The following is a 125468-nucleotide window of genomic DNA, read 5'->3' on the forward strand; positions in this document are numbered from 1 at the left end:
ACCATCTGTAAATTAGAATAACCCAAATTCTGTCGGTACTTTGAGAAGTAGCCATCTGCTGATGCAGTTAAGACTACTGTTTATTTTTATTTTTTTTAAAATAGATATCATATGTTTAAGGACACTCGAAACAAGATTTTGAAGGACAAGCTTCATGTGATACCCAGCTTATGTTATGATAATATTTTCCCATATATTAGTAACATTTCTAGATGAATTTAGTGAGTATCTTAGGATTCACAAACGCATCACTAACCATCGTAGAGTAAGAGCATCTCTATGGTGACACGCAGCTCTTAGCTGGAGCAGCAGGTTTTAACATTTGAATCTACAAGGGCTGTGGAATACTACATTTATTATGGGATATTAAAGTCGTTGAATTCTTATAAGTGTGGCCTTGTTTAATGAGGTGTGTTGCCTACAACTAAATTTTCTTGGATGCTTTTTAAATTTCCACCTAAGGAGGTGCTGTAATAGTGACATTTATTGTGGTGACTTGATTATTTCTGAATACAGAGGTCAACCCCTTAATAAGGACGTGTGTTTTAAAGTTACTTAAGCTCCTGTAAATGTAGCAAACGTTTAAAGTTTGTTTGCAGTGAATGAAACCATAACTTATCACAGATGTTTGTAAACCGAGTCAGTGGTATATAGCAGTGATGGCCTGTCACCTACAAAATCTGTTTTTGTACATTGAACATTGTACAAAAATTGATTGATTGCACAAGAGGGCACTGTTTTGCAGGGCTGCAAATTACATATATTGGTTGTTTTTTTTTTTTTTTTCCCATTTCTAATAATGCTATACACCTGACCCAGCTTAAAAAAAAAAAAATTATACACAGAGGTTGAGATAACTTGGTTTTACTGAGGTACTTGCAGCATCCCATGCTACTTGTTCAGCATAGACACCTAATGAAAACCGGCTTTCAGTGTTGCTCTAGAAGCTGTCATTTTTTTGTTGTGATGTTGATCCTTTAAATAATTTACATATCTGTGAAAATGTCGACAGATGGTGTCAAAAATAACTGCAGCATTAATATCACCAGAATGTAAATATATTTTTATGTACAGCGTGATACGTTACAGTTACAGTTTTTATTTTCTTGTGTTTTCTTTAGGTTTTGACATGATACGAAGGGCTGTTGGAAAGACTTTGGGATTTGTTGGGTATACTATTCAATATGGTTGCATCGCACACTGTGCTTTTGAATACATTGGGGAACCTGTAGTGGTATGTTTTTTTTTTTTTTTTTTTTTTTTTGTTTTGTTTTTTTTTCACTATAAGATGCACATTTAAACTAAACAATATGTACTGCATTCTTAAAATATTAACCCATGTGCTGGTTTTAGAAGTTGGTTTCTGAAATACAGATCAGTTGATGAAGGGGCACTGCAAGCAAAGTTCTTTGAGATGCCTGCAGTGAATCCAGCCTAACCTCCCTGAGTAAAGATTACTGTGAAGTAAGGTTCTTATCTACTGGATGTTGTGGGGGATAGATATTATACCATTATTGTGAAGTTACCTACCTTTGTTACCCATTACGTACCCTTAAAGTACCAAATTCCCATTACTATGCTGCAGTTAGTGTTTGGATTTTGTGTTTAGGTGATAATGTACTTTTTATTACAGTGTTCCGGACCTTTTATGCGGCCCACAATCACAAACTGTGATGTCGTTTTTTCAGAAAGGTTAAGTCGTCATTTTTATCGAATTGAAAAGTAATTGGCAACATTTTTTCAGTGTGTTCAATGTTCTCTCGATACCCAAGAGTTTTGATAAAATCTTTTGTTTTACATGTTTCTTGAAATTAGTAGAAATATATATATATATATATATATATATATATATATATATATATATATATATATATATATATATATATATATAACACACACACACACACTAGTGTACAATGAAAACGCAACAGTCTAAGTCTTACATCAATAGCTCATTAGGCACATACATCATTTTTATTTACATTTTAAGTAGTGAGAAGATGGGTCAGTTTGATTGAATGGTATTTTTCCTTGGAATAACAAAATACTGAGCTCAAGTCATGTGATTTCATAAAAATGCCAGGTGCTCAGTGTTTGGTATTTGAGTTGAGCTGAAATTGCCAAAATTAGTTGGTTTAAGAATCTGTATAAATACGGTAGCCATTCGAAAAGACTATAACGCAAGAACAGCGAAATATACAACCATGCCCCGCTTGAGTAATGAAGATCGCCTGGTTGCTATCGCCATGATTGAAGACAGCCTGTCTGTGAGAGAAGTTGCCCGTAGAATGAGATCTTCAACAGTCACAGCCTACTCTAGAAAAACCAGGAAACCGGCTCTGTGAGGGACAGACCACATCCTGGCAGGCAGAGGGTCACCACACTGGCCCAGGACCGTTATGCTGACTGTTGCGTTGTTCAAGACCACTGGTGGGGCGGTGGAAGTGTTTAACACAAGAATGCCTTTGGTGCCGATTGAGGGCAATCTCACCAATACAATAATGAAGTCCTTGAGGCAACTTTTTTTTTTTTTTTCTCCATTCCTGCAGGCCAATTCGGATTCGTGTCGATTTTCCAGCAGGACAATGCAAGACCACACAGTGCTAGGATTACAACTGAACGACTTAACGAGGTCTTGCCATGGTCAGCTTTTAATCTTGACCTGAGTCCAGTAGAACATCTCTGGGACCAAATAGCCAGTGCCATCCACAGGCGATAACTGCGACCAGCCAACCTTCGATAGCCGGCTGAAGCTGCACAGCAGTCTATCCGGATGCAGATCAGGTCTATGAGTCAACCCTGCCAGGATTGTGTTAATGCTCAAGGAAGTCAGACCCAATACTAACTTTGTAATGTTTTCATTTTGACAGTGTGTCACATATCATACCAAAAACTTATCATGATTTTTTGATCTGTATTTTTGTTCACATTTAGTTTGATATCTATGTACCTGAGTGTTGCGTTTCTTTTGTGCATCAGTGTATGTGTGTGTGTGTGTGTGTCTAATATTGTATTTATATATTATTATTATTTATATATACTGTGTGTGTATATATATGGTGGTACTATTTAAGATTAACAATTATAATGTTGTTGTTGTTTTTTTTAGCACATCAGTAATGTTAACGTTTAACTATCCTACAGGTGCATAGAGAAAACACAGTTGTATGCAAGATTGAGTGGTCTTTTGTCTTTTGCATCAGATTAGCAATGTTTGAATTTTCCTCAGGGGAGACATTGTAATTGCAAAAAGTCCAAGTGATCTGAAGATGAATATCTGTAAAAGAGTAATTGGATTAGAAGGAGACAAAGTCTGCACAAGCAGTCCGTCTGATATTTTTAAGACCCACACTTACGTGAGTAATGCAAATATATCATGTGGCTTCTTTATTACTGTTTATGTTTCTTTTGTTCTTTTTTTTAACTGTTTAGAAAGGGAGCACGAGTTAATAAATGGAAAATTTGTTTTGGTACCTATTTCAATTTTACACAGTATATTAATTGAGCTGCCTTATAGCTGTAGCTCTACTAAAAGCAACTTTAGACATCAGTGAATTAATTGGAGTAGCCCTTGAGTAAGGTAGACTTCCGGTAGTACTTGATAGTGTTTATTAAAAAAAAAGAAAGATCTGCTGTGTAAGATTATCTGAAGAAAGATCTGCTGTGTAAGATTATCTGTACAATCTATCTAGCTATCCATATTTAATTGTTGATCATAACAATTTGGCAAACCTGTTTCCAAACAAGATGCATTTATTAGCCTTTGTGTTAAAGCCATTTACTTTAGCTTGGAGACCTGGCTGTACAATATGTTCTCAGCTGCCCAAGCTTCTGGTAGTTGTAGTCTCTTCTGTTCAGATTAAAACAAACTCTGTATCAAACAGCACTGATACACTAAACCCTTTTGTTACTTAAACAGAAACAGCACCTGATAATGGCACTTAACACCTCTTAGGTCAGTAAATAAGGAATTGGCTTCCTGTCAGTCACAGTGATTAAAACCTGAGCTACGCGTCCATTTCTCAGCAACGCTCTCCCCACAATCAATCACAGCACACTGCTAATGCCCTGGCCACAGCCAGCCGAGGAGAAATTTGTTTACTCTTGTGCTAAAGTGGAGTTCATTGCAGGGGTGACTTTACTCATTCATCCTGGATTTCTGTAGCAAACGTAAATGTAAAGATAAGTGTCACAACACACACACGCATCGTGTTTACAGAGAACACGGGCCGGCCACACTTTTGAGCTGTTAACCTTTCCAGCAGTTATCTGCATGGTGGTGTTTACAGAGGAGAGTGCTGCACAGCTCTCCACAGTATCTAGCCTCACCAGTGAAGATTACTGACCCTTAACCTCCTTTACTGTGTTCATTTCACATTTGTTTTGGAGCTGCACAGGCAACACTTAAGTTGTTTTTGTGTTCGAATACTATATCTTTTTACTAACAGTTTTCAGTAGTCTCACATGTACACTTAGTTTTAGAACGACAGAGCTAGCACAGTGATGTTTCACGGGTGACCTTTATTTGCCTGTCCAAAACCTGCCAGCAGACTGATAGGAGAGTATGTTAATCAAGATGTGTTTTTTTTTTGTTTTTTTATTATTATTATTAATATGTTATTCCTACACGATTTTACCATTTAAGTGGCACACCTGCCTACAATCCATACAATAGCATGGTATGCCAAGTTCCTACTAGCCAAGGAGTTCAGAATGAATTGTGATGTCAGCCTGCCGTCTTTGCCTGCTTGATAGGAGGCAGGGGCAACATCTGCCAACAGTGCTTTACAAAACAAATCAAGTGCACCATTAGTAACTTGGTGTTACTCAAACACTCTTTTGAATTGTATCACTGTTTGGGTATGGTGTTCTGCCAACTTAAAACGGATGGTTATGACTATTGACACTGTACTGTTAGCAGGATGCCCAGCCCTTAGCACTCGCATATCCATACCCTGTCATTTTCAATTGGGCATGGCTCCTTTATTGTGGGGTTAATTAGGACAAAACAATGGGCATGATTCTGAAAAAAAAAGCAACACATTGAAACTTTAATTATTTCCAGGAGTAATGAGGCAGCTGCAGGTTGCTACAGTTACACCAGACTTGGAAGTCTTTCAAAGCATGCCCTGCAGGGGTATCTGTGAACTACAATCACCTGTCATCTACCTTTCATTGTTACGTAGTTCAGATTGTAGGTAGTATTAAAAACATGAATATTTAATATAGGCTTTTACACGTTGCTGCTTTTAAACTTTTCACCCCTTCTGGATACTGTTACTTGTGCTTCAGACAAGATTTTTAACTCGCACACACACACTTCTGAAACATACAGTAGTAAAACCGAGGTCATGTGGTCCTCTCTAATTAGCTGTCATTAAACTAATGAGACATAAAATTAATTATAATGTAGTCTCTTCACACAATTTTTAGTCTTTCATCATTTTTTTTTCATTTTAATCAAGAAAGGTAACACCTGTGGTTTATTCTAAAAACCTTCTTTTGTTCACTGAACGCCCGCAGACTATGAGGCAATTACATTTGTGGCCATGTACCGAAGTAGGAAGCCATTTCAAAGACCTGGGTAGGGTTATGAAAAAGGGAGGGGGCCTTTATTCTTTTGTCCAGCATCGAGATTAAGTTTCGTCCGAGTTCAAGGAGGAAAAAAAAGTATTTGAATTAAATGGGAGAAAAGGCTGCTTTTTAGACTTGTGTTTTTATGGGGTTTTTTTTTGTAGTAATGTCAGTTTCACTTTCAGAGACTTGAGATACCTGTGAACTTGTATGGAAGTCAGCATGTTTAACTTGTACTGTTCCGGTGCCAGTTGGGAGATCAGGTTGCAGGTCCTATTGAAATGTAAACCACACGATAATCTGTTTTAGCTTGACTGAAGTGATTGTGCTTGCCAATTCCAAAAGAGAAGTATATTTGAAAAATAATGTAAAAAAAAAACACACACACCTACACATTTGGCACAAATCAACAATTTATAGCTTTTTCAATACAATGGGGCATCTGTCTTTTAACAAGCTTTTTAAAACTTCAGGTTCCTAGTCTAATACAGGAAAATAATTGTTGGAATTGGGTAGAGTAGCTGTTCTTAATCCAGGAACAAGTGACCTCTACACACAATTATGGCTGCCATGTTAGGTGGTTATCTGGTGTTGTTGTTCTGCTACAGGGTATTGGCCACCGTGGCTATTCCATTCCATTACCTTACACATTGTTTATTTTTTTTATCCAGCAAAGGACCAATTAAATAATTAAGAGACTGGTTAGCACAATGTAATGGACTGGAAGAGCCAATGTTCTCTACCCCCGGTCTAGTAGCTTCTACTTTGCTGCAAAAATAGCTTCAATCCATTCAGTGACTCCAATTTAGAAAGAAACTACATGGTAGCAACCAGCAATAGAACAAACATTTCGCAAAGACTTGTCAAGTATTTGTTTGGCCACTGCATCCGCGTTTACCTATAGTTTAGATTTGTGTACTGAGTCTACAGCTGGTGCATGTGTTCCAGCAGATGACAGGTTGCTAGAATTAATTTTAGTGCAGTTTCAATGGTGGCAGCCAACATATGCTTGTTTTTAAAGTGAATTCAGGTTTAGGGTAAGAATTACTGAATTAGAAGATGCTTCTTTAGTCATTTTAAAAGATGTGTTGGGTAATGTAATGCTTGCTGGGGAGTTGATCACTTTGCCCAGAATTTGATTGTAAGAAAAATCAGGAGTATTCTGCATGCCATTGTTTGAAAGCAAGCAACATGTATTTAAATACACATTCCTTTTTCAGTGTTGTTTTTAATACTAGCCTTTCACCTGTTGCACTTGAAAATAATGTGCTTTCCTAGCGTCACTTAAGAGTTTCATGTCATTTAAGGGCTCTGGGCGTTAAAAGTTACAGAACATGAAAATAGACTACTTGTAGTTCATGATGGCCCTTATTGCAATATACTGTGTTGTTGATCCTGCCTGCACATATAGTGAATTCTGGATTTAATGAGAGCTTTGACAAACTCACTCTCATAAAGTGATGTGATTACTGGTAATTGATGTCACAGTCAATTACGGTTTGGTCTGTTGCAAGCCTACTGGCAGGTCTAGCCTTGGTGCAGACCCCAGGATGTTGATAAGTGCGTGGCTGCCCTGCTCATGCTGTTACTGCTACAAGAGGGCAGGTTTTACTGAACAGCCTAATGACCCTGTTTGAAGTCTAATAAATTCATGACCCTGTGCCATTGCTCTAACCTCTTGTATCTTCATATTTAAAAAAAAAAAGTGTCATTAACGACAAGCTTAAGGTTAAAAAGGCTTTTTTTTGGACGATCACCCAAGTGTGGATGTTATCCTTTTTTCATACACACACACACACATATATAAGTTAATTATAACTTTGTGTTAATTCCTTAATTTTTGTAGGTTCCAAAAGGACATGTATGGTTAGAGGGCGATGACCTCAAGAACTCTACAGACTCAAGAAGTTATGGTCCAGTTCCCTACGCCCTCATAAAGGGTCGCGTTTGCTTTAAGATACAGTAGTAATAAACAGATTACATGTGAACTGTCACATTTCTGCTCAACATCTTGGTCATAAAAGCTAGTTCAATGTGTTGTGTTTTTTTTTAGACAAAATATGTATAATGTACAGAGGTCAATGTTTAATTATGCAACTGACACAGCATTGCTTTTTACCCCTCCTAGTTATGGCCTCTGGAAAAATGTGGTACCCTACAAGAGAGTCCAAATGGGCGCATTCCTCGAGGTGACTGACAGATTTTCCATATGCCTAACAGTATAGGATGTTATAAATTATGTTAACTGTGTTGCTTTCTAACAAAAAACAATTTTTTTATATATAAGTATTTACATACCAGTAAGTGTTACAATTTTTTTTTTAATCTTGAGGCAAAACTGAAATGATTTAGTAGAAATGTACTGTTTTTGCCAGATCCCAATTTAAATGTCTGTTTTAGTTGAGTAATTGTGGTGTACACTCATAAGAGAGACATCCTGGAAAGAAATGGTGCACAAAAGATACAAATAACTCAGTAATGGTATGAAGATAAAACTAATATTAAACCATGTTTTTTTTATTTGTTAAAGTGTGTATAATATGGAATTACTTACTTAATATTTGAAAATATGTTCTTTTAAAAATGTTAGATTTTGACTCGTTTCTATTTTTTAAAATCAAAGCTATCATAATGAAGATATTTGCTTGCCTGTTTCTCTGAAATGATCCGTGCCGAGTAGTGCTGTTTGATTTCATTGAAGAAACAGTTAATCTTAACTGATTTGATATACAAATGATCAATAATTGTACAGCATGCAACTGTCAGAGTGAAGTCAAAACTATTTCTAAAAATACAACAGGTGAATGCATAGTGCAAACTTCATGAAAGTTGTTATGGTTACAATCAAAACAGAACTTTTTTTAGTCAGGTGTTTATTATGAATTATGTCTGTATTTTGCTCATTTTGAAGTGATTTTAATCTCAGTAAAAATGAACACGTTTATGCTAATTATTTATTAGAAAAGTGTGAAGTGGTTACTACTGAATTTGTAACCTCCCCTGGGTTAAGGGTGCTGAAAGATCAATTCCTGCCAATAGCAGAAATTATGCACTGCCACATAATTAAAGGTCTGTATGTTGAGTGTATTTTATACACTGTAAATGAATTTGCAATCTGCATATACACTTCACCAGCAGTAAAAGGGCTAAAAATACAAGGATAAATTATATCACAATGTAACTGCATGTTATATAAAGTTTTTTTCATTTGAATAAATTGCATTTTTCCTCTGGATAAAAAATAAATATATCTTAGATTAGTCTTTAACGAGATGCCACAGTTATTTGAAAATGTTAACATTTCCATATAGCTGTGAAATATGAACAAGCACTTTATTTCAGTATCTGGTTTACAAAGTTCAGCTGAATGTATACATGAGTTTTTTTCAGTCCACTGTCACTTTGTGTCTGTGACAACCCTGACCTATAACCAGGGTCAAACATACAGAGGTGCTGAACCCTTCCTAAGAAGGGCCTTGGATAAAGGCATCTGCTAACCAAATAATAAAAAGAAGAGTGTAGCGATCGCACATCACATTCAACCACTACCAATTCATCTCATTGCGCTACCTTAATAAAGTGTGTCTTCATTGTTAAGCACAACAGAATAAGCCATACTTAAATCCAAAAGGCAAAGCAGTATGACGGCAGCAGTTGGTTCATGATCTAATTCCATGAGTGGGTGGATTTTAAATGCGCTACAGCAACTTGTGCCTGTTACTGCCTGTTGAATATGGTTCTGGAAGGGTACAGTGACTGCTGTAGATCAGTATTACTCCTTAAAAAATGATGCTCTCATAGTTTGAGTATTGTCAGACTGAATATCTGTTATGAAGTTATTAGAAAATGGACACCCACAATGTCTGGATTGTTTCTCCAATGAATCTTATGATGGCATTCAAGGAAAGGGGTTATAGCTTGCTTTCAGTTTCGGGGGTGCTGTGAGCATAACATATTTAAGAGAGATTCTGTACCCCTTTTTAAGCCACAGTGTTAGTCTCTGGAGTGCTATTGTTTAGATGCAGAAGAAAAATCTGAGATGTGGTTGACCAAAGTGAAGATCAAAGCAGACAGTTTGGTGTGGTTTGAGTTATAATCAATCTATTCTGGAAGGCTTCTGTATTGAAACCATGCAGGAGAAGCCATGGTCCAGGACTACCACTGTGCATTGTTGAGGGTGCTTCTGCCAGCACCTGTAAGTCTTATTTCATTAACTGCTCTCTATAGTCCCCAGCATCAAGAAATCCAAGGCTATTATTCTAATTTGCTTCTATGGTCTACCTTAAACTGTTTAGCTGATTGTCTCTCCACCTTGTATATAAAAGTCCTACCGCGTTAGTAACTAATTGATGTTTTACGCATACAGATCCTAAGTTAAGTAACTCAGCATTTACAGCCATTGGATTGTGAAAGAGATTTTTTTTTTTTTAAAACAATACATTTTTTCGTGCCTAATTTTACCTGTGTAAGTATATTGAATGGCATTACATGTTCCTACTTCAAAAAAGGTTAAAAGTAACTAATTTGTGCATCCCATGTTTATTTAGAGTCTAATAATTAACTCTTGACTGGGAGTCCTCTGCGGCTACCTGACAAATTGCACCCAGATGTTAGTGGATTAAGGAACAAATTCCGATCAAAGATGCCTCAGCTTGCTGAGGGAGGTGTGTTTCATCTGTCACGAGAACTAAGGCTGCTGACGGGAGCAAATTATTTCTCTTAAGAATAATGCTAAGCAAAGGGCCGCTGGGGTAGAGACTGACAGCACAGACTTCTAACAGGTCCTACATGTAAAGTCCCAGGGGAGAGTGAGAGAAAAGAGAAGTGTAGTCATGACAATCTGTGGATGCATATTATCTGTGCTTTAACTCTTTATATACTGTATAGTAGGTCATTTTTTTATAATTTTTTTTTTTTTTTACAGAGAGACTACTTTCGTTATTATTGTTTTTGTTTTTTAAATCAGATTTAGGTAGCATGGCATATAGCATTTGTATACTCGTATTGGTAACACACATCAGTATGGTGTATTTCAGAAGACAGTTTTATTTACACTGAGACACATTTACTCGAATGTAAATATTCGGTGCAGAAGCAAGCTGTAAAGTCACATCAGTTAAATTAGCTGCTGCGCACCCTAAAGTTTGACACTGCTAAAGTTTAAAACAGTGTGATTGAGTACTGAGATACATGTCAGCATGAGATACACTAAACACATCTGTTTAGTGAAAAAAAAACAAAAAAAAGTATAACCGAATGCCTGCAATAACAAAGTAAGCAATGTTCCATTAAGAATTGCTTGTGATTAACTTTTTGCTTTTGAATGACAAATATTGATGCACTTATTCTCAAACACACAAAAAATCTTGCTTTAGGTCATTGACTTCTATAAATTGAACAGATATCTACTGTGGTGTTAAAATGAGGTGTTATATAGAGACGTAGCTGGTGTACAGGTTAGATAGCTAATCAATTAAAAGGGGGAGAAAAAACAGCAGTATATTCCTTAAATATTTTCTTTATGTATTAATTGGTCATTCGGCATGTGTAAGTTGTAAGGTATTCATATTTTAAAAAAAGGTGAAATGTAACACCTTTCCATCCCAGCTGGCCTAAGATATAAAGCATGTGTGAAGAGCGTGTAATTAGCACTTAACAGATTATGCTCTTTTACATGCAATTTTTTAATTAGTTTTCTGACTAGCCCGTGTTTGGTTTTTATTACAAATGCTTGCTTGCATAGATAGTTTTTAAATTAAATTTGCACTGCCTATTTTCCAGACTCTCTGAAAACACAGAGAATTGGTGGTGAACGTGAGTGTCTGCAAATTAGACAAGCCAATCTTGAGAAATAATGAGAGAAATCAGGAGACATTTCTTAGCATTTTATAGACATCTAAATTACAGATATACAGCTGAAAACAAACCATTACCCCTTTCACCTGCCTCTTTCAATCCTCAGCCAGTCACTCAAAATAACCTGTTCCCAGGAGGGACATAATCTAGGATTTCACAACAAAGCTGCAGTACAAATCAGTACTGAAATGTGCTGTCAATAATTTCAACAAATAATGATGGGATCAAACTGTTAAATGGTTTAATGCGTGGAAATGGCGAGCATTCATTTACATTAGAAAATATATTTGTTTACACTACACAATTGTAATCCTTGCCTTTGAAGAGACCAAATTACTTTAAATACAATCTTTATAAGGATTGCTAGAAAATTAACTTTACACGGACAGATTTATCTTACAGCCCTCTACAATTAAACGTTAAAATATAAAAGGACACCCACATCTCTGTGCTCTCATGCAAAGTACTTAATTGAAAACACATGTATACCTCCACTATGGAAAATAACTGGAAGTCACCACAGAACAAGAACATAACAACACAGGTCAAAAAGCAGCCCTGCATTTTTCAGTTTCGTAACGGATTGTTCCTGGAACCCAGTTTTGAGCAGCATCTGCTGCTGGATAAAGTAATGTATCAATGACTTACATAGGAAACCACCGTGGATGTTCCTTTCAAAAACTATCAGTTCACAATAAGTGACAATAATTCAAATGCAATTAGTTATGAACTAATACAAGGTTTCCAGTTGAGTTCCTTTTCCACATCTACTACATTCACAAGAAATTGACTAAACACTAATAATAAAAAAGCATGTTCTCAACCTTTCTCTATTACTATAAATATATATATATATATATATATATATATATATATATATATATATATATATATATATAAAACCTTGCATGCCTTCAGATACAGCAAGCAACAAACAAACAATAAAGGTTCCTACAGGTTGACTTAAGAGACGGTACTTTTTGTTTTCACTCTAATTTTATAATGAATATATCATCCCACCAAACAACAGGCATTCTTTTTCTGTCGCCTCCTGAAAGAAGGGGTATCTTCCTGACAAAGACAAGCTGTTGGACGCTACATTCATGATTCTCCTTGAACATCTGCTTAAAAGGTGTTCGGAATCTTACAAAGATCTCTGGAAGGATGGGCCTCCCAGACCTCACATTCTACAATGGAATCAGTCGGACAATACGAGGTGGAGAGAATGTGTGTCTCTATTGTCTCTACTGTCAGATCAGAGGACACATTGGAAGGCTCATCAGTGAGGTTTATGGGTGCGCAATTGAAGGCTTAAAAGCAAGAACTACTGAGAATCCTTATGCCAACGAATAACATTAAACAACTATTAGCAGCTTGGCTCAATAAAGCTTTACTAGAGGTCTCGCAGGGTCACTCACAGTTTCAGAAAAAGTAAGTGTCTGCTTTTGCAACCCCATTAAGGTGGCATATTAAGAGCTGAAACATATATGACATCAGCTTGTGAACGACCACCATATCTTGGCAATTAAATGGTTCACATTAAATGATAAAATGATTTGTAATTATCCAAGCATGACTAAACTGTGATTTTTACCACTGCAATAACAGAAACACAGCAACAGGGATAGATGGATTACAAACCCTGTCTATGACAGTGAGCCACTACAGAAAGTAGATGTTTGAACAGACATATAAAATCAAGGCATAAAACCAACCCCCCCTTATTTCTAGATTATACCTTTCAATATTTAATCATGAGAATTAAGACGTCCACCACAGTCATACCATGATTGGGTTTTAAAAAAAAACGTTGCCCTATTTGCCTAAAAATATAAAAACCAAAAACAGGGCAGAGTTTAAAAAATATGTTGCCTTTATTTTATTTTTTTATTTTCTTTAATAATCCATCTAGAAATGATGAAAATGAGACCACGAATCCATCTAGATATGTCTTCAAAACAACAGATCAAAATATGTCACTAGTTTCTTTTCTAAGTGAGCACAATGCCTGGTACATCAAAAGCCCAGTGTATGTGCAAGACAAAGATACTGTGCAAGCCATCCAAGTGTCTTATCAACTCACTTCAACCACTTCCAGGACAGCTCCACACAATCAGTTGGGCCTCAATAACCACCATCCATCCCTTGACTTGTTTAATATGAATCGCAAAAACACATGCAGCAGGCCCAGATACAGACAGAGTTCAAGGGACACAGAAAACACCAAAAATGAGATGCATTTGATTTTTCTCTTTAAATTCATCAGAATTCAACATTTATCAATCTAAATATCCACATGCCCATCTTTGTATATTTGGCATGTCTAAATGGTCTTTATCCAGCATAAGGTCTATAAATCCATATAACTTTTTGCTCTGTTCATTTTACCTTTGCTTCTTAAAAAAGTTTAACCACAGCAGCAGGGAAATAAATCGTTTCAAGAAATAAAGGTTTGATTGTGTGCCAAGGCACAATGGAAGAGAAGTCAATGTCAGGCAATGCAGGCAGCGTGCTTTCATCAGACACATTGAAAAGTGATGTTGCCTACATGTCAATGCCGGACAATAGTGTGTTACCGAGCACAGCTGAGTGTTTTCCCCACAGGCAATACACTATTAGTGACTCTCCCCATTAACAGTGTGGGAAGGATGCACATTTATTGAAGGTTCTAATGGAAGGCGAAGGGACCGCTATCCTCAGGCAAGGGGAGAAAGACAACCTCTCACTTCATGTAATGGAAGCTCATGTGTGACAGACCTGACCTACATTTCCCCCTTTTCTTGCTCCCAACTGCCTCCACTCTAAGAAGGCATTTTGTGAAGAACATGAAAGGAATAAACACCATTCTTACCTGTTCATATACACGGGTCTTATGTACACCAAATGAACCGAAACACATGGTCAGACACCTACATATTAATTATACTGCTAAGAAATAAAGAAAAAAAAAGTACATTGTTGAAAGTATACATTTATTACATGCATGAGTGTTATACAGCTTCTGTTTTTACAACAAATGCAAGTAAGCATGCAAGTGTGAGAAAGTAGAACTGCAAATCTCTTTTGGCATTTTCTTTTTTAATAGCCTTTGCTCAAAAAGAAGGATGCCAGATATCTAGGAACTCTTGAACATTTGTATAATGGAAGTTATGTCCACTGCGGTGACTTTTTCAGAATCTATTCAGGATTACTCTGTCCTAGTTCTGTACAGTTTAAAATAACTAATATCATACAATTCACAATTAAAAACAATGTAAACAAAGAGAGTCAGAATGCAGACACTGCGACAGAAAATAATTACATTTTTTAATTTTAGTTCTTTCTTTCGCCATGTAAATGTACATGCAAATCTAGGGCAATGTTTTCTGTCTCATCAATCAATGCTGTATCTATAAATGCTCTTTATAAGGTATTTAGTAAATGGATTATCTTAAGTGTGTTATTAATGTATCTGTGTCGTATACTGTACTTCGATATAATGATGATCTACGTTTGAAAGTTCATAATGGATACAATATATTTTATACTAAAATGACACTCCTGGGTGACTGTTTAACACATTATTCCCTAATTGATCCATCTGTGCACTCTACTACTTAAGAAACCAAACCCTCTTAACCTTTCCAGTTTGTTTAGATCACTCTCAGCTTCTAGAACTCTTCTTCCCATTCCTCTCAGCTTCCTGCTTCTACCTGCAACACCTGGAGGTTATGAAATGCATCTGCAAGCTCCAATGTAACTCTGGGAAACCAAACAAAAACATAAACAAAAGACCCCCCCCCCCCCCCCCCCCCCCATCCAAATACATAACATTTACAGGTAACGGCTGTATATTTCTGGGGGGTTTATAAATACATAACACATTTTTTGTTTAGCGATGGCATTAGTGATACTGTATTCTAAAAACGAGGTATTCCTAGGCAGGGAACTACCACGCCACTGCAGGTCATACTGCTTCTTTGTCTCTTCGTTCCCAAGAATTTTCCATGCCTGGTCGACTTCTATGAACCTTTGCACATGCTGATCCAGCTCTCCTGCTGGCACATCTGGGCTTTGTTTGTCTGGGTGATACTACCAATCAAAGGAGGAGGAAGAACATTTGAGGAAAAAAAAACACCTTTTCATAATATTAGATTTCTCTTTTTGTTTATTTCTTCGGGGGGGCGGGGGGGAGCAAGGTACATTACCATAGAAAAAACAAGTTGACAGCATTAAGACACAAGAGATTACAGCCAGGTTAATTAGACCACAGGAGTCATGGAGAATCTGCCTGTGAAACCCTGATGTCACAACCTGCACTGACAGCATTTTCTGGTTAATTTGCTGATGGGCAAACCAGTCTTCTGGACAATTTACCAAGAGAGGCTGAGTAAAGCACACAAAAATAGATTCATGCAGTAGAGTACAATATAGAAGAAAGAAGTCCAATTTTGAAAACCTAGTGTATCATAAACAAAAGACACACACACATTGAAACACAAAAAAAAAAAATCATCTGGAAGTACTGTATCCTTTAAATTTCAAAACAGCCCAAGCTTTTTTGCTTTTCTATTCGTCTGTATAACAGAAACTTTTTTTTTTTTTTTTTGCTGGTTTGGTGACCTAGAATTGTGCTGAGTTGTGCCGATTAGTAAGGGTTGTATACTTTACCGGTGATGGACTTTGTACTTGGCCACGGGGGAGAAAAAAAAAAGGGAAAACAACTTGTATCCTTTCTCACAAGCCTACAGCTAGATACTGATTATAATCAGCCACTGGCAGGCAGTGGATCACGTGTGTGTGTGTGTGTGTTTGTATGGTCACTGTAGTTTAGAAGCTGAACAGCATGCAAGGCTGGGTTAATGATGCATGGGGTGATACTGAACTACAATAACCAACTGACCTGTGCTGGCCAATTACTGTCCAGCATAATTATATTTGTAATTTTAAGAAAGAGGAACACTAGTTGAATTCACCTAATCATTTCAAGCCAACAGCATTAACCCCCCCCCCCTTCCAAAAAAAAAAAAGACGTACAACCAAACAGAAAAACATTTTCCTTTTTTCTTGTTAATCAAGGTTATACATTGAACCTGAAAGAAAGACGTACAACCAAAAAGAAAAAGAGTAATGCTGCACCTTCTCCTGGAGAACAAATCGGCTTTATGAGACTATGGACAAACGCATCCTGTCAGTAAAAAAGAAAAACAACTTGTTATTTTTCAAGGTTATACATTGAACCTGAAAGAAAGCTTTATTCTTCGTCTTTTATTACAGTTTAATGCTGTCCTTATCATTTGAATACATCGTGCTTCTATCAATGACTATTGATTATGGCATCACAGAACATAATCAATGGTGACACTGGAGTGTTTGACAAGTACGTGGCTTGGCTGCGAAGAAAGGAGGCTTGTGATGATAAAGCACATGACGTGGTTACCCTGTTCTGAGCACTGAGCACCTTCAGGGAGTTTGGAAACATGAGTAACTGGGCACGTAACATTATGGGGTACAGCAGGTACATCACCTATTTCTACACATAAATTCACTAGCAATACTATCTCACAGATGCATAACCTGCAATGGAACAGCATGCAGTGTATCAAGAAATAAAACAACATGAACATCATACAAAACATTTCAATAACAGTATGGCTTTTTATACCTCTGATTTGTAATAGTACCTGAATTTATGTTTCTTTTAGTATTTCTAAACTCAGCACTATTGACTGTTTAATAATTATGAATGATAATATTAGATTTTGAAAAAAAGTGACCAAGTTTAGAATGGTGATCATTCTGAAAAATTTTTTTTTTTTTTTGCATAAATACATCTCCACTAACTGGTAAAGTCAAGATCAGTTCCGGTTGCCCCCAAAATAAGTAAGATTTTGTGCATCAAATTACAGCTTAACATGTTGTTACTGAGATAGTGAATCCAATAACCTATTCTTTAATGCCCAGAGGAATCACTACTAAAAAAATAAGCAGTAAACCAATATTTATTTTTGCTAGAATTATGTGAACCGTTATGGTTCACATATTTCTTCTCTTACAAATTGAAAACAAACTAACAAAGCCTTTTTTTTTTAAATCTTACTTGATGAATTCATGCCCTGGTATTAACTGGGTATCTTTAATAGTATATTTTCTTTCTAATGGTATCATAGAAGCTGAATTCACATCCTCCAACCATCTGAAAATAGAGGTTGACTACATCCAAAATACGATTGCTATATGATTGAGAAGCAATAACCTTGTGTCTTTTTTTTTTATTAATCCAGACACTTTTATTGTTTTACATCAACAGAATACTTTAAATGCAGCCATATTGTAACTGTGACCTGCAGTAAACTTTTTGTGCTCTGTCATACTATAACCAACCATTGATGACATTCAACTAGAATGAACCTCAACAGCGCCAACTTGAGCAATAGAGTCATCTATTCTCAGTAAGCTGACAGAGTACACACACACAGGAGACTTCTTTATAAACAACAGCGAAAAGCTGTGAAAAATAAGAACTCTGCTGCCTTCTAACCTTGGCTATGCCACTGATAATAATAAAAAAAAAAATACTTATGTTCCACTTTAACCCTTTAAGGACTAGCTTTTGAACATTAAACAAACGTATGGACTGAGGATCAGGATTAAGCTAGTAACATCTTTTTCAATTTGTTAGTCCCACAACATACATAAATGTCATAAAGGTAAAAAAGATGTTCCTGTTTCACTTATTAGACAAGAAAAACTTAATCCATAGCTACTATATGTTGCTAACAACACCTGTGTATCCTCCGAGAATCGCAATTATTTCACCTAGAGGAATACAAGGTTCCCTGTGTACAGCTGCAGCCAAGATAGTTGGAAGAATGTAATTTGGGTTGGGAATAAACAGCAGAAAAGGTTTTCTTTTTTTTTTTTTTTTCTAAACAGTTTATTATACATGCCAGAGGAATACAATTACAAGCTAAACCAGTTACTGTGTTTGTGGAAACTAATGGTATATTTATTGTTAGGCCATACAAATCTACCTTTTATATTAAAAAAAAAAAGCTTTTATGTGTAATGTTTGGTATTGTAACTCTTGTAAATATCTCAACTTCTGATTTTGTTTATCTGGCAATTGTTTATAATTGCTACCAGCCTTTTAGAAAAAAAATAACATTAATTTGTGACTTGACGGTACTTGCATTCTTAATAGGAAGTCATAGTTCTAACTGTTTCACTAGTTAAATAAACAACCAAGATCGTATGCTTGATTGTTCATTAATACAGTAACTTAGAAAAAGAGATTGTCTTTATGTCTTAAAGACTCAATTACATTTGACTTGCAGTGCAGAAACTCCTTTGCTTAATCTTTATCAAAGTTTAATATTAATAAAAACTTTCCCAGACAGCTGTATTTTTTTTTTCATGAGTACAGTATATATTCTTTAAGTCATTCTTCATTTGATTTGACTGGCCTCACTGCTGTGCTCTTAATTACTCCCTGGTACAGCACTGGGTATTTCCTGTTTAGTCTGCTTGCTGTGTATTAAGAGAAGTGCACACCTTGCTCTGAGTCCTGCACGGTTCATCACGTTCTAATTAGGTAGTATGTTCTGTCAACGCTTTCATGCACTTCTCTCCATTAATTGATCATTCTGCCAAATTAGTGACACTGCAGTGCTGGCCCAGAGCTCCCTGAGCTGCCTCACCTGCAAGCTAGGAGGGGGAAAAAACATCAAAAGGTCACAAGGTAACCGTACCTTCACAGGCTTTGAAACAATGTTAAAAACACCTTGTCTAAAGGTTAATTATATCTCACCAGGCTTCAGCATTCAGGATCATCCCCTCAGAGAGCACATTGCACTCGGGTTTCAGAGGTTAGCCTCACATGCCTTCTCATCCTGGACACAAAACCTCAGCACACTGACACATTGTATCTCTACACTATTTTAAACTAACTGCGTTTAACTTAAACACATTTACAAGGTTGTCCTGTGGAGGTAAATCGACAGCATACATGAAATAATCTATAATAAAGAGGCACAAATGCAATGTTTAAAGATAGTCACTACAGGGTTAACCTACAGCAAGCGCCAATTAAGTGAAATGCTGTACTGTATGGTGTTTGTAAAAATAGTGCTCCAGTATTTATTTATTTATTTTTTAATGGGCCAAGGTGTTCTCATATTTTACATTGCTGCTTTGTTTGGCAGGTTACTCCAGGAACCAGGCCTCTCTCTGCTGTACTACACTGCGTCTCTCTCGCTGCACACATGCTCTTTGTCCACACACAGGAAGTGCTTACCTAGGTACTGAAAAATACCTTCTTGGTCTACTCAGCAAGGTATTTGCCCATCAGGTTTGTCCATACTATATGAAAAGACCTCAATGATGTCCTTCCTTAAATAAGGTCTGTCATCTGTCATAAGCGGCAATAACTGTGATACAAGTTTGATTCTTGCCAATAGGTTCAAAAGCATTTCATATCCCAAAGATAAAGGTTTTATCAGTGCAGATCCCTGGCCATTTTCAAATTTGATGCCTCACTGTATGTCTGAACCAACATTTGGACCTATTATCTATTTTATTTCCTACAATTCATGAACAAGGTATTCCACCAAAACCACTATTTTGCACAACCGAAATCTGACCTGAGAACCCTGTATCATTCTGCAACTAACTGGATCTCCAGTGTGCTTGCTTCTTGCTCATCATCACCTACTGTTCCTGCAAACACATTAAGAACGCCCGATTCTGTATGTAATGCCGTTAAAAAAAACCAAAAAACAGACACTTCCATGAAAGGTGTCAAAGGCATATAAAAACAACAGTAATCCCTAGTTGCCACAGGGAATTACAATACATCTTAAATGGATTGACATTTATGATGAGTAACAATATAAAGGTTGATATTGTTCTGTTAAATAACAGCCTAATAACACAGTGCCTGAGTGCTCACTATCTGACTTGCACATAAAAAATAAAAATAATATTAAGGGCAGTGAATTAGTGAGGGGGTCCTTTAAGCCCAATACAGTACTGTATATGATTTAATACAACAGTTATTAACTGAAATCGTTAAATAAAATGTAAACGGGGTGACATCAAATTGTATTTTAATGTTTAATTAACACCCTTACATAGTCTAGTATGTATGCCATAGTTTTGAGTAATGATTTTTAAATGGCTGTTTCTTACACACACTGTTAAATATTCATTTATTTGAACTAATGGAGCTCAGAATGATGAGAATACAATGAAGGGGTCTGGCAACGTGAAGCACATGGAGTGATGACTATCCATCACTTTTCTTTTACAATGTAAACTGCAATCGTGCTCAAGCACCGAAGCATCTAGGGGCAGAGCAAAGGCCAATAACATCACGCTACTGCCACCTAATGTTTGAGGAATGACTCATTTGAAAGTATAAATATATATAGATATATATATATATATATATATAGATATATATATATATATCATATATATATATAGGTCGTATATATAAATATAATATATATATAATATATATATAACACTGAATGATGTATTTATTTGCCTGAAGCTAATTCTTTCTCTTTTTTTATTCTGAATGACTGGATTGTTATATTTATCAAAGGCCATTTGCCAGTTCTGGTGCAACCTGATTTCTAACGTTTAGTTCACTCTACAATCGCTGTCCAAACCAGCAATACCCTTCTCAGCAGAAAGGTTAGAGCTGCTGTTTTAAAAAGCCCATGGCAGGGCATTTGTAGGAACGATGATGAAAATAACATTGGCTCTCTGTCCACAATAAGATTTGAGTAGGGATTTTCTTACACTAGATAACTACATCAAGCCTGTATCAAACCATTGAACTGTGCATCCAAAAATGTTTAGCCCACAGATTGTCTTGCTAATGATTACGGTTTCCGAAAATCTATATTGACTACTAATTACTGAAAACAAACAGAAATCATGCAAGAACATCACAGCCTTGACTTGAACAAGCCTGACATTCGGTTCTGGAACAGCAAGGTGCGATTCCAAAGAGAGGTTTTATTCAAAGCCTTTGTTTATTAGCCCTTTAAGAACACAACAGCCTTTGATTCAATTATCCAGCCGGTTTTACCAAAAAACAAAGTCAACGGTTTGAAACACGACCTCGAGGGACTTTTACTTTAGCACGGACTACTGCTAACACACATTACATCTTCTTAAAATAAACGTTGTAGTAAGAAAAGACCCACCGATTTCCCCTTCCTATTAAGGCAGATCTGAGCAAACAAATCTAGAGGTGAGAGAACTCCCTCTCACAGCAGAATGTCAAACCTCAGGCCTCTCGCACAGCCACATCGATTAATGATATTATTAACGCCTGAGATCTTCTGCAGTGTAACCTTTCTGTATGACTGTGCTTGGATGCCATGAATAACGTGAGTATCAATATACTTGAGCAGTCATGTTGGCCAAGATGAGCTGGGAGTATGAAAACTACATCATCCAACATTCTAGTTATTCCTTTTTGGTTTTTTGTCATCGAAATATGGTTGACCAGTTTCTATTGCAATGGCAAAAAAAAGTTATGAACGAAAGGAAGCCATTTGGTCCATTAATGCTCATCCAATTCCTTGCAGCTGATTGATCCAAATAATTTTTCTAGTGGCTTCTTCAAGGATCACAAAGAGTTAGCAGAAACAACATTGCTTTGTAACCTATTCTGTACACATCCCACTTTCTGCATAAAAAAAATAATCTGGAAAATAAAGGGTTTTGGTGAAGATAGGCCCATGAAGAGAGCAACAATGGACTTTGAAGAACATCCATTGATTTCCTTAACATCAGGCAATCCAGATCCAGTTTTTTACTGTATGTTGACTTCAGGTATAGTGTAGAGCTGTACTCTAGGTCAAAATATCTTCACACAACACCAGGCACACAATAAGCATATCAAACCCTTGCTATTACTACATAACAAGTAGGTCACAACTACAATTCAATTAAACTAGATGGGGACTAAGAAAGTTTAATGCAAACACTGCCCCAAGGTTAAAGTGTAGATGATTTAGTTTTATGAATATGCAGTATTCTTTCACAAAGCCACTACCAGGATCTTACAGGCTCTAGTTTTACGGACTTCAAATATTTGATAGACAAGAACATTCATTTTCACGGTGAATGTGCAGTGATCACATCAATACACTGCACAAGTAGTACACAGTTAGAGTTAGCTGAATTAATTAAAACATTTTTGTACTTCACCATAGAGTGAAAGGCATTTCATCATTTTTATTCTATTCTATAGATTATTTGTGCTTTAAAATATCTGTCATGAATGGCGCCTTTTAAAATGAGACTGTTGTATAACGAGGTGAATAGCTGGAGGCAATAGATTACAGACACCGGTCGCTTGTTAAGAAAAATAAGATTAGTAATACAGTCAATTGTAATAATTTCATTCATCTTATGCATTTTGAAGAGCACACAAACAGAGCATTCTTAACACTGCAGTTTGTCACGTACAGCACACAATCTTTTTTTTTAAATGTTATTATGTTTTAAATATTTTCCTTTTCTTATGCTTTAAAAGACAGTCTAAGCCGTGCCGTTTTAAAGTCCTCCAAACTTCTACCATAGTAAGAGCAATCCAGCCCTTGCAGCTGATCTGCTGGTGGTCAGGAACCAGAGAATCAGATGCATTGCAAAAGAGCACACACATTTGCAGAGGGTATTTGCTAGCAAAATGTATTCTGAGTAGACATACACGACTCTTGCACCCAATTTGCCGTTAGTCAGGAACCAGATCTGTTTAGAAAACAGTTAATAAAAACTTAAACATGTTCTGAAGCACAGAGCATGTATTAGAATGAACCATCGTCGATTTTTGCAGCATTTTCCTGCTGCAACAAAGACCAACAGAATACATTACATGGGAAGGAAGCTACATTATTATGTAATGCAGGTATTGCCCCCTATGTGCTTGAAAAGTAATTCTATAAAACGAAATGGAGTTAGCAACTACTTTTAACAGCATGCCAAGTTGGGAATCTGGCTGATCTGTTATTGCTGTCAGTCAGTTAGTGTAATTAAAATGGACCAGCAATTGAAGGATTACCCAAATCAGCTTACCTTGCACCTTCCCTTCAAAGATTAAAAAAATCTACATATTAACATAATGAAGTAGGATTTATTACAATGTAATTTCTTAATGCCAATACTAAATCTTATTTTAAATAGCAATTATTTCTAGAAATGACTAGCAGTTTAATCATTATAACATTACAAGTACTTATTAACATTCACTGATGTCAGAATACAAATGGCCTAACCAAACTGTGTAAAGATGGATCAGTTACACTAGCTGTTATTAAGCAAAGTCAAAGTCTTTCGGGTGAGGCGTTGTTGTAAGTGACTCTGCAGCTGATGCATAGTTCACACACCCTCGTCTCGGTAAGTTACCTTGGATAAAGGCGTCTGGTAAATAAACAAATAATAATAAACAACAAGGAACTGGCACTTCTCACGCAAAGAAACTCACGAATGTTATAAATGCACAGTTGAGCAGGAGGCAAGTTGTGTTTTCACTCTAAATTCAAATACAGCTAATATGAGCTGTTCTGTGTTCACAAACATTTAAAACAGACCGTGTTAGTATCATACCTCGTCCACCTTGGCTCTAAATACAGTACAACATTAAAGCTACATCAGTGTCATAAAAAAAGCAGATCACCATGGCTAACTAACTGCTCATGTAAAAATGACTCCTGCATACACTACAATGTTGGGGTTCTGCTATAACATAAAGTAGATTCTACAGTCTCACATTTAAGTTGTTTCATATATTATTATGAGAATTGTTATGTACGATGCAAGTTTGTTTGCATCACTTTTTAACGTCCCTGCGAAACAAGAGTAACAAAAACATAATCATTTGAATGTAAATATTACGAAACAAAATACCACCGATCCAAATGCTGATTAAACGTGCATACACTTTTAAAACGAATTAGTCTGTCGGCAAAATAACAATCGGGTATTCTCATTTAACAATAGAAAGCTATCTTAGGTGGATGTTTTTTCCAGCCGGAGCAAAAACATGAGACACACACATAGGAAGTTGTTCCAATATGTGTGACTCCATCTCCATGGAAACCAATAGACAACTCAGCTTCGTACGGGGAGAGAGTTGCATAAGAAAAGGTAAGCTCGTTCAATATGATTTTTCTTACTAGAGACTAGAGAAGTTACAACGTTGAAACACAGTGGTATCGCGCACGGATCGGCGGGTGTGCAAGCTTGTGATCTGATTTGAGTCAAAACGGCAAAGATGTGTTAAAAAAACGACATTTTTACCTTTAACTGTAAAAAAAATGCTTTGAATAATAGTATGTTGGAAAAATAAACACACACCCCCTATTTAAAAAGATATAGATACTAAAGTCATTCCCATTATTATAGTAATGTTAATGATGATGGTAATTATACTGCAGTATAAAATTATACAAAATTAAGAAAAACATATATCCTGACATCCTACTGAAGGGTCCATAGCCAGTCTAGTCTGTACACTGCTTATTCTATATCTACTGGGTACAGGTGGGCCTGTGTGGGATGATGAAGTCATCATGTTGTCATTCATGTGCATCATGGCAAGGAGTTTCTTCACCAATTCTACACTATTACATTAGCTATTGTCTGTCGTCAAAACTGTAGGACCAACTTTACATTTTGTTATTTTGTAATCTTTGTTGTACAAGGTGCCAACTGTCCCTCTTTCTATTTTGAATATGAAATACTGTCCTGCCCAGCGAACAATTGCATGCTCATTGCTTGAAGGGACTCTTAAAAACCAAACAATGCATATAGTTTGAAGGCTAAATAACCCTACAATAACCTTTTTGAGGATGAAAACAAGTGTATTTCTTATTTAGCTTTATAGGTTAGAGCATCAATGGGTTAGATGAAGAAGTTACACAGAAAATAAGCGGATAGGTGTTTCTATGGGAACAGCCTGTAGACTTGCACAGTGATATACCGAAGAAATGCTGTGAAATTACTTTAATATTGTAGTAGGCAATAACACAACTTTCTACAATAGGAAAGTCATTTTACAGTTTCTTTAGTATATCCTTGTGTATGCCCTGACATTTTACATAGAAAGGCGAGAGAAAAAAATGATTTCAGTTTAGTGTTAATGATGTACTTTATGGGTGTGCATCTTTACATTTTATCCCAGCTCCATGTTTAAGCAGTCAGTCCACTAGCATAATGTAAACATTCAACACATGGCAGGCATTCATTACAGCTCACTCCTCATATTTTCTCTTTTTCATTTTCAAATGTATTCAAAATATGAGATTCCATGTAATTATACAGTACGGGTGGTGGAGGCGGTTAAAAATATGGTAAATGCTAGAGTATTCAAATGAAATGCAATTGGCTCCACACATACAGCATTACCCAGTCCTTCATTAGCAGTGGTCTCAGCTTACATTCTCTTCATTTTCATTCAGACCTCCAATTTCTATCAGCATGCGGTGTTAATGTGTAGGTTACAATGTGTTAAGTAGTAAAAGATGAAGTCTATTTAAGTCAATTAAATAGTCTAATGAAGAAATGTTCAGGGTTCACAGTGTGACCTTTTAGGCTTGTGGTCATTGTTATTTATAGCATTGATTTTTTCATTTGTTTTATTCAGTGAATACTAATGATAAGATTGATTTAACTAAATTTCACCCCCAACTCCCCTACTCACACAATGGAAATCTACTACAAATGACATAATGTAACCAGCTATCATCTGCCAGCTGAAGAAAGCTAGGCACTATGTGAAATATCTATTTGAATTTTTAAAGGTTTTATACATGCATTTTCTTTTGCTTTTAGTATAATATAAATTATATGTTAAGTGTGTACAGTATAAGTCTTTTCCAAAGTACGTGCTTCACTTCGTATAACAATTTTAACATTTTATCAGAAAATGTGAAAGGCAGCCTATGTATAAAATATAGTATCATTTTTGTTAATTGTGGAGGGAATTATTTAATTGATCTTCGGTATCATGCAGAAAATTACTTTTGTAGCTCATTAGCACATCCTTTAATGAGCATATTTTTTCCAGTGATGGATAGTTCATGTAACAGACAAGTGACAGATTGTTTCCTTTTAATTATTTCCTTGTTTCAGACGTATTACAAAGCAATTAGAAATCTGACAGCACATTCACTCTGCATTTACCAATCATCTAAGTGACGAGGAGTGAGAGGCGATGAATAATAATTGTTTTTCATAGATTATCATAAATTTATACCTTGCCTCTTGAGATACAAAAAATGGGGTTGAACACAAACACATGTTTCCATGAAAGGTATATATTTTTAGTTTTTTTTGTGAGAGGTTGTAGTACTGGAAAGACTAGCACTGTTGAAGATGTTCTCAACAATAGTTGACTGTAGACTTGCATTCGAAGAAGTCTTCTGTTTACAGGCCATTTAGTGTCCACCATTATTAATGTAGATGCTTTCACAAAAATATAATGCAATACAATGCAAGTGCATTAACTTCTCCAGAGGGAGTCACATGCTTCATTGTAAGGATTTTCTTCTTACAGAACAAGCCCTTTCTTTCCAGAGTATTTACTGTGGTTTTTGAGTTAGCTTCTGACATGTATGCTGTTTACACAGTTTCAACTGTTTACTAAAATGTATAGTAAAAAAACATTTTTTTTTGTATGCAAGTCTTTGTTTTTTTTGACAGCGCCTGTGTTGCTGTAGTTTCCAATTAATTTAAAAGAAAATTGCATTATTTATTTATTTATGTATTTATTAGAGCAATTTCAGTTTGTTTTCTTAAAATTCTGCATCTACTCTGCTGTGCACGTTTATGAAAGTATGCTTTTCTTTCTAAACTAGAGGTGTGAAGGTGATACCGGTGTTGTCGTTTCTGATTTGGATTGAGAGAGGAAAAATAAAACATTAATCACCCCATGCTGCTATTTTCTTAGTGCTTGGCAAAACTAGTTACGACACAACATGCTTGTTTTATGTCACTTTGATTACTTGTCAGGGCAAACTGCTCAAAAACATTTTGAGACAACAGCAGAGCAGCCAGGGTAAGTATTCAGAGCACTATATGTAAACATGATGGATCAGCAGTGATCCACAGTTTACACTGGCAACATCTGCATGAAAAATGCAATTACCGTCTAAAACATCCAGAATATGAGAGCATACATTCATCTGGAGATAAAACAGCAACCAGGAGAGGAGATACAGTTAGACTTGCACAGAGAGGTTTGTACTGACATGGGTTCCACTTCCTTTTTTTATATGGAAAAACATTATCATTGCACATTATTATACACATGTCTGAGTAATGCATTAGGCATACTGTTTTAATGTTCTGACTCTGTTGTACTCGGTATAGTTTGTCCTGCTCTGGCCCTACCTGGTTCCCTGTACAGGAGTAAAGACCATACTGTACCGTGTATCATCTAGTCTTTGTTGAAGTTTCATCAGAAAGGTTTTTTGTAATGCTCATATTTTTTAAAGATTTTGCCTAATATCTGAATGGAGGTAGTGCCACAGCATTTTCTCTTTTCCTGCCACTTTGTTGAGTATGAAAATCATTCAAATGCATGATTTTATTAAATGCAACACAGCCTACTGTACATAGTGTATTGTCATCCATAAGTAATTGTACATTTACTATAATCTATTTTAATATAGCGATGGACTTCCAGGAAATATACATTAGATGTGTTAATAAATACTGAGGACAGTAAACCATTAGAATTTTTATATGAAGGAGTCTTAATTCTAATTAGGCTTACAAGTCCAGTAAAGGTAAAATCATATCAGGCTTAAGGAAAACTTGGGGTACAGTATAGCAGTTCTGTAGACATTAAACCACATCAGAGCTGTGTAAATGTACATGTGCGTAGCAGCCAAAATTGACTTTACAGATAACTTTAACAGGCTGTGCATTTAGGGAAATCTCAATGTACTCAAATTGCAAGTCACGCAATTAAACATTTTGAAGTATTTATCAGAAAGTATGGGACAGCACACCTATTAAATATGCAGTAACTGAACCCTCACAAACTGTAAAGGTTCATTTCAAAAGCTTCAAAAGTAAGTAGTGATGTTCAAAAAAATATAGCATTACACATCCCCACATGTTGCTGCAGCTGTTTAAATAACATACCTGTGATTCTTCTTTTCATTGTTAACATCCTGACAACTTTCAAAACTCTTTTCAGAATGTCTGCTCTAGTGTATGGATTATTGCTCACATTGTCAAACAGGAAACACAGCAATACCAATCCATGATGTGGTACAGAACAGAAAAGCCAGAGCACTTTTTGTTATGGGTTTTTTTTTTTTTTTTTTTGCTTCCTGCAGTGATTTAGAGGACAGATTTCAAACCCTAGTGCTTTAGAGCAGACATTTTGAAAAGGGCTTTGAAACAGACTTTAAAGCTATAAATGAGAAAAGTTGTGAGGATGTTAACAAACAAAACATGCTTTAAAAATTGCTGCTTTCCTATAGTTATAATATACATTTACCGTAGTTTTCCATATTTGGTATAGGCTTGGCCATTCCTCTATGGGCTTTACAATGCCTACGTTTGCTTTACCATGCTTTCACTATTCTTGAGTGCACTTTTTTGTACTTTGACTATGTTAAACTTTTATAAGGATTTAAGCTTTAGATTTGTTTTTCTTCTACAATGGGAATGCCTTAAAAACAATGTAATTACCATTGTGTTGCATAATGGAGTGATATAAGAAAAAGTGGAGGGCAAGAGATGATAGCAGAGAGACCGGTAAGATATCTCTTACAGATGTTTTGTTTCTGCTTAACTGGTTAAAATTAAAGAAATGTAAAAGGTGTTATTTTACAGTACATCGCACATTTCAGCAATTTTAATTTGAGAAATTATTCAATCGGTGAATGAAATGCAGATTTTAGAAAGGTGTTTATCTACTTAATTGTCAGGTGGTTTAAAAGATTGTGACCTTTCCTCCAAGAGTCATATTACAGCTTTTACAAACTTTTTCAGAGACAGGAGCAGATGCATAGGATGCTAGAGTCAGCAAGCAGTTATTAAACAGAACATGCATTTTTTGGCTTATTACTTCAGTACATCCATTGGTTTTTAAGATTTCAAGCATGTAAATAATGAGCCTGTCCAGCTGTTTCTACCTCATCCAGAGGATATAATTTAAGTACATAATCCCAGCTGTCACTTTTATTGTATGTTGTTAACCAGAACTTTAAAACAAAAGTACAAATCCTGTTTAAAAATATAAACAATTTAATGTACATTTAGAGACAGTAATATGACTTCACAGATCCTTAAGTAGTCTAGATAATGGGTTCCTATAAAAATGTCTTTTATTATATGAATGGGCAGTAATATTGTAAGAAATATTGGTTTGTGTTTTTATTAAATTTGTTCATTTTTTTTGATTACAGTATTTTCTTATTTTACCCTGTAAATATATTTTTCAGTAACTAACTTAATACAGTCATTTATTATGTGGCTGAGTGAACTTTAAACACACTTCTTTGTTTTAACAACAGGTTTTAGAGTATCCTTCAAAAGGGATGGCAAGTAGGAGAGGATCAGCAAGTGCCAGCTCTGTTGGCAGCAGGTCGAGCAGCACATCATACAATGGCTCTATGCACTCTCGACAAAGTAGTTTAGAAGACCTGTTAGTGCACCAGTACTATGACAAGTTGAGTAAAACCTCCCAGTCACCAGAGTATCAACTTCCCAGGTAAGCACTTCCTGTATAGACCATAACAGTATTGAACTCGCCAGAGTAATAAACTCAACCGAAGCCTGAATCAATCTGTGCATTAATATTGTTACAGAGGTGGCGAGGCTCAAGAGAGCCAAAGAATGAAGCATTTAAGCTGCCTTTATTATACATGAGTGCTAACCACTTGCAAGTTCAAGTATAGAGCACAGCTTCGTCAGTGATCATCTGTTGTTTGTTTCTTCCATGTATGCCCTTCAATGCATGCTGATTAGTTCCCTCACTTGTAGGAGAGAAAAAAAACTAAAAAAACATAGTCCGTATTTCTGCACACTTAGTTCAAAGAATGAAATACTCTGGAACCCTGCCAGATTTAGTTTTTTTGTGGGTGCGTGTTTCTTACCGTAAAATCTACACCGAAGCCACTAAAAAAAGAATACCTCTTTGATGATGCTAAAGTTAGGAGACAGAAGGGAACAATAGCGTAAAAGAGAATGAAAGGGTTTTTTTTTTTTTTTTTTTTTTTTTACTAAAGCCTCTTGTGGTGATAAGCAATGCCTGAAATAAAGACTACTACTGAAAAATAACAGATTAAAGAGCTTTGACACAGCTTGATGCTTTGTATTATATGGAATTATTACCAGCCAATGCAAATTCTCCACAATAGTTTTTTGTAGAGTTGAAGTACGAAAAGGAACTGTTTGACTGACAGTAGTCTGGCAGGGAGCCACAGCAAGGCTAAACCCCTGCCAGCTGTTATTATCCGAGGGGGGAATTTGCTGCTAATATATCGTGTAATAGGCTAGAGCTGCATACTGCTCATTGAAGCCTGGTCTGTTGGCGTTGCAGCATTTTTTCACTTTTGAATAGGATTGCTGGCCTCATGGGGACTGGTGTCTAAGAATATGGAAAATGACTAGATTTGTAGAGGTTCTGTGATGCGCATTTCTTCTGACGCCACAGCAAGAAAGCATTCCAGCTAACGTTGTGAGGGGATGAATAACTCACAGTAGTATTTCTTTTGAGAAATTAAAACTTTTGAATTCATATTATTGTGCTAAAAGAATTGCAGAATTGCAGTTTTACAAGCCTATTATGGAAGCAGTTACATTTTTGTACCCTTCTCATAAGTCTCATATGACGGTAGTGCAGGTTGTGCCAAGGCTGTGCTGCAGTATTTTGTACTGTATGTAGCCAGGTGACAGTTCTCATAAATGAATCGGCTGGGCGGTTGTTTGAGCTGCCACCCTCTTGAAAAATACAAGTCGTCTCCCCCAATGTAAATGATTGTAAATAGTGTGTATAATTATTGTATGTGTAGTTTAATTGTTTAAACTCTAAATTCCTAGTCGAAGGTGTGTGGATCTTTTCCATTGAGGGTGTTTGTTTGACTGGTAATTAACCGATTAAAGCACAACTCCAGCATATAAGTAGGACGAGGACCCTCATGCTGGACAGGCTGGCTGTGGGAGCTGCATCATGAGTGCTACTTGGTTCTTCATCTGTATCCAAGGAAACTGTGTCTCCCTTTGAAAAGTCCCTTTTGGTCTGTTAGGTTTATTATCTGTGAGCTAACAATGAAAATATGTAAATGCGCTGGACTGTATCTCCTGTTTTTGTGTAATACTAGCCCGCTGCAGCTCAAGCGCATCATGCACTTTACAGAGCTCAAATCCTAACTGTGCTCAAATCTGCCTTGTTGGTAATGCCTGCCAGGATTTCCCTGTACTGTAGATGCAGTAATAATTTAGGACAGGTAATCCTATAGTTTACAGTAGGTACAGTTCACATAATAATCTATTTAATTATGCATAGATCTAATAGTATAATATATTCCTATACACATTTGCCATATTTAGTTTTGCTAAAACACTTTCTATGATTTTATATATATATATATATATATATATATATATAATTACAAAGTTAATGTATATAACCTATTAGAACTCTAAACTGAAGTGTTACCATTAGTTCCACATCTGTTGTATTTATCCTTTTCTGGATAAAATCAGGGAAATAAAAAAAAAAGCATGACGTACACGAGGTACTGTGCACAGCCTTGCATTTCTAGTGGTAATGAATATTATAGATGAATGGGTGCTATATTTAATAGATCTTAGCTGCAGTGACTAAAGCAACTCATTAAGGCATTAATACATTCCATAACAACACAGTTTATATATAGCTTAGCAATACTTACAGACATAAGTATATTACCCTCCCCCCCTCCAAAAAACAACAACATTTTTGCATTCTTTTAGTTCTTAATAAGGCTTCGAAACTATTTCCTCTTAATGGCTGTGTCTGATTGTTCTCCGCATGCTGGTTCCTTTTCATTTATTTTTTTATATATTTTTTTTTCAGAAAGTTCACATCTCCTTATGGAAATGCAACGTTAAAAGAGACCAAAAGAAAAAGGCATTCAGCAGCGAGTGCTTCCAAAGGCCCTCGTCCACAATCCGCAGTGGTGTCAAGGAGGTCACAATCTCGAGATGAAACTAATTCAGTCCGAAGCAATGACGGAGCTTCAGAAAGTGACAGCAGCACATCAAACAGTATAAGCAATTCAAGCCTTGTATTACCAGCCACGAGTAAAAGACCCCTCAGTGCTCCACTTAGGTATACGCAAAACCTCTGTTTCTTTTACTCATAGTTGGCATTTAAGCATGCAGTGTTTGGTGTGGCCATAGATGCTAGCTTTTAATAAAGACATTTGGAATATATAAAGGTCATTGACTATGGAACAGTATCATCTTGGGGTAGTTTTTTTTTTTTTTTGTTGTCATGTCTTGTTGTAGGTGTTCGTTTCCTGTGAGTAAAAACAAAGAGATCTGTTTTTGTTTCACAGTAAATGGCAATGTGGAATAGGCACCTCATTGATTCTGCTCAAGGCACTTTAAAAATTAGATGTGGCAGGTTTCTGCACTGTATTGATTGGCAAGATAAAAGCAGTAATGACTTTGGCACATGTTGTAGGTGTTGGGGGGGGAACACCGTTCTGATTAGGGTGCTCTTCAGTTGTATAGATCTCCCGTGCATGCATTAACTCTTTAAGGAGCAAGGGAGTGTACAAGCAGCTACAGGCTTCAATACAGGCTGCATTATAGAATATAGATCATCCTAGTACAGTGCAGACTGACAGTATACCATACTGTATATGTTTACTGTTACTTCATCCTGGTTGATGATTAACCTATAAATATGATATATAAAAATAAATGCCTGTATATACATATACAGATAATATATATACTTCATGTATTATGCTACTATTATGTAGTATGTACTTTCCACTGTATTTAATGTATTGTGCTTTTTTTTCTTTTACTGTATATCATATATTATGCATTTTTCTATATTTGAAGTATTATGTTTTTTCTTGTTTAACTGCATCTTGTAAAGCACTTTGTGATAGTGGTCCACTATGAAAGGCGCTATATAAAAAAAAAAAAAAAAAAAAGATTGATATGCAGTTCAAAATGTAGAATATATATATATATCATTATTATTATTATTTTATGAAGGCATTCACTTACATCTTCATGCAAGACTCCAATCTTTAAGCGCCAGCCATGGGTAATCAGAGTGATGGCTTACAAGAATGGATCTAGAAGTGTCTTTGCTAAAGTGGCCGCCCCCAACATTAAATTGGTAATTATTATCCCCCTCTCTCTCTCTCTATCTTCACCGAAGGGCTGTTATTAAGATAATTTTTCAAACTATCTGGAGGCACAATAATTCTATTGCAGATCGACTCATTTGTTACTTGGTAATTCTTGATGAATTGAAAGCAACAATAAAAAATAAATAAATAAAACTTCAGGGACAAACTCATTGCAAATAAATTGAAATCCCCGCAAAAAAAAAAAAAATCTTTAGTGTTGCAGATAGAATAACTTGGAACAAAGACCATGTTTTGTGTGTGCATGATTTTAATAGAGGTTACAGTTATTTTTAACTAGCACATGAAGACGTATTGTCAGTTTTTACCTGTAGAGGGAAATCCTGGAACGATAAAGGTGTCAAACAGTATGTACATGCTATTAAATTACTTGTATTGCAGCATTTCTAGACTATTTACTTGAACAGTGAATGATCTTACCTGTTCTTGGGGTTTCAGCTGCTGGAAGAGTGCACCCTGAGGCTCAATCTAAACACTGCAGCTCGCCGCGTGTTTCTGGCCAGTGGTGAAGAAGCAGATGAACCCAAAGACATTCCTCACGATGCTGAAGTTTATATTTCAACCGGAGAGCCCTTTGTGGACCCTTTTAAAAAAATCAAAGGTACCAAAATGAGTCCAAATAATCAGTGCTGCGTAAAAGAAAAAAAAAAAAGGATTCATTATGGTCTTATGGTCTCACACTGCATAGATCCACAAAATAAATGTTTACTCATTTACAGCTCTGCAAAAGGATAATGTGCTTAATGACAGAAACGTGTACTGACAGCTTTGTTTAATGTCCTTTATTAGTATCAGTGCTTAATTTAATTTGGATTTAAGTGGACATTAGGGAGACTCAGGAGGTTAACCGCAGAAAGAGATAATACATTCAATCAGAAAATTATTGAGTCTTCACATTAGTATAGGTGGCGTTTAACAGCCCCAATTCATGATGTTTATTATGCCAGCACGACAGCGGAGTTTGAGCTCAGCGGTTCACTCATCTGGGGGCATGCAGTATGCAAAGTATATTTTCAGAAGATTTTCAGATTCTCCTGTATAACTCTTTCCCTTATTAAAGTACTTTGATTATTGTACCTTAATAAAAAAGGAATCTATTCTATAAGCTTACTAAAATGTAAAGACTTTACTTACAATGACTTACACTGTAAATACAGTTCGTGTGACTGCACCATATGACGCTTAAGTTTATTTCAGCATATTTTCCCATAAGCCAAGTTCTGGTCATAGACTTCTGCACTTCATCTGTGTTGCTTTGGCTGGGTTTCATGGCGACATGCACTGCTGCTCTTTCAGCACCACAATGTTGGCACGCAGCACTAGAATTTCATACTGGCTCTTGCTGGATCAGCAAGCTTAACCCACCAAAATCTGGTGCTGTGCGACGGTTTTTGACTGATAATCAATCTTTGTGCTGCTCGACAGTTGTCGCTGGGACACAGAGTGGAGCAGGTGGCAGATGGGCCTTGTCTGTTGAGACCAAATACTAGGTGAGATTGGGCAGAGTGTAGTATAGGTTAGACAGAGAATTGCTATCTTCAGTATTAAAGGTAAAGTGTACAGAAAAAAAAAAATAATAATAATACAAAGAATAACACCAGAAACAGGATACAGGTAGTTTAAGCTCCTGAGCCTAAAAATTGAACGACAAATACTAAAAAGACATTTTGATGTAAAATTGTTCCTTATCCCATCTCATAATTAAAAAAAAAAAAAACACTTATGCGATTGCATTTCAGCTGTACATTTAGTATTAGTTACTAGATGTTTTAGGAATGAGTCTCTGCTCAGTATGTATCTTGTAAATACTCTACAAAGAGCCATACGACAGAGATGTCACAGCTAAGAAAAGTGAAACCTGTCACAAAAAGTTTTCCAGTGTTTCTTACGTGAGATGATTCGTTTTAACAAGTCCAGATTGACAAGGAATGGTGTGAGCAATCATCTGTTTTGTAGGTGTTTGTGTCAAGGAAATGATGTATTTACATCTTTATAATTGAGACATTTAAGGCACTAGTCAGGGAACCTGGTAGCAAGGTAACACTCCTACTAACCTAATGCACAGGAGAATGTAATTGCTCTGTCATTTTCTGTATTTCAAGAAAAGCATAAACTCTTTGAGTTTAATGAAGCATGCTATGCCTAGATTGTGCTGCAAATGTTCTCAAGAATGCTTGCTAATTTTAAACATGCATTTAACAAAAGGTGAGGCATTTAGGTATGTTACCTGATCCAGAAGTATCATTCCAAATGTTTTATTGCAATGCAAGATTTTATTTTTCTGCAGTATATGATGTTAGTGCTACAGCTCTGGCAATACTTTTGATTTTATAGCAAGAAAAATGTGCTATTATTTTTAAGTGGTGGTATGTATTTGATTAAATAAACTAGCAATATACTTCAACTATAATTATCTTAACCTGTAATGTTTTTAACCTTATATATATATATATATATATATATATATAGTAGATATATTATGATATATATATATATATATATATATATATATATATATATATATATATATATTATATTTAAGCAGTATTATCCAATCAAAACAATTGTACAAACCAATCAAACCAATTGCTAATTTAGTTAACAAAACCCACTAACTCTACTGCCATTGAAAGTTTTGACCATGCCTCTCTCCATGACACAAATATATCAGAACTTTGGGACATGGTTTACTCATCAGTCATGATGCACTGTATTATTATAGCTTACTTACATTAGAAACCTGCTTGTAAGCAAGCCTGGCTGAATCCGGGTTAGTAGACCTTACAACTTGAGTAGTAAAGCAGTAAATGCCAATATAGTATATCCAAGGCCTTTCTCATATTAGGGCTGCTCCAATTTGGACTGGTTAATCAACTAAAGAGTTGATTGCAGATAAAAAAAAAAAAAAAAGTTTTTACAATTTAATCGTGCAGAATTTTATTTTTGTATATAAAGTAAAAGCAAGCAATAGAAGATCTGCATTTTCTCCCCAGCAATCCAATCATGCGTGAGTGGAGGAGGGACATAATTGGGAGTTTAACCAATGGGAAAGTGAAAGATCTGCCCTGTTCTTACAGCTGTCCAATCATTAGTGAGCAGAGGCGTGATATAAATATGCTAGGGATTTTCCAGTTGGATTTTCCATGGAAAAGCAGCTTACCTTAAGTGTTTGAGTGGCTGCTCATATTAGCCTGTATTATACTACAGTGTGTTAAACTGACAGCTTTGCACTGCACTGAAACACATTCATTATTTAAATCTCTCTATCTCTCTCTCTCTCTCTCTCTCTCTCTCTCTCTCTCTCTCTCTCTCTCTCTCTCTCTCTCTCTCTCTCGTGTGTGTGTGTGTGTGTGTGTGTGTGTGTAGAAGTACTTTTGCATGCCTAAATGGGCCCAATTTTAGTTGAAGAAGAGTAATGGCAAAGAGATCTGCAATAAAGCTGGCCCACTCTGGATTGTATGTGACCAGATGCATTTTACTGCACCTTGTCGAGGGCTTAGAGAATGTAACTATGAAAACTTCTCAGAAACGTGCAGTTCCTTCTATAAGAATGTAGACAGGACAGTAAGACGTGATGATTGACATAGCAAATTGGCTGTTCGTAGTTTGAGTCAACTGTTAAACTTCTTGACAAGATGTCAGAGCAAGGCTATTGCATTTTAAAATTTCATGAAAAAGCCCAGGGTGTTAAACAACAACTCTGGACCTGTTTGAACAGAGCTTTTGTTTATTTTTATATGTATGTTGAAGGATTGTTACCGTAGACCCAAAACACAGTTAACTACTGTATATGATACAGAAGGTACATTGTATGCTTTTGTGTTATTCTTATTTAAGAGTTGTTAATAAAATCAAGCATGTCTGGGATTAAATGTTATTTTTCCGATCACATTTGCAAACTGTCATATAAAAAAAGTACTTGTAGTCAAACTTTTATTATCTTTACAAAATGTGAGAATAAAGACTCACAGTTGTAATTAACCTTTCTTTATACATGTTTTGTCTCAAACGCAAACCATGAGATAACATATCATACTTTCGACTTTTTGGACGTTAAAGATAATGGTTCTGATGAAAAATATGAAAAGCAGTTTTCTTTTTTTTTTTTTTTTTTTTTATAAATATTGGAGAAAGTCCCTTATTGGAAAACATAAATTTTGTATACTTGCACTTGCTGTAAGGTTCTCTTCAGTGTGGCTTGGTGTTCTCTATACCTGTTTCAGGTAAAACAAACGGCATTTGCACCTTACTCAGTCCTTCGTAATGAAATGGTTTGGAAAGTGTACCTACAGTAGTTTTGGGTTATATGGCTCACTTCTTTGTGAGCAAGCTGAACAAAGGGGTCACAAGAAATGACAGAGTGGTTGAGTAACTAAATGGTCAACTGAACAGTGAGAGAGGCATGCTAAGGTGAATTTTAATTATGGCTAAATTGTGGTATTACTCTTTCATACCCTGAACATCTGCTGCCTTCAGGAACAGTGATTTATGCCCGCCATCAGCACGGCCAGCTTGCTACAGCTTATGTTACGCTTAGTAGGAGCGGATGGTGATATTTTGATGACATGCACACTAAATGTGGAGTATGGCCAATGTATGTGGGATGGGCATTTTAAACTTTTGAAGCCAAATATTGACTTTACCTTTTCTTATAGACCATCTGTCACTGAGCAAGGAGGCAAATTGGACGGTGAATGGCGTGGCACTCCCTGCTGATGCGAAGCGTGGCACGACCAAGCCTAGCCTCTCGCTGCGCATGAGGAAGCTGAGTGACAAGACTACAGTCAGGATTCTGGTTTTTAAGAATGGAGCAGGGCAGGATGGGTGTGAGGTCATTGCAGCGGTGGATCAAACAGAGAAGGTAAAATGGGGGTTTAAACCATTTTTACTGGGCATGCTCAGAAGGATTCTGTTGAATTAGCCAAGCTTTTTATGAACGCTATTTTAGAGAGCTGGGCATCTTTAAGTGCATGTTGTTGTTATTAATCTTTCTGTAACTGGGAAGAAACACAAAGATTGTGTGTGTGTGTGTTTAAAAAATGAATATAAAGCAGTCTTGTTTAATCCCAATTGTTGAGTTACTGAGCTGAAAATAAAATAATCCATTTACAATTCATAACACCTGAACAGACTGTAGCCACCCAAGGTAAATAGAAACCAGTAGAAAATGGTATCTTTGCCATTTCTCACACTGTTTCCAACTTTTCTCAGTCAATTTTCAGATTTACTATTACTCAAGTCCTTAGAGGGAATTTTAGATCTTTGTTAAGTAGATTCACAGGGTATGTTAAAATGATACGGAAAGGGGAGGCTAGCTGAATATAACACACGGTTATAGGCTCAATGTGCTAAAGTACCTGTGTCTATACCCTGTCCTTTCAATAGCACAAACACCTCAGCTAAAACCCACAGTCCTGCTTTGTTAGCACCGCCATCTGTGCTGTAAGGGCTTTGAATTATGCCTGTTTCAGAAAATGTATCTCTTCTATTATTTTCATCCATATAACCTTATTTTAAACATAAACTGTTTGCTTCAGTTTACTCGGTTAATTGTTTTAAAGCATAACAGTCACACACAATATTTAAAGGAAGTCGAAATTGTCATGTTATTAGGTTGGGCTGGATTAGAATTTTTTTAAATTTCAAATTAGAATTTTTTTTTTTCAGAAAGGAAATACACTAATTGGTGTACTGTAGCTCCTATCTGCCTGTGTGATTGACTGGATGATAACAGGGGTCAGATGTTGTATCTGTAGTAAAATGTATTTACTGTATTGAAGTTTTTCATGTTTTTTTATTTTATTTTATTTTATTATTATGAGCAGTATATTGTTTTTTAACCTGTGTTCTGTGAGTCTTCTTTCAGGCTTCATTATTTTCTTTTCTCTTTTTTTTTTTTTTTAAGTTTCTAGATCATTGTACGACAAGGTTAAAACTCACCTCCCCAGCAATGACTATCTATAACTGGGATGGAAAACGAACAGAGCACCTCAGCCATGGTATGCTGTATCTTCTTTTTCTTCTTCATTTTTACATTCCATTCGACTTTGTGTCTCGTAAAAAATGCATTTGCAGTTGTATTTTGGGATTATAAAATTACCTGCAACAGTTAGCAGCTATTTTATTGAAACACGGCATTTTAAACCATAAGATATTGTTGTGCTTTTTTTTAAAAATGTAGTTTGAATCCTGGACCGGGTTTGTATCTGTATAAATACAGACTCGTTGAGGCTCTGACCCCTTTAACAATGGCAGCCTGGTCATTTTTCACACACAGCAGATTAGTCTGATTTAAACCCACACCCCACTCCAACCTCAGCACCCTTTATAAACAGCGCAGCGATTCAGGGCTCGCAAGTAGTGAAAGATATAAACTACATTGGAAAAGCACCAAACATCTCATGCAACTGGCCCCCATTCAGAAGCAGGAAGCGTGTGATGAGTGGAGTGGTTTTCAATATCCCCTTTAGATTCCATGCTGTTCCAAGACAGGCCCCGAACATGGCAACCGTTGTTTCCACACACAGAACCTCTTCACTCTCAATTTAACCCAAAACCTGATGAACCCGTTACTCTATTTCATGATTTCATGGAACAAAGAATGGATATAGTTACAAATGATCAATCACAAGGCATGAACCGAGGCAAGGCATTAGCAATCACACCACTTCGGTCCACTTGCTCAAGCAGAAGACCTGCCAGCATATTTAATGCATAACTACTTCACTCAGTTTAAGGAAAGCATGACTCAGGCTGCATTCTCTAAAGTAAGGAATAAATACTTGATTGCATGCCTACAGCCCATGTGGTTCCAGTGCACCCACATATACGCAATTAAAATAACCCAGGTGCTCAACAAAGGTCACAGCAAGAGGTTTCTGAATCTCCTTTTATTGAAGTCCAAATAGATTACCCAAAGGTTGTTTTTTTTCTGAATAAAGCTATGTTCCATTAGGTTGCATTGTGTAAATCACCATCTTGCTCTGCAATGTTGTAAGGTTGTAGACCCTGCAGGCACATGCTGTCAATCTAATGTGATCACTGAAAAGCAAAGCAGCTATGAAAGACTGCTTTAAGTACGGCAATCGTGTGCTTGTCATTCCATTCAGCAGTGAAAAATCCAAATTCAGACAGTCATTAAGAAAATGACTGCTAAAACATCCCTCTCATAAGCACCTTGGGAACAATAAGATTTGATGGCCAGCGTGTAAACAAAAATATACTGCAGTTGTTGAAATAATTTTAGAGTAACTGTTCATTCAATAAGCTTTTTTGGTTTTGAACAGTCTATTGAAATGCTGTGCTGGTTTTTTATAGAAGTGAATGTATGCTTTTTGTTGTATGAGAGTATTGGAGGGGGAAATCTAAACAAGTGGGAAGCCCTGTTTTGGAGAAAATGCAAAGACAAAAGTCACATTTTTCAATTGCAATAAAATGGTACAGCTTAGGCAAGAAACATCTGTGTTGCAGGTAGGAGAGTACACCAGTTAATATGGGTAGTGTCTTGCTAGCATTACAGTTTTGATATGAAATTGGGGACTATCATGGCACTAAATGCTTGACATTCATTTTTATCACAAAGACCTGCTATTCAGTGTTATTGGAGTGAAACTGTTGCATTAAGGTGTTGTGTCATTATAATGTAGTCCTGTAGGGGCTGTGGAGTAACCTTTGGTGCCAGTATAATATTCTTTATTTCTTTCATCTAACCTCCTTGGCAGCAGACCCTGTTACAGAAAACCTCATGCTTCATGCAGTTTTATCAGAACAATAAAAAGAGGTTTCAGCAAGGCTGGTTCCAATTCATCTGTGATAAATGAGAAGATAAGGCAATCAGTGCACACCATGACACTCAGTGCAGCTAGTTAGGCACACTTCAGAACTACTCAGGTGTGCTCATGAATCCTACTGTTGGGGGGGCTCACTATATATACACCCCGTATGGTGGCCACTAGTCATCTAGCACTTTGCTCTTCTTAAGAGCTTCCACAGGTCACAACATGAATAAAAAGAAAATCAAAGAAATGAGCCCAGTGCTGGTTCAAGAACTGTTTTTTTCTTTCTTTTGTTTCAAACGTCTTTTTTTTTTTTTTTCTGCAGTTCCATTGCTTGACAGCTGTCTGCAGAATTCCATTACTCCATTGCGTGGACCTGCCTGGGTGTCTAAGGGAGAAGGGTTCAGTCCGTCAGGAGCTAAACTGTACATCCAGGGAGTCCTTGGGGCCTTGCATCAAAAGCTGAAGCCTGCCAAGGAGTATAGTAAACAGGTAAGTTGTAATAAAAAAAATAATAATTAAAAAACAGTATTTTTCAGTTGCTGTAATTCTAAAATAAATTGATTGACATTCTGTCATTGACTGCATGTGACACGTATTGCTTGTGTTTCAGTACCCAGTGGGGGCCAAAATAGTTCCTCTGTGATCTCTAGGCCAGCAATAATGATGCTAATTGTACGTGTCTTTCAGTATAGGATGTCATGTGTCTTGTCTCTTTTTTTTTTTTTTCCCCTTGCTACTCACTGGGCTTTGCTGAAAACAGTTCACACGCATTAGAATCACTTGAGAGCTTTTGTGTCTCTCTGGAAATAAACTGACACACCTCTACCATTTTTACAATGCATTTGTCAATATACAGTTTAAATACGAAGCACAACAACATTCTTCCTGCTGCTTTATTAAAATCGTTATGCTATGAGATCAAATATAAGATGTCACTTTTTTTTTTTTTTTTTCCTGGAGGGAGGGAGTATACTGTTATTTTTACAACATGTGTGATTTTCAAAATGTCATAGTTTATGTTGCTGCAGAAACATTATATAGCATATTTTACGTAAAATCTGATCCATACAGATCTGTCAAAGTGTACTATACAGTATAGAGGAAAGGCACAGTTCAGTCGAACAAGAAATGCATTCATGTAATAATAATAATAATAATAATAATAATAGATATTATGAAAGATTATAGCTAAGTCTTTTAAATATAGTACAATACAACTTATTTTTGTTTGAGAATCTTAAAAAAGAGGAAGTTGTATTCAGCATTCAGTGTGTGTGTGTTTTGTGTGGCTATTAGTCCTTTCTCTTGGAGGAAAGAAAAAAAAAATCTTATGTTGTTTTGTGTTAATACAGAGTTAAATGCAGTTAACACTTTCAGTGGCAGAGCTGTCTCCTCTCATTAGCATTCCCATTACACGGTTCTTGTGTTGGTGGGGGTGTTGAAGCTGGAATGCCATTGTGAGCTGTTTTACTGTTTGGGGACAAACACTGCTGTGGAAGGAACGTGTGAAAAGGCCATAGCACTGTGAGTGAATGAGGGAGGCTGTGTTTACTGGCTGCTGCAAGCTGGGGAGCTGTCAGTCACAGTCACTGCTCAGCTATAGAGCTGCAGAAAAGAGGCAGACACAACTACTTTATAATATAAAACGTATATCTTTCTAAACATCGGCTCCACTTTTTATTCATAGTAGTAGCAGTGTCAGTTTTGGCTAGGAGCTCAATTTTCAGAGCATTAAAAATGCACCTCAATGTTAAATATATGACTCATCAAAATGCTTAAAATGCAGTGGATTATTACACCCTAATCTTTTTTCAAGTGCAGTAAATTGCTTTAGTGTTCACCAACTAACATGTTGTGCATAACACAGTCGTTGGTCCTTTGTTTAAATAATTTCCATCTAAGTTCAAATTGTTCTGCAATAAAAATGTCACACTGTTCTTTTTGTGGTGATCTTAGAAATGCTTTCTGCGTACTGTGTTCTATTTCTCTCAGAATACCAGTCTGTACAGCTAGCTCTATATACAGTAGATACAAATGAAGATTCAATATGACACGACATCCCAGCGTTGCATGGGAAAGCGTGTTGGTTTATATTGGAAAGCGTCTAGCAGGCATACGTAATATAGGAAGATCAACATTGCTGGAAGGCAGGATCAAGGCTGACTGCCAGTAGAACCTCACTGCATGCTTGGCCATGTTTTGTGCACAAAGATGTCAACAGTTTTTCACTACAAATCACGTTAAGAGCAATATAGACCACTGTATATATAATTACAGATTTATAATTTCTAAAACAAACAGTGACAATGAGGTCGACAAAAGTTTGGATAAATATAATTTGTAGATGGAAATGTTTTAGGGTGCAATTTTTATTTTACATCTTTACTTTCAAAAGATTTTAGAAATTATGTGTTGTGAAATTGTGTTTTACATATTGTATGTCAATATTAAATTTATTTTGTATTACATGATTTTACTATTAAAAAGTACACTAATAATGATTATTATGCATATAGCAGTTAGAATAAAACACTTATTATGCATATTTCAGTTAGAATAGAACACCTTAAACTGGGGTCTGCTTTAGGTACCGCGCCAGGAGCAGGCTTAACATCAGTTAAATTAAGTGAAAATTGCATTATTTTTTGATAGATATGAAAATGGAATTTCTGGGCATGAAATAGATACAGTTGTCACTTTTTAAAAAGGTGTCAGCAATTCGCTTCAGTGAGTAAGGTGTATATTCACCATGACAGAAAACTTGTGATCTGCGCAATCAATAAAAAGGCTTCAATTACATCTGCTTCATTACACTTCTAATAAGAGGTTATAGATCTGTGCCAAATACAATGATGATAAGGACATGCTGGGCTACTGGGTTAGCCTTCTTGTTGTCAGCAAGTACAACACTGCCACCTAGAGCCAGAATAGCAGTAGTAGAAAAGATAACAGTTGGCTGTTATGTGAGTAGAGTACAAGAGAATGCTGTCAATATTAGATGCTTTTTTAAAAGTATTATTATTATTATTATTATTATTATTATTATTATTATTTTTATTATTATTATTATTATTATTATTTTTATTATTATTATATAAGTTTCACTAGAGTTTGTATTATTTTCACAACCTATCTGGTTTGATTTCTCCCGTCTAGCCCAGATTCCATGATAACTAAGTGTTTTTTTTGTATTAAAAAATGTTACACGATTTTTCCATTTGCCATTGTACACTTTCTGTTTCCTAACAGTGATCATTAGGAAGTGTGTTATTTTCTCAGTCTGGGGTGTAAGGGTATTTTGGCCTAGTTTGATTTCAAGGCATTACAAAAAAGAAAAGAAAAAATAAATTAAATGACTTTAGGATTCATTTAGGAATTATTAGAAACAAGTAAATTACTCGAAAATATATCTTTGTTTTTTTTTTCTGTGTCCTCAAACAAAATGGCATTTGATAGATATTTATAATTTTTCCAAATTACGTTTTTTAATGTCATTATTATATTATGGTAAGAGAATTGAGACACCTAGAGTGATTTTCGTGAACGCACCCAGTTCCTTAGCAACGCGTCTGCTGTTGCGCCTCCCAGCAGCTTCCACACATGCACTCAAGAACCAGCGTACTGCCCGTCACAGTACGGTATACATACATATTTTACACACCTCCTATAGAAAATGTAAATAAAAAAGCAAGCTTTATTCTCTTCCTGGCTAACCTGTGGGGTTGGCATTTTATCACAAAAAACTAAAGCAATACTAACATCCAGTAACTAAAGTACCTACAAAAGTCAAACATCATTCGCTTGGGGGTATTTCTTCTCTTTTTTAAAATGGTGACTGAGCTGTGTACCCAAGCTTAGGCACTATTGGAGTTAATAAGCAAAAAGCAGGTCAAGATAAATCATTATAGCAGCCTGTAGCACCGGTGGAATAATGAATGGATAATGAGTAGTGAAGCATTTAAAACAGCTTTATGAACTATTAGTAGTTTTTGATAGATCATCAAGGGTTAGGGCCATTGAGCATCACCATACCACTACCAGAACAGTGTGCCGCAGTTGAGTTTCTAAACTTGGATATGACCCAGAACGGAATAGCAGGTGCTGCCTATCAGGTCACACATAAGGTGCATTGGCATACCTTAACATACATGCATCATGCAAAAACAACATTTCTTAAATACTACTACAATTATTATTATTATTATTATTATTATTATTATTATTATTATTATTATTACTGTAATTACCTTTATTTTACTGCTTACACTTCGTTTGCCCTTATTCTGTGCTGTTGTTTTGTGTGTAGGATAGATATAATTTTATAATTTAGATATATTTTGTCTTCAGGATTTCTCAAAATGTCACTGAACAAAGAGCATTATGTCTAGCTAAATATCCCGATGTCAAAATATATTGAATTCAATATAAATTCAGCCGTTCTCATTAGAATACCATTTGCAGCCATGTTTGTGCAATATTATGACATTAACGTATAGGAACCTTTGTGCTATATATCTGTATAGAGGTGCACGATTTGTGTTATGTTTTGGCAGAGCACTGCGTAGGGCCTGGATTCATGTTCACCGATCAAAACCGGGTCTGCTACTGGAACATGGATATTTCTAGTTATCAGTCTAAATCTTACAGGGTAGTTCTGTTCTGCAACTAATACACACTTTTCCAATAGTAACTTTTGTGTTAGAAATCTAACAAAGAGCAATTGTGTCTTACACCCGCTAGTGGCAAAGTGGTGCAGGGGAATAGGTAACACACACACACCTGTGTACCGTGTACTTAAAGCTTAGATGTGATTGTGCTCCTTAGAGGCCACAGGGGCGCTTCTCTCAGTATTCAAAAGTCTCCAGGATATGATGACAGGAACAAAATATGTACAATGTGAATCTAAGGAAAAACAAAAATACAATAGTTTTGGTAACTGTGATGAATCACACCCCCACCAATTGCTCCTTAATATATTTAGAAAGTGCAACGCTGATACAGTTAGGATTTGCAAGCACTGAGCTTTTAAAATGGAGATACATTATTTTTGTGGATAACAATAACCACTTTTTTCTTTTTCTTGTTTTTTTTCTATCAGCCTCTTCCTTGTTTTGGCATCAGTGTATCATCACGATATTATTTAAATTGTCTCAAATAGGAGATGCTATAAACTATATTATCTCTTTTAATTGTATGCTGTTTGCATTTAGCACACAGAGAAGGAAAAAAACACCAAGTTGCCCACCCGCTAACTATTGTGTTACATAAACAGATACAGTAGCATCCCAGGGTGAGAAATAACAGACTACCCACTGAAATTTACTGTCCATTTCTTCCCCAGCTGCAGGCCAAAAACAAAATGAGGTTGTCTTGAATGACAGGACAGGCACTCGTCGAACTTCACAGGCAGCAGAGCGTTTTGAGGGTGTACAGATCTGCCTGTTTCTTTCTTTGTTGAACAAAATATCCCCTGGCTTTGGTCATGCCAGTCGTATTTGTCCTTTCAAAATAATACGGTGTGAAGAAAGGATCTGTATAAAAAAAAATGATAGAAACGCTTTTTCTCCTAATACTTCTCTGAGGCTGTCTTGTGTAGACTGGTTGGCAGTTTTTAGAGCAAATTAAGTGTAGGAAATGGAGAGTGTTTTGCAGATAAATCTATTACAGTGTAGACATAGTACATATGGTATACTGTAGACAAGATATGAGAACAGAGACCCTAATATGGGCTTACAATCTGTACAGATGACATGCATCTGTTTTCTTTTGATGCCGGCCTGGCGAGGTGATATGTGTTATATTTAGTACATTTAACAGGGGGCATTTGATTTGCCAAACCTGTGTTATATGTGATTTCAATTATTTATGTACATTGTGTATGTCTTATATGCATCTATTTAATCTAATTTTAGCCATTTCTATAACATATTATATCTAAAATGCTAATGCCTTCTTGAATAGCTGTGCATATAAAGAGCATTTTATTAAATTATTATTAGAGACCCATCATAGAGTTTTCATATTTGTGAGTGAAAGTATAAATCAATTGAACATGGACCTATGGACCAAGAACTGCATTGCTGGTTGGGTTTTTAATATTTTGCTCGTGGTTATGTTTTTGTGTTGCAAATGAAATTTCTGTGGTACAGATGTCAAAAGAAGACAGAAGGATTCTGCATTGCAATGTCCGAACATCCTGCCAGTAGCGCAAAGTTTAGGTGTGCCTATTTTGTAGGATTGGTGTTACTGTGCAGAACATTGTTTTACTGTAGGTGTTATTGTGAGATCGTTTGATTCCTACTTGTAATCAAAAGGAAGGTTAGTATTACATTACAGGCTATCACATTTTATTTTAAAGCTATTCAAACGGCACTATCCACGCATTTCCACATTGGCTGAGGCCAGTTCAGCGTCATGTTGTCTTAAAAACTGACATGAAATTAGACCTTTTGCTTGCTGTCTCTTGCCATTATCATAAACCTTTTCTAGAATACTTGCGGGAATCAAAGTCAACATGGTTCCCAAATGAATTTGCACAATTCTCAGCGATAGTATTACTTTCAATAGGTCCCAACCTGATGTATCTTCTCAGCGGGTTTTGTTCTTCCCATAGTAAATCCTTGTCAATTAAAAAGCTGAATATTTTCTCTAGAAGCAGCCTTACTAAAACCAAGGGGCACAGAAAAACTACCAGTTTCATTTAAAAATAATTATAAAATTGAATGCAGTATTTCTACAGATAAATTAATGCAATGTAACAACTACGTCAAATATTGAACACATGTTGAATACTATTACTACTACTACAATGTCAAGAATATAACTTCATGTAGTATTTAATGTCAACAGTAACAGAGTGGCCATAAAAAAAAAAAAAAAAAGATCTAAACATGAAGTAAACTGGTCAGGTTTGTTTTCTGAATATAAAAGTCAGGCTTCATTATGTAAATCAACCACCGTTTCAGTTGCATTAGAATGATGAAGTGCGTGAATTTGTGTTACTTTTTAAACACTTGTAAAGTAAGAATTCTATTTTTTAAATGATATCCTGCCAGCTTTTTCACAATCCATTAATTTCTGGATCAAACATCAGAAGGATGTCAGAACAGTGAAATTCCTGTAAGACACGGGTGTCAGGATCAAAAGTCAAAGACATTCTCAGAGCAGCAGGGGGGCATGCTTGCTAGACCTGAAACGTAGCGTTTAGTATCTGCCATGTGACACTCCCTATACCCTGTTCATGCTTCTGTAAAGTTTCAGACATTCTGAAAAGACTGAGTGGGTACTTTTCTTCAGTTGAATAAAAAAGAGCCCATTCGAACCCTCTGTGGTTTAAAATAATGCAATGTAAAATGGTTGTTTATCTTGTCGGTTCTAGTAAGGTCATGTTCTGTTAACTGTCTAGCTGAATTATGTTGGAGTACTACAAAGGTAAATAAAAATGAATACATGAAAGACATGTACATTTGGCTTTTCAATTGTATTTTGTATTTATATTACTGATGAACAATTAAATAGATGCAGATGAGCTATGACAGAAATATATCCTAAATCTTAAACGTATGTTTTACATGCAATAAACAGAGATAACTGAGAGATAAATGTATAATAATAATAATAATAATAATAATAATAATAATAATAATAATAATAATAATAATAATAATGTTTTTTTGCATCATTTGTTTAAATATATTTGACCAGATGGTCTGTTATGCCTGTAGGCCAGTTAAAACTGGCTATGAACCAAGTGGGTCAATTTTACAAGATGTGTATTGAAGTTAATCTCCACAATTCATCTCTAATAAGCACACATCAAATTAACATTTCTGTTTACGCTTATTATATAGAGTATGGTGTTTCAGACATGTGCTGTATGTTTAATTTCCGTCTACCTGTTTGTTTAATGAGTTGTGGATCTTATTCAGGTGTAGATCAACTAGAGGTAAAATTTGAAGTACGCAGATAATATAAATATATGATTTACTCTGCATGTTTCAGTGTTTATACAGCAAACTCAGCTGCAAATGTAAATGATTTAGTATGTATATGAGCAATAGTCTGTAAGCCATGTTATATAAATAGATGCATGCCTGATGCAGGTTTATTTCAAAGGAGGGAATGAGGGCAGCTTTAGTACCGTTTTGTATCTTCTCCAAAGGGACAAGACAGAATGATGTACATAATCACAGTACACAGTAATTGACTTGGATTGACGTTAAATTTACATGTGATTCCTTCAGATATCTTCAGTTTAATATGTCATGTGAGGAATCTGTATGTTTTTATCTTCTGAGATAAACGCAAGGGTAAGGTTCACCCCATTTTGTGTGCTCCACTTCCCAGAAAATTATTTATCATCAATGCAAATTATTACCATGAAAGAGATCACCCCTCCTTTTGAATAAGGAATCTGGATTGAAATGAAAATAAATAAATTAAATTAGTGACATAAATTACATTAGCATAACAATGATTGTATTGTTTTAATTCCATAGGAAACTATAAACTTAATTATATGAAATAATATTAATTCTAAGTGGGGACCCATATCAAGAATCAGTATACTGCAAAAACATTGTAAAGTCTAAAGAGGTATGCTAAAGCATATTATAAAACATAGCAAACTATGGTAAACTACAGTATGTTAAATGCACAGTAGAACCAGTGGATATAGTTGCATAAGGATTAACACAAGGATACTGTTGACAGACACTATATATATATTCGTATGAGCTTAACATGCAGCCTACAGCACTCAGTATTCCCAGGTGGTCTCCCATCCAGGTACTAACCAAGCCCAACATTGCTTTGCTTAAGCATTGCATGGTAAGCTCGATTTGAAGAGCTTTTTGCCGTCAGAGACGTTGCCCAGGGGTCACTACAAGGAAGTAGCTCTTCTTGACCCACTTGACAGACACCGAAAGGGTTAAAAAAAACATTAAATATTCAAGTGACATCATGTACATTAAAATAAAACAGCAGTACAGTAGGGGCAGTACTTTACTACTGTGTTACATGAACAAAGAAAACATGTTGATTTTGAAAAGCTTCAAATAAATAACTTGGGAGGTTAATTTGAAAGCACCTGGTTCATGTAGAGATCCTAAACAGAAGGAACATTTTGACTTTTTTTCTGTTTAGCCAAACACCTGGGATTGTTCAAATGTGAGGTTTATATTTTTACATATATACATTTTATTATGTTAGACATTTCTATTAATATGAATTGTACCAAGAAGAAATATACATTATTGGTTAAATGGCTTGGAAAGACTGGAAAGCCAAAGATGACAATAGAAATTGATAAACACTCACAGGCCTTATAATTTATTTAAGCACTAGGTTACACTGTATGTCCACTAAGATGCATTAATAGTATGAAAAGAAAGTTAAATGTTATCCTAGAGCAGAAGGTCTAGTAACCTTACATGTTCTGATTCGTGTTTAGATGACAATGTTTGTGTATACAATGGATGCCCATGAAGTGTGAAAAAGAAGCATTAATATTTCCCAGCAGGGGAAGGAAATTAGGCTGGCATTCATTATCTATGCCATTTTCTCTTTGCAATTTATTCTTTTACTTTATTTTCATATCATATTATGCATCATGAGAAAGCCCGCGCTGCATAATTGTGTGCATTTTACCTTTGACATGCGCATCATTTTTACATGAAATTTTGTCTTCATGTGGACTTTTTTTTTTTGTAACCCTTTAGTGTCAAGATCTCTAGTTTGGTATCTATTCAACTTCATTTTTAAATTTATATTAGGAAAAAAATAAATCGAGCGTGCTAGTTTTATTTCAAATCAGTGTTTGTATCATTCTTCATGGCATTTGCATTTTATATTGCCTTATAAAGCAAAATTAAATTATTTCAAAATCAAAATACATACCTTTCCTTTTTGAAATCCCTGGGTTTTAAATGGGTGTATGTCTGACAAGAATACACCCAGAAATTCAGTAAAAGCAAATAAGTCACTGAGTCAGGCATACTGTATTATCAAAATCATAGTTTAAAAGAAAAGGTGTATCAAAAATTAAGAGATGATGACAAATGGCAACAATAAAATTCAGAAATTATCCAGTATTTTGCCATAACTTGGCCTTTGAATGAGATACGGATTCAGTCTGAATTATCATCAGTCTGTCACCCACGATCAACTAAAGCCCCTTTCAAAATAGCTGGAATGAAATCAAACACTATCAATATTTCAAAAACAGGAATTTATTGACAGGAATTTAAATTTATGTCAAAATATTGAAGTGTAATTTATCTCAATGAACATGTAAACCAAATTTTTATTTAACCCATAGTTTAAAACTTGTTGTGGCAGTAAGGTCTGTGTTGTGTGTTGTAATACTGGCTTGAACTCGCTGGATCAAATATATATATAGAATACAATACTGTATGATACAGTGTGTTTGAGTGTCGTTACTTTAACCATCCTTTATTTGTCAGTTAAATTGATAGTAATTATTGTAGTGCTTGAATGTGGATCTTGGTTGTGACCACAGCATTGAAACTTCACAAGCAAGGTAAAAACACATTGTAAGAGTAAAGCTTCGGTGTTACAGTGCTCAGGATATCAAAGCTTTCTTGCTTTGTGGTGCAGATTCACAAAAATACATCAGAACAGTGCATCAAGGGGATTAGAGATCTCTGTGGCCTGTGTTTTAGTATACAGGGAGAGAATAGAGATGTTTAGTGAACACCTGCCATGGTGTCAATAGAGAGGCTATGAACCGAAATCACACCAAGCATGAGGACTGATGAAGGGGTGCAGGTTTTCATGCTGATACCATTCACAGTTTTAAAGGCAGAGCTGATGCTATTATATACCCAAACTCAAATTACACGTGGGGTTCTTGTACTGCTTGTCTTTGTACATGGCTAGTATCGAGGATATTAATATGTATATATAGGTATAGTATTATACGATTGCATTTCTTGGGATTGGGATTGGCTTCGGATTTTTGTGTTTATACTTTTGGAATTTGTGCCTATTTATTGCAGTTACAAAGTGCCATTTGGAATAGCCTGTTCAGTGTAATACACAATGACATATGATTCTGTTTAACTTGTGAAATAGTCAATATTTTATTTAACTCTTTTGTTTTTTTTAGCAGCAGCAAAGTAGACTCGGTAGAGAATTTAAATTGTGATTACAGATGATTTTAAAAAGCTTTGTATAATAGTACTGTTGGTTGCTTTTTTTGCGTGTGTGTGTGTGTGTGTGTGTGTGTGTTTGTGTGCGTATCAATTTTATTAACAGTTTATTGCAAATGACTGATCAGTGCTGTCTACTCAGCCATGCCATTTGTTGGATGGTATCAGATCATTTGGTGCAAATCAGGCAATATGTACAATAACACAATGAATATAGAACACTACTGCAGGCAGCGAGCTGCTTAACATTTGAAAAGGCATTTGAAATACTGGTAGTTCAATGTTATTCATCATTAATTGTATTGACGTGCCTGGAACTCTAGCAGAGCACACAAGAGACAAGAAATCCTGTAAATAATATCTAAATTGTAAATAAGGATTTTATCTGCTGTGCAATCATTTACTTTAGATTGATTCAGTTTACAGTAAATATAAGCTTAATGACATTTGTTCCATGCAAATGAGACTTTAAATAATAATTGTAGCCAGTTAGCTTGCATGAAATACCTGTTATAATTCAAAGAATAAGTATGCCCTATGTTTTAAAATGTGTTGCAATGCATTAGGATACACTGAGCACAATAGCTTTATAATAGGAGTATGCACAGCCTCTTTTAATTAACTGTCTCTTTGTCTATTAATACTGGACAGAGTTTCTATGACTTGAAAGTCACTGTTCTTTGTAATGAAACATTTCTGATCAGTGACACTTCTCTTCTTTTTGTAACGTGTAAAAGAAGGTGATGGGGAATTAAACTTTCCAGTGTGACAAGAATCTAACACCTAGGACAAAGTGGGACTGACTAATTGAATCCTAATAAAATCCTAATGAAAAAGAAAGTCCATACTGGTGCAAAAACGTTTCAGGTGATTTAAAGAACACCTCATCTGCACACATTGAGCCAAGGGCACTGTGTGAATACCGCAGTAAAACAAACCAAAACATAACAAAATAGAAACTGCCTACAAGGAAACAGGGTTACATCATAGAAACACAGTTGTTTAGTTAATTCAGCCAACAGCAATGCAACTGTTCAAACAAAAGAAAACGATTTTACATACTTCTTTTGTTGTTGTTGTTGTTGTTGTTGTTGTTGTTGTTGTATAGAGCCTAAAATATTTAACCAAATATAAATGTGAAGCTGTCAAGATGCGTCATGACAACACTAGCATTCAGTTTTAAAAGCAAAATCCCCAAGGACAGGGCACTGCTGGAAATGAGATGTTACTTTTCACTGTCTCTGTTTTAATTCAAATTAAATTCACCTTCTTTGATGCAATAAGCTTGGTATCGCAGGACCAGCCTTCTGGAAATGACTTTTTTGAGCGTATGATTTTAAAATGAGCAGAAATTCTGTCTTTTATTTTTATACTCACCTAAACTAAATTAGTTAAATGTTTGCTATTAGTTACTCTAATATGACACGTTATTCTACAGGTGTTATTGACTAAAAACACAAGCCTAGTGCTGGCAATGTTCTGCATTCTGCACTATGTCAGCTAATAGTTATTTCAAAGGGCATCAACATGTGGATCGCACTCAGTATTTGGTGATGCCAGTTTACCATTTTAATTCATATATATATACCTCTACCTGTAGGTGGTAGGAAGACAGGCACTAATATCTGCAGCTGTGTGCTTCCTATATAGGCCCCCATACTCTTGTGACCACACGCAATCTGTAGTTGTCTTCTGGGACATTTGCCGTTTCTTTAAAGCATAATTTTCTGGTTGCAGTTGCAGTCTTGCATGCAGGTGCCTTGTCTAGACAGGGAACCAATATTATCACCTCTAAACTCTCCAAGTTTTAAACTTGTTATATTTATTTTCTTGTGCAGGCAGGATGCAGTTATCTGGTGCATTATATTTGCATATAAGTACAGCATTAGATACATTTGCATACAAAGTATAACTATTCAGTCCTTAGCTCAGAATTTCTTTTTTGTTTTTTTTAAGCCTTGTGTAAAACGAGATGAGCTGCGGAGAATAGCCAAAATGCTCAATGTAAGTGTTATTGTAACCACCAAGTATGGGACCATTTTTTTGACATAAAATACACTCATACACAGCGTTAGGGTCAAGGCCTTAGAGTCAGAGGCCACTGATTGTACTCCTCTTCCAAAGAAAGCTTTTCAGACAAACAAATCAATCCAGTGTTGGGTATTGATTCGGCAGCATCACAGCTGCTGCTAATAAATGGGATAGAAGGCCCAATTCTGTGGGGCTGGAATTACCTTTCGATTGCTGGGGCCACAGTGTTGGTACTCTCATTCTGCTGTGCCACCTTTCCTGATCAATACTGAATCATCCAGCGGCTAGTAATTAGCTTTCCGAGAGCCATTCAATAAAGATCTGTGTTGACTGCCAGGGAAACGGTCATGCAAAATCAGCAGCCAAGTAGAAGGTGATGGGTAAAGAAAAGATCCTTTGCCTGAGAAGTACTTAGCTCTTTTTTAATTACTGTAATTTTCAAGAAAAGTCGGAGAGTGAGATGATGAAGTGAAGCACTTTCCTCCCTGCTGTTCCTGATGAGGCTTGATAGGCCTCGAAATTACGCATTGACTCTCCGTTTGATTTCTCCCAGTGTTTAGTGCTAATAACCTGTAGGGCCTTTTTTTTCTTTCTACCTCTCATTCTTGGTGTCACTGCAGTAATTACACTGTGTGAAATCTGTGCTGCAGTCACAGCTGCCAACTTGCTGCTTCACAAGCTAGGTCAGGCTGGGTGCAGGCGAAACACAAAGCTGGCTGAGAGCAGAGCCTTTCTTTTTTGTTCCAGCAGTCTTCTAATGATTCTTAATAATAGAATCCGCAATCTCTAAACTGTATGCAAACATTTTTGAACTTGCATTATCAAAAGGTGCAGTTTTCTGTTTTTTCACCAATATTTGTGCTGTCAACCTGCTCTTCACAATGCTTATATATATATATATATATATATATATATATATATATATATATATATATATATATATGTATATATATATATATATATATATATATATATATATATATTATATATATATATGACCCAATTTTATTTCGTTATATTAATTATTTTATTGTACCATATGCCAAAAAAGAGAAATATGAGTTAGAACTTTAAGAAAATGGTTGGATTCAGTTGGCTTAAGTTTAACATATTAAATCCTGTAACAAAATATTTTTGAAATAATGATTTAAAGAAAACAAACAAAAACATTAATTGCAATAATGCAGAATACATCATATCTAAATGTTCTACTTTGGTGAGTATGGGGGTAAAAATAACTAACCTAAATTGATCTATTGCTAGTATGACATTCTAAATGTACTGGAAGTAGATTAAATCTATTGAAAAGCAAGACTCATAATTTCCAACACAACATTTTGGTTGTTAATGTTATGCCACGTAACTTGGTGGGATATTTAAAGCCCTGGCTTTAACCCTGCAGTTTGTCACTTCTAGAGAGTGGTTTCAAAAGTACGCCAGTGTCTGCTAGAAAATGAATTCGGTGATATAATCATAAAAAAATACCCTGTTCAAAATTAGATACACCTTACCAATGCATGAAATAAAATCACTATTCACTTGGTATTATACTGCAGTCCTTTTTATTTATTATTATTATTATTATTATTATTATTATTATTATTATTATTATTATTTAAACCACAAGGAAAAAAGAAAACAGCAGATTGCTGTTGCTGGTTCTCTAAAGATTGGAATGGTATGCATGATTGGACTCCCACTGTTTAGCCTATAGCTCACATTGAGTTTGAGGGACAGTTGTGTAACCTGTTTAACTGAGAGCACAACTTTGGTTTCAAACCCATTGCGGGCAAAAGGAAACATTGTATTATATGCTGGCTGGTATATTGTCACACTTAGAAACCTTGTGAGACCTTGCCATGAAAGATCGTCTTTGTTATTTGGTTGGGAGGTGGTGGGGTGGGGGGGATACATTTGCATTGGAATGCTATTGATGTGTTCAAGGACAGGAGCTGAAAAATGTATTTTCCTGCAAATTATCACATGTTTTGCCAACAGTGATTCAAGTGAACTTTTCCCACAGATGATGCCCTGTTTTTGCTATGCACCAAGCTAACATCAAATAAACTGGATGCAGTGGGTAGTGAGGTCCGATGAGTTCAGCCTAGGTGTTGTCTGTGCACCCATCATCTTGAACAAAACTGCAGCACTTGCTCTGGCTCTATTGTGCATGACATGTGGTCTGTCTGCCATTATTGTTTAGGGCTGTCTTACTAGCAGAGATGGGTGAGAAAGTGTTTTTTAAAACTTTCTAGTTTACATTGACGAAAGAGAAAATCAGAACTGGTAAGTGGAAGTAAGAACTAACGCAGTAGTACCCAAGACATTTCGGGTAAATTAGTTTTCTCTCACTTTGTTTGTATTGGTCCAAATGTAGGTGAATTTTACCAGATCAAAAAGTTAAAAGGCAAAGTCAAAATACTGCTTTTAAAAGTAACAGATGACATGTAGTCTTTCTTAGAGTAATAGTTTTCATTAAATGGCTAGCACTGCACTGGAAGTACTACACTAATGTGCAGAGGAGACAAGGATATACTGGGCTGCTCTGCAAGCAGTCACTTTTCTTTCCCATACATAAACTGCAGCCAGCAATGGCTTCAAACAAAAGGGCCTCTCCTGGTCACTGAATACAGTGACACTCATTCTGAGAGGGAGCCAGGCAGCTTTTTGTAAGCACTCTGCTTCAGCACAACAATGGCGCACAATGAATTATTGACTTGTGTATATATGGGTCTCTTTTCAGTAACTAACTCTGAGTCCCACAGTCTGGACAAATGATTGATTTCGCTCTGAGCAAAAAAAAGAGAAGGGCCCCAGCACTTAACTCTATAATGTAAACCTCCCTTTCCCCATTTGTTCGTTCCCTGAATAGGGACCTGATTAAAATGCACTTTCCAAAAAAAAAGAAAAAAATACCTGCAGCTGGGCCTTCTAAGTGTGTTGTGTATATATAAATAAGTAATTTGTCCCTCTCTGTATGGCAAAAGGCTAGTGGAGAGGCTCCTTGTCAGCACTTATGAAGGCTTCCATTACATGTTTTAAATGTTGGCCTATGTGTGGTACTAACAGTTAGTTATATAACAGTGGTAAAATAAAAGGTATTGGTCTTACAAAAAAATATTCAAGTGTTGCTCATGCAGTGAACTGCCACAGGTAGCCTATATGCATCACACACAGGTAGTTTTACAAGATGTGTTAATAAGCATTTGTAAACATGGTTTATTCCCCCTAACATATGTGTTTTATAAGCGTTAATGATATGTTACTGTTTATAACTCCTTTTATAATACACTTTTTTTTTATATTAGTTGGATTATGCCCTTGATAATAACAACGAGAAAGTCACAAAGAAGGGAATACTGTCAATGACAGTGGAAGAACTGTATAACAACAAAGAAGAGGTATGGAATTCATGTTAAGTCCAGTACAGTAGAACATATGGAATAAAGAGATTTGTGTGGACTGTATATAGTATTCATTTCATATTTTGATAAATACATTTCAGAAATCCAAAACAGTAGAGAATCTTATTTATTTTTAAAAATACATATTAAAAATAGTTAAGAAATGATTAAAAGAGCTCCAATGGATTTTTCCCCCAGGTCTGAAATAACTAACAGTAAGTTACTGTACAGACTATATGCAGTCTTTAAACAGAAGCCATACAACCATAAACACACAGTAAAGCAAACTCTTGCGGCTCCTGAGTGGCGCGTCCGGTAAATGCGCTCTGCGTGGCGATCGGATGCACCCTGTAGCCTGGACGTGGCCGGTTCAAGTCCAGGCTAGTCCACTGCTGACCATGGATGGGAGTTCCCAGGGGGCAGTGCCGTCCAGGGTGTCCTCAGCTCATCACACAGCAGCGGCCCCTGTAGTCTGGTCGGGCACCTGCAGGCTTGCCTGTTAGCTGCCTAGAGCCGCATTGTCCTCCTACACTGTAGCTCTGAGGTGGCTGCATAGTGGGTCTGCTTTGTGAAAAGAAGCAGTCGGCTGACAGCAGACACTTCAGAGGACAGTGTGTGTTCGTCTTATCCGCTCCCAAGTCAGCAGTGAGCTGAGCCTAAAAATAATTGGCTACTCTAAATTGGGAGAAAATGATAAAAAAACAATTGTCGACTACTAAATTAAAAAAAAAAAAAAAAAAAGCAAACTCTTGATTTATGTTTACCATGCAAGGCATTTAGACATCCCCACTCCCTCATTGCCTCATGAAGAATAGGAAGAATGTATTGGGTCTAAAAAACAAAAACAAACAAACAGACCCATTTCAGCAGCTTCGCCTCCATCCATGTCACATTTTGCTTTCTTTTTGGGTTGTACACATTCTCCGTGATTCAAGATTCCATTTCGTTTACTTGCTGGTGTCTGAAAATGGACAACAACAGTTCCAACTGAAATGAACTTACTGTCTCTTAGAAATGCAGTCAGCCAAACAGAGTAAGGCTCAAGGCAGTGCTGAGATGACGCTCGTCTCAATATGAACTTTTATGCTGGACACACTGACGGCAATAATTCATTCGCAACAAGCTTCCTGCTGGTCCCAAGTTGTTTTATTATATCCATAAAAGACTAATAGGTGTGACAGCAGTAATTCTCTCTCTCTGTTATTGCCCCTTATCATTTAACCCCTTCAGGTGGACCAGCTGATTGATGAATTGCAAGCAGCCATCAAAAAGCACAAGGGTCAGCTCTCCAAACTTGCCCTGCAATTACAGGCTGAGGAGGAGCAATGTGCCGGCTATATGTACCGGCACCTTAAACAGCTTTCAGCAAGCAGCAGTGATCCACAGGGCCTGCAGCTAAAAGTGAGTGCCACTCTTATCTTGTCAGTGTGTCATCAAGAACTTGAAAAGCAACATGATGTTTATCTTCTGATTTTAGACACAGTTAGAACAAGTACTTAGTTTGAATTTCACTGCCTATTGTCTGTGTGTCTGGTGTCTAGTGTCACAGTGGCGTTGTCCTATTATTGTTTGTGACAGGCAATCTTAGTTCATCAACTGCTGTGTTTGTATAACTCTGAAAAAGCTAAAGTACATTTGTTTTGTTTCTGTTGCCCCCAGGAGAAGGTGAAAAGCCTGTCGAGACCAAACTTTTATTCTGAAACTATGGGAGATGAAGCAGTGCTCTTTCTCTACAATTATATCTAGGCTGCATGCTGTGTTTGCCATGGCCAGGACTGTGAAACTGAGAATTAGAAACTCTTTGCTGTAGGTTGAGTTGAGTCTGAGAGTCCTGCTGGCACAACTGAAAACTAAACACATTTATTATGAGCCGCCAAATTAGAGCCCTTTAAAATAATGTATGTGTAGAATGTTATCAGTGGAAAAACATACATTAAAAAAAAAAAAAAAAGAGATTACTTTGAGTCTCAGAATGAACCTTTCGTATATGAATGTTAAGATGCTGAACGCATTGAATGAGGGGGCAGGGGGGAAATCTAACTGTAGACACTACCAAGCAAAAAAAAAAAAAAAAAACACCAGTGTGCGTTGCACAGTATCCAAGAATTTGTGACATTATCGAAAAACAACATGGGATTTTTACTTCTGTAACTAAAACTGCCAGGAACACATTTTAGAAATTCTGTGTGCCATTGTAGGGCTCATAAACACTGATAATCATGAATGACTATTACAAGGGAAAGGTGACGTTTCCCTTGTGTCTGGAGTGCCAGAGAGATACAGTGCTGCTAATCTGATTTAAGGCCTGGATTTGTCTAAAATGTCAGCTCCCTGTAGTGCCTGTTGTAATGAGGCTGGTTTTTCCTGTCCCTGACATCCTTGAAGGTGTCTTGGGAATTGCCAGCTGGGCGGCCAGCAGGAAAGAAAGGCTTGTCAGAGCAACAGCACTATCCCGGTGGACACATGGTTTAAATGTAACCATTGAACCTTACTGCCACAGACACTCATGCACCCAGGGAGTTTGTCCTCTCCCCTAATACTTCATTTGTTTGTTATCTCTCAATTAGTGGCTCTTGGTGGAGTATTTGCTGTACTTATGTTACAGAGTTAGCCCTGTCACATCTGCGTCTTTGCATAATGTAGCACTCTCTTGAAGACTATATGGACAACAGATGCTGAACATTTTCATTGAGTTGCGAGAGTAGATTAGGGAGGGAGGATATTCTGTTTATTTTCATTTCCTTATTTTTTTTTTGTAATGCTTTTTTAAATCATTGGCTTACAAGCTAAATGAATCCTGGGAAACCTCAGACTTTTGGAACTTTTCTGAATGTAAATTATACGGTCCAGCTTGTCTTATGAAAGTCAATGCCCTGATTCTTTGAGTCAGCCTTACAACCACTGCCCAGCAACAGAATACTTTCTAACCAAAACATATCTGAAAAAGGTTATTCATACTGTATACTGTAAAAAGAATAAGGCAGGTGAAAATACAGCCCACAGCCTCATGTGTCATGTGATGTCACAGAATCCACGTGACAAGAATGCACTTCAGCGTGCGACACGTGTGTTATCATTAGGAGCTGTTCTGTTAGGCATTGTTTCCAAAAGCTTAAATTATGCCTCATTTTACCATTAATAGTATCAGCTCAGAGTTGCTGTTTTTTTTTTTTTTTTTTTTTTTTTTTTTTTTTTTTTTTGCTTTACGTTGATGTAACAAGTATGAGTTTAAACAAAGTAGAACAAAATGAAATTAATTCCCAGTTTACTTACGTATGGGGACGGGTTTATTCTGAGGCAGTTTTACCTTCTCCTGCTTTAATACATAAATGCATCCCACGTCCACTCCAAAACACATTGTGTAAGTCAGAAGGACCACTGTAAACATCTCTCTTGGTCGTAAATGGTCTCTTGTTCGGAGCCATAAAAGGTTAAATGAGTCAAAATTCCTCTACATGCTATTTCCATGCACCTGCATCAAAAGGGTGCAGTTACTGGCTATGAGCCGATCTGACCCAATGCCTGTTCTTCTCACCACACTCTGCAGCAAGCCTTTAGGCAAGGTCAATAACTGAACTAAATACAGCGTGACTTTAAAAATCGAAATGTTCCTGCAAGACTGCAGTTAGTATTGGGAAAGTAATCAGATGATCGATACATATTTTACAAACTCCTGTTTGAAAATGCATTTAATCTGGGCTCTAAAATAAACTTTTTTTTTTTTTCATTTAAAGGAACTAAAGCAAGTGACACCCACAAAAACGGCACACTAGCACTAATGTGTACCTTAACATACAGGACATGAGTGCAGATTTTATTGGTTTGCTAGACAGTCGGTTAATTAATTTGGCACTGTGACAGGACCCTGTTGGCTCTATCTCAACGTTCTGAACTCCAATCACATACTAGAATAGCAGACTCACTCGCAATGAGATGGATCATAGAATCTGCAAGTATTACGCTTTCTTTTGAAGTGTTATGGTACAATTCAGTTGATAGAGGGACTGCATTATTTTCAAAGTTTTAACATATTCATGTTCTATCTTAGCATGTTGTTAATAACCTAAGGCATTAAGCAAAAAAATAAAATAAAAAAGAAAACCAGATTGGACATTTCCTTTAGGATTCACATTGCAGTTGCAATATTTGGCCACCATGTGACACTGTTGGCAATGCAGAAGTCTGCTTTGCACAGCCCTAGTATGCTTTCATCTCATGTTTGTTGGATTCCAGGTATATGAAAATGGGCAGGACACTGGGGACACTGTTGTTTACATCAACAGGAAGTTATGGGAAAAGGGCTGCGGAAAGGATGTCAACCTTATGATGGACAGAGTAAGTATGAGACTAGATTATCTGAAGTGAAGTACATCACAGGAAAAGCTACCTTTGTAAAATGACACCAACATATACCAGAACATATACATATCTTTAATTTACATAAATATGTCATTTATTTACACAGTAAGTTTCCAGGAAAATTCCCACAGGGGGGCAACAACATACGTTCATACACACAACATACACACAGTACAGTTTAAATAATCTTAGTCAATCATACCTTCTGTACTGATATTTGGTCCATATTTATATTTAATAACCTTGAACTGGTTTTCAAAAAAAGAAATATTAGCTGTCATTGAATTGAAGTAATTCCTTGACATTTACAGCACTGGACATTTTAATGACTGCCTATTACTCTTCTGGTCGATTTCATATCGGGTTTTTTATATTTAGATATTTAGATTTTGATATTTGGGATGTGCACTACATTACATATAACAGATATAAATTAAAATATACATTGTTGCCAAAAAATATTTAAGAAAAATAAATATGAATATTTATTATATAAATAAATAAATAAATAAATATGACAAATCACTGTCCTGGTGATGGGCTGGAAGCGTTAGTCACTGTCAGGAAAAAGCATACTGTGCATCTGACTCATTAGCATTCCGTCTCAGAACAAGAGGTCAAAGCCCAATAATAATCCTGTTGCACCCCCTGCTGGTTAAAAGCCTGCGCTCATTTTGCCCCTGTACACCAAGATAAACAGCTCAGTCATTTCACACTCCTGTGACATCCATTTGTAATTCAATTATTATGTGTCACTGTACAGTTCTTTCAAAGAATGGAGACAGTTTCTATCATTTCCTTTTTTCTTTCTTTTTTTTTTTTTTTTATTTATAATTATTATTTAATAATTTTTTTTAAATAATTATTCCAGTTACTGCAGATGGTTGATCAGAGACTGCAGTCTTCCCAAAAGTACAAGCCTTCAGGCCTTAACCTCATTCCCACTTGCCTGTTTGATGAACAAGGACAAGAAATATGCAACCCACGTTCCCTTCAAAATGAGCAAAGGGTTTGGGTGTCATATGGAGAAGACTACCGGTAAGGATTGTATTTGATATCTGCGCGACTCTCCACGCCTGCAGCTTCCAAACGCTAATGAACAGCGTAGCGTGACCCTAACATTGCCTCCAAGTACGACACAGCAACTGTTTTTATTACATCGCTGGGAATGTTCAGGAGGTCTCGTTTCAGGCAGAATCGTTGACATCTCTTGTAATGTCTTGTCATCGTTCCTGATGCCTGCCTGTCAGCACAGCAAGCAGGATTTTTTCATGTCTGAATAGCCACCTTAATGATGGCAGATGGAAGCCCCACAGGGGGCCGAAGCCCATCACACTGTCATTGTTGTGGGCCGCCCTGACCCGCTACTGTGGTTCCATCTCATTTGTGTCCTCCTTTTTTTATACTTAAGGCAAAGTGAACAGTAATTGAAAAGTATGAACCCACAGATCTAGTACCAGGTCCTAATTTTGTAACTGTTGTGACAGTAAACATAAAGCTATAGATAATGTTATGTTAATTTAATTCAGGTGTAAATGTTGCCTGTGACAATTTTTTTTTTTTTTTCATCTGCCATTTACACAGACTGACACAGACTGGGAGAATTGATTCCTTGAGGATTCCTTTTTATAATGTAGCTGGAATCTGTGAGCTAACATGCTGTAACTGTTCCTTAACCTATGTGTTAAATGCATTATTACAAATACAGTACGTCTTTTTTCTCTTCTAGAGTTTTAGGAACTGATATATTATGAGGTGTGCAGTATGTACTCTATAAAATACCCAGTGCAATATTTCAGTGGTACCTAGAGTTAAAATAGGTATCATAAATGTTGAATAATAATAATAATAATAATAATAATAATAATAATAATAATAATAATAATAAATGCCAGCTAAGTACCTTAACTTGTACTTGTCCCTATTAGATGTTCTTTGGAAATGATTTGTGTGTTGCTGATAGTAAAGGCAGCGCAGACCAAGCACCGAGCTGATAAGAGTGTTGTCTGACTTTCCCACACTGCTTTTGTTAGTGCTGCTCAGCTCTGACCTGGGCGGATCACTCTCTGCAGGGGCTGAGAGGGGAGCCTAGTGACTAGCCTCCATGTTTATTCAATCCAAAGCCCCCAGAAATGGTGCCAGATGGAATGGTGGCTTTGTGATGCAGCCTGGAATCCACTGCGGACCAGAATAAGACTGCCAGGCTTATTTTCACTTACAGCTCAATCTGGGTTTAATCTTCGCTGTACAGAAACGAAACACAGGGCTTTACACCATGCTGCTGCTTAATCCCTCTAAAAGCCATTGTGAAATGATGGTTAAGCAAATATGCTGTGGGCTGAGTTCAGCAGGTTAACCCTAGTTCTTAGTGGACAGTGATCCACATCAAAAGACCACAGCACAATTCAGCTCAATTCATGAGTTTGATCATTGGGAAGAATGCCTGGAATAGAGAATGAAGATTAGTTAAGGTTTTACAGTGCTGAAGTTAATGTTGAGTAGATCATTGTGCTTCCATTTAAATCCAGATATTGATCTGTACTGGTTGCTGTTTTTCGTCTGATTATTTTTTTTTATTATTATTGTCAAGACAACTGCAATAAAAAAGAAAAGGCAGTTTCTGAGTACATGACAGGTGTCATTTTGCTGAAGTATTATTTTAAACAAGTTTCTATGGCTTGTGTTTAGGGAGCACAAGTGCATTAGGATGATTGTAACTAACTGGAAATTATTCTGTAGGGAAAGTGTTTATTAGCACAGAAAATGAATGAAAGAATAAAATAAATAATGAAACATTGTAGCGTAATTTGAAACGTATTGTCTCTTAAAAAGACATCAAGTTAGAAGAAGTTTAGAGGCTCTTTTAAAAAAGATCTTTAAGACTGTAAAAGAGCTACAGTTAATTCAAGTTTGTATGTACTGTTTGGTTAATACATGCAGTACTGTATAGTAGTAGTAGTAATAATAATAATAATAATAATAATAATAATAATAATAATAATAATAATAATAATACCACTATTTATAGAAATAGCATTTTATCAGTTTCAATAAAAGATTGAATATATCTCTCATTCCTCCATTTAACTCATGCTAGTCCATTTACTAGCAGTCGTTGCATATTTAAAACTACTGTGTGAGTAGGTTTAAGAGGCTATTGCACAGAGATAGGATTATACAACCTAATTAGAGGAGCACGTTTACTGTCTCAATGCATTTATTTATTTATTTGGATAGGAGGCAATATTCTGAATTGCAGTTTTCCTTCGTGCTAATTAGCATTTGCTTTCTTTTTCCCCACAGGTCACCCTACAACCCTGTTCTGAGTCTGACATTTGACAGGGTAACGGCAGTTGTGGAAGAAGATAACAGAGTTGTTTATAAATCTCTTCTGGACCCTGATTCTGAACTACCGACTGGATTAGAAAAGTAAGGGAATGATAGTGTTCATTGTTTCTGTTTCTATACCACAGGCGGTTATTAGATTTGAGTATTCTGGAGCCACAGTGACCCATGTACCAGTGTACCAAAAATGGTACTTGTGGCAGGTAGTGTTGTATTAAAGTATGACAGTTTACTTTCCTTAATTGAAAGACCAGGATTTCTTTTTTTCTCCTGTTAGCAGGATTCTCAGAATCATTTAGAGCCCATCCACTGGGAAAAGCGTTTTGTATAAAGTCCTGACACTTGATCAGCATGGTCTGTGTGATAGCGCAGGACTTCTGCATCATGACCTTTCAATGCATCTCTTCACCAAGTCTGCAGATAACCTGCATCACCAGCTTTCATTCAGTCTTCCTACTGTCTTTCTTTTCATTCTTGATGAGACTGCGACATTTGGAGTCAAGTCATGCCAGTGGTGTTTTGTGCTGTTAAGAACTTACCAGACCAAGAATACCCAAACCTTGTGTTTACAGTGAAATCAGAGTCTGAAGACAAAGCTAGCTGCAAAACAATTTCATGATTTACATACTTCTAATTAGTTTAATGAGCCAATAAAATAAGTTCAGTTGTATTTAGCCTGTTGTCTGCATTCATGATTAGCTTTTTACAAATATAATTGATTCTGTGTCTTTAGAAGTGATTTTCTATGGTGAGACTTTTCTGGTGTACTTATTTTAGTTTCAACACAAAGCATTTCCAAGTTTAGACAGAGTTGTCATTGTTGTACACTGTATGTATGTATATACTGTATGTATGCAGTACATAAGAAGCATTGGCTCATGTGTATTGGTGTCCTCCTCTTGGTACACACCAAATGTTACCACCCTACTGTTTATACAAAAACTGACACATTTTTGTATATGCCCTTCGGTCACAAATTCTTTATTTCATTTTTAGAAATTTCCAAACACTTTGTGTGAACTCTGTGGAGTTCAAGAAGTTGCCCTGCCATAACTTAAAAAAAAAAAAAAAATTAAAAAAACATATTCTAAACTAAATCCATTAATGGTAAACTTACAATGATACAATTATACACACAGTGACTGAAGGAGATGTACAATTGTATGCATCATGCCAGCCAGTGCAATATAACATTCCGTGGAGTCTATCAAACACCGGTGTAAAATGCAAGAGCACTATTTGGTTATTTGGTGGTGCTGTATTTAGATTTGTCCATGCTAAGATCAATTGAATAACCGCCTTGTGTCTTCTCATTCTGTAGGTGGGAGGCTTTCATAGGATTCCCAGAGAACTACAATTATGGACAACAGGGGAGTCATCATCAGCAGGAAAAAGTGGATTGGGACTCTCACTTCATACAGCTTAAGGTGAATCTTTTGCTATGGCTGTATATATATGTGTGTGTGTTTATAGAGTTTTGGGCCATCATTGGTATGAACATAATTTAGGATTAGCTTCCTCAATTGCTAACCATTTCAATTCTTGACATGGAATCCATCATAATACAGTAATAATAAAACTGAAAACAAAGCAAGCCGGATACACAGTAAGGGTGTTCTATAAAAGGAGAACAACACTACACACAGGCAACATAAATACAGTTCATAAGATGTGTAATTAACTGCAATGTGCCTCGGGATTTGAAAAATAAAATTAAAATAATAATAATTATTGTATGATTGTTGTGGAAACTCCAGGATCTGCGAGGACCAAACTTTTATATTGGGTGTGTGAACTGTGTCTTAGCTGTCATTTCAGCTGTTTACTGTTGAGTCTAATTTGTACTTTCTATTTTTACATCGTTATCTTTTTCAAAGAGAATTATATCTTCTTTGAAAGGAAGTCTGTGCTGTAGATACTTTCCAAAAACATAATAATCAGCACATAATTGGCTTAAAACATCTCTACCCTTGGCCGAACCAGTCGGCACTGTGTGCAACTGTTATGAATCACATCAATCAATGTCCAAACCTTAGAGCTTACATTATTATTATTATTATTATTATTATTATTATTATTATTATTTATTATTATTATTATTATTAATCTGTAAATGAGATGAAGCTGTGAAACAGAAGCAGGGTAAGTCAGGGGAGCTGCTGAAGCTGAAGAACTGTGGATTATTTTGTCAAGGCAGCGTTTTAAGAACTGGGGGCACACTTACAGTAGAGGTTGTTTTGTTTAACACAGGACCCATTAAAAGGGCTGTGACGCTCGTTCAAAGAAATAAGCACACCCAAGCCACACTCTTAGATTGAAAGCCAGATCCTTTATTTTAAAGTTCAAATTAAAACAGATGTGCAGTAAGCTTACGCGGTGTTCTTCATTTGAAAAAAATAAAATAAATGTTTTTACCAAATGGTCATATTCATACTGTGCATATGAAAATGACGTTCTTTTTAACATACATTTTAGTTGCCTTTACTTGTAAATGCTGAAAATAACACACATTATATATATATATATATATATATATATATATATATATATATATATATATATATATATATATATATATATATATATATATATATATATTATTTTTCTATTTTTATTTTATATCATGTATTATGCACTTTCTAGTGTATTTAAATTGTTATGGATTTTCTTGTTACTGCATCTTGTGAAGCACTTTGTGATGGTGGTCCACTATGAAAGGCGCTATATAAAATAAAGATTGATTGATTGATTGATTGACTGATATAATGTTGTTATTGCACACAGTGCCCCCCAGTGGCTTTATATTGTAACATGGAGTGATGGCAAATACAAATTTCCTGTGTTTGGTCAAAGAGCATGTTCTTGTTGTATTTGCTTTTCTGTATGTAGGAAGATCTTCAGATGGTTTTGTATGTCAGTGTCACTATGGAAAACAGGAGCAGAAAGGCCTTCAGAAAAAAAGACAATGAAAACCGGATGAACGCAGCAGCAGCAACAACTTGGCCTTTAGCTGACATATGGATGATCACCAAGGTATTGTAATTGAGGGTCAATCGCTGATGGGGTTATTAGAATGAATAATTTGAGCATTGGTAATGTGAAAAATACAGTGGGGATTAGGATTTAGGCTGTATGCTCTCTGAACTGGGACATGGTGAATTTAAAGTCCAAATCTGTATAAGCAGCCTTCTATAAACTAGTCTAAATTAGCAGACTGTAATTTCAACAGTAGTGTATTTTGTGCTCTGTAACACAATGCAAGCATTTCCGTGGTAAGCAGTAAAATCTCTGCGGTGTGGGTGACAAAAAAAATAACAGAATTTAATATTGTGTCTATTGTGCCAGTGGCAATAGCATCTTCAGTTCTTCAATAGCAGTTCATTATGTTACATCAAGGGGATTATTGTGTAAGACTGTAGAGCTGAGTCCACATGAGAGAACAGTTCATTGATTCATACAGTTTACTGCCTTCCCTGTGATTTTTCGCTCTCGTTGATCTTTGTAATGTATTAGGAACATTCTTATGATGGGAGGCAACACAGCAATGCAAACTTGGAAACTTGTATAGCATGTTTTCAGAGCAAGGATCGTTTGGGCTGTGTGTCTTTATTAGTTGATGTTTGTTGCTGTTGTTTTGTTTGTTTCTAGGTAACTTCCAGTTCAGCATTTCTTATTCCAACGAGTAATCAAACACACACAGTACAAAGCCCCAGAGTCTTCACATGAGCCTGACCACAGCATGTGTGGTGGAATTTCATGACTTTTTGCTCGTGATTATGGGAATTTTCCAGTTTCCTGCACTGGTTTAACAACATTTCACAGTTTTGGGGGTTTATTTGTACTCCTGATTGATGTGTTTCACAGTTTTTCACATGAAAAGATTTAATCATGGTTATATTAGCATGAGCTCCATTGTTCCTCATTTGTGGTTCATTTGTTACCAGTGTAGCAAATATGATTTGTGCTTAAGTGAAAAATGTAAATCTTTCACCTACATTCGTTTTTGCAGTGTATTTAATTATGTTCACAGCCATCACTACACATAATATGAGAAAACCTAACCCATTTTTAGACGTCCCCTTATTATTTTTTATGTAAAGTGGTTTGTTGATATGCAGTACATATTCATGAATAAAGATTAAAAATTTGATTGGACATAAAAGGAACACTTACAACATCATATTGCATCTTAAAGTGTTTGAAGCTTTTCAAAAGTGTGCACTGTAGGACACATTGGTCTGAGCTTTCAAACCACGTTTTCAGCTGGGGTTATTTGACGTTATTAAATTAGAGTTATATTATATGGTCATGTAGAAATGTTACAAGAGGGCAGTTATTAATTTTCTTGATGTGAAGTTTGGTAACACTTAAAACCAGTGCCTGTTCATTAATATTGCGATTAATTAAACTTTTGCTTCAGTAAATTGTTCACGCAATACACCCCAAGGAAGCCTGTCCCCGGGAACAGGGATATAATGATATCCTCAGCAATGGGGATATAGTGAAGTCACTCAGTGTTGATGAATCTATGCATAAACTATTGTCTTGTTCTATATGCTGTGCTTACTGCCTCGGCCATGGTGCTTTGCTTTTTCATTGTACTGAGCTATGGAAGGCTATTACTTGGGAAATGTTTGTTTGAGGCAAACAGTAACTTTAAATAACATAATCACAATCTTATCAGTAAAATCAATTCAATCTGTTTAAATCGTGGGGTCATTTTCTTGATCTCCTAAAATAAAGATACCTGGAGAATCCATAGCGTACATGGAGACAGTTATAACCCTCCCAAGCATAAAAACCTGCCCCTCTGACTTTATCCACACTGTCATCTCCTCTTACACTCATAGTGCCCGTGTTGCTTCAATATACAAGAAAAAAAATCTTAAAATACAGCAAGTGACATGTTATAGACCCTAAATCGCTGCTATGTGAAATGTGCACCAATAAAAAACGACAAATGAAAGTAGCAAATGTTCTGTGCTGAACTGTAAGATGCCACTCTTGTTATGTAAGAGATCACTGATTCTGAACTGGGCTGGTTGAGTGTAGTGTTTCACTTTCTGTCATTGTTCATGTCCCAGTGTTACTCAGGCACAATGACCGCACCATTTGTGACATCTTATTTTCTTTTCTGCTTCTTTTTACTTATTCAGACTTATTTTCCCCTCTGGTATTGCAGGCTGGGGTTATCCTGAGCAGGGCTCTGCCACAGCTCTGCCTTGCAGTTGGTGGGCAGCCAATAACATTAGAAAATGCAGATGGTCCAACTTTAGAAGGATATAAACTAAGCATACAGAAAAGGTATGTGCATTCTTTACATTCCTTTACTCTTCTGCTGTACATGAAACAGCTAACATTTCCCTTCACTTCTTCATACTGTCCTGCAGCTCTGTCTGGAGTTAGTCATGTTTCCAGTGTTGTCTCAGCATATTGGTTTAAAATTGTGTGTGTGTGTGTTTTTTTTGCTTTTGTTTTTTGTTTTGTTTTTTAATCCAGGGTCAGAGGCAACACATACCAGCAGTGGAGCTTTGGAAAAGATGGACAGATCTTTTCAAAGGTTTGTAGTGAAAACAATTATTAAAAGTTCAAAAATTACAGTACATGGTCGACGTGCAACAATGTGTACTATCTCTTCATTGATTTAACTACAAATATTGAAATTGCAACTCAATCTATTTTTTGATTGCCGACTCCCCTCTCCACAAATAATAAACATGGCAGTGGCTTGTAACATTGGTCTTTTAATTTACCATTATATTAGCAAGCATTTCATCTGGCTTTTATACTGCTGAAAAAATTATTAATATCTGTACAACATTCCCTACCTGTATATATATAAAATGAAAGTTTAAAAACATAAAAAATTCTGAACATAATGTACAGCATATAAAATACACTGCATGAACACACTCGATGAAGTGCTATCCCATGATTCCTGGCGTGTCTCCAGCAAGCTGGCCTGATGCCTTTGCCCTTTCCTACAGGCCCACCCTGAGTTTGTTCTGACCTACCTGGAGGAGCTGAATGTTAGAGAGAAGGTGACCCAGACAGAGAAGCACCTTGGGGCCTGGTCTACAGAACATCAGGAGACAGCCCGCAGCTCTGCCAATGAGGTTAGTCTGTAGAGCTGGAGGGAGGACGCAGAGAACTCTTTCAAAGACCGATTTCACAGGTTTTTTAACCCATTTGTTGTTTGGTATTATATAGCCCAAATTTACAAGGGCAGCTAAAATCAGTACACAGACATTCCACAGGTAGGACTGATGCAGTTCTTTACTTTTTTTAACCTTTATTTTCCTATGGTTTTCCCAAGCATTGTGCATTCTTCTAGGAACAGAAATGTAATTCTTAATGAAATTAATGTTACTCTGTTAGCATTGTTAATAACAATACTGCATTATTGTACTGTGAAATATTAATACATTCTGCTTGTGCAACGCATGGCCAATATTTTCTCTTGGTTTAACAACGGTTTAAATAGGAATTGATATCTATAAGTTACAGAATAATTGTTTAAGTGTTTTGCTTCTTTCCTTAGGATTCAGGATTCAATGTCAGTGACACCAATCAAAAAGAAGTTCCAAGACCCATTGACACCCAGTCAGTGTTGCCAGGAGCCCTAAGGGAGAGCATCCAGCTGACAGTGGCACTGGTGAGAAAACTAGAAGACAAACACCCCAAGGCCTCAGCTCAAAGGTAGGCCACTGACACAACTGATAGTTATTGTTCAATGACATTAGATGTTTTCCTTCAGTTTCCTGTAAGATTGATTTCCCAGATATTTTTTGAAATATCTCTAAAGCCCTCGAGCTCACAGACAGGCACCGATTCAAGCAAAAGAAAAAAAAAATCAAGATAGGAAGAAAATAAGGAGACTTATTATCATCATTATTATTATTATTATTAATTTTTTTAACTCTCTTTTACGTAAGATAAAGACAAATAGTTGATGGTGTTAGTCAACAGTATTTGCAGTATTCACAATTTAAAACTTATCCACAACAGGGGTTAGGGTTAGGGTTAGGGTTAGGGTTAGGCAACAGGGGTTAGGGTTAGGGTTAGGGTTAGGGTTAGGGTTAGGGTTAGGGTTAGGGTTAGGGTTAGGGTTAGGGTTAGGGTTAGGGTTAGGGTTAGGGTTAGGGTTAGGGTTAGGGTTAGGGTTAGGGTTAGGGTTAGGGTTAGGGTTAGGGTTAGGGTTAGGGTTAGGGTTAGGGTTAGGGTTAGGGTTAGGGTTAGGGTTAGGGTTAGGGTTAGGGTTAGGCAACAGGGGTTAGGGCAGAGGGTTTACTGTACTTACCGTGTCAGAAATGGGCCATTAATTATAGGTAATTATTACTTTGATATCTGTTGGACAAATAGACCAATCACCCAATGATAAATATGACCAAATGTATATCTTTTGAAATTACAACTACAAATAATAATAATAATAATAATAATATAAATAATAATAATAATAATAATAATAGACCATTTTGTTTTTTCTTCAGCACTTTTGGTAAACTTTTACCCTTTTGGGTTTGCATTTGTGTGATACGATTAAAATTGTGTTGTGTAGGTTATGTTTTTCTGCCTTTTCATAGCTTTTGCATCTTTAATGCAATTTAACATTGGTCACTTCACATTTCATTTAAACCCCATAAAAAATGTAAGATCTACAAGTAACACATTTGTAACCTTTCATGCCAGTTGCAGATGTGTACGCATAAAAGGCGACTCGTTTTGTTTAATGGCTGTGCAACTTAACCTAAGTACTTACTTACACAGAGCAATGGTTTTTAATTATGTTTTATCAGCTCTTGTTGCTCATGTTCATGTGCTCTAGTTATTATTCAATCTTCTGGAAAGGAGTAAACAATTTATAAACAGCTGTGATTTGTGGTGTGACATTACCAATTATTTTATCAAGCCATTTTGAAGTTCAAATATTTATATCAAAAACAGTACATACAAATTATATATCAAAATAACAATAAAATAATATATTGAAATACCAACATGGAATACATCATAAGACAGGGTAGTTGATTATGGATGATGGTGCAAGACGTATTATTTTAAAATATATGTATTTGTAATTATTTAATAAAACAATAATGCAAGTACCTGTATAGAATATAGTGGAAGTCATAACTTTTTCTATAGTACTTGACATTGTTACATCATTAAAACTTAACAAATGATCCCTAAATTTTGGCAGAGTGGTGGGAACAATATGCATTGGCAGCAATTAGTTTAAAGTATGAACAATAACACTTTGATTATTGCAAGATAAAACTGTGCCCTATTGGGGACCTCCCTCAAACTTGGTGAGCAGTGGGACACAGAAAACCCAAATTACTCAAAAGTGTAAAGAATAGATTTGTTGGTGCAAGTTTATCAGATCAAGTGGCACACGACGGAACTGTATCAGCCAATGAAGCTTGTTGACCCAGATTGTCACCCAGTGACCCATGAGAAGGAAATAATGAACTGTGAGTAGCCATCATCTTAACTGTTTCTGACAGTTTTGCTATGGGCACATCTGTGTTAGTTGCATGGGAAGGCTTTTGTTTTTTTCCCAATAGTGACTTTACAGACCGCTAAGGGGTTTGCTGCCCGACGCACTCCTGCAATGCTCCCAGTATTCAGGGGGAGCAGCTGTCACTGACAGAGCTGGCATTTGTTCTAATGATGTTCTTGGCATTTTATTATTTTTTTTTTTAACAAATAAAGAAATGCCATTTGAAAATGTTATGCCTCCTTTTAAATTGATGCAGCAGGCAATCGGTCAAACTTAGGAGGAGAAGAACCAAATGAAACATGTCGCTCCTTTTGTCCCTCTGTTTTAAACAACTTGTCTTATGAAAGTGGAGGTCGCCCTGAGGAAGAGGTTGAAATATTTCCCCAGTAATGATCTTTTCTTGATGCTGTGAAGTGGCGAATTTTGAAAATGCTGAAGACATGGCAAGACTTATCAAGATGTTTTGTCAACTATGGTTGTGTGGGAAGTGTCTTGACTGAAAAGAATTATATTAAAAATAAAACTAGAAAGAAACAACCTAGGAGCATGACGCTGACTGTAGTTTAATATTCACTGTTAGTGAAACTAATAGACTGGGCCCACAACAAAACGTCTGTATATTATCTTCTGTTTTCTTGAAGATATACAATATCCCCTTGTGTATTTTGTTTAAATCAATACTTAAGTAGAATTATTTTAGTATTTTTATTACTATTTTACAAAAATGTCTTTGCTATTTACCTGCAACAATATAATATGGCTCAAACAGGTTTAAGCAAAACTGTCTGTCCGTGCATTTGTGCGTATTTCATCTGAAAGGTTGCTTAGTAATTTTAAATCGGCATAGCTGTTTGTTTGCATTTCGTTTTTGGTTGGCAAGAAAGCTTCAGCAATAAACACCTACAGTTGTAAAAAGGATTGCGGTATTGCTTTGAGTATTTTAATTAGAATAGAAACATTTAAAAAAAAAGTTTCTAAAATGTACTTGGTTCCTGCCCCTGATCTACGTAAAAACAAGCACTTCTTCTCATTCTTGTTTCCTGAAGTGCGCTCTACCCAATGAAGTATGTATTAACTTCACTTCTTAACCTCATTTTCTACGTAGTAATGCAGTTTAAATTATTTTAAAAGACTTGCAAGACTTGATTGCATTGTTAATTATTAATTCTCTTGTATTTCATTTACCGAGAGTATGTCTTAAACATTTTCTCAGCAGCCAAAAGGCATTGCTGGAAGGAAAGTCTGTACTTTCTTAGTTGTAAAAGTCTGTATTATCTTAGTGGTAAATGCTAATTGCAGTAGAATGTAAAGAAATGAAGGTTATCACCATGCTGCTGAATCAAATGTGTGGAGTAACAGGTGTTGTTTATTTTATATGCTGATCAACCAATAAGGCAGTTTGTCATACTGGGTGAAAGTATTTGTTTATAGAAATCCCTTAAACTGAGGTTCGTGGTTCAGTTTTTTGTCTTTTTGTTTTATTTTTTAGATTATTTCAGGTTTTCGACAGCATTTAAATAAACTCTGTTGGCATAGGAACACATTGGGCAGGTTTTAATAGGGGTTAGTGTAACTAGGTTCACTTCAGTTTACTTGTACAGTCAACTCTGCGTCTCTCTTTAATGAGATGGGTGGCTGGCTAACCCTACTCCTGCTCACCCAATACCCATTTTGAGATCAGAACAGGGCTGCACACTTGGCAGTGGAAGCATTGGTTCCAGTTTGTCAGTGGAATTCCCCTGAAATGCAAGCACTCGCCTCCTGCCTGAGAAGAACAGCCTATCTGCCTGGCACAGTCAAGGTCCAGAAAGCCAATTCATTGCTAGATTAGTTCAGCTCCCAGTCCAACTGGTGCTGAGACATGAATTCACAGTCTCTGCATGCAGAGGGGGTCACCTCCGCACAGTAGTCTGTTGAGCCACCCGGCTAGTTCTATGCTCCATTACCTTGTACAGGACATATCCCAACTGGGTAACCAGTGGCAATGGAGAAAAGCCAGCTTGTATTCGTCTGGGAGCATAGCCTTCATTCAGTGGTAAAGCATCCATCCAAACACCCAGGTATATAACAGGGCTGTGAGTGCCAGGAATAATACTGTATATAACTTCTTCTGTGACAGGTGACAATATGCTACAAACTGTTTTTTAAAAACGCAATCAGCTAGACCTTGTGTCCCTTCCTGCATAATTAAAACATCTTCTATCAAGTTCCAAACAAAGACAAGAAAATGCATCTTCATGTGACTCATCAGTGAAGTTCTAAAATGTGCACATAAGCAAAGTTAAATTGCTAGAAACGTAAAACTATTTTGCTGCATGATGTGCATGAAAAATGTGTTTTCCAGGTGTGCTACAGGTAGAAATTTGTTTTTGTAGGTGAAAGAATACAATTTCCTTTATCATTTACAATATAAAGCAATTATTAACATGTGCTTGTGTTCAACTAGAATGCACTGTATACAGATGTTGCATATGACACTATATGACAATGAGATTAATTTGTGATGAGACTCTTTTTTTTATTTCTGTAGGTGGGAGAGGGTTTGTTTTTTGTTTTACAATTATTTTAAGGTTTAATGTCATTTTTTTTTTCAAGAGAGTTGTATGACTGGAAAGATAACAGATTTCATATCATACAATTCCATAATTACGGAGCATTTCCAGCTATCGTTGTGCGTCAGCACATTAGAGATTGTAAGTTACAGTGCCACAAGTTGAGTTGGGATTTTAACACGTTTTTCAGACCTTTGTCGCTTCCAGCAACCCTTAAAAAACACGCCATTCATTGGTTTGAAAATGCCAGCATGTTGTTAACAGTCAGTGTGCTCTTGGCAAGGGAGCAATCTACATTACAGATGTGTTCTTTAGTGACAGACAATTGAACATTGTATACTGAAGTGCTCTTTGCTTCAATTACCACAGAATACATATTTTATCAGATTTTCTGGCAATGTTAAAATTAATTTAAATAATGAAATACTTGATAGAGTGCTGATGAAGCAAAAACTACATTATCTATTATTATTATTATTATTATTATTATTATTATTATTGTTGTTGTTGTTGTTTTTGTTGTTGACTAGATTTATAGACTGCAATAAACTAATTGATATTCTATAAAGAATATAAGAAATACAAGTGTATATCAGCACTTTGTCCATATACTGAATTTTCAGAAAAGATCACTATTGCTTTTGAAAACTTTTAGCAAATAAAAAAATCGTTATTTTTTTCCTTAATATTATCATATCAGGAATTTTATATATTATATATATATAATATATATATTATAATAATATAGATAGTATATGCTATATATATAGAGAGAGAGAGAGAGAGGAGAGAGAGGAGAGAGAGAGAGAGAGAGAGAGAGAGAGAGAGAGAGAGAGAGAGAGAGAGATTTTTATACTTCCAGTTCAAGCTCAAGGCCATATGCACGTATAAAAGCTCTTAGATGTTCTCTGAAGGAGGTGGGATGTCAGAGTAAACACAGTTCGCAGGACCTTTTTTATTACTTCATTTCTTATTTTATTTAAAACTGATTGAACTACACAATACATTGGCAAGTTATCAGTAGAATACAAATCAATCAGTAAATGTATATTTCTAATATTGCATATACTGGTAAAGCCCTGCCATGGCTTCTTCAGTTCATAACCGCGTCTGTGTACTGTCATGTCAACTGAATCGCAGTTACTACCAGCTCTTCTCAGAATGTTGATTACAAGATTTTTGACAGAAGTTAAATGTCCCCAAATCCAATGACTTGATCAGTGGGAGCCATTTTCTACATGAGCAGTGTCTTCACTCAGCTGAACATCCGCAAAGCAGCAGAGGCTGAGGAAGCAAGGGAGGGGCAGGCTCGGCGGCACACTCGCGCACACTATTCCCAACGGTACCTGCCTCAGCAAAGAGAAGTGAAGCGAGAACACTATGCTCAGTGGCATTTCCAAATGCAGCTCAGCTGGGGGCCTGTCATTCTTGCATGAGTGGCACATACTGGGGGGGGGGGGGGGGGGGGGGGGGGGGGGGGGGGGGGTGGTGGGGGGGGGGGGGGGGGGGGGGGGGGGGGGGATACATAAGTTTGTCAAAGCAATAGATTCAGCCACCCCCTCCTCTGAGCCAACATCACTACAACACTAGTACTTTCAACAGTTACAGATTTGATGCACATTTCGGTCACAGTCACAGCCCCGTTTCTAATGCATATGAGAGAAAAGGTATTTAATTTTTATCACCCAACTGTGTGATGCCCTTTCTTATGGGTACTGTCATCATCTTAATGGTGTGTCTGTCGTATCTCTAAAGGTAACAAATGAAGCTTATTGCACAGAGGTAATAGATTTTTGCTAAAATGAAGAGGGAGCAGCTGGCAGTTTGCATGAAGAATCAGTTGCATTTGCTAGTTTTGCAACATGTTTTCACTGTCTGTTTATGGCCTCTGTAGGGCAGTAAGGCACTAAAAATGTCAGCACATCAATGTGATTTCATTTTTTTTTTCTTTTCATTAAGAAACCAAAAAAATGTGACTAGGGTCGGCTCAACTGCATTACTTGATTATGTATCGGTAGAGAACAAAGCACATCTTTGCAATAGGGATTTGAACATAAAACAGAAATACTTAATCAAGGCCCATAACTATATTTCAAATGGACATGGTTGCTTAACTAAGGAAAATTAATCTGAAATCAATTAAACCTCCATCAGCAAACGCATTAATTAAACAGCAAGTAGCTTCAAAGTGTGATGTGAACTTCAACTATGTTGGTCACGCCTACTCTACATTTATATTGAGAGACAGTGGATGAGGCTAACAGAGTTGAAAGGTCACATTGGCATGTGATTTGAAAGAGGAATGGGGCAGTCAGTGAGTCTAAAGGTTAAGGAGTTGAAAGTGAGCTCAGAGACAGGTAAGACACATACAGAGAACATTAGAATAAGGATTACTGGCAGGTATAAAAACATGTTCATTGTTTTGCCTTAATGCAGATGTTTTCTTTTTTTTTTCGTTTCCTTTGTAGTAGCGATGTTTGCAAAATGGGGATTAGAGATAAGGAACTTAGAACCCTACAAATCACAGAACATTAATTTGATACCTTTGGAGAATAATGCTTGCTAACCTTTAAGACAAGGTCTATCAAAACGTGTTTTTCTTTCAGTAGTCAACGAAGCAAGTGTTTATGGATCCCACACCTACGTTGCTCCCCCCCGTCCCCACCTGTCCCTCCACCTGTCATAAAAAGATTGACTCCATGTCTAGTGCATTGAAACTGTAAACTGACTGACTCTGTCCTGTGAGTTCAAATCCTAACACCAGTAACAGCATCAGGTTTTGAACACAGTTCTAATGTCTGGCCTTTCGTGTTTGCGGATCCAAGGGAAAAGCAAGCATTTAGGCAATTGCTAACCACTCTACACTGAGCTGTCAACCTCAATGTCTTTTTCTAAACACTGGCTCTCTCTGTGAGAAGCAGATTGCAAGCACAGAGTGCATACATTCGAACGGACCTTGTCAGAAAGCAGCCTCTGTGATATGATTTCTGTCAGGAACAATCTGTTTCAAATTTCTCCGTCCACCAAACGGCTTGTCTGTTTCCTAACTCTAGGTGATGGGATCTACTGAACTGTCAGGTGGAATTTGATTTCACCCGCTACCTGCTTGTTGACTCTGGAAGAGTTGACTCACAGTGGTGGCAGAGCAGGCCTCCAGGCAAGCCAGCTCCTGTCTTTCTGTAATTAGCCACAGCCTTTGTGCAATATAAAACAGAGTGATTCTGTGCCATGAAAATAGTAATGTACACAGACATGAGTTTTTTCACTTGAAAGAAAAATCAGAGGATAGAACTTGCTAACATGTCTTGATAGCTGTGAAGAGCTGCATCCTGTTTTATGTGGAGAACAAGAGGGGAAAGCCTTAAGTTTTCTTGATAACACGTTATACAGTGTGTGTGTGTGTATGTGTGTATGTATATATATATATATATATATATATATATATATATATATATATATATATATGTGTGTGGTTTTATATATTTTCTTACATCACTATTTTTTAAATTTCTTAACAAAGATATAATTTACCTAACTCTGACATATCATGTCACCTTATACTGATTAAGCATTAGGGTTTGTTTCAGATAACCCTCGTCATACAGTTAGTCAATGACAGTAAATGGCTTCTCAAATCGTATTCATTTGTGTTAAATTTGTTGCTATGATTGCACACAATTTACTGAATTATTTATAATGCTCTTTTTCAAATGGTATAGTGCCATTGTAGTGCCACTAGAGGGCACTTATTTTAATTATCTGCAGTATTTTTGGATGCTGTGAGTATTTGTGTAAAATGTGAAGCTAGTTTATTAAAAGAAAAAAAACAGACATGTTGAAAGTACAGTATGTGAATAGAGGAACTAATACCAACATTTCCCAAAGTACTGTACTGGTACTATATTGGCATTGAAAAACAGTGACTGATGAAAAGCATCTCCTTCTTGAAGGTGCATCATGTGGGTAGTGTTTGTGTTCTATTATATACCATGCTGTATTTGGTTAGACCCATGAATGAGATTCCATGTTTCTTATTTCTTGAAAATGCATTGGAAATAATACTTCTTGGTAAGTTTTGTATTTTAAGCTGTCTTTATAGAGCAGCACATGTCATGGGATGCATCTGGGGTTTACAGTAGCATCTAAAATAAATAGTCATTGGCACTGCTATAGGATTTATTATTGGTATCGCTAAAGGAAAGGGATGAACTTCCTGGTTAAACTGTTGCTGAGTCAGTTATTTTCATGGGTTTATTGAACGACAAGTCTTTTTTTTTTAACCCTCTGAACACAAAGTTCATCAAATAGAACTCTGGCTGTGCCAGTTATAGGGTTGGGATCTGACTTCATGCTAAAGATACCGTTTCTGGATCTCAGGTGCGCATGGCAAAGTCATCTGTTCAATGAGGAGTTGAACAGGAGCCCTCAGGCAGAGGGAAGAAACTATAACTACCAGACCTAGCCATGTATTTTTCCAGAAATGAGGGCTGATTTAGGAGCAAGCATTGACAGTCACTGGCAATAGGATAATATGGTAGTAATCTCAGCTTGTCGTCATAATTGTAGCTTTTGATGGGTCGTTTTTGCAAAACATTTATACTACATGTTTTTATTTTTTGTTTGTATATATTGTATGTACGTCTGTGAGTAGATACGTCTTCCTGCACTATTTAAACTCTAATCTAGTCCCCCTTCTGCTCCTGTGAAACATGGAGGAGACATTTCATTTTTCTCTGTTTGTGTTGCATTTGAAAAGTTCAGGGCCTACTCTCTTTGTTTTGCAGCACAGCTGTAGGGTATTTTAAATCCTGTCTTTTAAAGAAGTGATGCTCAATTTGTCTTTGATGATCCACATGATTCAGGTGAGACAGGAGAAAGATCAGACCCTCCTTTGCATAAAAGTTAATCACAGAAAAATGTAAATTAATAACATTTCGTCTCGTTCTTCCCCCCCATTCAGGGGACTGTGAAAGACTCTCCACAGCAATCATCTCAGTGTGGTGCCGCACTGGATGCAGTACAAATGATTACATTTGTGTTGAATACTCGCTCATTTAAATGTCAGGCTTGATGGGGTAGTGCATCAGCAAAAGCAGGGATAAAAAGTAAACATGGAATAGATGAAGGCTAGCACTTTTGAAAAAAATGTATGATCTGATATGCAGAAATTACCTTTTAATTACCCAATTCTTTTTACTTTCATAATTGTTTTGGTCGTACAACAAAAACAGGCCTGTAATTTAAAACTATTTCCAGATGAAACAAAAATTAAAAAAAAATACAATTATGTTAAACTATTTCAGTTATTAGAATGCTGAGGTCCATTATAATTATTTGGTTTAAGTAGCTAAATGACACAAAGAAATAGTAATGTATTTGAGCAAGGAGCTCTTGTATTGTCAGCGTATTGATTGTACTCAATAGTTCTATAGGCACTCAGTTACCAACCACTGAATGTATACACAAGAAAACAGTGTTTTATGAGCTTTCATTTACTAATAAATTAATTAAAAGAGCAGAGTTTTTTTTCTGCACCAGGATGTCATGTATTCTCCACAACTGCTAACATCTCATAACCCAATTCACATGCCAATTTTATATTTTCAGTGTTCTGCTAAATCCTCCAAACACTAACAGCACCCGATTCATATTGAAAATTGCTGTCATGTCAGGGTCATGTTTTCCAAAAGTTAAAAAAAAAAATAGTTCACATCAATATGTTTTTAATTTTAATATCTTTCCCAGATATGAACATAGCAGCATTAATTATATGTGTATGACAAGCATGGTCAGTTTTGTTTGAGCTGCTAACAAACATTATTGGTAGCACCCCTTTCATAAGGCTACAACAACTAGTTTGGGGGGGTCGTTGTGGTTTGCGCTGACTGGGGCTTGATTTAAATCTTTGGGGGGGACTTTCAATGTAACGACTGCAGGGGTAACATGTTAAAGACACAGTTTAGAACATCGCAGTCCCCTTTTCCCAGTCCACAAGAGAAGGTGTCTCCTATTTCCTTAAATAGCATCAGCTGTGCAAGGCAGTTGGAATGGGATTATTAGTATGGAAAGGGTGCTCAGCTCAAGCTGAGGTAAGGAAGCAACTGGGGATATCAGATCCACTGGGTGCTATGGCACAGTGCTGCAAAAAACCTTCACAGTGTCCCCCAGTGCTTGAACATCTCTGCCCTGGGAGAGGAATTACATTTCTGTGGCCGTGTCCCTTTTTCAGAGATGAAATACCTTAGCTAAAATTCCTAAGGACAAAACACAACAATAAAAAAAAATCTTTTAGAGACAGGTAGGTTTTTTATTTGACTGAAAGGATTTAGAACAAATGTTTTACCATCCTTTGGATTTAATATCAATACAGTGAGATTCATATACATGACAGGGCCAACTTTTTGAAGGAAGTGGATTCCCATATTTTTTCAGTGTTAGTGGGGCAACCCACAGCTACAGGGAGAAAAAATCACACACACCCCCCCCCTCTTACTGGTATAAAGCATCTGTGTTTGACAGGTTTGTACAATGAATTGGTGTAGCCATTTAATACGTGTGTTAATTTAACGAAACACATTTAAAATATTCTCTTTTATAGGTTTTACCTTTAACAAGGGTGTGATACTCTTACATACCTTTTTAAATAGATTATAAAAATCTGCAACCTTGTACACCTACAGACTATATAAAAAGAAAACACAAACAATATGCTGGATGCTATACTGAAACACTTGCCCTGTTGTTTTCAAGTGCACTTTGATGAGGCCATTAAAAAAAGCAAAGTCAGTCAAGGTGATGTTTTTACTGTATGCCTTTGAGAACCTGCAGAATCTTCAATGTGTTCAAGCTGGATTCAAGCCTTTTATTATGAGCATCATTTTGTTATTCATAGCTTTCCACAAGGTTAAGTGACACCAGCTTAAGAGATCAAATGCATTTTACATATATATATATATAGATATATATAGATATATATATTATATATAATATATAATATATATAATCTATATATAATATATATATATATATATATATATATATATATATATATATATATATATATATATATATATATATATATAATATTACAATGTAATATTTTCATGTACACATTTAATACTTTATATTTTTATATCATGAAACACAAAAGATGTGAATGAGCCTGACTATCGCATATGGCTTTGCCCGTCCTCTAAATTTAGAACATGAACGCTGGCTTTTGATAGATGCTGTGAATTTTCTATGCAGCTGCGTGCCTTTCAGCATAGCAGGGTCTCACGGATGCCTTGGTAACTGGGATGTTACCAGGAAGTGTCCTTATCGTGCCAGCTGTAAACAAACACCAGAGGGAAAACAAGAAATCTTGGGGACATATTTGAACGTAGTTTGGTTTCCACCTAGTGGTCACGTAGAAATATTGACTGCAATATCTGTCTATTGATTTAGTAGATGTCCTACTTTACTGGCTTTGCTTGCATTAAGCTCAATACTATAGACATTATTCCACGAATTTACCAGAAAGCAAAAAAAAAAAAAAACATTACCCAGAATACTGAAACTTTAGGGACACAAGCTTATCCCACCATTAAACCACAGTGATCCAAATATACATGCTCCTGTTGCTGCTTAAAAAGAATCCCTGCACAAGCTTGTATTTTAAAACCAAACTATAGTGTAAATCCTTGAGCATCTGTTAATATTATTTTTCTATGCATCACTTGCAATGTCCTATTAAAAAATAAAGGCAATTTACATGCTATTCCTTTTTAACTGAATATCTGATTCAATCTTATTATTTAATGTAATTTTCAGATGGGCCATGAAACATGAGGGGACTGCCAGACTAGGACAGTGGAAACACTCCCAAGTGGGAAATCCACTGTGGAATAAACTCACTTACATGTGGCCAGTGCTGCCAGATGGAGAACTGAATGAGGTACAGTAATACTGCAAAAAAAAAAAAAAAAAATATTTTCTCAGCTTTTGATTTAAAGAATAGAATGTTAAGCTGTAGTTTTAGCTGTATGTTGCTTTTTCATGTTCAGTCTTTTGCTGAAATTATGTTTTTAATAATGTATTTCTATGTATTTATTTATATTCTGCTTTTTTAAATATAAAAATGAGAGATCAAGTGCACTGGTCAATTGTTCTGACAATAGAAATGCATAACTAGCAAATTTCAAACAGTTAGCTGAAGAATCTGCAACAATAGAGAGCTTTGCAGAAGCATTATTTTGAAGAAACAACACTATTGTTAATACAATGGGATACATTAATGCAAATGCAGTAACTGTTATGTGTGGGCATAGCAAGTGTAATATGCCATTTTATAAAGCAGATAGATTTGTGTTTAGCTTTCAGACAGCCAACAGAGCACCAGAGTGTAACATACACCAGATTCTATGTAAAAGTATAGCAGGTATGAATGAATTTAGTATCTTTAAATCAAACAGCAAGTTGTTAACGCTGTTAAAAACAACCAGAGCCAACCAATTCAAATTATTTAAAAATAATTTCAAACTATTTCAGATTCAGTTTGGCTAGTTCTTTTACTGTGAAGCCATAGGAGCTATATGTTTGATCTACATGTAAATGCAAGGTCCCATTAACTAAAACCCATAATTGACTGAACTTATAATTGACAAAACTATACTTTAGACAGCTGGAGTAGCTCTTATTTGTATAAACAAGATACTTAATAATCCAATCATACAATTTGTACTGGTGTATTACAATATATAGTTTAAATTAATGGGTTTTTTGGTTTTGTTTTTTTGTTGATATTTTTTAACTCAGGATTTTAACTGGCCACTTGAAGGATCTCTAATTCCAAATGCTCCACCACTGAAGAAACCAGCCAGTAAGAAGCCAGATGGGTACACACCAGTGAGACTGCAGGTTTTAAGGAATGGACACAAGGACCACTTCAAGGCAGTTACGGTTACTGGACCAGACATTACAAACATGCTCAAGAAAAAGTAACTGACCTCATTATCTTTGTTGAGTCTGTATTTTAACAGTGTTATAAATTTAAACTCACTGTCATACTGTTTTCAATGTATTAGTTCAAGTGCTGTCGAAATACAGTATGGGAAGGTGTACCATGTCAGTAAATTGAATTTATTCATTTTTGGTTCACCTGTCGTTACACTGGCCACTGAACAGTGTGGAAAAATGCAAATGTTCAAAATTAATCTTTCAGGTAAATTCAAGCCTGAAATTGAAATCTCTGAAGCATACATTTCATTTGTAATTCCTGATTAACTCACTCTGCCATACCAAAAAGTCAATTTTGGTGCAAAGTAAATAAAGTTAACCCTTTTGAAGTATACAGTTGAGCAAATAGAACTAATTTGACTTTTACACTTATATAATGTTATCGATTTGTAATTCTTTGCACGTTCAGTATTGCTCGTACTTCACAACTTTCTTATACTCCTAAATACAGAATTAAAGGAATGTTTTAAAATCTGTTTTAGCATTAGCATTTGCAGTGTCACTCTTCTCTTGAACATTATGGGTTTTTTTTTTTTTTCTTGTATGAATATGCACATATTTCAAACACAACAAAGTCAGACTTGTTGCTGTACACCCTGGTAGGACGGGCTGGAGCTCATGCAGAGAAGGTAGTTTTTGTACAGTCACCAGGAATGGAAGCTTTGTTTTCTGCTGAAGAGGAAAATGACTGGCCTTAGTCACATCAACTTCCACACCAGAATTTATAAGATTATGATGATCCAAATAAAGTGCATGTATCAAGTTACAATAATGTTGCCATTTTTTTCATAGGCGAAAACCTGCAGCCAAGCAGAAGCAGAAAGAAAATGTACAAAAAGCCATCGCTTCAGAAGAAGACAGTGTGATAAAAATCCACAGAATTGAGTTTCAGCAGTTTCTTGAAAGGTAAAGACAAAGAAAGGAATGCTTTAACAGGTAAAGAACATGGTACCTTAAGGATGGCCAACAGCCACTATTTTAATGTTTGCTAATGCTTTTTCAGTTTTCAGTGTCAGTGCATGACCCATTCAATTATGTGTTATTGTCCGTATGAAATTTTTTTTTTGTGTGAAAGCTTTACTTTATAATATACAGGTCATCAAACACTGCTGTAAATTCAGGACTACAATGATAAACTTGTCAGATGTCTTTAAGTGTTGAGCTTTTCCCTCCTGTCTTCATTTTAATAATAGTGTCAACATATATAATGTAAGAATGGTAAATCACTGGTATTATTGGTAAGCCAAAGAGTGGTTTATTTCAGACAAGTCAATTCTGTTGCAGATGTACTGTCCTGCTGAATTTACCGTTTGCTGCTCGGAGACTATTTGACAAAGAAGGGAACGAAATAACTCTTCTTAAAGACGTAGTGAGAGATCAGTTGGTGAGTAGAACCCTTGTTCATTAGGAATAAAAGGAATACTCTGGTTAAATGTACCATAAAACTGAAATATGTAAAGAAATAATTCCTGTTTACATAAATATAAATGACAGTAAATGTCAATCCATGTGAGGTGGCTTATTTAGCAGTGGAGGAGACCCCATTGTCTTGTGTATTTGTTGCTGAAAGGTGTTCGTTTCTTGTGGAGAGCAATGGATCGACCCACAGCTGACCATGGCTGAGCGCAGGAAGCGAATGATCCTGAACAATTTGGAATCTGATATTTCCCAGATTCGCAACTACTGTGCCATGCGCAGCAATGGAGGTGGGTCACACTGAATATTGTTGTTGGTGAATTTAGTGCTCATAGAAGTAAAGGACACCGATACTGGCTGCAGTCAGGCTTGTCTCTGCATTGTGTTACACATTGTCCTGTGTGTCAAAAATCCTAAAATTAGGTTTTCTATGTCAGTTTCTAGGAAGTGCAAATAATATACCACCTTCCGGTACTTACTTTCTTTCTTTCTTTCTTTCTTTCTTTCTTGCAGGTCTAGTTCTTGAAATTGTAGGAGAAGTTGCAGAGGGGTCCAGGCTAATTGTGAATGAATGTGTTGTGACAAGCAATGAGGAACACAATGAGGACTCCACTCAGTCAGGTGGTCAGCCAGAAAAAAAAGAAAACAAAGTGAATGATGATATCGTCAGTGAAGTATTGTAAGTACGAGCGGAAGACCAGTTTTACTGTATATAAAACTAAAATCGTCTGTCTCAGGAAAAAAATTTAATAACATTGCTTTTCTTTCATTTCAATTTTTTTGTAGTGAAAACTCACATACCAAAGCCCATCGCAAAATAGATGAAAGCTACACAAGCTTCAAGTATCCTTGGCAGAACGAGTCTCGATATTTGGATGAAAATGAAAACGATTTGCACAGTGCGACAGGAGAAGAGTACACTAACATGGAATTGTACAACAAATACAGGTTGGGAATTGTTTGCAAAAATATTGTAAAAACATGCAGGTACAATGTCTTTTAAGCGGTATGGTTTGATTTGTAAAATTCAGTTAAATTTGTCCACTTTGAAGCTGTACTTTTTAAGAAATAACAAATCGTATTTCATTGTCATATTTAATCACCACTACCACTATTAATGTTTGTTTATATATATATTGTATTTTTATGGTAGAAATCGCTTTACAAATTTTGTTTCAAGGCCCCAGTCGAAGCCTGTGAAGATCCATCAGATCCATCGGCAGCAGTTTGAATTCAGCGGTGGACACATTATCAACTGCAAGTTCCCTAGACTGGTACTGGGAGTGCTGGCAGAGGCTGTGCAGTCTGGGACCGAGATTCAGTTAATGGAAAAGAAACCTGATGATGTCAATCAGCGCTGGATATTCAGAGAGGAAGACAGGTATTGATAAGAGTCTGAAATGGGAGGACAAGGGAAAAGAGGAGCTTCAAACATTGATTTTTAGGTTTTGCTTTGGTTAGATGTAGTTGAAATTAGTGTAGCAGGGTTTTGGAAGCTAGAATAAGAGCTGAATTTATAGAATAGCACCCTAAAGAGAAAATGTATATGGTATTTAATATCTGAGCTAAACATCAGACACTCGAATTCCAAACCTTCTGTGCTGTTCTTGCCTTAATTCGCTTTTCAATATTTCAAAGGACATTTCACCTGATGAGTAACCCAGGTCTGGTGTTAGCTGTCTCAATGCCAAAGATAAGACCTGGAGATACAGACAGTGCTGTTCAAGTCCATGGCTGTTCTGTTGTACTTCAGGTAAACAGCATTAATTCCCTCGTGCTTGATGAACACTTTTCCACGCTCCTGCATGTACATTACGCACCCTCGGAATGCAGCTGGTTTGTATGTTCTTAATCACTGTGTTCCGTGCTGTCATTGGTTGTTGCTGCAACCTTTGCTAACAATCATCTAAAAGGACTATCTGTTTAAAGCTGAAGCTGCTGTGCTGTTGAGAAGCATACACTAGAATACAGATTCCAACATTCTGTCATCATTTCCTGTTATTTCAGACATACAAATCCTACAGTTACGGAGTTGCCAATCAAAAGTGGGATTGGATTCCCGAGGTTAAAGTACTGAGTGCATTTTATACCACGGAGATGGACCAGGAGATCACAGCAGCTAATCAGGCTTCTTTATGCACTTTCTCTGTCTCCGGCACAGAAGAAATAGACCAGCAGGTAAGCGTGTTTCGTGTTGTCAGTACCTGATGTAATGTAAGTTCTTTGTTAAAAAAAAATAGTTCTTTTTGTTTTGCTAGGGCTTTAGTTTCACACAGTCTAGTAAGAATCGGAAGATGGCTGTGTGTTCGGCCTGTGCCAGGGCATTAAGAGGGAAGAGCATTCTGACAAAACTGCCCCCTGGTGCCTCATTCTACTGCGCCACTGGCTGTAAGGAGAGTCAGCTGAACCCTTCCGGACCTTTTAAAAGCTTGAGTGTGATAAAGGCAAGTGTCTTTACTGGCAACTGTTTATGCCTAAAAATCTCTGTATTTCTATTTCTGTCTGGTTGCAAATGAAAAATACTTTAGTGCAAATCAGCGAATAACAGTTTACTGCATGTATTACTGTAATGTTATATTGAGTGTGTGTGACCTCATTTCTTTCAGACTGACCTTTCTACTTCAGAAGCTGAAAACACTTTGAAATACTTTGAGGAAGTGCTGACATCTTTAAGGAAGGAGACGTCAGTACAGGCTATTTCACAAGAGATCTCTGCTGCCCGGACGCAGCGGCCAGTGAAAATCAAGGCCTACAGAAATGGGGCAGGCTTTAAAGATGGGCAGCTGATAACTGCAACAACAATGCCAATGGTGAGGGTGAAAAAATAACAAACAGGCCCTACGTTGAACAAAGTTCAGAAGCATCAGCACAGTTTCAGAGAGGAATAATACACTTAGAAATATATCAAACTGGCAAGAAGCAACAAAACAAGTTGCTGGAAGGAAAATATCAATTGTTTTCAACTGTAAGAGAGTAGTTTCTTTCTAGTGTGGTAAAGCTAAAATGACTGTATTCTTTTCTGAAATGTTTCTTTTTTTGCCTTTGCACTTCTGCACAAAATAGGGTCTATCCTGTGTTAATGTTAAGTCAGTAGTCTTTTTGAATGAATGCATTTTATTTCCAAAGAAGAGAAAGAATGTGCTCCGTTACCTCCATTGCTGTTCACTGGCCAGGTTTAAACCTATTCGTTTGATACCTGTGCACACCTTGCGAGGTGAGCCATACATTTTTTCTGATAAAAAGATATTGTTTTATACTTATTCATGTTTTATTTTTGTATCTTCTGTTACACAGCTGCTTTCCATGTGTACCAGCAGACTTGAACTTTCAAGGGCTGCTTGCAGATTGTACACAGTGGATGGAACGCCAATGCAGACTGTATCAGACTTAATAGCATGGACTGTCAATGAGTGCTTACAGGAAAGCAGCATGGAAGAACACAGAGACACAGAAGATACAGAAGAGCTTGATGATGTTTCAGCAGGTACAGTAATTAGTCCACTGTGATGCCATGGCATGGATCGTGTTAATCCAATGTGCATTGCTATCAACAGAAAACGTTTGCAGACCCAAGATTACAAGAGACAATTTATGAATCCATACTAATTCACACAAATCTGGATCTGTTTTACATACAGTACTGTTGGATTTGTATTTATATGACAATTAGTACTTAGTCTCTGTAATAATTATTCCATTTTGATACATGTATGTTTGTATTAAAATTGATGTGTAACACATAGTAATATTTTAAACAGTAATGTAACATTCATTACATTCATGATATGTCAGATTTCAGTTATAACATTATTATGAGATAATTAAGATTAAATAACAGTATATCAGTATACCTAAAAAGCCACAAACCATTACTCAGTGAAAGGCTCATGTCCTTTTTACCAACAAGTAATCTTAATCTTTGTCTAAATTATAGGTCTAATAGATATATATGTAATATGCTGACAACTTATATTGTGACAACTTATAAACTAACAAATATTAGTTTATAAATTGATAGCCTAATACAGAACAAAAGCAATATTGACCAAAATTCAAAAACCAAATTTGAGTGCTGTGTTTGATTGTAAGGAAATGCAGTGAACTAATCTCTAGATCTGTTATATAGGCTCTGTCTGAGCTTGCTGTGATGCTGCTGGGTCTGATGCTGTTTGGGTGTGGGTGCTGCTGGGTGTGGTGCTAAATGCACAGCTGAAGTAGCAGTTCTGATATGTCAGTGTCTCTGTAGAGTCTCTGGAGCTCAGTGCACCCGACAAGGCAGCCTCCAGATCGCAGCTGCTCCTTCGGGTTACTGCGGAAGAGCTGGGGAGTCTGGATGAGACCCTGCTGACCCTCATTCTGAGGAATCCTGTTGATGTGTGGGTGTCCAGTGGGGAGCCTTTCCTTCCTTTGCATGGTAAAAGAGTCTTCTGTCATTTCAAACCTAAGTAGGGTTTCACAAGAAGTGGTGGGAATTATGTATGAATTCCATCCTAATGTGAGCTAGGGTTAGAAAAAGGGTAAGGGTTATTCTGTAAGTATTCGTTGTCATACAAGTGCCAGATTGCTATTCTTATCTTAATAGCAGCACAGATTTAGTTGTATATGTTTCGGGCCTAAAATTGTCCCGTAGAGATTTTTCCTGTTATTTGACAAGTTGTTGCTGGTACTGTGAGTACCGTAATGCTTTAATAAGTTCTGATAATTACAACGCTGGCTGTAGTTATGGTCATTATTTTAATAAGTTCTGATAATTACAACGCTGGCTGTAGTTATGGTCATTATTTTAATAAGTTCTGATAATTACAATGCTGGCTGTAGTTATGGTCATTATTTTAATAAGTTCTGATAATTACAACGCTGGCTGTAGTTATGGTCATTATTTTAATAAGTTCTGATAATTACAATGCTGGCTGTAGTTATGGTCATTATTTTAATAAGTTCTGATAATTACAACGCTGGCTGTAGTTATGGTCATTATTTTAATAAGTTCTGATAATTACAATGCTGGCTGTAGTTATGGTCATTATTTTAATAAGTTCTGATAATTACAACGCTGGCTGTAGTTATGGTCATTATTTTAATGGAAAAAAAGGTTCAGTATTTTCCAATATTGTGAATGGTCTCTGAAATTTCATGTTGTTCTGACAATCCTACCACAGCCACAAGTATAAACTAGAAATTTACTTACCTTCTAATAGGAATTTTTAATTTTTTTTTGCATAGTGACACCTAGTGGCTGTAGTTATGGTCATTATTTTAATAAGTTCTGATAATTACAAAGGGAGAGGCAGCAGAAAATGCTGGCTGTAGTTATGGTCATTATTTGGTTTTAAAGAGACATAAAATGAGACTCCTACAAGGTGAGGACAGTACTGGACAGCACCAACAACCACATAAATAGTTTAAATCAGACACTCTGGTCTCTGGATAAGCACATGTGATTGAAAAATGAAAAAATATTATATTATAAGTATGGTATAAGTGATTCAGGTTCTGTTGGATGGTATAAGTGATTGAGGTACTGTTGGAATAAGTTTCATGTTGTTGGATGGTATAAGTGATTGAGGTACTGTTGGATGGTATAAGTGATAAGGTACTAGATAAGTTTAGGCTGTTGGATTCTATATGATTGAGGTACTGTTGGATTATAAGTGATTTGTTGGATTGTATAAGTGATTCAGGCACTATGGTGTGATTCAGGCACTATTGGATTGTATAAGTGATTCAGGTGTTGGATTGTATAAGTGATTTTGTTGGAGGTATAAGTGATTGAGGTACTGTTGGATATAAGTGATTCAGGTACTGTTGGATGTATAAGTGATTGAGGTACTGTTGGATTTTGTATAAGTGATTCAGGTACTGTTGGATTGTATAAGGATTCAGGCACTGTTGGATTGTATAAGTGATTCAGGTACTGTTGGATTGTATAAGTGATTCAGGTCTGTTGGATGTATTTGATTCAGGCACTGTTGGATTATAAGTGATTCAGGCACTGTTGGATTCCTAAGTGATTCAGGTGTTGGATTGTATAAGTGATTGGGCACTGTTGGATGGCATAAGTGATTCAGGCACTGTTGGATGGTATAAGTGATTCAGGCACTGTTGGATGGTATAAGTGATTCAGGTACTGTTGGATTGTATAAGTGATTGAGGTACTGTTGGATGGTATAAGTGATTCAGGTACTGTTGGATGGTATAAGTGATTCAGGTACTGTTGGATGGTATAAGTGATTCAGGTACTGTTGGATTGTATAAGTGATTCAGGCACTGTTGGATGGTATAAGTGATTCAGGCACTGTTGGATTGTATAAGTGATTCAGGCACTGTTGGATTGTATAAGTGATTCAGGCACTGTTGGATTGTATAAGTGATTCAGGCACTGTTGGATTGTATAAGTGATTCAGGCACTGTTGGATTGTATAAGTGATTCAGGTACTGTTGGATGGTATAAGTGATTCAGGCACTGTTGGATTGTATAAGTGATTGAGGTACTGTTGGATGGTATAAGTGATTCAGGTACTGTTGGATGGTATAAGTGATTCAGGTACTGTTGGATTGTATAAGTGATTGAGGTACTGTTGGATGGTATAAGTGATTCAGGTACTGTTGGATGGTATAAGTGATTCAGGTACTGTTGGATTGTATAAGTGATTGAGGTACTGTTGGATTGTATAAGTGATTCAGGTACTGTTGGATGGTATAAGTGATTCAGGCACTGTTGGATTGTATAAGTGATTCAGGTACTGTTGGATGGTATAAGTGATTCAGGTACTGTTGGATTGTATAAGTGATTCAGGCACTGTTGGATTGTATAAGTGATTGAGGTACTGTTGGATGGTATAAGTGATTGAGGTACTGTTGGATGGTATAAGTGATTGAGGTACTGTTGGATGGTATAAGTGATTGAGGTACTGTTGGATGGTATAAGTGATTGAGGTACTGTTGGATGGTATAAGTGATTGAGGTACTGTTGGATGGTATAAGTGATTGAGGTACTGTTGGATGGTATAAGTGATTGAGGTACTGTTGGATGGTATAAGTGATTGAGGTACTGTTGGATGGTATAAGTGATTGAGGTACTGTTGGATGGTATAAGTGATTGAGGTACTGTTGGATGGTATAAGTGATTGAGGTACTGTTGGATGGTATAAGTGATTGAGGTACTGTTGGATTGTATAAGTGATTGAGGTACTGTTGGATGGTATAAGTGATTGAGGTACTGTTGGATTGTATAAGTGATTCAGGTACTGTTGGATGGTATAAGTGATTGAGGTACTGTTGGATTGTATAAGTGATTGAGGTACTGTTGGATTGTATAAGTGATTGAGGTACTGTTGGATGGTATAAGTGATTGAGGTACTGTTGGATGGTATAAGTGATTGAGGTACTGTTGGATGGTATAAGTGATTCAGGCACTGTTGGATTGTATAAGTGATTCAGGTACTGTTGGATGGTATAAGTGATTCAGGTACTGTTGGATTGTATAAGTGATTCAGGTACTGTTGGATGGTATAAGTGATTGAGGTACTGTTGGATTGTATAAGTGATTCAGGTACTGTTGGATTGTATAAGTGATTCAGGCACTGTTGGATTGTATAAGTGATTCAGGCACTGTTGGATTGTATAAGTGATTCAGGCACTGTTGGATTGTATAAGTGATTCAGGCACTGTTGGATTGTATAAGTGATTCAGGTACTGTTGGATTGTATAAGTGATTCAGGCACTGTTGGATTGTATAAGTGATTCAGGCACTGTTGGATTGTATAAGTGATTCAGGTACTGTTGGATTGTATAAGTGATTCAGGTACTGTTGGATTGTATAAGTGATTCAGGTACTGTTGGATTGTATAAGTGATTCAGGCACTGTTGGATTGTATAAGTGATTCAGGTACTGTTGGATGGTATAAGTGATTCAGGCACTGTTGGATTGTATAAGTGATTCAGGTACTGTTGGATTGTATAAGTGATTCAGGTACTGTTGGATGGTATAAGTGATTCAGGTACTGTTGGATGGTATAAGTGATTGAGGTACTGTTGGATGGTATAAGTGATTGAGGTACTGTTGGATGGTATAAGTGATTCAGGTACTGTTGGATGGTATAAGTGATTCAGGTACTGTTGGATGGTATAAGTGATTGAGGTACTGTTGGATGGTATAAGTGATTGAGGTACTGTTGGATGGTATAAGTGATTGAGGTACTGTTGGATGGTATAAGTGATTCAGGCACTGTTGGATGGTATAAGTGATTCAGGTACTGTTGGATTGTATAAGTGATTGAGGTACTGTTGGATTGTATAAGTGATTGAGGTACTGTTGGATGGTATAAGTGATTGAGGTACTGTTGGATGGTATAAGTGATTGAGGTACTGTTGGATGGTATAAGTGATTGAGGTACTGTTGGATTGTATAAGTGATTCAGGCACTGTTGGATTGTATAAGTGATTCAGGTACTGTTGGATGGTATATGTGATTCAGGTACTGTTGGATTGTATAAGTGATTGAGGTACTGTTGGATGGTATAAGTGATTGAGGTACTGTTGGATGGTATATGTGATTCAGGCACTGTTGGATGGTATCAGTGATTGAGGTACTGTTGGATTGTATAAGTGATTGAGGTACTGTTGGATGGTATAAGTGATTGAGGTACTGTTGGATGGTGTATGTGATTCAGGCACTGTTGGATGGTATCAGTGATTGAGGTACTGTTGGATTGTATAAGTGATTGAGGTACTGTTGTATCAAACACTGTGTCCCAGTGTTGGCCGAGTCAAGCCTCTGTAAATGAGAATTGACCTGGGTTAGGGAATTGATTGAATGGTTAATTGGGTATGTTTAAGCAGTTAGATTATTGTTTTGTTCAATGGTTAAACTGCAGCATAATAAGAGCATAAATGTGTTCATGTGTAAATGAAATTAGAATTATCAAATCTTATCACAGTATTATCATTTTTCACAATGCAATACTATTTTTCATTTTGCATTACTGTGTTCAGGACCCCATGCACTATCAAGCGTGTATGAGCTAGCCACTGCATATAATGCTTGGAAAGCCAAACAGGAAACAAATGCATAGAACAAATACTGAGCCTCATGAATCTTAAGGTTGAATTGTATATTTTTTGTTCCTAGGAAGGCGAGTAGGGGCACTGAAGCCAGCGAGAATGATCCCCACTAAAAGCTCGATTCAGCCTGTTGTTGTCGAAGGTGGCTGGACAGAGCCTTCTCAAGAAGAAGTGAAACTAATGGAGGATGTGCAAAATATGGAGGTACTGTGTGCTCATTAGCGTTTTCACTACCAACATGAAGAACGCTTATTCGTGAACATGGTTCTGTACACAACAGCAGTACTACATCTAAAACATGTGTATCTGTGTGAAAAGAACATTCACTGCAGAAAGAATATTATAATGTATCAGATTATCACTAAAACATATTTGAAAAAATTGTATTTTTTTTCACAAATAGAAGTGTACTTTTAAATGGTTTTGCTTTTTTGTTTTTTGGAATTTGCTCAAATAGTTCAGATATGTTCTGCATGTTTACTCAACCAGGTACATCTGTCAGAGGTCCAGATCATACAGACCAGGAAGCGAAGCCCGTTTCTGAAAACAATAGCAGCCAATCAGAGAGACTTATACAGCCAGCCTGATGTTAAGAGGGTTCAAGTGTACATGAATGGAACCGATCTAAAGCAGGGAGTTTTCGCTTGGGGAAAAAACATGGAGGAGGTAAATGTCTGCTTGTTCCATTTGCATTCAACACCTTTCAGAGTGCTTTGAAAATATAAAGATGCAGCTATGGCCAACAGCTTTAGATCACTTCGAATTTTAGGATTAAGACATAATTTAAAAATAAATAAATAAATATGAACATAATCTAGATCTTTTATTTAACATTATGTAATTAAAGAAACTACAAAATGATATCGCAAAAGTCAGTGTTTCATGTTAGATTTTTTCGAAATGTCACATTTTTCCATTTTTGGTAAGTGTACGGAAAACTGCAAAGCAGTATGTAATTCAATACGTTAAAGTAACATTATTCAGCAGGTTGCATTCAACTTTATGAAGCAATATGAGTTAATTCTATAGGGTGATGCTAAACCTGCGCCCATAGCTATAGGTGAAATGCTTTCTTTTAGCAGTTAAAAGATGTTGTTACTTATATGAATTTGAACTGTGTTACATGCAGACCAGAAAAGAGTAACCTCATTAGTACAGACACTCACTGTTTATAAAGAAAAAAATACCTGAAGGTAACTAATGTATTTAACCCTTAGAAGCCCTTAATGCATTTGTATGTGTGAGACAGTCTGGCATAATTGCTATGCTTGTGTATTTCAGTTGCTGGGCAGTTGTACCTCCAGATTAAACATGAGGCAGCCTGCTCAGGTTCTCTATGCTATGGATGGTGTACAGTTGAGCAAGTGGGATGAAATTGAGAGAGATATGTTAATTTGTGTATCTTCAGGAGAACCTTTCATGAGCACTAAAGGTCAGTTTTAGGTTTTGTTTTTTTTCTCTTAATCCCTGGCAGTGTAGTTCTGTAATTTATACAAAAATCCAAATCAACCTGGTTTGCTTTATCAGGTTTGACTGCTGAGAGTTCAACATTTTTTCGGTCAGTTAGAATATGCTGCCATATCAGCTACCAACAAAAAGAGCAATCTGTTTATTTGTTTGTTTCTTTTTTTTAGAAAAAGCTCAGAATACATTCAGAACACAGTTTAAAAAAAAGAAAAAAAGTTAATTGACTGGTTCAAATCGTTGAGATCGTCCAGGTCTCTTGTGGTTTTTGATGCATGGGGTTTTCTCTTAGCTTTGGTCATGAATTTCACCACACAGAGTTTGAGGATTCCTGGGGGGTTGTGTGTTCTTTGTGTTTTTTTACTACAAGCTTAAAACAGTTCAAAATGAACCAACAAGAAACATAGGGAATAGCAAGCCTAAATCCATTAGTGTATCCACGAAGATTCCCTGCTGCTGTACAAATGTACCAGTGAATTGGCCTTTGTCTCGATGCACCTGAACAAAGAGCATGGGAAATGGAATGCTTTTCTAGGAGCAATAGGGGGTTGAATGTGCACTGACCAGGAAATGAGTTTTAGCTTATATCTGTACTGTGTTCAGCAACAAACATTAGGATCTTACTATACTGCAGAGACTGAACGCAGGCACTTTGGATAAGGTTTAAATAAACAGTACAGCAGCTCACCATGGTGATGATTTAACAAAGTGATGGTCCAGAAACCACTTTATTTTATGTGAAGTATTAAATATTTCTAAAATGGGAATTTTAAATAGTCTATCCTGGTTGGTCAAAACAGGTTACATGGGGGTGTTGATAGTACAGCATATTACAGAATTTTGAAATAAACAATAGAAAAACGGCAGCCTTTTTTAATCGCACTAAAAATAATGAACCTGATTTATGTAAATGTTGACCTTTTTGGAAACCGAGGTGTAGGTGAGATTTTAAATCTTTGAGCCTGAATCGGACATCATTGACTCTAATTCAAGTAGTGAAAAAAAGCAGAAGTATTCAAATCAATTCAAAACTCGCCATTTGGATCGTTCTGCCTCTTCTCCCTGAACATTGCCAGAACTAGAGTTTACCTATCCCATTCTGAAAATGTATAGTTTAAAAAATATATATTTAATGAATATATAAATATTATAAAATTTGTATTATATATATATATATATATTATATATATATATATATATATATATATATATATATATATATATAAATATAAATATATATATAAATATATATAAATTTCAGCTTTTTTTAAAGAAAGATTTGGGTGGCTCTTAAAAGAGCTTTTTATGGTTAAATGGTTACTGTATGTCTGTACTCCTTCTTCGGCCGCTTGCATCTCCTGCCCCATCTGCACAGCTGTGTGATCTGATCCTGAGTATTTGTAAAAGCATCTCGACAATCCCTTCCGTACCATTCTCTTCTCATCAATTGGTCCCAGTACGATAGTTTCAGGCCCAGTAGTTCTCCACGTCCAGACATAGACTTCAAAGTCAGTTTGATATGTGCCTGGGAATTCCATAATGCAAATATCGTATTTCTTGCCACTGTGAAGTGGAAGCACAAATCTAGTATGGATACCTCCTCGGCAGATGAAGCCACTTGGCAGCGCCTCGTGACTGCCAACGTACCCGGGGCGTGGTTATATTAGAGTATATCACACACCCTGTCATGTCTTATTGCTTATGTATAATAATGTGAAGATAGCTAGTTGTTTGACTAAACTCACAAGAAGGATGACCTTGTTTTTTTTTTTTTTTATTATTATTTTCAGCTAACAGACATAACATAGAAATCAGAGCCAACTATGCACGAGTGAGAAAAGACAAAGGACCAGCAGCAACAGACATCGTTGTGACTCCAAAGGGAAACCCCAAAGTGAAGGTATGGGTTTATGAAATTAACATTTCTGACTAAAAAAAAAGCACACCCTTATTAATGCTGCTCCACTAGCCCTCTTGCTAATATCACGTTTTGAAAGCCCTTTAACTGATTTTACTGTATCTGAATGTCTCTGTTTTGTTGACGTCTAATGATAACAGCGTGCTCTGTGTTTTATAAGGTTGAAGCTCCCAGTAATGTACTGGCTCTCCCTGCTGCACCAGAAAACATATTCTAACAAACAGGTAAAAGAAATTTGAACGATATCTGTATTACTCACTCTGTATTAGCTAATGGGTAACTACAACGAACCATTTATCTTTTTACAAAAACTGTAACTTCTGTTAAAGTAAAACAAGTAACAGACTGCCTGCTAGGATAATGAAGGTCTTCACTGTGTACCCAATTTTTTTTTTTTTTTTTTACTGTATTTGTTGCATGTACGTGTCATTTTCTTTTCACAAGAAAATGGTGCAAATTGAATTTTCTTATTAAGACCTTGATACATTGACCTTGATACAATGCTGTTCCAAACTGAATGGCATTCTTTTAGAGGGGTTTCCTTCAGATCTGTTGCAAAGTACCATAGAATTCAGACACAAGGGGGCGCCCTTAGCAGAAAAACACGAAGCCTCAAACGAACAACCGTTCTCTTGTCAATACAAATTCCAAAAATTGATAATTTTCCTAAATGTGTACAGTAAGTGTTTTAATTCTTTTTAAGTAGAAATGCATATCCACATTCCAGCTGTTCTTCACAGAACATGAGAGTAGTTCACATTTTTTAAACTGAAATTTTGTTTTTTAAATTTAGATTTTAAAAAACGGAGGAGGAGAAGAAGGAGAATCGGGTACAGAAAAGCAAAGGACAATGGTCATTGAAAAAGTGGATCTGCCTACTCTTTGCTTAAGAAAAAATTTAGTTTCTAACTTCATCTTGAACTACGCTTTGCTTTTTAATTACATGCTACTGAAAAGTAACATGAATAAGTTCATTTAAAAATCATTGATTGTACTGCTTTATATTATTTACAGACTAACCAAAGACAATATCTGCATCTATTTAAATACAGCACTGTAATTTATTATTGAAGCTTTTATTTTTGGTAATCTAGATATGTATTTAATAAATGTAAACTGAACGAATAAATGACAACTCTGCTGAATGTATCATTTATTTTATATATAATACGTCTTTCTACCTTTTTTTTTTTTTTTTTAATATAATATGTTTCCAGGGAGAACTGCCAGCCATTTTACCTTATTTGGTCAGTTACTGGTAGCTCCTGTTTCCCATTCATAAATTGAGAAGATTCTTAATGCCTTTGCTTATTAGTTATGTCTCTGTTGCTTTCATCTTACTTTGAATAGTCTTCCAGCTGTATAATAGGTGCTTTGTGAATGTTGTCTTTATAGTAGATTATAACCTATTCTTTCTTTTTTTTAATTGCCAGTAATGTTAAAATCTTAAACTATTGTTAGGTGCATTTCAATAGAATAGTTTGATCATTTAAATCAAACAAATATTATACATTGTAAAATAATTTTTGTATTGTGCAGTATGTGATTAGTTTTACCAGCAGGGGGCTTCAAAAAACCTTTGTGACTGACTTGAAGTTCTTTATCCTGCAGTATCTCTTGATGGTACCCATTCAAGCAGCCCAAACAAATTATACCCCTCCCTAAAACTGGATCTGATTGCCAATGTTTTTAGCATGGTGGTCTGTTGAAATCTCTATTTAAATGTATATTTTTATAGAACTTCTCTGAGACTATGTGAATATGTTTTGTTAGAACGGTTTGCCTGACAGATATTTTTACTTTAAAAGTTACCCAACAAAACTATACTCTTTCAACCACAGTGATGTTGCACATGCATAAGTGATATTTAAACAAGCAACCCAGTAGCATCACACTGTTTTGTTCATCCATTTCTCAACATAATAAAAGTATTACAGTATATGCAGAATGTGTTTCATAATAAAAGGCTTCAGTTTTATTGGCTCATTAGAAATAGACAGATGAGTTCAGAACTTTGACCTTTAGCACTACAGACCCTAACCTAACCTTAAGATCATGTAATATACTGTGTGTTAAGGAGATGCACGAATAGCTGGGCACTGTTATTTATAGGAGATTAAATAGCTGAAAAATACCCTTAGTATAATGATGGTCAGGTTTCACTGTGAGTAATTACACAGTTCATTTACTATACTGTACATCCCACCCTACCATGTATTGAAAGGACATACATGAAATGATATTATTATACCACATTCATGCGGGATTAATACTTTTAGTATAAAACATCTATCTGTCCAACAAGAATCAAAGTGACATCATACACTCTATATTTGGTTTGGATAAAGTTGTAATCTGTACAATTTAATGTATTCATAGAGAGGTTAAAAGGGCAGTAAACACCAACTCCTCCTTTCGTTCAATTTCCACATAGATTTATTTTTGCTCTTTCTGGTCTTGTGGCGTTTTCCTATCCCAAGAATGGTGCAAATGCTCAATGCATTTAAATACATCCATAAACAGGGGTTTTAGGATCACGATACTCAAAGCACTGATGTGCCGGTGAGCGATCTGGATACTGCATTGCATTGATCAGCTAGATGAATATTTATGACTTAAGGTTCCTGTTAAACTAACTATGCAGATGTCAAGACCTTCTTTATTCAGTTTGAAGGTCCTGGTTGCCTTTGGCCTCTGCTGCATCAGCAGTCCAGAAGAGCCTTTAACCATGTCTGTCCTAGTTGTCATTTCCATTGTGGGGTCCCTTTGGTTATGCACACTACATCTAATACTAGTAGACAGCTAATAATGGCTCTGTAACAGGGAGAGATCTGTGCTGACTCTGCTGGCGTGTTCACGGGCTGCAGGAAGAGGGCGACAGTCGTCCAACAACCGCCTGCGAGTCATGGCAGTGACACGGGGAGGTGGGAAAGTGGGTGTGTGGACGTTCCCCCTCTCTGAATGGCTGAAAGGCGAGTCTTGGCAGATTGCTAGCCCTATAAAGAAGTGCTCTGCTGTTTCCTCAGGTCTGCCCACTTAGACGCAACGAGAGTGCGGAAGCTCTGATCCAGGACCGGGAATCAGGCGAAACAAAGCGTTTCATAGCGAGACAGAGAGAGCGGGGAACCCTTGGGCAGACCCCAACGTATTGTGAAAGAACAGGCTAGTTAGCCTACAGAGTAGGACGGTGATCCGGGTCGTGCGGGTAGCGACGACAGGGATAACGCTGCCGAGTGCAGCACCTTTTATTTGTAGTTTTATTACTGTTATATTTTCCATTGTTCTTTTCGCCTTCTGTTTTCATTAATATTTCTTTGAGCATCTGTGAGTGCACTTGCGGTTCACGTACCAGCTGTGGTATTTCCGTGGTGCTGTCTATCATTGTTGATAGGCAGCCCACGGTCAACAGTGCCCTCTGCCGGAAAAAGCAAGAACTGTTTGCAAATAAAACTGGGCACCTGTGTGGTGTTTTCAAGTACACCTGTCTGTCTCCTAGTCAGTGAATTACCCACACCCCTTCCACAGGCTCATTGACCTTGCTTTGTGTACTTCTGGTGTATTTAGTGTCTCGTTTTCGAGGGAGGCAACTATATAACTATAACAATATAGCCAGCCTTTTTTCAAACTCGATTTTCTTATCCATGCAACCCCATCAATAAATAATTGTATGTGTTCAATATGTATTCCTTTTATTGTATTGAATCATAGTTTTATACTATACTTTATACCACATTATAATACTATAGGACCCCCCCCCCCCCTTTCAAATTCACACAACTTAAATAATGCGCAATCAACTCCTGTTGAAACCCCTGATTTGAATTGATCTCAATGACAACCCTGTTCCCCTTTTGATTGCATCCTATTTATGAACAGGGAAATCGTGGTTAAAGTAACAAACTCATTACCTTGAGCCTAGAGTCAAGCCCTGGCAATCACAAGTGAAAGACTAGAAGAATAGTGTATGCACTACCTCTCACTCCCCAGAACTGGAAGCTCTGGCTTGCAGCCTCTGTTCAGATGGGAGTCGGAAAGTTTCTAATGAATTGAGAACAGTTTGCAACAAATACACCTTTTGTGTGAATGAAATAGTCTGGAGCCGACATGCAGACTGAGCTTGATGTTAGACAATTCATTCTGCAGGCAGGCAGACAGGCAGCAAATACCTAGGAAATAAAAAACATTATTGAATCTTTCCTTCCTTTACCCAGCTATGCTATTTAACAAATGGGGTGTATCCTAACTGGCTTACTCCAGGAGCCTTTTCACATGGTATGCAATGGCTTTGTGCATTTCTGTCTAATAGATGAAAACTGACCCTGCTGAAATCAGATATGATTAATGTATTCTGGTAGGCTTCAGAATGAGTAAAAGGTCAGCATTTCTGTACTACTGTCCTGATATCAGACAAAAAACAGAAGGCTGGCCCGTACAATATATACTCCAGGCGCAATACATTTGGTTTGCCTGCTAAGATGTGTGCTCAGTGCAGTTTTGGGGAGAAAAACAATTTGTTATAAATATTGCTGTCTTCGACTGTAATGTTGATTGGAAATCTCCAGATCTTATTACTGTGGCAGCCGCTTTTGGAATTAAAGATAATTACAATCCCGCTTATTGGTTTAGTTAATGGGAAGATTAGTGTCTAGTTATCCAAGCTAGGACACAATTCTGATATTCCCAAGACTTCCTATAACTTAGTTTGTTTTTGCATTTTGACGGGGGGCTAGAGTACTAGCACACCAAACATCTTACATAGTGCCAAAGTAAAATGATGTTTAAGATCGTTAACAATTTAAATATTACGCATACACTCATTAGAAGTTAACTGCAATAAAAAATTGAATTCTCGTATATGAAACAAGTTCAATGTTTTCCACCTACAAATAGCTGTAAAACGTTCTTCTCATATTAAAACACACACACACACACAATTCGGATTTCTAAAACACACAATTGCTCTACAACTGTAGAATATCTTGTAATAGTACTATATGTCCACTAGAGGACACAAGTACATTAGCAGTAAAAATAATGAAAGAAAAAGGGTGGGGGGGGGGTTGTATTACAAGAAAATGGAAGTGGTTTGGCTTTTATTTCAAATTTGATTACATTAGTTTTGACCTTCGGGTATCAATAAAACACTCAAATAATGTTCCATGATACATGATAATTCATTTTTTATTATTGTTAACTGAACTGCAGATTACTAATTAAGAAGCTACTGAGAACAAAAAAAACACACAGATGGATACCTGCAATAGAAAATGGGTTGGTGGGTGTGCAGGTCAAACCTGCTGATGATGCAATATTCTAACATTCTTGTAATACTGCTTGACGATATCGTTTTTCATGGAGGCCCCTTCCTGGCCTGCCGTTAAAAGGTGGGAAATGGAATCGGTCCTGAGATGCATTAGCTGTCAACCAGGGAGGTGGTGTCTGCAACACATATTTTGGAGAAGGGAGTCCTGGAATGCAGTTAATTAACCACATCAGTTTCTTAATGTGATCAATTTTAATTAAACTGAATTTTAATTGGGATCCAAATAGGTCTGCAGAGAGCAGTTACTAATTCTGCGAAGCATGTGCTGTTTGAGCTGCCGCTGTTCACTTCAGATTTGCTGAGGCCTAATTAATATGGATAGAGCATTAAGCCTTTTGGACTCTGGTGGCTTTCATTTCATGACTATTAATGATTTTAATGAACTGGACTAATTCACTAGTTTTCATCACTGTGCTTGAAAATGCTATTCAATGCGTATTTGGCTTTGCAATTGATTTTGAGGTCCTAACGGTGGAAATTGATTGAAACTGGTTTCTCCTCTGCGGCAAAACTGGGTGACACATAAAAAACAGTGTTCTAGAATCCATTCTGGTTCATGCAGTTTTTATCATTCAGACCATACACAGTATTTAACGACTTTGGATGCATGCTTTGCCTTATAAAAACCTTGCCTCTGGCCTCACTGGTGAGCATGGGAAGGTTTCATGTCATGTTACTATCTTGCTTTAGTAAGACCTATTTTGGAGACTGTAGATTAGTAATTCTCATGCACAGCTGATTCCTAACCCTTACCTTGTACCAAGCAATATAATCCCAAGATATCCTACAGAGATCCTAGCTCTGCTTAAGAGCAAAGCATTGAACAATGTCTGCATTCCTTTGACCTGGAGATAAATTAGTGTGAGATTATTTCAGATTAGTGTGTAAAGCCATATCTCTCTATACTGCCAAAGAAGAGATGGGAGCAGTATAAACCCAATGAAAAGGACCTGTTCTGCTTACCCCCTGTTGCCAAGCAGAACAGGTGCAAAATGATACGTATTTGGAAGTGATTAAAACCACTTAGATATATGCGGTCGAGGTGCAATTTTTTTATCATATATTTACCAGTAACAGCCTGAAGTTAAATCTGTTTGTTTTTTTTTTAAAAATTCTGTGTGTCCCAATTTAAAGGAAAGATACAGTTAAAATATTCTGCCTCCGCAGTTTTAAACAGCACAGAGTACTGTGCCTATCTAAATGACAAAGCACAGCCCCCAAGCGGGTCCTTATTTGTCACAATTTGTAGTATTTAGAATTGTCACTAATTCTTTAGATCCATACAGTCTTCTTTAGGTGAAAGTTCCTTTAAAGACACCCTGAGTTTTTTCTCTTCCATAAATTCATTTTTTACCCTGTAAGTCAAACATAAATCTGGCATGTACCACACCTCCAGTGCTGCCAGGCGCTATACTGAACATCAGATAAACATCATCACACAAACAGGGCTTGCAAAAGGTGGCAATGCAACCTAATCTGTTTCCTTCTTATATTAAATCCCATTAGATACACTCTCTGTAATGCAAAAGCCTCTATCTCTGTACACAAATTCTGCTATTTAACCAAGGATTCTTAATCACAGTGGAACCTTTCAAATGAAATTGTAATAAAAAAATTCAAAATCTATTCCTGTAGTTCCTGACGTAGAACTGATCAGTGAAATACAGCGACTGACTTGTATTATTGCGTTTCAAAACCTTTTCTTTTTCGGCATCTCACATTTGTTCTCCAGCTAGGATGAGTAGACTGTGTCAATAACTTCAGTATAGCTCAGGTAGAGAGGCAAGGCTCCTGGTGCGGGATCTCCCTGTGTAGCGGGAGTAGCTCAGTGTTGATGAATCAACCGCAGTCCCTTTGTCGGTCTGCCTCATTCATTTGGAGCAGGTCTCCACCTTCACATTACATAGACCTATAATAGAAACAGCTTGTCTAACAGTTGAAAACCGATTATGAAAATATTGACAGCCAAACAAAGTTTAATTATTTCTTCAGTCCCTGCTTTATATTTTCAGTCCAGAAATGTTGCTAGATAAATGTAAAAGTAACTACATTGACTGTGAGCGTTGACCTCAACCCCTTCTGATCTCAGTGACGGCAATTAGCCTAAATATTTTTTCTGCTTTCATTTCTTGTAAGATTCTTATCAGAATATATGAGCGTATAAAGTTACAGATGGATCCTACAATACCACATCCTGTAATACTTCATGACATTGTACACCCTAGACTGCTATATTAATGTTAATGTCTCTATATGTCGTGTGACAGTATGACTCTGGAGCTGCAATAACTGAATGACTCTTTCATATAGGAATGTCACTTAATTATATCACAGCCATTTCATCTGAATTATTAAAAAAAAAAAAAAAAAAAAAAAAAAAAAAAAAAACAAGTTTATTGTATTAAAATATGCAAATTAAATAATGCAAAGTAAACAGATTATTTATTCTGAGCACCTCCACATAAATATAAAATGAATTTGTTATCCGTTTCTAATTACTCTTTGCTGTAATTGTATTTTGAGGACAGTTGTTTAATTAAACTGAAACTCTTAATGAGAAGAGAATCCATGAACTGGCAACCTCTGACTTTATGGCTTGGCTTGTTTGTTTGTTAAAAATAAAATAAAAAATAATAAATTACTGGTAGTTCATGTACTCACTGAAAAGTGAGAAAGTAACATTAGCATAAAAATGATAGTGGAAAAAACTAGAAGAAATATGATTCCATAATCTTCCAGAAGTAGTGGAAAAGAATTTGCAGGTAACAGCACTGAATAGGCATTCATAGTTTGATCAGTTCCATATTAATATGTTTGTTCTGTAATACTTGTTCGAAGTAATTGAAAGGTTAGGCTAGCCAATACAACCAAAACTATATCAAGCAGCAGTAGAAGCCCCATAGAAGTGAACACTGTTCTGGCAGTCATACCCAGAATGCTATAGGCATAACTAGTCCTATTACTGTAGTTGGTGAACATGTACAGTTTTCACATCAACCAACAGAGAGTTAGACTATGCAAATAAAAGCATGAATATGTACATATTCTAATACTCACTGCCCTCAGATTTCCCTACAAGTCAGTAATTCTGGTTGTCTTTTGCTTGCTTTTGGTTGAATTATTGATATACCCTTAAGGCAAAAACTTGGACATGCACTAACACCTCTTCCACAGGCTAGACGTTCTTTATTATTACATTGTCAGTCTTTCTGTCTACTGCATTGTCTGTGAGAGAGTGGGAAGCGACTAATGATCTCGTCAGAATAGCTTCTGCCTTGAGGTGAAAGGTTTTTTTTTTTTTTTGCCTTCAACTTAACTCTTATCCTCTTATTTATTTTCTTAATTAGTCAATGTATAGAGAGCAGACAACCGTCATTAGACTTGCAATGTAAAAAACTGAAGTAAATGGTATTACTACAAATCAGTAAAGACAGATGTAATGGATTTGAATGCTAACAGTTGTTTCTTCTGAGGTCTTGTGAAAATAAGGAATTAAAAAAATAAATATAACCGTGTTTGCTCTGGGGACATATAAATATTACAGCTAGGTGGATGCTAGGATAAGGGGGAGTTTATGCCCACTAATACTGAAATGTTGGAAAGTTTGGATAAAGGGGGGGTGGTACTTTACCTATAGAATGAAAATTTCTGTTTGGACAATGACCATCTTCTAGCTTCATCACCTTTTACAATATATGCAAATGTGAATATTGTAATTCACTTGTTTGTCTTTTTTTCCTAAAGGCACCAGACCCCTATCAAGAAACCACATTGAAACAGAAGTGCCTTCTGAGAGCAGTGATTTGAAATATCTGGTCCTCCAGGGCTGAGATATCTACCAGCACCAAGCCCAGCTGTACACCACTGTACAACAGCCCAGGAAGAGCTTGCCTCTATGATGCAGCGTGTGTCCAAGGAGGAATCTTCTGACAGAAAAGGCTATTGCAATGTGGAAAGCTTCAAAGACATGGAAGAAAGCTTAAAATTCCCCAAAGACTTTTGCTTCTACATCTTCTTCCTCAGCTACAAACGGAGAGCTCCCCAGAGTCTTGCTCTCATAAGCTGGATGATGATGTGTAGAATTACCCCCACTGTGAAGGTATGTACAAGAGCACTCAGAGGGAGCACTCAGCAGCAACTCCACCTAGCACCAGCCCTGGAGATACCTCCAGCTTCTGCCACCATATGCCATCAACAGCAGATTTGCACAAGTGCAGAATTGGAGGCAGAAGTGTGTCATTGAAAGAGAATCTCATTACATCAGGTTTTGATCCTGTGGATAAATCATGCGTCATCTTCCACCGCATATATTTGACCGCTGTGAAGAAATCTTGAAGGGTTTCTGAGTGTTGTCACCGGAATCATTTTGTAATTGTGGTTGTCAAAGGTTCCATCTTGAAAGAGGAAACCTTGGAATTTTGGGTTTTCCATGCACCATCCTTTTGCTTTATATTCTGGACTTTTTTTGGTGGTGGTGGGGGGGGGGGGGGTGGAGTAAGAGTTGATCATTTGAAAGTAATTTTACAAATTGAACATAACTCCTTTTTATTATTTCAAACTGTATGATGTGATGAACTATTTATATAAGATGATATGTACATCCACCACAAAAAATGTGATTTATTTATACACAAGGGATCCTGGTATATTTCAAACTGGAAATCACAGTGACCTCACCTTCAGAAAGAAGTTAATGAGCCCAGCTTACATCTCTCATGGTTTTCAGATACCACTTTGTGCACAAGCGAGATTAAACCTGCACCAGACTTCGAGATCACAGCCGGATACATTTGTTTTCCGTTGTTCTGAAAGAGAACATCATTAAATTGCAGGGAACATTCTCTGATCGATAATAATAAACCAATAGGCATATTCAAAACCATGCCGATACATACTTAATGTAGGGCTGCTTTATGAATAGTCAATCAATAGAGGTTTAATCTTTTTACTTCTGAAAAGTATAATGAGATAGAATAATAAAACTTGAAAGCACAAGAACTAGGTTTACAAACTACAAGTTTAAAAATGGAGACACTTTAAATTAATGGGCGCAAATTCATAATGAATTCCGACCGAATCCCGCAGGACTGACACCTGAATGTCTTCTGCACTGCCTCTGAATTCTGAAGTCATTCATTTTGAATTCAGTCCTGTTATTTCATCATTATTGGTTCTCATTTCCCCTCCGTCGCTGGTGAATTTACCATTTATTCTCCACTAATTCATACCCTCTTCCTCGCCCACCGGGGGATTGTAAGAAGTGTTCATCCAGCACAGATTTATTCATAGCGCTGTATCATCTAAATCAGAGCAAAAGAAAGTACAGAACAAAAAGATTTTCATTTAATAAAAACTAAAAGGGGAGCAAGTGAAAAGTACTGACACTTATTTGTGTATCTTTTTTCATATTTGTTATTGGACCTGAATGTTCACCTTAGTCACAGTTTTATCCCATTTTGTCTTTTCTAAATGATTATTCATGACCTCATTTTAATTATCCATCTGCAAAAGGTTTGTAGACGGCAACGTGATGGGTATTCATTTGCAGCTGAACTGGTCTTGTCCTTGTTTGGTGAGAAAGACGAGGCTGACCTCTGCTTGTAGAATGCAGATGTTGGTTTCTTTGTGTAAAAGTCTCTTGTTAATCTGTCACACAAAAGACAAGCACATGCATGCTCTATCAATAATCTACTGCAGGTTTGTTTCTGAGCAAAAGCCCTTATTAGGCTCGAGACACATGCAGTAGATAGGGAAATCAAAAACATCTAGGCTTTCAATAAAGCACATGTATCACATATAAAATCCCATCACTGATACTGTTTGAAGGATGCAGTTTTTTTAAATACTTGTTTGAGGAATAGGTCATTTTTTTGTTGTTAGTTGTCTTTCTTGTCTTAATCAGATACAATAAAAATTGAATTTAATCTATATTAGTAGAGTTCTGGTACCATCAGATTTAGGACTACGCCACTGGCTTTATTTATATTACTTATAAATTATTAGCTGTTTATTTACCTGTATATTCATTGAACATGCTCTGTCTGTATCAGAGAAAATAACCTAGAGTCTTTCAAATCCACACTTAGACAGCAGCAGAGAGTTACTCAAGGCTTTGCTATACTCGTATTGAAGTGAATGAACCAAATATAAGACTTCAGAAAGAGGCTCCAGTTAGCTGGGTGTTTTTTTTTTAGAATCGTTGCCGTACTGCTCTGAACTTTGGCCCTGTGTATTCAGTTTAATTTAAAAATCAATGAACGATAGGTAATTCCTCTCAATCCCTCTCCTGCCTGTCTCCCACCACTATGGTTAATTATGAATGGTGTAGTTTGTCACATGTGCATTGTCGTCAAGATACACCTAATAAGGTGACGTAAGGGTCCATGCAAGTATTTAGCATTCTGCAGCAACAGATTCCTGTCACTTTGTGCACAGGGGGACACAGGGTACGAGGGTGAAGCACTTCACGAATTTACAATGTGTTGTTAGGCTGTCGGAGTGCTCTGAACCTCTATTTCTCCTGGGGCACCAGTCTTCTGGGACAGCTTTTGGAGAAATAGGCCAGCTAGCTACCTTGATAAATCTCAAAGCTTTTTATCCTGAGCACTCCCTTTTCCAAGGTCTATCCAGACTGCATAGATGTCTCTTTTGATTATTGATTTTTACCATTTTTGTCTAGATTTATCCCTCTAGCAATGTTAAAGCCTCAATTGAATATAATTCTTTGAAATTTCACAAATACATATATAATTAAATTGTATGCATAATATAATCCATACGGAGTAGATTTGTTTAGTGTTGCTTGAAGGTACGTTATGGAAATGATCAAAATTGTGCAGCGTTAAAGCAGCTCTCCAGTCTTTCTTCTTTGAATCCAAGTATTTTAATGTTAAGCTATATAGTCAATCTTTCTACTCTACTCTCTGTCTCAATTAAAGATCTACAAACAATTAATTACTGATTAATGGTATCTATCCAAAGGAAGACACTAATAAAACTAGAAGAAAAGTTTCAGTCTCCAGTAAATTTATTTATTTATTTATTTTTTAATTTAGTGGTCACCAATTATTTTTTTATTGTTTTCTCCCCAATTTAGTAATGTCCAATTATTTTTAGGCTCAACCCATCACTACCACCCCTGCACTGGAGGGGCGAAGACTCGCAGGACATCCTGGAAACAAGAATCAACACTCAAGGTCAATATCTAGCATCATTAATCCAGATTAGAAGGGGCAGATTCTCCAATGGTAAAAGTCAGACAGAAGGACAAACTGTTCCCAACGATCAGCACTGAGCTAAAATGCTCTCAAGTGCTCCTAGACAGTCCAAGCTCTCTGCGCTTCATAGAATCCAAAGGGGAAAAAGGTTTGCCTTTGAAAAATTCTTTGTAACCCTTTTCAAACTCAAGTTGATTTTAAAATCCTGTAACAAGAGACACTGCCCTAATTACGAGCCCATTGTACTTCATGCATTTATTTTAGCTTTGTTTGTTTTTTAATGTATGCAGAATGTTGTTGCTTATAAATTGGCTGTGACTAGGCTCTAAGGTAGCCTAATGTAACGTATATAGCACAATACTATGGAGATTAATGCAGTGCTACATATTTTCCTTAGTACTTGTTATAGAGGGTACAAGCTATGCATTATTCACGGTCCTATGTATCTATAAACAAATTAAACATCCCATTAGATAAACTTCTGTATGCTTAATTTCGTGAAAGCTCTCAGATTTGTAGCCATTTTACAGTAATGAAACACATGTCTTTTTGTCTGGCTGGCTTTAACACTTTAACAGATCCCTGGAATTGGTTCTCTCCCCAGCCGAATGTATGGATGGGGGCATTGCTCTGGTCCTTATCAGCTTCCCAAGTCCTGATCAAAACCTGTTATTGATGTGCCCAGAGCTTACTCTTATTAGCAGCTGAGTCTGGCCTCTAAATGAATCACCACTGCTCTCATTCGGCTCAAAGCAGTGACCTTCACTATAAAGGAGCATATGGACAGAAAACTACGGCCCACAACATAGAAACCTCTGAGGGGTGCAATAAAGGGAGCACGTATGAAATCTATCACTAAAACAAACTGCCATTTCCAACAAAACAGACGCTCGTATACATCACAGCACCAGCCTTCCATAATTTTAAATTTACGGTTCTGTTGTTTTTTTGGGACATGTAGCTCATACCTAATACTTCTGATAAACTTTCACCGACAACAAGCATGATTAATGATAGTTAAAAGAATTGAATCAAGGTTGAGAAAGACAGGGCCAAGAAAAAAGGCAGGCGACCGGGGTTGCACGGTAAATAACATCTTTACAGAAATATATGATAGGCTCTCCTTTTTACGGTGCCAAGTAATTATTGGTACAGGCCTCCTGTAATAATTCCTATTACAACCACAACAGAAAAGTCAGTAACTCACAACATTGGGACAAGGTGAAGGCAAGGCCAGGCAAGCATGGATCAATATTTCATTTACTCGCTGAGGTTTAGCTTCCATCTCTGTATCAAATCCTTTACAGCGAGCCACAAAAGAAATAAGATTTGCTGAAATAAAAAACTGTACAAGGCCCTAATTTCCTTAGGGTGCTTATATGAGTACAGAGAGCAGAAAAACCTTTCAGAAAAACAATATGCACTCAAGGTCATTCATTACAATCCAGTGTCAGGGAAAAAAAAAGTGGCATTAATGTGAAATTCTCCAAATGTACATCAATCAAGCGGCCAACAACACAATATTTTTTGAAGCTGCTAATGCCAGTATTAAGCAAAATGTTGACCCAACAAAGTATTTTATTTTTAACTCTTTCTCTGCTCTGGTGAGCGCCCATGAGTAAAAGCAGCTTGGTGCCATTCAAACTGCTTTATTGCTGGCTATTATTGTACAGGGGTTCGGCAAATACATCCAATTTTGATCAATAGGACACCAGTCTTCACTTCAATTGAATGAAACTGGGTGCAGAATCTATTGTTTCAATAGGGTACAAACCATATTTCAGTATAGCACAGGTGACACTGAAAGAATAAAACTGACGAATCATCATTCACATATAATATTTTTTTTTTAAATAAACATTTACATCGGTACAAAGCTAGCTCTTTGTCCGAGGTGCAGATATTCCCTTTATCTTGGGCTGTCATAACACATTTTACTGAACCAGCTTATATTATCAAAAGAAATAGGTCTGGCATTAATAAATACCAACTGGCTTGCCATTAAAAAGGCTAAGCCTCAGTTCTGAATCAATATTAAATGAACCTGAAGCTCTCATGTGACAGGCATACTAATGCCACTAAGACAGACGATGAAAACTGGATTTCAGGATGTAAAATTAGAATTTTACAAATAGAGGCTTCAGAAACGAGACTGTGCATAAATAGCAGTCCTGAATGGGTTATCATTGCAATTCATCCTGCAGAGTTACTGAAATCTATTCACTGCAGTGTATTAAAGACCAAAACATTGCATGTAGAAAAAAATGGATCTTTCGTAAAGTTAATATATCATATATATATATATATATATATATATATATATATATATATATATATATATATATATATATATATATATATATATATATAATTAACTTTGTTTGAGAACAAAAGGGGTGGCTAGTTATCTTTCCGGATTTTTGTTGCATTCACAGAGCTAACTTTACAATTGGTTTAAATGCTTTGCTGTGTGCTAGGGCCAGGTTAGTTGGACATTTTCTGATATAAATCAAATCCCGTGCACCTCCAGGAGTCCGGGGATGAATTTAATACATAACAGATTTCTTCCCAGCTCCAAAGGGATTTCTTTTTTTTTTTTTGTGTGTGTGTTTAATCGCGTGTTATTGATTTCGTAATATTTTTTCGCCCTTCCTTGGCGATCATTGGATGTATTGTTTATCAAAGGATAAATGAGATACTAACTGTTCGATTGACTGTTTAATCTGGTATTGGAATCGCCTAAAATATCCTTGATGTTTGTGTGATTTGATGTATGGTTAAAGCTAGTTCCCTGCCAGCACCACCACTTTGCCTCATGGGCTAGGCTGAAATATCTAAACCCATTTGACTGTCACCTGCCTAAGCCCTATTCCATCCCAGACCACCAGATGCAAAAGTGCTCATACCAACTGTGCCACTTTGCTCTCTGTATTTTCTTGCTGTGAATGTCAGCACTCTGCATGAGGCTGAGAATCAGAACACATGCAGTGTCCTTTAACTAATTGACTCAACTCTGCTTCAGTTGGAGGTTTCCAGACAAGCCACAGGAATGTCCCATTTCTCAACAGGGGTTACCAATTCACGTTGGCAACTGCTGTGAAAATGAGCAGACTCACTTTTTTTTTAAAATGAGCGTTTATTGATTAATCTCCCTTGGTTTATAAATTAATTCATGTAATTAGAATTTCTGAGGTCAACAGAAGGTCATTGGCTCCATATGCCAGTCTCTGGGATGTAAACAGTTACAGGGCTATATATATATAAAAGACCAAAACAAATTTTACACAAAAGTAATTTTAACTGAATTTACTTAACGATCTGTTGGATGACTTCGAGGCTGGATGTTAGGTTAGGAATTTAGGCCTTCGTTTACTTCTCTTGCATGAGAAAAAATCTAGTAAAATGCTGCAGGAAAGTACACTTAGATAACTTATTTTTTTCTTTACAATATATTCACATGTAGCGTGATTAGCTAGAACACGTGTCCAATGTTTTTTCAGTTACGTTTCATGTAAACAAGCAATTGAAATTCCACTGCAATGTAAACACAGGATTGGGAATTCCAGTTTAGAATTCATGTATACAGAATCCTCATGTCTTTGATTGATCTGCTCAGAAACAAATACCCTTCTAGGGTTTGCTGCTCCAAAGCCAGCTGTGTTCCTGCAGAAGAGAAGAATAGAAGGTTCATTCCTGCTGAATTCCAATATATATAATTCCTATAATTCCAATATACTGCCTAGAGCCCATTGGATTACCCTAGATGGCTTAAACACAAAAATGATAGATGTATTATATGGAATATTTATCAGGACAGTGTCATTATTACAGCACATTATTAGAAAGGTCACAGTTCAATTCAGTTTGCATATTTCTTACATTTTTGCCGTGTAGCCATTCAAAGCACAGTCTGGTAACATTTAACCATTCTATCTGTGGAGATTACAGCAAGTGCCCTTATTATCCCTCTCCAACCCATTGACTTCATTTAGGATGGACTGTTTAATGGTCTTTAAGATGAAATTACTTCTATGAAACAGGCATTGAACTGGTGCTGTGTCTCAAGAGACAGAGCTGCCTCCAGTCACTGCCATTATCATCGTGTCTGAGTGAACTATGCCAAGCGCTCCTGAATTTCTAAAAGACAAGACCTCCTGATCATCTGCATTCAGTGCCTGATCCGAGGCCCTGGAGCTGATAATTGCCTCTGACAGGATTTAATTACCTTACCGAGGACCTTTTCTCTGTTTGATTGGAGCCCTCCTCCTGCCCCTGATCAAGCACGACACTAATAACAGCCTGAGCTGTAGCAGCCAACCAGAAGCCAGGTCTGATCAGTGACCTTGCTGAGTAGAAGCTGATTGGTGGTGTCAGAACTGTCAATTGTGTCAGTGAGCTCCCTGACAAGGCAGTGATGAGGGAGAGAAAATAACAGTACTGTCTGTAGGCACTTTCCACAGCCTGGTCTGAGATAAATAAAAGAGTAACAGAAACAGGACTCATGTTTTCTGTTTGTCAAACAAAAATATGCAGCACGTTATTAGTACCACTGTTTGGTAATTGTGTCCATTTATTTGGCTTGAACATTATGAAAAATATTGTTGCCTCTCTTAATGTGAATAAATGTGAAAAATACCACTAGGATACCTTTCTACTACCTATGTAATATATATGGCAACAAAAGGGGTTTACATAAGGATTAGGATCCGAGCTCTTATTCACATGGTGCCCTTCATAGCAGTGGTTAATACTTCTGTAATTGCACTGCTATTGATTAAACAAATAAAATAATAAATATACCACCGCTTCTTCATTGAAGATGATTTGGTAAGGGTAATCTTCACAAGCATAACAAAACCTGAATTTCAGGCCTAGCATATGATAGATCTATAGCTATAGATTTGTTTAGTCTGTACGTTAGTCAACAGTATTCAGTAGCAATGTCATTAGCACATTGCTATCCTACTTTCCAATGCAATTAACTGTTAGACTTTAGTTTGAACGTCATAGTACCCTACCAACAGCTTTCTCGTTTGCACACAGGAACACATGGGATCATACAGACAGGTATTGTTGTGTTTGCTATCATTCGCAACCTGGTAGCAGGCTGGAGATCCGTTAGTTTAGCATGTCATCCCACGGCTCGGGTGGCTCAAACTGAACATCCTGCTGTTGTTGCAATTTCACAGGCGCACAGCTGCATGCCACAAGCAAACCAATGCTCTGCTGAACAGGACGTTGACTGCGCTTTCAGCAAACCTAATATGAATAAGAAGCCCAGTTTCTCTGCAAGATTGCAGGTCTGGTCTGAGTAAGCTTGCCCTGTTCCTTTTAACTCTGAAAAGGTCATTGGAGTTACATTTCTCGTCAGCATATTGGGCTGTTGTGTTGTTTATTTGATGGAACAATCAGATGTTATAACACTGACATGTTACTCACTTGGCTTATTGTTTTTAACATCACATTTGCTTCTGCAACATGTACAGGGACTTGTACAGCTTATCCCAGTTATATCACAATTGATCACTCAGAATGCTATGATTGGGGCTTGGCTTATATTGAATGGAAGATCTATGTCTGTGACATGATTGCTCACAAGGACATTTGAGAAGAACATCCTGTTTTCCTTGTGGTCCAGTTTACTTCTGGGATTAAATCACACAAGGGTGAGAAACAGGGATATGGCCGTCTGGAGTGGCATGAGTTTGGTTTTAAAAGTGGAGGGGACAGTTTCTGTAGCTGGGGTATATAGTAATACAAGAGTCAAAATAAATGTGCATTTCCTTCAGATCGGCACTCAGATCGAAGCTCTGCTGATATGTCTAATCACCACAATGTGATGTCTGGGACAGATCTTATCACCCTGAGAAACCACAGAAACAAATGAAAGACACAAATACAAAAAGCCAGCAAACTGCATTCTTGTTCTAGAGAGCAGTGCTTCACACACAAGTTAATGCCTTTTCAGGCTCTTGCACTTAAACATAGAATTGCTTCCAGCATGCTGCTAATTATGTAAAATACCATTAATTCTTCAATCTGATTCCGTTGTTTGCAGTTCAGATTCCTTGTTCGATTACCCCCCACTATTTAATAGGCTGCCACACCTGAAGTTATTTTAATTTTGAGTGAGCAGAAATCATCACTATATTTAAAATGGTAAAAAATAAAGAGAATACTTCAGTAATCAGCAAGATGTCTTATGGACTGACATTGGGGGTGCATTTTCACAGCCGCAGAAGCGCCTGTACATAATTTATTTCTGGGAAGATATCTTGCTCTCAGCAGTATTTGTAAATTGGAGTGAGGTGTTTGTTTTTAAAACAGTAAGATTAGGTAAGGTAAGGCAGGCTGTGTTTTGAGTGACTAGCCTAAGCTGGTTTTGCGTAGTGAAAGCTCTGTAAAAATTAAAGCCTTTCTGTTGCATTTCATACCCAGAGACATTTGCCTTGACATTTAACACTCCATTATCTGGCAGCCCCTTGTCCATAAGATGAAGCCTGAGGGATGACAACCTAAAATATGCCAATTTTCTTGTACAGGAACTAAATGTCGTCTAGAAACAGCAAGGTTGCAACATACAGTTATTATTTTTATTTATTTAATTGTTTTACGTTTTTGATAAATGCTATTTTGCGTGGTGTCCAGCATACAGGTCGTTGCTCGTCGAGATGGGTTTTTGTTGTATGAAGAAGCATTGTTATACCATATGCTTCTCTTCCAACACCTGGTTCAGTCTTGCATCAGTGTAATATACTGTACAGCTGTATGAAGACCAATATATATCAGATGCTTTATTTGGGAGGGTTTTTTATGTCATACAATGACTTTGATGTAATACATTCCACTTTTGCATCAGATGCTCTAGATAGTTATTGATTTTGAGGGTGAAAGCCCCAGGAGAATGGTTAGGTTTGGTTTGCACAGCAATGCAAGGCTTGTATTTATATGCAGATGAAAGAATACATCTACATAGTATATTTATCGGTTAAATTTCATTATAGATTGACAGGCTGATTTCCAAACCTCTTTCTGTTTTCTAATATAGATATTTTTCTATACCCATGTCAAATATCAGTTGCAACTGACAGGGTGAATGCTCTCTCCTGACAACCAGATCAGACAAGAAAAAAAACCTGTTTTTATATATAATTCTGATATAATAATAAACAATAGCAAGTTTTCCCCCCGTTAATGTCAGTGATCAATTGCATGGTGGATTTCCCCAGATGATGTTTTCTTCTAGAGGGCTTGGAAAAACCTGCAATGCTTTGCCAGCACCATGTTGCTATCCACAGAAAGTAAATTTTTATGATGAAAGGATGGAGCTACTTTTGACATCTTTTCCAACTGACTGTTGCTTTGAAAGTGACAAGGTGGGAGGCAGACTGCTATCAACAGCACATGCTCATCCAGCATTCAGGTATCGTTACTGTGTGAAAAAGCAGCTACCATCACTCAGGTATCCATCAATGTGACTTAGACTACACACATATTAGCTTGAAGGGTCACTGTGTCTTCAAACCTTGCATGTCTGCATGTAATTTAGCATTTATTATGAACGGCCCACTGTTTTCCTCGCATAGCATACTTTAAGATTAAACTTTAATTTGGCTAGTTCTTGATTCAGATGCATCAATACAATATTTTCTAATATTATCCCAGTTGGAGAGCCCAAGCACCTGCACATGCAATTTCATGAACACACACAATATATTTGTTTATAGATTTATTTTGTTTGCTTCCTACAGGGGAGTGAACTGATGGAAAATGTTGTTCCTTTAGGGGTGCTAGAGCATTTTCGTAATGAATTTATAACAATATATAGAACAACAGCAAAACACAGAACGTATAAATCTAAATAAAAGTAGGGAGATGCATGTGATTCTTATATTGAAACAGCTTGCTTAATTGTCAAGGCATACTATCAGGTGACAGACTGAAGCCTAAAAGTAAAACAAGGTTTGCCCCTTTACAGAATAAGTCTTCAAAGCCCTCCATTTTATATCGCAAACAGCTGTGCTTGATGGAGCAGCATTCTGTCTTTTAAATGCTGCATCCCACAAAAATGCTGTTTTTTAGTTTTTTTTTCTAAAATATTACTCTATGGCGTCTCGTTTACAAAATGTTTCCTTAGCCTTCTGTTCACTCTCCTTTATCAAAATAAAAGATTGTTGCCTGTCTAGTTGGTTAACATTCGGCCTTTTAACCCTGCTTGTCATTACATCTCTCCATAAGCCAGATAGGTAGGCCCACGCAACTACTTGCAGCAGTGAGAGGTTACATATAACATCTTTAGGCCCTGTTATACAGTAGGTCTGAAGGTAAAACAGCGACATGTAAGGGAATTCTCATATCTAGGTGCCTAATGACAGAAGATTTACAAATCTATATTGCTGTAAAAGAAGCCAGTGCTGTCTTCAAAGTCCTCTGAATCTTAATGATCCCAGCTCAAGGCCTGGGATTATCCATAAACGAGCCTGAAATCCAAATAGCATTACCTCTATGCATATTTCAACAGTAAGTCATTTCATCAGCGTACCTGGCATCAAAGGGGACGTTGTTTTGAGTACCGGTAAAGATACCAAAATCAAAATGTATTAATTGTGGAAGCAGTATTTCTCTATACTGTCTTTTACAGTCTATAACTTTTCTAATATTTATATGCAATCATATTTTGTGAATTATAATGAATTATCATTAAACATGAACCTTCCTGAGTTTTTCCATATTTTTACAGATAGAATTAAAGAAGACTAACGTGCACGGCTGGATGTTTGATTTCTATAACCTTGGACCCATAAATGTATTACTTAAATAGTGGCGGTTTAGATCCACAGCTATTTAGATCAGTTGATTATGCACCTCTGTACTGTTCATTTACACAAGAAGGATAAAGGTCTCGGAGCTGCCTGAAAAAATAGAAAGAAAGCCTACTTATGGGCCATCATGCAGTGCACTAGGAGATTGTGATTAAGGCTTACAGTATGTGTTTAGGGTTGATATTGTCTATGCTCCCCTCTACCAGCAAAGCAATAAACCTCTTTTGTTGTTAACCACAGTATAAATCATTTACAGGTTATACATGCATTTGTGTTATCTGCTCCTGGAGGCTGGACTGCCAATCTGATTAGTGAGAAATGGGGAAGCAGTGGTCTAAAAACAACGCGAGATCCCAAAACAGCGAGAGATACTGTCTGACGGGGGCCATGCATCTTTATTTTCTCTTTGGACTGGTTCATTAAACAACTGTAAATCATTTATATTCTGCCCGGCAATGTAAAAGCCCTGAGTCCGGAAAAATACAGCACTTTGGTTTTCTTGTTTGGTTTTAGCTCAGGGAATGTTAAAGGAAGGCTCGTTTGAATGGGAAGTTTGAGGATGTTTTAAATGAGCATTAACAATATTGCTAAACTACCCATTTTGTTTTATACATTTTATTTTTTCACTTTGGGGGACTCTATTTTAGACGTATGATCAAAACTCGATTTCAACCCCACTTTTGTCATAATGAGTTAGCCCACATTCACAGATACAATCCACTTGGGGCTTGACCATTAATTGTTTTGGAGTGGGGTACAGTGCCCATGCTGAGCTTATTATAGAAAACTATATGGGTCAGATTGGGTCCTACTGTAACACAGGAAGTAAATAAGCAGAGTGTTTACATTAAATGTATAGTATTTTTTTTTTAAGTCGCTCTGTTTCACCTATTTAACTCTGAGATGTCCATGAAGAAAAATGAACTAAATGGCTACGCTATTTAGCAAAGCTGTATTCTTGTTTGATTTCATTTGTAGGAAACACCTGTGTATAATAATAACACTTGCCATCCTTTTGTTGTAGCGTTCTAGTTCTGAAAAATAAAACCAAACATTTAAAAGCAATTTCATACTTGTCTTCATCTGATCACAACGCATTTACCAATAATATATCAGGGCTGCTCTGAGAGAATGAACTTCAGACAAGGGAAGGTTTAAATTGCCCTTTATGGCCTTGCTTTTCAATTGTTTTTGACCTTTTATTAAGGAAGTGACCTTTCACAACATATGCCTAATCATGTTTTCATTGCTTTCTTTTTCCATTGATTTAAATTCAACTACAATAAAAAAAAAGGTCAAATCTTCAAGAGCAGGTAAAGATGTTGAGTATTGACCACATGTTACACCCAGGTAAGAGTCAAACCTGTATTCTCTGGTAGTGTTCAGTCAATCTTTATCCCCACGTATAGCTCTTGCTGTGTTTCTGTTTTGAATCCATGGTTTTCCTGCATTCTAGCTGTATTCCCTACTCCCAATCCCTATTAACATTCCATCTCACTGGGCTGATGCATTGAGATGATTATTTCATATTCTTGCAGTGCTCTACGTCCTGACCCTAGGCTTCTGTACAAGTTTCATAATTCAGCAGAACTTTTAATTTCTTTTACACTCTATCTGGAGGCTGTGTGGTCCAGTGCTTAAAGAAAAGGGCTTGCAATCAGGAGGTCTCTGCTTCCAATCCCAGCTCACTCACTGACTTCACTGTGTGACCCTGAGCAAGTCACTTAATCTCCTTGTGCTCCGTCTTTCGGGCGAGATGTTGCTGATGCATAGTTCACCCACCATAGCCTCTGTACGTTGCCTTGGATAAAGGTGTCTGCTAAATAAACAAATAGTAATATTAATAATAATTTGAAAGGAGCACTGCAGCACAGTATTGGGGAACTCTAACAAAGCTGCAGAATAGTGCTGTTTATAAGGTGTTTTAAAGTTAAGAAAACTTCAATGAAAAACTGAACTTAACATTGTAAAGCCTTAGGTACTAACACAAAAAATATGTATCTATTAGTATGCCATTGCATACAGTTTGAAGCAGTAGTAAATTAGATTTAACCTAAAAAGAAATGTGATTATTGATCATGAAACTGTCATGACTTTAATATTAAGCTGTGACCTTCACCACTGTGCCACTCAACATAACTGCCCAAATGAATTCCTTCTGGATTCTAAATAGCTGCAGTCAACCTCAGTGAAATCACAGGGTTGTATCTAGTTTATAACATTGCATAACCTTTTTGAAAGTTACTCAACTAATGTGTATTGTGCTGAAATAAAAATAAAATCTTTCTGCATTGCTTTTTCTCAGATTTATTCCCCTATTGCATTGTCCATAATGAATGATGTGACTGGCTCTTACTGTGCACAACCTCATTGGTGGGATTACAATTGAATGATGGTGTTTTCAACCTATCGCTGTCTTTAACGATGCATCAAATTAGTAATAACAGTATTAATTATTTATATATGAAAAAAACAAAAAGGTTCAGTTGGGTTATGATTTTCTTTCGTCTTGACATTGGGAATTTTGTTCAAGCCACTATAAGCATAGTTGAGCCAAAAAGGTTATAAAAACATCGCAGTGTAGGAAAGCATAAAGCACACATGATAAACTTTGGATTTTTGCATTTACCCCCGTGCATATTTATCATGGTGAACTTTTATAAGGACAGTTCATGTTCTTATTTATAAGATATCAGTGAGAAAAGCTTCTTACCAAGAGTGCTTGTGTTGAGTTGTTGAGGGATTCCCAATGATCTATAATGGAGCAGATTATGTACTGTACTGGCATTCGCTATATATATATATACATATACATAGTGTGCGTGTGTGTGTGTGTATATATATATATATATATATATATATATATATATAGTGTGTGTGTGTATATATAGATAGATAGATAGATAGATAGATAGATAGATAGATAGATATACACACACACATCACTGTTCCCCAGATCATACTTTTATCCGCAGCATTCCCTAAACGGCTGCTTTAAGGTATCTGATTGTGAATTGCACTTTTGTACAAGCTGAGGGCTACACAGTCCAATATGGTGTGGCTTCAGCCTTACATAACAGATCCTATGTAGCATTTTATATCAGATCTACTGTAACCTGAGGTTATAAATTGCATATTAAAGAAAACAGATGCCACATCATTTCTCAGACCCAATTACTTTTGAGGATATTAATAGAAGTAAGACAGTGGACTGCTTTATAGATCACATTTGAATTGGTTGCCATTCCTAGATAGAAAGCCATTCATACTAAACCAATCTAATGTCAATGTGGGATTGAGCTGTAACAGGGATGTCAACAGTTTATTACCCACTGGCTGCTGTACTTCAGTGCAAATATAACCCAGTTGGTTTAAACAGTGTTGGATTGTGCAGATGTTGATTATTGAATGTAAAAAGGCATTGCGATTTTTGGTATAGATTGATGACTATCTATATAGACAGAAGCAAGAGCAAGGTTTGTTCCCATTTTTTTACTGAAAAGAAAATACAGCAAAAGCAGCAAGAAATTTCTTTACAGTAGTCATTTTAAAATAATGTCCTCAGACTTAAGTCGCGTCTTACTTTACTAAATAAACAGTTCTAGTTACACCCTGTGCAAATCTGGAACAGGCAAAGGACTGGGTGCCAAGTTACTGTGAAAAAACAGAGTACACAGAGGTTCATGAGATCCATAATGAGATTACTAGAAATACACAAAATAGCTTCAATCGTGCATGACTCTGAAGACTCTACAGCGTTGAAAATCTTTTACTGAAGCTAAATGCACCACTGGCTTAAAGCAAGATGGTATTATATCTTATGGGCCACAGTTTAGCTTGGCTTATTGTAGTTCATGTTATCCAAATCATAAAATATGAGGTTAAATAGAATTATCTTTATTAGTAGCTCTTCATTTGGTTTTTCATCTAATTAAAAAACATTTACAAAGGGTGGGACAAATAGTATGGCTAAAACAATTTCCCCACTATCACTTTCATTTATCTTCATTTCCAATGAGATTTTGGATTGCACACAGTGCCAGATGGTGGCCGAATGCTGTAAATGCATTATTGATCGTAAAGGGAGTTATATAGCAGTAATGCAGGATGCAATGTAATGATTGTGATACGGGATAATTCTTGTGTTGAAAGTAAATACAAAATTCAGTATGCTGTAGTGGCTTGCACAAAGCTGTTGAGTGAAGGCAACACATTTCCCTGTATCTGCCATGTCCTCTCAGTGGCTTGCCGCAGGCAGAGAGTGCAAGTCCT

General features: G+C 36.5%; 2 protein-coding genes across 2 annotated transcripts; both read left to right on the plus strand.

Moving 5' to 3' along the window:
• Positions 1–1011: 1011 nt before the first annotated feature.
• Positions 1012–7899, plus strand: LOC121329604 (mitochondrial inner membrane protease subunit 1-like). The gene is made up of 4 exons (XM_041275268.1): positions 1012–1234; positions 1634–1722; positions 3230–3356; positions 7421–7899. Exons 1-4 carry the CDS (start codon positions 1013–1015, stop codon positions 7538–7540), a joined length of 558 nt encoding a protein of 185 aa, XP_041131202.1. The 5' UTR covers position 1012; the 3' UTR covers positions 7541–7899.
• A 16630-nt stretch (positions 7900–24529) lies between these two features.
• On the plus strand, positions 24530–109593 carry LOC121330074 (doublecortin domain-containing protein 1-like). Its single transcript, XM_041276344.1, has 40 exons — positions 24530–24579; positions 29967–30163; positions 32513–32767; positions 33673–33799; positions 34269–34431; positions 38486–38691; positions 39736–39829; positions 41931–42097; positions 58119–58211; positions 59445–59615; positions 62448–62549; positions 63445–63611; positions 65877–66002; positions 67240–67345; positions 68808–68951; positions 71101–71222; positions 71418–71478; positions 71906–72034; positions 72460–72617; positions 84789–84912; positions 85773–85954; positions 86766–86879; positions 87258–87357; positions 87544–87679; positions 87903–88068; positions 88176–88337; positions 88570–88770; positions 89028–89142; positions 89397–89567; positions 89648–89833; positions 89996–90199; positions 90684–90873; positions 91636–91803; positions 92654–92749; positions 96520–96656; positions 96942–97118; positions 97734–97884; positions 99707–99816; positions 99995–100058; positions 108902–109593. Exons 2-39 carry the CDS (start codon positions 29991–29993, stop codon positions 100049–100051), a joined length of 5511 nt encoding a protein of 1836 aa, XP_041132278.1. The 5' UTR covers positions 24530–24579; positions 29967–29990; the 3' UTR covers positions 100052–100058; positions 108902–109593.
• Positions 109594–125468: the final 15875 nt, after the last annotated feature.

The sequence above is a fragment of the Polyodon spathula genome, chromosome 17 (assembly GCF_017654505.1).
Source record: "Polyodon spathula isolate WHYD16114869_AA chromosome 17, ASM1765450v1, whole genome shotgun sequence".
In the NCBI taxonomy this organism is placed as follows: domain Eukaryota; kingdom Metazoa; phylum Chordata; class Actinopteri; order Acipenseriformes; family Polyodontidae; genus Polyodon; species Polyodon spathula.

Excerpts from the sequence above, each read along its gene's own strand:
- LOC121330074 (XM_041276344.1), top strand. The coding sequence starts at position 29,991 with ATGGCAAGTAGGAGAGGATCAGCAAGTGCCAGCTCTGTTGGCAGCAGG. Across the intron at positions 89,834-89,995 it reads AAAGCTTGAGTGTGATAAAG|ACTGACCTTTCTACTTCAGA; the intron begins GCAAGTGTCTTT and ends CATTTCTTTCAG. Across the intron at positions 90,200-90,683 it reads CTGCAACAACAATGCCAATG|CTGCTTTCCATGTGTACCAG; the intron begins GTGAGGGTGAAA and ends TCTGTTACACAG.
- LOC121329604 (XM_041275268.1), top strand. The coding sequence starts at position 1,013 with ATGGTGTCAAAAATAACTGCAGCATTAATATCACCAGAATGTAAATAT. Across the intron at positions 1,235-1,633 it reads ACATTGGGGAACCTGTAGTG|TGTTCCGGACCTTTTATGCG; the intron begins GTATGTTTTTTT and ends TTTTTATTACAG. Across the intron at positions 1,723-3,229 it reads CATTTTTATCGAATTGAAAA|GGGAGACATTGTAATTGCAA; the intron begins GTAATTGGCAAC and ends AATTTTCCTCAG.